This window comes from Ascaphus truei, chromosome 1 (genome assembly GCF_040206685.1).
Source record: "Ascaphus truei isolate aAscTru1 chromosome 1, aAscTru1.hap1, whole genome shotgun sequence".
In the NCBI taxonomy this organism is placed as follows: Eukaryota; Metazoa; Chordata; class Amphibia; order Anura; family Ascaphidae; genus Ascaphus; species Ascaphus truei.
The window spans coordinates 134,222,996-134,367,174 of NC_134483.1; the positions used below are offsets into that span (position 1 = coordinate 134,222,996).

Genomic DNA, 144,179 nt, shown 5'->3' on the forward strand with positions numbered 1-144,179 from the left:
TAGGAGACGGAGGAACATTCTTTTCTATGACATGCTTGCTGATCAAGAGAATGATATAGGGCAAGGGAGGGACAGACCGAGGGACAGTGACAGCGACAGGCACGCGGATACGACAGGGACAGGGAGAGGGACAGGCCGAGGGACAGGAGATCAGAGGAGAAGACAGAGACAAGTTGTGCCTCGTCCGCGTGTGTACAGGGAGAGAACCCTGTTAGATGGGATGAGTGAGGAGGAGATAGTAAGTCGCTATCGTTTGAGTTCAGCAGCAATCTTATCTCTTTATGAGGAGATAAGGGGAGATTTAGATTTTTTCACAGCCAGAGGTCGTGCAGTCCCTGGGCTTGTTAAAATGCTGTGCTCATTACATTATCTTGCGTCCGCGTCATTCCAGACAACTGTGGGCATAGTGGGCGGGGTCTCGCAATCTACATTCTCGCGGGCCTTTACCCAGTTTCTCTATGCACTCAATAGACGCGCTAGGAATTATATTCATTTTCCTACAGAGGCGACAGAGTGGCTGGAAGTCAGGACTGGCTTTTATAATATAGCAGGGATACCATGTGTGCTGGGTGCAATCGATTGCACACATGTTGCTTTGATTGCACCTAGTCAGAGTGAGCATGTGTACCGCAATCGTAAGCACTACCATTCACTCAATGTACAGGTGGTATGTGATGCCACGATGAGGATAATGCATGTGGTACCCAAATTCCCTGGTTCCAGTCACGATTCCTCTATCCTGAGGAACTCTTCAGTCTTCCATGCGTTCGAAGAGGGACATTTTGAACATGGTTGGCTGCTGGGTGAGTACAGATTTAGATGTTCTAACACAAAACACATTTTTCTTTAGGAATGTTGGCATTGTAGAATTTGATCACTAATGTCAGCTTATGTGTGCTCCATTCATTATAGGTGACTCAGGATATGGAATTAGGCCGTGGCTCTTGACTCCGGTGCTAAACCCTCAAACTGAAGCAGAGGAGAGGTACAATGCAGCCCATATATCTACAAGATCTGTTACAGAGAGGACATTTGGCCTACTCAAGACCAGATTTAGGTGTCTGGACAGAACTGGTGGGGCTTTTCTATACAAGCCTCAAAAAGTGTCTGATATTATCCTTGCCTGTTGCATTTTGCACAATGTTGCACTCAGGCACAATGTACAATCAGACCTAGCTGAGCCTTTGGTAGACGAGCATCCCACCCATGTAGCTGCTGAAAATGAACAAACAGCCAGTGGTGGCCAGACACGCCAGAATCTCATCAATTCATTTTTTTCTTGTAAGTAAAAACATATATGTTCCTAGTACTACTTTTATAGTTTAATTATGTTATATTAACAATAATGTTTCTTTATATAACCTTCTGTTAGGACACAGATGAATATGGGTTGCACACCTTTCTTTTCTCTGCTGTGTGCACAAAGGGATGTGGCACCGGTATGTTATTGTTGCACAGGTTATATAATCCCTCTTCCATTGTACATTAGTTGTGTGTATGTGAATACAACTGGGGTAACAAAGCAGTAATATTTTAGCATTGTGTTGTTCCTTATGCAAACACAATACACATAGTATGCCCATAGTCATTCATTCTTCTAGTATGCTTACATACAATGTTATTGGTGCAGTGTAACATGTACATCCATATGATGTGTACACCAGGCTGCTTTACATTTTGAATGTCATTAAATATACATGGTGTTGCACATTGAACACCAAATACACACTTTGCTGTGTTGCTTACGGTACTGAAGATGGCATGTCAATGTTTGCAATTGATATATTGTTCCATTGCATTATAGGTATATCTCCAGTATGACTGATCATGGTATGTATACTTGCTGACATCTGGCATAAGATGTGCCTACATCAATATTCGTATAAGTATTTGAAGTGAAAACCCAACATATTGGCTTAAAGAAAATGTAACATACATGTACTTTCTGTATCATGTACATGCATTTAGCTACTATTGAGGTTTCATGTGCATTGTATTAGAAAATGATTACTCCCATTTCATCACATTTTATGTATGTTCCCTTATAAATTCCATTAATGTAATATAGAGGTGTTTGGAGAAAAGGGGATAACTGTACTTATTTGTTTACTTACGGGAGATCATTCATCACGGATGCTATTGACTGATCATAACACTCCATGCATGAATGCCTGTAATCACAACAATGCGTAGTACATCTTATATTTAGCAATGTAGGTGATTATTAATGCTACAAATTAATAGTCAACATTAATTACAATTTGACACATGTTTATGTATAAGTCACACGTGTGTGGATGTGACCTACATGTAACAAGTGGCAAAGTGTAAACAAAACCACAATTTTGTCCCAAATGTTACTGTAATGTAGCATTTATAATTTCCCACAATTAGAATGTTGGTAATATTTTTGGAATGTAATTCACGTCACTTCATCATTATCATGATGATAATTATCAAGTATTCTCTAAATATAAACGTCAATCACGTGCACATTAGCATACTGTAGGCATACTTTTTAAGACAACTGTTTGTGTCTGTATCAATTTGTGTAGGATCCATGTATAACATCGACAAATGAGAACAGCAGGTTTATTATGGTAGCTTAGATCATCATATTCACTGTACTAATTATTTATATAACGTTTAATAAACACAGTAAACTATAGTTAGTTAGGTAAATGAAATATACACAGAAACGTACTTCATTACATGATGTTGATGTAATATTCAGAACATCATGCATTGTAGGGGACCACAACATCTAGCCAATAACATTATTTGCTACAGTCCCAAACCATTTTTTCAACATACCCATGTAACAAGAGATTTTTAACAAGAAATGGCTAGTTGGTTGTAAGTGTCCTTTACATTGGGAGAAGGAGTGGCTCAGTGAGTAAAGACACACACTGGCACTGAGAGTTTGAAGCAGGGGAGTCTGGTTCATTTCCCGGTGTCGGCTCCTTGTGACCTTGGGCAAGTCACTTTATCTCCCTGTGCCTCAGGCGGCAAAAAAAAAATTGTAAGCTCCACGGGCCAGGGACCTCAGCCTGAAAAATGTGTCTGTAAAGCGCTGCGTACAACTAGCAGCGCTATACATGAACATGCTCATATTATTATTATTATTGTTACATAGTTTCGACAGACATACGTTCCATTACACAATAGAATACACAAATGTGTTAGCAGAGTGGGAATGGTTGTTATATTTAAAACACACCATGCCATAAAATGTTAGTAGTAATTAAAGAACACTCAAGAATTTTTCATGAGGCACTGTTTTGCAACATCATTATGTTAATTAAGTGCTTATGCAATATAGGCATAAGGGTATCACATTTTTAATTGTTTGTTAATAAGCGCTGCAAGCAATATAAAATTAGTTCCATATGTAGTATAGTAGTCGGTGTCTCCTCCTCACAATCATCTCATATAAAGGTAGACTCTTCTGAAATCATACATTGATCCGATTGTATCTTCCCCGACATCTCTGAAATACAGCAAACACATGATGGTCAAAGATGGCACCTTACTATATATGTATCCGTGACAACGCGTTACGCAGCTCTATATGATTGTGTAGATACACACGTCAGTCACTTATATGTTAGAAGTACAAGTGTACATCAGTATGTAATCTTTCATTAAAGTAGTAGCAGGCATAACTATGTATATGAAGTGAACGTTGCCTGTATACTGAAAAATGTGCGCGCACATCTTAGTGTGCGCACGCACTTCACGCTTGGGTCGACTAACTGTTAGTGCATGCGCAAAACAATGCGTACGTTGTGCCTTCAATACATGTTGAAAATACCAGTAAACATAAAATCTTTATTTCAAATACAATGAAGACGAAACTACATTCGTTCTAAACGAGTACATCTGTATTCTTTTTAAACAGACGTGTTTGGACAGAAAGCACGGCCGATAACACAATGCGCAAATGCAATACGTGTGACGTCATGTTAAGCCAGCGTGAAATGCACGCTAACACTCCTCCCACTCAATTAACATTCGGCTAACGCCCAGTGTACGCCCCCAGTGTATGACACAGTGCAGTTACCGTAACTATAACAAAACAAGACAGCCAATAGGCTTTGACACGCGCACGTCGCTTGGGGGCGGGACTTACATCCGTAATCCTTTTTAAGGACGCCTTGGCCCATGACAAGGGTCCCACGTCATACGTGGTGGACCCGGTTTTTTATTTTGTAGATGTTGCATGATAACAAAACAGGTATGTGTTAGAGTTATGGTAAAATGTTGCTAATATGTTTAAAGGGATAGGAAAGTACGTATATTTGTTCCGCCAGCAATGTGTACTACTCTTTCAGGTTCTACTATATTGTAATAGGAAACAATTTGTTTGTGATGGCTACATGTTATGCAGTCTGCAATGTTACGCTGTATCCACGCATTGAAAGTGAAAATGGTGGTTACAAAAAAAAAAAAAATTAAACGCAGAGTCAACGCATAACGATTGTTATATTTTTATATTTACCATTCTTCTAGAATTAACTCTTCGTCTGCCTGCAACTGGTCGCTTCAGAAAATCAAGGCATTTGCATCCACGCTTGACCCAAACGCTGAATCCAGTATGACACACATCTCCTCCATGAAGCGCTCATAGGAATCGCCACTGCTTTCTTCAAACAATTGGTCCGGAGGTAGGTTAATTTCTTCGGGTACCCATTCCAATGCATTTTCAGCTGAAAGGCTTGGTACATAATCATAGTAGTTATGTTCTTGTACAATGTGGGTTTCAGGAATGGAGGGTGCAGATATTGCAGCAGGTATCGATTCACACGGAACAGTAGTAGCGGATCCATTGCTATTGGCATTAGGAATAAATATGCCATTAAGCACAATATGTGTGCCCTCTTTCACGGTGAAATGTTTATCCTTGGCAATCTACCAGAAACCATACCTGTCTTCTAGGTTATCCTGCACACGTTCAAAACAGTCATTAGTTGATAAAGTGAATCCTACTGAGGATTTAAAATTGCGCGCATGCCCAGGTTCTTGGTAATAAGGATACTTGGCTCTAATCAAATCATAGATTTGACCTGTGTTCGCTTTGTGTCCGCAAGCGGATTCATATTCTTTAAGAATTCATCAGCCATTGCAGATTAACAGAAAAGATGTCTGCAGGTCTCTGTTCTTTGCTCATAAGAATGAAACTGGTCAATGGCTAACAATTTGCTGTGTTTCCTTTTCAAGGTCATAAAAAGTATCAACTTTTACTCCTTGTTTGAAGCACCAATTGGATTTGTAGAAATAATTGGTTTAACGTTTGTGGTTTGTGATAGCCGTTTGTCTGACAAACATGTATCATTTTTTATCTCCTTTCTCACAACATTGCTAGACTTTTAATTAAGTAACATTGTGGGATCTTGAAAAATAAAATAGAGCACTGTGTGAAAATAGTGCTTACACAGCCATATAATGAAATACACACACACCTGCAAAAGGACATGTTTTTTTTCCGCATAAATTTCTGTGTGTATTTGAAAGTCTGGTTAACTCCCTGTCTGCATGAGTTTAACTACGTGTGTATATGTATATATATATCTCTCTCTCATAAATATATATATATATATATACTGCTATATATATATATATATATATATATACTGCTATATATATATATATATATATATATACTGCTATATATATATATATATATATATATATATATATATATATATAACAATATGTCTGTAAAAACAAACTGTACATGTCTGTGTGTGTATATTACAACTTTTAAGGGCTTATATGTAAAGAGGGATTTTTATATTGGTGTGATTTATTTAAAGGTTAACATAATAGAGGCTTAAACTTGTATGGCCTATTGCATTGACCTGTATGGTAAATGTGATTTACCATCAAAAAATGTTTTATTTATATTTAGAAGGGCTGTAGTGTTAAAACCAATAATATATATATATATCTAATACAGGAGTACACACAACATATTGATGCCAGTAAGTATCCCTTGTATGAAAACTATTTAAAAGGTGATAAACATGAGTGAATTAAGTAATAAAAATGTGTTTACGCCCAATACTGTTATAGGCTCACAGCTAGTATTGTTCAGAAACATTAGGCCTGTATTATTAAAATACTGTGTTTTCACAAGGAAGCATGAAGTGTATGTTTTTTGTAAATACATCTATACCAGTTTAGATAGTACTATACATACATACACACACACACACACACACACACACACACACACACACACACACACACACACACACACACACACACACACACACACACACACACACACACACACACACACACACACACACACACACTGTGTGTGTGTGTGTGTGTGTGTGTGTGTGTGTGTGTGTGTGTGTGTGTGTGTGTGTGTGTGTGTGTGTGTGTGTGTGTGTGTGTGTGTGTGTGTGTGTGTGTGTGCATATATCCATACATACTACATATATATTAGTATAAAATCAGAGATGTTCTTGAAAAAAGAACACATAAATGATTAAAGGACAACATTACAATGGCCAGGCAAGGCAAAGGTAAATCATATTTAACACATAATCCTGCTGTACACGTACAAGAAAGATGTTTGCAGTTAAATAGATGTGTGTTTTTAATTGCATGTGAATAATATGCACATGCAATGATTAAATCAAGTAACACACCAAAATACAATGTTTTGCTGGAAAGTCAATGGCAGCTTCTCCAAACATAGCAATTGGCTCCTGGTGTACCATTACTGAACAGACGATTAATACATCAATATTAATAACACTATTCATTAATTAGGAGTGTTAACATTTCCAAAACTTCACGTGTACAAGAACATACTTGAAAGTTTGGAAACAACACAGTCTTCAGCATACATACAATATTAATTAGATAATCTGAAGTCAACAAAACAAGGCCAAAGACATATTTAGTGAATTATAACATTTATTTTTTTTGTTCCTTTTGAGAGCGAGTAACAGGCCTGCTTGTTGTCTCTTCGATTTTCCTTTTTCGTTTTGCAACAACTTTAGCCAAAACAGAGCCACTTTGAGTGGCCTCTGGCACTTCACGGGCAGGGCTTGTGGCCAGTGACTCACCTACAGGGCTTTTGGGCAGTGACTCACCTACAGGGCTTTTGGGCAGTGACTGTTCACCGACAGGGCTTTTGGCCAGTGACTCACCTACAGGGCTTGTGGGCAGTGACTGTTCACCAACAGGGCTTTTGGCCAGTGACTCACCGACAGGGCTTGTGCCCACTGACACATGTGAGCAAGTTGGTAGACACTGCACAAGTGATGGTTGGTCTGTTTCATGTGTGTCTTTTTTTGTTTGTGTCCAAAAACTGGTCAGTAGTAACTGCTTGTGCTGTTTTGTTTTTGTCGCCTCCTTTGTAGGTGTCAGCTCCTGATTTTGTACAGATGGCAGCGGTAGGATGTCGTCAGGAACCTGCACAGCAATGTCTGCTACTTGAGCGGTAACATTCGGACCTGGGGAATGAAGATCAGATGCATGTGGTGAAAAATTACCAGCATGTAAAGATCCTGCCTGTGAGGTGTTGAAGTTGAAATGTGGTACAGTAGTCATTCTCAAGTAATTTGCTTGGGTTTGCTGAACAACTAATGCTTCGAATGAGGTGTTGATTTTCTGCAACTGTTTAGGCACTTCAATGAAGACTCTGTGGAGATGTGCCAATTGTGATATCGTTTCTTCCTGCAGTGCAATCATCCTTTCCAGCACTGTCATCAGATCAGAATGGCGACGATTTTCTGCTTCCACAATTTTTCCCTCAGAAGCTACAATTGCATCGTATGTGGTAGTTGATGGACGATTTGGCGGTAAAACTGTCTCAATTGGAACCTCTTCATGCTCACTTGATTGTATTTCTGTTTCTATGGCGGTGGCATCATCATCATCATCATCTTCATCATCATGTTCTAAAAATAAATGTACACATTATTAAATGGCATGTTAATCTCCGCTGTGTTACTATGTAATTATACTGTGTCATAAGTAACACCTAACATGTTTCCATACGTTTTATAACCTCACATTAAAAACTACCTTGACTTACGAATAATGTTTGGACTCAGTATGAAATATGAATGAATGAAAACTTGCTCTAAACTCACAACTCCAACATGATAGTTAACATCACTAACACAATACATGTTGCCTTAAACTTAATTTTCACTGACACAAAGTAATCCTATTTAAAGAACATGTGCAAAACAAATAATGAACATGACAACATAACATATAGAAGTGCACATATTATATGGCCACCAACTCATACACTCACCTTCTAGGTGTGTTGAGCTGCATGACCCAGGTGAAGACACTTGTTCCGTCTCAGGTGACACGTCCTCCAGGGGCAACTATATATAACAATAACATTAGTTTTATATTTACATGTGAAAATATTGAACAAACACTTATTGTATGTTTTGTATTTATGAGTACCTAACAACATCAGTTCCTTAACCGAAAATGTGTGTGTGAAAGTGAACATAAATAGTTGTAATAACAATGTACATGCCTGTGTACTTAGAACTTTTGAGTTCCCTAACATACAACATACTATGTTTCTGCAGTAATGCGTGAGGATAAATAGATTAAATTAGTACATAAAAATCATATGTTGTGTAGTAATATCAGTATCATAATGTACATAACTATCATGAGATGAACATTCACAATGGTTATCATGAAGGTGGTCATATTGCAAAAAGTTTTGTTTTTGCTACAGGATATGTGTGGTACATTAATAGAAGATGTGGCACACCTGAATGTGGCTGTCACTCAACAAGACAACACATGCAGTGTGTGATAATGTGTCGTTGATAGTAGTTCAACTATAGATATGAGTGAACTAATGTGTGACGTACGGTTTGATAACTAATGACTTGTTGGAGCATTTAGTAGCTAGAGTTACGCTTTCAAATGAGTGTGATTAACTTCAGTTGTGCTAGTCAGGTTCTAAGAACGGTATTCCCTTCCCCAAAAAGCCTAATCAGCCAGACCTTTCAATTACTTCAAACAGGTGAAAATGGTGTGAACTAAGTTGACCCTAAGATGAGCCTGTAATTTGTGTGTGTGCTGAACCCCACCCCCTCTGTTGACGTGTATGCTGTGATGAGATATTCATTGCAGCTGCTTTAACACAATGGTAGAGGAGCTAAATAGTCGTCTGCAGTGTTTAAGTTATAAACACAATGACATAACATATGCTACGTGTGCCTCATTATGCTGTCTGTATATGACATAAAGCAAAAATGGACCTTTTCATAAACAACTATAGATGTGTTAGTGCAAGTGATGTTTGTAGGCCGTTGCATGCAATATATTTGATGCATGTTTAAAATAGGCAGTAATGTCGTGTTTGTAGGAGTAAAATAAATAAAATACACAATAATATTATACATGTTTATGTTCTGTACCTGTAGCTAGTAATAATTTCTCATTAGCATGTGTTACACATGTGTACTACCCTGTTGTTCCCCATCTTCGCCCACCATCAATTGCTTCCACTGCAGCAATGCATTTTGGGAATTCACATGTTAATGACCACGCAATGGCACGTGCTATAGTAGTTACTGCTTTTAGTAGGACTACAACATATATGTCTATTTTGAGATATATATATATACAGAATCAGACATATACATATATAGATGCAGGTATGCTTATATTGTGAAGACAGTATAAAAAGCAGCGGAAATATGCACAATAACTGTAAGCAACGACACGCCTAGTACAGTAATATTTCTCACCTGGTGGAAATTGTGAGGGATAAATTCCAATATCACGGTAAAGCAGCTCCTCCAATGGAGTTAATATCAGACGTTGTGGTGTCGGCCCACCTCCAGTGCCAGTAGCATGCACGCGTTGGTCTTGTGTTTTCCTTTTTAATTTTGACCTAATATCGTCAAATCTCTTGTGACAATTCCGCTTGTCCCTGACATGATTCCCACACGCATTGACACCAATGACTATTGTGTCCCACATTTCTTTTCTGCTTTATGAACTTGTCCGCCCTTGAAAAACATAGAAAATATATGAGGTAAATTAATAATAATAGAAGCACCAGTTTCCTACACTGCTAGCTGTTCCAAGAGATAGCAAACATGCTGTTTTAGGTGTAATATGTGAAGCACATGAGCATTCACTACTAAACCTAGACATATAAGCAAGCTTGCATTCATATTGTATGCAGTTATGGCAAATTGAACGCCTGTGTTTAGTTGTCCTTGTAACGCATGATAAAAAGCTGTGTTTCCAGACTAATTAACATAGAAAGATATTCTGTACCCATATTTGCATATGAACAAAACTCAGATGACCTAGGATCACATGTATTTGAAGAATAAATGTCAAGGTACACTTACCTAATAAATGTCCATAGATACTGTCATAGTGCTCCAGAATCCCAGTGACAAGAGCTGTATTTTCCTGGTCATTGAAGCGAGGATTACGTGGCTTCTCCACACGTTTCTTCCGAGCAGGTTTAGGCTCAGAGCTTGGCTGGTGCTGACTGGACTCTCCTTCTTCCAATGGAAGAGACTCCAAAAGCGGCCCACTTGCAAGCACGCCACCACCAGACACCCCATCAGCAACTGCGCCACCAGCAGCACTCCCAGCACCAGCACTCCCACTCCCATCAACAGCACTCACACTCCTAGCACCAGCACTCCCAGCAACAGCACTCCCAATCCCAGCAACACCACTCCCACTCCCAGCAACAGCACTCACACTCCCAGCAACAGCACTCACACTCCCAGCAACAGCACTCCCATTCCCAGCAACAGCACTCGCACTCCTAGCAACATCACTCCCCTGAACAGTACGTTCACTCCGACGCGTACTCGCACGAGTAGCACTCCCACTCCCACCAGCATCACTCATCCCACGCTTTGCGGGCATACTTACAGCACTCACAAAAAACAGAAAACAAATGTACAGCCAATCACACGAAACACTTCCACATATAAAACAAGACAAAGATGTAAACAAAACAACAAAGGACAAAGCTCTCCCAATACACAACAAGTCTCTCAGTCAATATGCAAATCTTAAATCACCCAGCTCTGTGCGTCTCTCTCTCTCTCTCTCCCAACAACACAGAGAATGATTACCAGTACACGTTGCCTTTAAATATGGCGCGCTATCCAATACATGCTTGGTTCGCCTGATTCAGCAAGATTTGTGATTGGGCAACCTAACAGCACCCCGCCACGCACGCCGATACACCTGTGTGTGATCGGCAAATCATCGTGAGAGTGGGCGGATTTGTTTTCGGCTTGATTTTGAATGTATTCGGCACTTACTGCATACGGAGAGGAAAAATCGCCAATAACATGACTAATCGGTAAGCTTGCCGATTTCACATATTCGTCGCTTACTGCATGAGGCCCTAAGAGGGCCAGTGCTAATTCAGTGGTTTATTCTATACTCATCTCTTCTTCCACGAGATGTCTTCTCTGTCTGGAAGATGAGTATTTCCCTGTCTGAACGTATCTATTGGTATGGCTGAGTAGGCTATTCTTTCTTTATTATACTCAGTTAAGTGAGCGACTCAGGAATCCCTTCATCTACACTTAGACATGTAGCTCAATTTTTCATAAGAGTTATTTTGGATGAGTGAGTGATGTGAAGACTTTAACTATACTTTTTGGTCACTTTTCTGACACATCACAGCAGCTCTGGAACACCCTGCAAATCACCCAAGACATTTCACTCAAGGTCTGAGCTTCCTCAGGGGTTCAGCTCAGACCTTGGGTGAAATGCGTAGGGTGATTTGGAAGGTGATCCTGAGCTGCTGTGAGGTGTCCGCTTCCCCTCTTCCGTTTTCGCACTGGTGCAAGTGCGTGACCCACCCTGCTCCCTCTTTGGTGACATCCTCACCAGCACAGCTGCGCACGCAGACAGGAGGACTTGGGAGCCATTACCTGTGGGAGTGGAGCCTCTGGTCAGTGTCACCTTCAGGCCCGGAGTGGTCACAATGCCCTGTTTTTCTGGGAGCATGTGAGTGTATTTCCACTGCGGTACCATACCAGCCTTTTTTAACCATAAAAAACTTATATGCACAATGTTCTTTATTTCTATTTTCTACTTATATATAATGGGAGCCTAATATTCATCACAGAATAGCCCACAACCCTGTTTGTAGTCCACATATGTTGGAAAAACACGTGATTTTTTACACACCATGTGTTTTGGATCAGTTTATAACATTTATTTAGCGGTGTTGCACTATTGTTGTATAATACCACACAATAGTGTAAGAACAAAATTGGTCAGATATTATCATTTTTAATTGAAGTATGACAATACTAGGACAATTTGATAACAAAATCCACACATTAATGTCATTTCAAATCTTGTTTTGTCCTTCTTTCATTCCATGTTATGAATTTTTGCCTTATTAGGTTTATTCGCTCATTCCTATTGCAGATATTGTCCCATCTGCCTCTTCTCTCTCCTGTTTTGCTTTGAGAATGTTATTTTAAACATTTAGACATGTGCACACATTGAATACAATGAATTAATATTATCCATATGTTTCATATGTTGGTATCCACATAGGTGAGGAAATACTTTGGAGCTTATGCACTAAGCGTTCATAAGCCACTTATCGAGCACTTATCGCCCAAAATGCCTACTCCGATTCTGTAAGCGTCACTAAGTGGGTGATAAAATAATGAATCGCCAAAAATGCCAGCGTTCAAAGTAAAATCGCCAAGTGAGCGGCGATAAGCCACTTATCGCCACATTCTGAAACTCGTGCAATTCCCTTCCTACCCTTTACCCTCCCCGTCCTCCCTTTCCTTCCCCCCTTCCCTTCCCATTTCCATCCTTTCCCCCCTTTCCCCTTACCCCCCTTTCCCTTTCCTTTTCCAGCCATTTCATTCTCCCCCTGTCCTAGTGCTGCATATTTATTTTCTCAAAACACTTTCTCTTCCTTTAACCTACCTAACAGCTCTCTGTACTATATTCACATCTCTTCTTCCCTCTCCATTTCTTTGCACTCATGTACTCTACTATATTTGCAGTCACTTCTGCCACCTGCCTCCTCATCTCGTAAGAGCATATGCTCTTTCAAGTTCTCTCACCTCCTGTCTCTATCTCTCCTTCTTCATTTGGCCGCTGGAGACATTTCTCCTATTGCTGGCCCATCATATGCCCACTTGCTCTCGACCTCGACTACTAACCCTCTCCTCTGTAATATTTATTTGCTCCAGACCTTCCAACCTGATACCTGTCCCCCAATTACCCCCCTGCTTCTCATCCTTCTTTCATATGCCATCTGGAACGCTCCCTCCCTCTCTCTCTCTCTCTCTCTCTCTCTCTCTCTCCTGACTCACCTTCATTTTCCTTCTCTCTCTCTATTCTGACTCACCCACTCTCCTCTTAGGTAAATGTACCATTCATATTGATGACCCATCTCTTTCCTGCGCATCTTGCCTCCTGTCTTTCACTTCATTCTTTGGTCTCCAAGAATGGACTACTTTCAGCACCCAGAAGGATGGCCACTTCCTTGATCTCGTCTCATCGTACTAAAAACTGTTCCTTATCCAATTTTTCTATCTACCCTTTCCCACTCTCTGACCCTAACCCTAACCGCATCACATTTTCTCACTCTCACATCCTTCATGCTCAATCTCCAGCCTATACTTGCAATACGCATTCATTGCACTTTAGTCCTTGGAATTCAGCCTAAAATCTAAATTTTCTTTGCTACCACCCACCTCTGACCCAAACAGTCTTGCGATGATTTCCTCTACTAGAAATGTATTCTGTCTTGCTTTATCTCTGCTCTTTATCTTGCCAAACAGAGCTGCTTCACTCTTATAAACAGGCAGAAATCCAACCCACACTATCTCTTCTCTCTCTTTGACACCCTTCTTCAACCTCCTGTCAAACCATGCTCCACTTCTTCCATTACACTCCAACACTCTGCAAATTATTTAAACTGGGGTTTGAACCCTGGTGTCTCTTGCTCCCATCCTGGAGTTCTGCTGGACTGCTGTTCACTGCTTATGTTCTCTGGGATTCAATAGGACCAGCTCTACAAGCAGGTCTGCACAGATCTCAGTCATTGTCGTTCTAGGAATAACAGTACAGAGACAGGAGCGGGATGTAGAACTGTTAGCCATATTGAGTTGGCTAGGACCAGGGAACCAGCCCCTAGTGACAGAGCATAACTGAGGCTATGCAGAACGGGAGCATGTCAATTAGTGAGAGACCAGCCAAGTGTCCACACCTCCCTGGTGAGTTAAGTGAGGGCACCCAGGGATGCAATAATCAAGAATGCAAGCAAACCAAATGGAACTGATGACATTCATAACTATGTGTACTGTGTATGGATGAAAAGAGCCCTGGTAAAAGAGGGCAAATAAAGAGTGTTGTTTATACTAAAAAAGTTCAGGGCGCCCATAATTGCTACCTTTGTTGCCTCATCGCCCTGCCGGATAAAGCTTGCACCCTGAATAAGGTAATGCCTCCAGAGTAGCCACTATAAGAGACACTGATGTAAATTCTCTAGGAGCCGGGCAGGGAAGGTTACACATGCATTAAAATGTTGTCAACTTAGCGTTAATTAGACAGCGATACAAATGAATAGTACATATAGATCCTACGAATAAAAGACAAATATGTGCAAATATGTGCAAATTGTAACCCTTTTCTAGTCTGGGTTCTAAGGGGTTAATATACAGTATGAATATGTTCCATAATGTTTGTATTATATTTTTTTATCGCCTACTGAATTGTAGTGTAGTTTGGCTACTCTTATCTTGTTTATTTCTATACTATAGTACCATTGTATACATACAGTAGGCAAAATATGCCATCGCCAGCCTGGGGTCAGAGCAGGCAATATATTTTGACGGTAGCCCAATATCTCCAGGTATCAGAGTTTAATGAATAGCATGTGAATAATTAATTTGTCATTAATTACTAATCTGCATGCTCATTTGGCATGACACATGTAAAGGTATCATACTTACATTTGTAATAATTCTATGGACACTTATCTGTATGCTCATTCGTGAAATTGTATTGAATTTAAATTTATCCCGGCATCGCTTTGTGAGGAAATAAATTCACCAGGAAATCTAACACCAGAAGTTCACTGCCTACAAACCTTGTTTTATGTGGTTAAAGTCTATGATCCAACTTTCATCCCAAAACATCTTTTGCCTTTGGTACTGAAATCCCTACAAGACAGGTAATAAAAATAAAAATAAATAAAAAAAACAATAATGAAAACACTCTATATCAATGCTCTATGAAAGGAATTCATATTTACAGTTATGAACCAATCACTCAGTAAACATTTAAAAATAATATGTCAAATTCATGTGATTGCGTTATGATATTTTGTTTCTACCACATGTATTCCTGGAAAACATGTAATACATATATTGTGAATATTGTAGCTCACTGAATTAAAAAGAAATGTCCCTAACTATGTAAAGGTACACATTGTATTTACAAAGTATAAAGTATTTCACAACTTGTTATAACATCCAGGCTGCAGATAGATAAAAAGGTACAGTAAAGGCCATTCATTTACCACCATTGCCAAAATAAAGCCAGCAGAAATCAGTGCTACAGGAATAGCAATTGCCATTTGAGTGTCAGATGGAAGGGGACAATCCCCACAGTCAGCTTGACATGTTGAACAGACTTCTTCTTCTTCACAAATACCATTTCCACATACTGCAAAAGAAGAAATCCTGTTAAAAAATCATTGCTTAGGAGAAAATAACAGTTAATATCTCAGCCGAGGTTATTGTCCTTTGCAAACATCCATAAAGAAAGGTTCTTCTTGACCTCTTGGATGCCGTAGTGATATCCACTGGACATTCGAGGGCAGGCAGCCTGGTGATGTCCCATGGATATCATCCCTTTTTTGTATGTTTCTAGAGGAGATCTCATTTACTGCTTGTAAGGAACTCACTTTACAGGGCAGGAAACTGCACTGGTGTCGGGTTTGCTACCTGAGCTGGGAGGTGGGTATAACTAACTCCTGATTGAGCAGGGATAAAAGCAGGACGTTGCCAGAGACTGTGAGTTAGTTTTTCCCCGGGAGAGTAGAGAGGCTGCTGCCAACCTGGAGGGACCCTGGTTGTTCTGGACCATAGGACTACAGGAAGCAGGAGTCCCACCCAGGATAAAGATTGCTATGACTGGACACAGTCTGCTCCCTGGAACCGGCGTTCCTGTCTTGCGGAAGGAGTTACATGGAGACCCTGTGAAGGAATCCCTGCAACATACCAGATAAGAACTAAAAACTATACTGCTGTTCCTAAAGACTGTTTGTTTGTATATGATAGTGCATGTTTTTGGTCTGGCAACCAACTTAGCTGGTGGACAGTTAAAAAGGGCTGAAGTAGTGAGTTAGTCTCCCTAAAGGTAATAGGTGTTTATTTTATGATTTGGTTTTGCTTAAAGGGACAATGCATTTAATGTTTAGTTGTTTTGTGGAGAATAAAACTACTGAAATATTATGGTTTACCCAGAAATGCATGTGTGAACTCTACCCTGGCCTCACCTGTGGGCCGCTCTGTCACACTGCTCTTCAGGAGCAATGATTGCACTCTGCACAGTAGAGGAAGACCTTCCTCTTTCATTATCCTCATTAAGGGGTGTGCCCTCGACCAAGGGATTGTTAAACAAACAATCACGTGGTCAAGACGGTGGGAGGTTACTAGCACTGTGGAGCCGCAGAGTTTCCGGCGTGGCAATGGTTAAAAATAGGCTAACCCTCACTGAACCGCAGCCTCATATTAATAAGAAAAATGAATGTTAATGTACACTCTAATAGCTACATGAGATTGAGTTCAATCGGGAGTTGGCAGACAACCATCTTTTATTTGTAATGTGCGGTTGTTTGGTCATTACACAAGCTTGTGGGTTGAATTGTTCCTGAGCCACTAGATTGAGCAAATCATTTTATCTTTGTCCCTTTATAGGACAAACTTGAAAACAGATGAACAAACGTAGAAGATATTTTTTGCAATCGTTAATGCAATGCACATTACATACATCACTTTAAGTACCACTCGCGAGTAAGGACATTTCACCCAATAGGCAAATGGCAGTTATGAACGTATATGACGATTGCAGTACAAAACATGCAACAATAAGTGGAAAAAAGGTAGTGCTTCACTTTAAGTACATTTTCGCTTTAAATACGTGCTCTGGACCCATTGCGTACGTTAATGCGGGGTATGCCTGTATTTAACAACAAGGTTGTTGAAAACAATGGCTAAGGAGATAACACGAAATTGAATGCATTATTTTGTGCATTAGCTCACATTAATGGGGTAATAATGTCTGCTACATCATAAAGCATCACTCTCAGCCGCTCGTTTTTTTTTATTTTTCTGTACAGTTTTTGAACCGGAGGGGCTAGGTTCTTCAAATACTTACAGATTTAAGTGCTGGAGCTCCAATATAGCTGCTAAGCACAGGCCAATAGGAAGCCACAACTGCCACTTTTGACTTCCTATTGAATGTATTTAAATACCTGTAACAGGGGAGTTATCCCTGTTCAGGTAATGTGCCTCTTATCCAGCAGTGTGGTGGTTAACTGCTGGTAGTCAATTAACAAACACCACCTGCCTGATTAGATTGCTTAGAAAAGCCTGTCTTTTGAGACAGGAAGAGAGACTCCTTAGCTCACACCTGAGCTGAACTTGGAGACAGAGCAGAGATTCCTTAGTCCACAACTGGGCCGAACCAAGGAAGAACAGATGTCTTGAGCGACAAGCTGACCACAAGACAAAAGGGGACAAGATTCTAACCTGGAGCCTGACATTTCCTGTGCACACGAGGGTGCGGTTCCAAGAGAGCAGAGAAGCTTCCCCTACAGCAGCCCAGCTAACAGATAAGACTTTCATTTATAAGACTTTTTATATCTGTTCATTTCATGCTATATGTTTGGGGCTGGGAGACATGCTTATCTAAAGGGAGTGGTGGATTGCATAGTATTTCACTAGAAATACTCCCAAGTGAATAGAAGCTTTGTTTACCCCTTGTTTGGATGGTTTCCTGATGTTAAGGAAACAGGCGCAATAAAAGCCTTATTTAATTTCACCATAACCAGTCTCCCTTGCATACCTCTGTGAGCGTCCGCCTACATATGGTGTCTGATGTGGGCCGAGAGGTGGTCTTTGAAGTTAGAAGGGACCGGAACTGGCTGTGAAATTGTTTTTGTTCTTTCTTGTCTACAAACAGTCTGAGCAACATAAACAAAAAATCTCATGCAGCAGAGACCAGAATTAAAGTGATACACATCCAGGCAGGAAATCTAACCTGCACTGAAACTTACAAAACCACAGATGGACTCTTTTCCCCAATCCCAAGAGGAGAGAGAGAGAGACTGCTGAAGCAGGTAAACCTTATTTGCCTATCACAATAAACTGTAATATGGTCATTGAAATAGGGGGTTTGCCTTCCAGCCATAGTCAGGGTTAAAGAAGTGAGTTAGCCCTTAAAGGGATAGGCGTTTGTTGTTTTCAAATTTTAGCTGAAGCAGTGAATACAGATGGTGACCCACGAGTGGTACTGATTCTGTAAGTAAAGGCTGCCACACCGCATAGGACTACCAGTTGTGAATGGAGTATATGCAGAAAAATATGAAAATTGATGCAAGACTGTGCTGAAGCAGGGGAATTTTCAGTAAACAAGTGCTGAGGGTAAAATTGCCTACTAGAAAAAAGGAATTGCTGAGCTGTGTAAAAGGTATCCCAAAGTGTGAAGAGTGAATGTCATAATACCCAAAGTTGAGACTGAACTCAAGCAGAAAATCACATTATTTGGGTGAAGCAGAGAGATTGCACCTACTGTAGCAAGTAAATGGTGTAAAGCAAACAGAAGTTTTTACCTAGCAACTGCACATCCAGCACCTTATGAGAGATAAGAGAGATAAAACCTAGCAAGTAAATGGTGTAAAGCAAATAGACTTTTTTGACCTAGCAACTGCACATCCTGTATACTTGATGATAGAAAATGTGTGCACAGCACTGCTGATATTGTAAACTTACCCAAGAGAGAGAAAAAAAGTCTACAGAGATGCCTGTGAGAGCTACCACCTCTACAAGCAAAATAGGCCCACCTGTAGGACTACCACAATTGGGGGTTCTAGCAAATACAGTGGCTACAGCTGCAATAGCGCCTCCTGAGGTCAGGAAGAAAATTACACCTGATAGCCCCAAAATTGAGGACAAGATGCAGCATTCCTGTAATGAACCCTACCCCACAGAAGAGTGGCCCTTCCAGTCCGATGAGGAGGAAGACATCTCTTATGGGGAACCCAAACCGAGTCACACCCACAAAACACCCCAAGAATGGTGGGGGTGCCTGAACTCGGTACGAACCGAAAAGACCGCTCCCTATGATGACAAATATGATTGGCAGGAGAAAGAGCGGGAGCAGTGGATCACCGAATATTTCCGTCAGCTGTTACAGTTGCAAGAAAAGCCAGGTGGATCCAGTGACGCTGCAAAAATTTCAAATGAAGATGGAGACCCCAGTATCCCTGAGGGGACGGTGTCATCCAAAACAAAAAGGCAGAAAAAGAAAAGCGGTTCTTCACTTACCGTGGAAGGAACAGACACGTCTGCAGATCCTGTGGAGAAAAAGGGGGACCGAGATGCCCTGCAATCTAGAGAAAATGGAGAATTCGTCCCGCGGTTAACCGAATATCCAGAGGGCCCAAGGCAGAAGTCGTGTACCCCAAAGAAGTGTCTGTCCGGTGCCAATAGTGAGGAACCCCCAACCAACCATCCCAGGGAAGCGGAGCCGGAACCAGTGACGATTGTCAATCTTTATACAGATCTCCCAGTCTCTCAGAAGGAGCTTCAGACCCTCCACCTAGAGAAGGAAGTCTCACGCCAGGAGACTGTCATTCTCAAAGTATATGGCGTAAATGGAAGGAGGACTGCAAGGAGGCCCTGAATAGTACAGAGACTGAAAAAGGAGAAAATTTAAGATTAAAAAGAAAAAACTTAAAACTCAAAAAAGAAAATTTTCATTTGACAAACGACGTCAAGGAAAAGAATGAAAAGCTGCACGAGCTTAAAGAAATAAATAGACTTTTGGAAGGTGAGAAGTGTGAAGCAGAGCACCTGAATGCAGAACCAACTGCAAGGTCTGTGTACGCACCTCGAGAAGGCCGAGGAGAAGCAGCGAACTTTGCACCAAGACAATCTGCAGGCTGTTAAAGAAATTCAAGTGCTGCAGGAATGTCTGATTACCCAGTATGTCCCCACAAAGCAGCATGAGAAACTGAAGGCTACCCTGAGCGTCACCAAAGCATCGCTAGAGGCCAAGCTTAGAACCCAGGTGACCCGGCACAAAAGGGAGCACAAGAAGGTCCAGAAACTAAAACAAGTAACTGTGGCCCGAGCAAAGAAATTCATAGTGCTTCACAATGCTATAAAAATGTGGAAGCAAGCTCAGAGAAAGCAAAGCGTGCAGATAAATTCCCTGAGAAGAGACTTGCAAGTCGCACTCAAAAAACAGGGATCTCTCGCGGATGAGATAAAAGTTCTACAAGGACAAGTATTGATCCTGACTAAGCGTCAGTGTCCCACAGCCACAAAAACCCATGAAGACAAGGGTACAGTGAGAGCTGGGAATACCGCTCGTCTGAAAGACAAGGTTGCAAAATTTGAACCACCTAAACAAGCACTAGCAAAACCTTCAGCCACCCAACAGGCAATAAAAGAAGGTACACGTGCTGAATATAAACCAGAAGAATCCTTAGCTGATGAAGATGAAAAGATGGGACATTCTCTGGAAGTGGGTGTGGAATTACAACTTAATCCCAAAGAGGTTGAACTATAAACCCCATTGAGTGGGAAAAGGGCAGAGAGACAGCTTCAAGAGCAAAAAACTCAAAGGGCTGTTTTTATACGCTCTGCAACTGCTGCCATACAGTCTGCCTACTATAAGATGAGCACCCGACGCAAGGGAAATCTCATGACCGCACACATAGCAAAAAGACTATACTTAGAAAAAGTCCTCCTCGAGCGACTGAGGAGTGCTGATCTCAAGCACCTTCGGGAGGAGACACGAATAAACTGGAGAAAGGGCTCCAATCCCAGCGGGACTGAGGGTTCTCTTCCTCCATCCACTCTCATTCAAGTCACAGAAATATCTAGAATGAGAGTGGAAGGATGGGCTTTAGCCGTGGCAAGCCCGAGCTTCCCACAAACAGGGGAGGTATGTAACAGGGGAGATATCCCTTTTCAAGTAATGTGTCTCTAATCCAGCAGTGTGGTGGTTAACTGCTGATAGTCAATTAAAAAATACCACCTGCCTGATTAGATTGCTTAGAAAAGCCTGTCTTTTGAGACAGGAAGAGAGACTCCTTAGCTCACACCTGAGCTGAACTTGGAGACAGAGCAGAGATTCCTTAGTCCACAACTGGGCCGAACCAAGGAAGAACAGATGTCTTGAGCGACAAGCTGACCACAAGACAAAGGGGACAAGATTCTAAACTGGAGCCTGACATTTCCTGTGCACACAAGGGTGCGGTTCCAAGAGAGCAGAGAAGCTTCCCCTACAGCAGCCCAGCTATCAGAGAAGACTTTCATTTATAAGACTTTTTATATCTGTTCATTTCATGCTATATGTTTGGGGCTGGGAGACATGCTTATCTAAAGGGAGTGGTGGATTGCATAGTATTTCACTAGAAATACTCCCAGGTGAATAGAAACTTTGTTTATACCTTGTTTGGATGGTTTCCTGATGTTAAGGAAACAGGCGCAGTAAAAGCCTTATTTAATTTCACCATAACCAGTCTCCCTTGCATACCTCTGTGAGCGTCCGCCTACAATACCCAAGAACTAAACCAGCACAGAAAACTGTATCTGGAGAACCAGGGGGTCCCAGGAGTTGACAATAGCAGGGTTCAGATATGGAAGCCCCACCTGGTTCAAACACTGTAAACAATATATCAATTTAAAATTTAAGCGGGATTGCTGCTTTAGTGTATCATTCATGGCAGTAGTGTTTTTATAGGGGAAAAAAAGTAACAGAACCCTAATCAAAGAAAAAACTATTTATATCAAAAGCACAAAAAATAATAACCTTTAAATAAGAAAATATGATACACAAGATATAAAGTTAGGTCCGGAGATAATTGGACACTGATACAATTTTCATAATTTTGGCTCTGTACGCCACTGTGACAGAGTGAAGTCAACTCCTATCAGTTACGCCTGGGAGACATATGTCTGAGTGCTTCATCCAGCACTCATAAGGGTTAACTCAGGTGGAAGTTAGGAAATCAGAACTCTTTAGCTGACACCTGAGAGCCAGCAAGGTAGATAAAGGATCATGTGACTGGCAGTAGCTGCCAGAGAGAGAGAGAAAGAGAAGCACACTGCTGCGTGAGCCCTTAGCCAGAGGGATTTCACCAAAGACTACTTCAACTAAAGTAAGGATTATTCACTTGTTTACTGACTGCTTAAAGTACCCTTATGGTTTGGTTCTGGTTTAGCCAGCCAGCCTGCTAGATAGGTCTGCTTTGTTATTAGTCAGTTTTTCTCCCAAAGTGGAGCAGGATTTATTTTGTTAAAGGGACAGTGCACCCGCATGTTATGTTACTGTGGAGAAATAAAGCCACTGAACGTTTTTATTTATCCTGAAACTATACGTGTGGACTGTTCCCTGACCTCGGCTACCTGTATCTGAAGGGCCACACAAAAAAAAATAATGGAAAAAATGGAGAAATTTTTTTCTCAGTTCCTTGAGCAACAGCTCCAGCTAGCAGAGAAGCAAGCAGAGCGACAAGCCCAGCGAGATGAGCGACAAGCCCAGCAAGATGAGAAACAGGCCCGGCAAGAGGAAAAGCTACTCCAACTGCTGGTCGAAGGCCCAACCCCAGGCAGACCAGGGATTCCAAATAACCCACCGGTGATGCTGCTTAAATGAAGCCAAACGAAGACCTAGAGGCATTTCTCCTCACTTTTGAAAAGGTAGCCACGGCCCACGGCTGGACAGTTGATCGCTGGGTAACGACTCTGGCTCCACTCCTCATAGGGGAAGCTCAGGCAGCCTACCAGGCTCTTCCAGTGGATGAGGCCATGGACTATCAGAAACTAAAGGCTGCTATTCTGGATCGCCTAGGCCTCACGCCAGAGACCTACCGACAGCGGTTCCGGACAGTCAAATATACAAACCGAGACAGACCCCGGGTCGTAGCCCACCGCTTAGTAGACTTATGTACCAGGTGGATACAACCGGAAAAACATGACAAGGCAGAGATCCTTCAACAGTTTGTGCTCGAGCAGTTCATACAGATTCTGCCCCCCTCCTCCCGCTCCTGGGTTAAAAGACATGCTGCATTTTCCCTGGATTCAGCGGTCCGCTTGGTGGAAAACTTCCTGGGCGACGACACCCAACAGGATAGCTGGGAATGGCCGGTGCAAACACCAGTTGCTTCCGGTGATACTAGAGGCAGGAGAGCAGACAATCGAGGGGTCTACAACCCGCCAGCTCGGGAGATCCAGTCAACCCGATCGGAAGACCCTTTCCCATCTCGGAGGGTTCCTGGCACAAACTCCCGCAGAGACGCCCATCCTGGGTCCGAGGCCACTGGATCACTCAAGGGAGGCAGCCACCCACAGTATTCCCCGAGAACCTGGACTCCTGTCACCCACCCAGTGGAGAGGATAACCCCACCAACTAGAAGGGAGGACCCCATCCAACAGCGGAGAGGTCCAAACACCGAGCCCCGTCGAGAGCTTCCGCGGATGACCGAGTTTGCGGACTCAGGAGATGAGGAGATGGACTGTTCATATGGCAGAACCACTGCCACAGCTTGTCTCCGAGGGGACCACAATCCGTGGTTAGTCAAAGCATCTCTGGAGGGGACAAAAGTAAACGCCATGCTGGACTCGGGCTCTGGAAAAACCCTGATCCTAGAGGGCCTAATTCCAAGCAATAGACAATTTAATAACTCTCTTTGGAATATCGAGTGTATCCATGGGGATACAAAGAAATACCCGACGGCGAACGTTACACTGTGTATCCAGGATCAAGAGGCTAGCCTACTAGTAGGAGTTGCTCCCTGGCTACCTGCTCCTGTTCTACTTGGCCGAGACTGGCCCTACCTCGAAACATTGTTGGCCCCTACTCCTACGGAGCCTACTTCTCTGGTATCGGAGACTTGTTCCCTTTTTCCCCAGAGATTTTCCCCCGTAGACACCATGTCCCAAAGACACGTAAACAGAGACGTGCGGAAAAAGAGGACTGGTTAAGAAAGGCTGGGACTTTTGGTAACATTAGTCAGCCCAAAGGACTGCAGGTCATGGCCGGGGATGACCAGGGTGGGGAACAGATAGATACGGGAGTGTTGCCAGACCTGGATCTTCCTGAATTCCGTCAGAGGCAGAGGGAGGACCCAGCTCTGGCTAGACAATATGAGAAGGTGGTACAGGTCAACAACAAGATAATAGATGAACAAGGTGTAAAAGTGTTTCCACATTTTGAACTGTTGAATGACATACTATATCATGTGAATAAGGTTACACAAACAGGGGAGGTCATTCGACAGATGCTAGTCCCTAAAGGGTTGATCAAAACAGTGTTTACCCTAGCTCATATTCTCCCATGGGGTGGTCATTTGGGCAGAGATAAGACCACGGACCGCATCTCGTCCCGGTTTTACTGGCCAGGCATACATGGTGACATCATGAAACTATGTGAGACATGTCCTGAATGCCAGTTAACTAGCCAAAAAGGACAGAAGCCAGCTCCTTTGGTTCCTCTGCCCTTGGTAGCCGTCCCATTCGAGAGAATTGGGGTAGATCTGGTCGGACCTTTAGAACCCTCTGCTAAGGGACATAAATTTATACTCGTTGTTGTTGATTATGCCACCAGGTATCCTGAGGCCTTCCCTCTGAGATCAGCCACTGCTAAACAGGTTGCTCACAGGCTGTTAGAACTGTTTTCTAGGGTGGGACTTCCCCAAGTAATGTTAACTGACCAGGGAAAAAATTTCATGGCAAAGTTAATGCAGGATGTCCTGAAGTTATTGGAGGTAAAATCCGTCTGGACCTCGGTCTACCATCCTCAGACTGATGGATTGGTAGAGAGGTTTAACCGTACTTTAAAAACTATGCTTAGGAAGTTTGTGGACACTGAAAAGCGAGCTTGGGATGAACTTCTCCCTTTCCTGTTGTTTGCGGTACAAGAAGTTCCCCAATCATCCACAGGCTTCTCCCCGTTTGAGCGCCTATATGGACGCCAACCTCGGGGTATTCTCGACCTACTGAAGGAATCCTGGGAGGAGGAGCCCTCCCCCTCCAAGAATACCCTTCAGTATGTCATAGACCTTCGAAACCGCCTAGACATGATAGGTCGGTTTGCGAAGGAAAACCTCAAATCTGCTCAAGAAGAGGCAGTACAACCAAAATGCTCGCTTGAGGGTCTTCCAACCTGGGGACCAAGTGATGCTACTACTACCGACATCAGAGAGTAAACTCCTTGCGAAGTGGCAGGGTCCTTTCCAAGTTCTCCGCCGCACCGGGGAGGTGAACTATGAGATTTCTCAACCAGGGTCCAGGAAGGGTAAACAAATCTACCACGTGAACCTCCTGAAACCCTGGAAAACGATGAGATCGCTGTTCATTCACCCTCGGGAAGGAGAGACGGATTTGGGTCCAAAGCTTCCAAAGGGTAGTATGCACACTGACCATCAGGTTCCCATGGGAGAGCAGTTAACAACGGAACAAAGGTCAGACCTACTTGATGTATGTGACCAGTTCCCAGATGTTTTTTCTGAGCTGCCAGGGCAGACTGATTTAGTGTCCCATAGGATTGAGACAGAACCTGGCGTAAAAGTACGGTCCCGTCCCTATAGATTTCCAGAGGGCCGAAAAGACCTGGTAGAGAGGGAGATAATAGAAATGTTGGAATTGGGCGTGATCGAGGAGTCCCACAGCGAATGGTGTAGCCCTATCGTGTTGGTCCCTAAACCAGATGGGAAGGTGAGGTTTTGCGTGGATCTGAGAAAGGTAAATGCTGTATCCAGATTTGATGCATATCCAATGCCTAGGGTGGATGAATTGCTTGATTCGCTTGGTAAAGCAGAGTATATCTCCACCCTAGATCTCACGAAAGGATATTGGCAGATACCTCTAGCGGAAGAATCAAAATGCAAAACTGCCTTCGCCACCCCTCTCGGTTTATACCAATTCGTCACTATGCCATTTGGGTTACATGGGGCTCCAGCCACTTTCCAAAGGTTAATGGACAAGGTACTATGACCCCATAGGGCATATGCCGCGGCCTACTTGGATGACATTGTCATCTATAGCAGACACTGGCAGTCTCATATAAAAAGGTTAAGGGCAGTCCTAATGTCCTTAAGAGAAGCAGGGCTCACTGCAAATCCCAAAAAATGTGCCCTGGGTAAATCCACTACAAAGTACTTGGGCTATGCCGTTGGGGGAGGGATAGTAAGGCCACTAGCTAGCAAGGTGGCCGCCATAAAGGAAGTCCCCACCCCACAGACAAAGACACAGGTCCGCTCCCTTTTGGGGTTAGCAGGGTATTACCGGCGGTTTATCCCCAATTTTTCAGAAATATCTGCACCCCTAACAGATCTGACAAAAAAGAGTGCCCCGACCCAAGTTAAATGGTCTTGGGAGTGCCAAGACGCCTTTGACATGCTAAAAAAGTGCCTGTCAGAGGGCCCCGCTCTTCGGAGCCCAGATTTTAAAGAGCCCTTCATTATCCAGACGGATGCCTCAGAGGTAGGATTGGGAGCAGTCCTGTCTCAGCAATTTGATGGTGTTGAACATCCCATACTGTTCATCAGCCGGAAGCTGTTCCCAAGGGAAGTGAGGTATTCCGTTATTGAGAAGGAGTGCCTCGCTGTAAAATGGGCAATTGAGGCCTTGAGACATTATGTCGCAGGAGTACACTTCATCCTGGTCACTGACCATGCGCCCTTGAAGTGGTTAAACACCATGAAGGACACAAATCCAAGGTTGACCAGGTGGTATATTGCCCTCCACCACTTCTCTTTTGATATTCAGCATAGACCTGGAAAGGACCATAGAAATGCTGATTTTTTGTCAAGGGAAGGAGTGGAGGGTCGGGCTTCAGCCGTGTGGGACACTAGCCACACACAAACAGGGGAGGTATGTGACAGAGTGAAGTCAACTCCTATCAGTTACGCCTGGGAGACATATGTCTGAGTGCTTCATCCAGCACTCATAAGGGTTAACTCAAGTGGAAGTTAGGAAATCAGAACTCTTTAGCTGACACCTGAGAGCCAGCAAGGTAGATAAAGGATCATGTGACTGGCAGTAGCTGCCAGAGAGAGAGAGAAAGAGAAGCACACTGCTGCATGAGCCCTTAGCCAGAGGGATTTCACCAAAGACTACTTCAACTAAAGTAAGGATTATTCACTTGTTTACTGACTGCTTAAAGTACCCTTATGGTTTGGTTCTGGTTTAGCCAGCCAGCCTGCTCGATAGGTCTGCTGTGTTATTAGTCAGTTTTTCTCCCAAAGTGGAGCAGGATTTATTTTGTTAAAGGGACAGTGTACCCGCATGTTATGTTACTGTGGAGAAATAAAGCCACTGAACGTTTTAATTTATCCTGAAACTATACGTGTGGACTGTTCCCTGACCTCGGCTACAGGCCGTCCTGCCACAGCCACCACAATGGATTTGAAATGAAACAACCGAGACGCAATAGAAGTGCAGACTTTCAGCTTTAATTCAAGGGGTTGAACAAAAATATTGTATGAAACATTTAGGAATTGCGCCCATTTTCATACACAGTCCCCTTATTTCAGGAGCTCAAATGTAATTGGACAAATTAACACAATCATAAATAAAATGTCCATTTTTAATACTTTGTCGAGAATCATATGCAGGCAATGACTGCTTCAAGTCTGGAACGCATGGACATCACCAAACGCTGGGTTTCCTCACCAAACGCTGGGTTTCCTCCTTTGTGATGCTTTGCCAGGCCTTTACTGCAGCTGTCTTCAGTTGTTGTTTGTTCGTGGGTCTTTCTGCCTTAAGTTTTGTCTTCAGCAAGTGAAATGCATGCTCGATCGGGTTGAGATCAGGTGATTAGCTCGGTGTCACACTTACCTCTACTCCGCGCGGAGACCGACCCGGAGAAGCACCACGGGGCAGGGTCATGCGGCCACGCACTGCCAGGGCAGTGCAGGCGCAGCAGCGTGATGTCGGAGCTCCGCGAGACGCATTGCGCACGCGCACGGGTTGCTCGGCAACCAGGAGGCAGGAAAACGCGAAGGAGCTACTAGAGCCTCCCACAGGCGGAGACTTGCAGAATAAGCCGCATGACGTCATCACGCCGTGCGGCTTTCGCGCACGCGCGCGGGTTGATCGGCAACCAGAACTATCATCTAGAAAATCTAATTACAAGCTGTTTTGGATTAGTGTCTCACTGACACCATTGGTGGACCAGAGCACACCACTGCAAGGTAATTGGACCCTTCCCACATATATACCTGCTTCTGTCTGTCCTTCATTGCTGAGCATAAACTCCTGTTTATGCATTGTGCTCACCGCTGCTGTCTAGTTTTGTCTTGAACTTTGTCTGTCCTGTTTGACCCTGCCTGTTCCTTGGATTTCTACACTCTCCAGCGCTTTGACCCCGGCTTCGTTCCTCGACTACTCTACCTTCTATTACCCTGGACCTTGGCTACGAAACTCTACCTACCCGGACTCTCCAACCCTGGAACACGGCAAGTACCCTGACTACCCTGACCTCTCCAACCCTACGACGCGGTACAACCAGGACTACGCATTCCGGACAGGACTGCGTGGTTGTGGGTCGGTGCCTATACAACCCCACCTCAGCCCCGCGGTCTTCCGTCCTGTTTGTGGTGAGCGCAGCGTGACACTCGGCCATTGCAGAATATTCCACTTCTTTTCCTTAAAAAACTCCTGGCTTGCTTTCGCAGTATGTTTTGGGTCATTGTACATCTGTAAAGTGAAGCGCCATTCAATCAACTTCGCTTAATTTGGCTGAATCTGAGCAGACAATATATCCGTATACACTTCAGAATTCATCCAGCTGCTTCTGTCACATCATCAATAAACACTAGTGACCCAGTGCCATTGTAAGCCATGCATGCCCATGTCATCACACTGCCTCCAAAATGTTTTACAGATGATGTGGTATACTTCACATCATGAACCGTTCCAAGACTTCTCCATACTTTTTTCTTCCCATCAATCTGGTACAGGTTGATCTTAGTTTCATCTGTCCAAAGAATGTTGTTCCAGAACTGGGTTGGCTTTTTTAGATATTGTTTTGCAAAGTCTAATCTGGCCTTTCTATTCTTGAGGCTTATGAATGGTTTGCACCTTGTGGTTAACCCTCTGTATTTGCTCTCGTGATGTCTTCTTTTTATGGTAGATTTGGATAATGATATGCCTACCTCCTGGAGAGCGTTCTTCACTTGGCTGGATGTTGTGAAGAGGTTTTTCTTTACCATGGAAAGGATCCTATGATCATCCACCACTGTTGTCTTCCATGGACGTCCAGGCCTTTTTGTGTTGCAGAGCTCACCAGTGCGTTCTTTTTTCTCAGAATGTACCAAACTGTTGATTTGGCCACTCCTAATGTTCCTGCTATCTCTCGCATGGATTTTCTTTTTTTTGCAGCCTAAGGATGCCCTGTTTCACTTGCATTGAGAGCACCTTTGACCGCATGTTGTGGGTTCACAGCAACAGCTTCCAAATGCGAATGCCACACCTGAAATCAACTCCAGACCTTTTACCTGCTTAATTGATGATGAAATAACGAAGGAATAGCCCACACCTGTCCATGAAACAACTTTTGAGTCAATTGTCCAATTACTTTTGGTCCCTTGAAAAAGAGGGGGCTACATATTAAAGAGATAAAATTCCTAAACCCTTCCTCCAATTTGGATGTGAATACCCTCAAACTAAAGCTGTTTTTGATTTGGATTTCCGAATTTTAGTCAAATGTTTTTATAATTAACCTTTTTAACAAAAACGTACAGGGTTTTTTTTAAAGGTTGACCACTATTTTGAAAAGAAAACACGACCCTCCCCCAACCCCCCAAAAAGAAATAAAAAGGAATCTGAGCACACGTGTCTTTTTTGGCTTGAATTTTGCTCCGGTTCAGGGGGGGGGGGGAAAGAACTTGGACTCTAACATTGAATTACCGAACTGCTAGACTCTTAATTCAAATCAAGTGTAAAAATTGTAAAGTTCGGGTTTTGAAACCCTAACTGTGCCCGTCCTTAGCATTTACATAACTTAATTCTTTCATTTTTTTAATAGATTTGGCTAACTACACAGTACTGTATAGGTAACGCATAACAAGCACAAAAATACACACACACACACACACACACACACACACACACACACACACACACACACACACACACACACACACACACACACACACACACACACACACACACACACACACACACACACACACACACACACACTGTGGAGAGAGAGAGAGGGAAACACAGAGAGAGTGACAGATTAAATTGTACTGTACCTACTGCAGGTAATACCAGGGTTTTAGCTTCAAGTGCCACTTGCATTTTGCCAACTCTGATGTGAGCAATGAGGGAAGTAACACCAACGTGAGATAAGACAACCTGGTGGTAAAAAATACAATTAAAGGTGATGCATGTTCATTAAAACAAGGTAAAGACTCCCAGTAAACTGTCCCCCTTACAGTTCCAGAGGGGCAAATCAATTAGTCTCAGCCTCCCCCCAGCACTGTAGGAATAATACACAACTAAGCATTACACACATAGAACCAAGAGAAAAACAAACAAAATCATAAGCAACATATATCTACAAACAGCTTTTCCATATATCCTGCCCTTGGGGTCTATTTACCAAAGTTTTCCAACTACAAAAGTGAGTCAAATAAACTGCACCAAAATGATAAACATTCTCATTGAAAACAATAGGATTTTAGTGGGCACAGTATTATTGCTTTAGTGAAGTCCCCAAATAAAGGTTAGATTTTCTTTTAGACTACTTGTCTCTGTCCCAAACAATTAAAGAACCTACTTATATACAACAAAATTTGAGGAATATAAAAAAAATGACCCCATATTAAAAATTACTTCTGATGCTCCACTCAGGATAATTCTTACAGGCTAGTTGATAACAGTCAATTCACAATGAAGAGGTAGGGTTGCTGGCTAGACAGTAAAGCCGATCAGTAACGTTCAGTTTGCCAGATGTAATATCTGACAATATATTCTAGAAGGCGACTTTATTGAAATACACGGGCAAATATACAGAGTAAATTTTTTTATTACGATTGTATAAATTATAGGAGCACCAACATCGTCTATCTAATAAAATGTCCCTGCAACATTATCTATGTAGGTAGGGCTACTTGTCAGTTACGAAAGAGAGTATTGGAAATGGAACTCCATAATGTGATACAAAAGGCATAGCTGATCTTAAAGGTTCAGTCCAAGTGCTAATTTTCTTCTGTTGTTGTTTATTTGTAGTAAGTTTGAAGAAGGGGGTCTCTGGAGTTGAACCGTGTATTTTTTACAGCTCTAGGGACCCCTGCTTCCCGAGATGCAGACCTCCGTTGGGGGTGCTGGTATCTCTCAAGTGTAAATGTTTTCGTCACGCGGGCAAAGAGGAAGGGAATGACGACACGGCTTATTAGCAAAAATGATAAAAGTATATGACACTATTGGTCTGATAAGCATCCATATCAGTGAATTCATTGAAAAGCAAATCTTTTCCATTTTTCAAACGATGCAAACAAGTTAACTTAAAATTTTAGGGTTGATTGAATTTTACTATAAAAGCCAATCACTGCCATAAGTTATTTAAAAAAATTGCATGCTATGTGAGACTGTCCTTTTCACTGTCTGGGCGATGAAGTTTTATTAGATACCACATACTGTATTCACTTAAAAAGAATAAGGAATGAGATCCCATCACCAGTGGAAAATCAGTATTGTAAAACTCTGTTTGAAACCAATAAAAATAAATATGTATAAAAAAGTGCAAACAAGCGATGTGTAGCACCTTACCTTGGCAGTCCAGTTCCCTTGTGTCATTTTGCCAGCAGTGGATAAGGTATGAGTGAATATCTGACCATCATCTGGTATCCAAGGACCACAAATTCCACCTTTACCCTTCATTAAACAAATCAAATGAAGCTTAAAGTCATGCAATTTAAAAAATATCCCACATACTGGTTGCTAATTAAAGAGTTATGCAATTAAACCTTCTGCTGCACAACTGATGCTCAGTATTACGGCATCTAGAACATGTCTCTCCAAAGATATAAGGTCATCTTCACCTCTGCATCATGTGTGCCAGCGTCACCATTGACTTCAATGGGGCTTTGTGTGTTAGCGCTGAATTGGAGATATCACACCTTTAAGAATAAGGGCCTCGGAAGTACAGTAGTTATTAGAAGAATTAGTTTGTAGACATGGGTTTACCCTTTGCAAAAGTTCATAAACGTGGCAAATATTGAACATTTGTAAAAGCGTTACAAATACATGCATCTTCTGCAAAAAAACAAACCACCATCCATGAATATTTTACTTCAAGGGCATCTTGATACTGTACTAACTTTCTGAAACATGAAAAAAAGTTACTGCATAAAAAAACATCCCAGGAACTCTTTGGAGCATTAACTAAACACCCAGGGGCTGAATAAAATGATGTGCCTGTCAATTTTTCTAAGGTCCTGTGCGTTAAAAATCGCTGACTTGGCACAAACGCTTCTGGCTAACCTTGTGCATCAAATCTAAGGCGATTGTTAAACATGATGCTTATATTAAGTGCAGAAGCAAGCCAATTTTTTTACTTTTCACGTGGTGTGGATTTGTTAGACTTTTGAATGGACCACTTCATATGAATGGAACCGTTTATATTTTCAAGCCTTAATTTATCAAACTAGATTAAAAAATTTAAAATACAAATATTACTAAGAGCAGTGTTATGAATTTCTTCAGTGCCCTACTTTCAATTTGTCCTTAAGAATAGCAAATACATTAGCATGTCTCAGACACGTCTGGAACCCTGTCTTTCCCCATTATCTCTTAGCATACAATGCTGCCACTGCAGCTAGGGATTCTGGGTAATGAACCCCTGGCTGCAGTGGAAGCACTGTTTGCTAAGCGATAATGGGGAAAAGCAGGGTTGCAGACCTGTATGAGACATGCTAATGTATCCACAAGTGATATTTTTATTTCCTGTACTCTGTATGGTGCATGGTTTTTGTCACATTTTTTTTTACCCACCATCATTTTTTTAATGTCTCCTTAAGAATACAGATCCAGGGTTATGTTGTGTGCCCCTTAGCGATAAACTAGATATATTCATGTTGGTCAGTGGCTGAAATACTTTAGGAAACTATTGACACTGAATTTGAATTGAACAAATCCTAAACACGTAAAATAATGTTGTAAAGCTATGTGGGCACCATTTTAGTAACGTTTGTACAATATTTATGCTACAAATAAAAAGTGAACAAGTGTTTGTGAATAAAAAGTTGTGATTCTCGATACCTTCTGGTGTCAACACATTTCGACAACAGCTTTTTATAGGCATTTCTATTATATGTAAGTAGATTTGTCTCTTACTATATACAGTCATTAATCTATAGAGAGCCCTTATGACTTACCTGCTACAGCATGGGCCCTGGCACGTTAGATGTCCTTATCATGTAACAGCTACATAATGGGCACTTGCTTGATTGGGCTAACTGCTTTGTCAGAGTGGCTAGCCTGATCCAAATGGAAGTTGTTACCTTGCCTTATGAATCTCAAAATGTGTCCCTCCAGTCTTACAAAGGACCAATTTCAGCTTCTGGATACTTGAATTTATTTTATAATACCAATACGAAACGTTTCTTCAAACGGTGTGAACTATCCTTCTGGTGGCTACAAGCTCATTTCATTTTAAAGGGACAATCTCCCCTAGGATTAAAATGTACCAATAGCAGTCATTTGGTTATCTGGGTAATTTATGCCTTTTTTAACCAAAATGTGACACCTAGAGATGTAGCAAGACTCTCTCCCAGGCCCATAGCTTATTTCCCCCCCTCCACAGGTGCATAGCTTATCTACCAGCCCCCCCCTCCACAGGTGCATAGCTTATCTCCCCCCTTCACAGGTTCATAGCTTATCTCCCCCCCCCCCTCCACAGGTGCATAGCTTGTCTCCTCCCTCCCCCTTCCACAGGTTCATAGCTTATCTCCCCACTCCACAGGTGCATAGCTTATCTCCCCCCTTCACAGGTTCATAGCTTATCTCCCCCCCCCCTCCACAGGTGCATAGCTTGTCTCCTCCCCCCCTTCCACAGGTGCATATCTTGTCTCCTCCCCCTTCCACAGGTGCATAGCTTGTCTCCTCCCCACCCCCTTCCACAGGTGCATAGCTTGTCTCCTCCCCCCCTTCCACAGGTGCATAGCTTGTCTCCTCCCCCCTTCCACAGGTGCATAGCTTGTCTCCTCCCCCTTCCACAGGCCTATAGGTTGTCTCACTCCCCCTCCCCCTCCACCTCCCTAGGCCCATAGCTTGTATGGTCCTCCTTAACATTCGTTACGTCCCTCCCAGGCTTATACACGATGGTTGCGCCATGATGTGTGGGACCCTGCTCCTTAAATGTGTCCTGGATCCAACGATTTCTGTTTGCGACCCTGGTGCTAAGGCTAGAGAAAATCATTGATTGGTAAACACTCCCACATTCAGAGGACTCTAAGAAAAACTATTTGTAATAATTCAAATAAAATACATCTAAAACTTTGGGGATTTTAGAACAGTTGCATTTTCTGAAGGAAGCAACATTTATATTTGGCCAGCTTTGTGCAAATGCACCTTTGATTGCTTTTCCTCAAGAAAATGCTCGTTTGCTCTTTATACAAATACTCTTTATCCTACACTGCACCTGCCAGTGCCTGATATTGAAAATAGATAATAAATACCCCATTGACTTGTGTGCCATTTCTGGCTATCTTGTTCCTATTTGTTCTTTCTCCACTCTCTCTTTGTCCTCTCGTCAGTCTATTATATCTATATATCTGTGCTAAAACGTAATTTAAATGATCATAAATCCAGTTGATGATTTATCATTTCTCCACCTTTTGTGCTTGCTCTTCATTAGAATGTCTCTTCACACATTTTCCATCTCTATGCTTTGATGTTATGACTGTAAGAATTGCGATCAGAATAGACACGTCTTAAATAAAACAAGATGTTTGGTATGTGCCTCTCTGTTATTGTCTCTCTGGCAGCATTAAATGATAAGCCACATCTACTTACCATGAAGGACAGAGGGCACGAGTGGATATTAGCATGGTGAACACAGCAATTCTGGCCATTTGTATCTTTCCAGTTGGATGGGCACTCTTGTTGCTCACAAAACCTTTTTGCAGACGCAGCATCGCTAAATCATGAATAGAAATTAATTGTTTGTGTGCCCATTCCATTATATAATGCCTCGCTATATTAATTGATTTTATACTATTTACTTAGCACTTACTGTAGAAGTGTGAATAGGGTTTAACAAGAAAGAACACTGCGTGCGCAGAGGAAAATTGTTGAATGTGGCCATGAACCTGTACAAAAATTATAACATTTGCCAGACTCATGCAGAAAATAAGGGCCTAGCTTAGTTGTACTGTAGCATTTTTACTTGATCCCTGGTGTTTGGTGATTACCTTGTTAGTATACTGTTACTCTTTAGTTTTTGTTTGCCATTTTGCAGTGAGTAATATTTTTTAGTCGCTTCTAATTCCTCTAGATATATTTGCTGTATAACACAACCATCAAAGTAATGTAAGTAAGCCCGTTAAGATCTCCTTAATTATTTAGTGAGGATGATCTAATACCTGTAGATGTTAGTGACATTTGCCATAACAGGAAAGATGGGGGGTGGGGGGGGGTAGGGGGAGGTAAAAGCACTACTACCAAAAATGAAGTAGATCAGCACTAACAGGCAGATGGACTATCAGCCTATCGGGCGGTGCTCCACAGGAGTATGTAATAGAAGGAATGCCTGAAACCCAACCAAATGGGGGCACTCACAGTTGTGTGTAAAAATATCAAAAGACACTTTTATTAATATACAAACAATAATGAGGACAAACACAATAAAATTCTGGGGGAAAAAAACATGATTTGTTGATTTGTAATAACAGGTATCGTAAGGAAATATTTTATTATGAGAACTGAATACATTGAATCCACTTGTCACTACAAAATATTTGTCAAGTACAAGCACACTTAACAGCTACTTGGCCATCATAATGTTGAATATAAATGCTGAGGGACACGCCTACCTGTGAAAAAGGATCCCATGTGCTACTGCATAGTGATAAAACTCATCAGAGGCAAATACAGAGTAGGTCACATCAAAGGTTTCACCACTATTGGCTCTTTCGGGAGGCCTGTGCACCCATGCCATCTCTAGACCTAGGGGAGAAAATGAATATGAAAAACGTGCTTGCTGAAGTTAAAATAGTCCCATTAAGGCTAAATTCTAAAGATGTAGAATGAGCTATTGGGCACAGTGACACATTAGGCCATGTTTGCTAAGCAGTGCAAAGCCGTAAGGCACCTTACCTCCCATTCACTTAATTTGCTGTAAGGTGTCTTAAAGCCTAGTGCCACTTCATAAATATGGCCATATAGGCCCCAGCCATCCATGGATGCAGTACTCCATGTTATAAGCATACAGTCAAGGTACTGCAGGAAGTTTGTCATTGAAGACCCAGCTTGAGATTCCGTGTTATCTGGCAGCAAGGTAAACTAGTTCCAATTATACAGTATATGAAATCTAGAACATTGATGCCTTTTTAATGTCAAATCTAACAACTATATAAATATTTTGAATTCTATTTCTTATTTGTTGGTAATAAATAAATAAATAAATGTCAAAATTTCAAGATGTAACTGTCACTAGTGTGTTAGGTATACAGTACATTTAATATTTTATATATGAGATTTACCAGAGGATTTCATGAATTCACTGACTTACTCAGACAGTTCAGAACCAGATAATTGTATAATGGCATGGTTAATTTGCAGAATTTTAAACCATGCGGGTTGTTGATGATACAGCCAGGAAAATCACTCAAACCTTAGAAGAACATATTGGGCCAATAAATACTAAGTGGTCCAAAACTTGAATGGGCTATAAGGTTCCTTATGGCACAGCCCCGCTTTACCAAATAAAGACCTTAATGCCAAGCAGGGCAGTACGTTTCAAATAGTCATACTGCTCTATTTAACATTTGGACCGGAATTTAAAAAACTCTACAACATATCTTAAATAAACTTTCAAAATGACAAATAAGGCATTGCGCCTTAGGCTGCGGCCATGGTTGGGGAGACGGCATGGAGGAGTGCATACACTGTGCGATCAAAATGCCTTAGGGCAATTATTGCAGCTATAGACTGCACGTGCGACAGTGCGAAGGAGTGCGCGGTGCGCGGCAATCAGTTCAAGTTGATTCCATGGCGTGAAGGCCAGGTCACGTGAGCGGTTCTCCCAATGAGGGCGAATCAGCTCCGTTACGTCACGGCCACGCCTTGCAGATATACCTCCCCATCGTGTCTAGCCTAGGCACGAAATGCTCCCGCTAAAAATGCGGGTGACGTCTCGCGCACGGACATGAGCGCACGGTCACTATTGACGCAGCCTAATTGCTTTCACGTTTCCCTGCACTATTTCCCTGCACCTCTAATATATATTGCTAAGTTGGACTGCACTGAAAGCCGCTTTACTTCCATAGAGCCTGCAACATAGTGGAAAGCTGTGCGTTGTACCAAAGGGGTTAACTTGGATAAAAATGTGCTTGACATATGGGGGAATTGTAACAGGGGAGTTATCCCTGTTCAGGTAATGTGCCTCTAATCCAGCAGTGTGGTGGTTAACTGCTGGTAGTCAATTAACAAACACCACCTGCCTGATTAGATTGCTTAGAAAAGCCTGTCTTTTGAGACAGGAAGTGGGACTCCTTAGCTCACACCTGAGCTGAACTTGGAGACACTTGTCTTGAGCCCTGCCAGAAGAAACAGCAGAGCTGCTTTCAAGACACAGGGGAAACTTCTAAACCTGAATGCTGACAAACCCTGAAGAAAAGGTAGCAACCAGGGACAGAGAAGATTTTCCCTCCAAACCACAAGGAACAGATAAGACTTTCATTTATGAGACTTTCTATATCTGCTTATTTCATGCTATATGTTTGGGGCTGGGAGACATGCTTATCTAAGGGAGTTGTGAACCGCATAGTATTTCACTAGAAATACTACCAAGTGAATAGAAGCTTTGTTTACCCCTTGTTTGGATGGTTTCCTGATGTTAAGGAAAAGGTGCAATAAAAGGCTTATTTAATTTCACTATAATCAGTCTCCCTTGCATACCTCTGTGAGCGTCCGCCTACAGGAATATATATCACGTGAATGCAATTTGCTCTAAAGCATTGAACAACATTTTTCACGTGTATCTATTGTACCAGGTACATGGTTATATACAGTAGTTTGTTAGACTTGCTTCTTACATTGGTGCAAAAATATATTAATGACACCCCAGACTCGGCAGATTTACTTTATGTAGAGAGAAAGGAAAATCGCACTAGTTAGATGCACATCTGGATACATCTCATTATAATATTGTGCAGACTTAACACCTCTAATACTACTTCCTAAAACTGGCACAAATGGAGCAACGTTTGGGCAAAACACTGGTACTTTACAGCAGGGATGCACAATCTTTACAGTCTGCGCCCACGTGCCTGCTCTCCCCCCCCCCTGCTCGTGCCCACCTCCTTGCCTTGTCTCCGTCGTCAAATGACACTGCGGGGTCACATGACATTGCGTTGCCGAAGACAAGGGAAGTTGCAGAGGCCTCATGCGATCCCCCAGCATTTCATTTAAATGCCTTGGGGAAGAGCGAGGGGCCTCTGTAACCGCTGGGCCGTCCCTGGAAAATCTTGCGCCCCCCAATTTGAGCACTTCTGCTCTACAGTAATCAGTAATAACACTTTTCCAGCTGCAAAACGAATGCAGATATTAAGTTCGCCATCTCCCTGGCACATACTGAATTGTAATTACATAGATAACCCCATAAATAATTCTGCTGGCCGTCCATAGCCGGCATGTGTTCGACCCGCGGACAAGCTGCAGTGAACAAAGCGTTCACAAGACTGTAATCTCGCACCTTGTCACAGAATCGAAGACTGTAAATTTTGCTGCATCGTACATTGACCCTTATTTTGTAAACTGTAGAAGCTCAGATTTGGGGCTATCGCAAAGAAAGTCCCATTAAAGCCAGTGGGACTTTTTGCGCAACATCGCCGAACCAAATCTTGTAATAAGGGCCATTGCTGCAGTATAACACAGAGTCAATATGATGCAATTTGGCCCAGTTTTGTAGCACTGCTTCAGTTTGCAGTACATATCTCTCAAAGACTCTCTGAAAGCAATGGAGTTTTATCCTTTGGCAAATATGGAGATATCTTTATCTCAGCTCTGCATTAGTTTTCCAGCTTTTGTAAGAGTGCGATGCATAACCCTATACTTTTTAGTCATACATGTGCTGCAGTGATGAAATGAGCTATTATAGATCACATCTGCAAGGTCTAGTGCCTCTCCCATGCTCCATTTAAATGCAATGAATATGTAAATACTTTTCCTTGCACAATCTGTTTGCAGTCAAATGTCCCCAAATTATATTGGGAGAAAGAAATAAGTGCACTCACCGGATTTATGCAACTGCCTCACGTGCACAGCGATCATCCCCCGCTGGGGAGACCTATAATATATACCACGTCCTCCTAAAAATAAAAGGAACCGGCAATCCAGAGGTCTTCATACAGAAAAAGAGGTTTTAATGCACATAGATCTATGTGGCTTAAAATCTTCTTTTTTTGTATGAAGACCTCTGGAGTGCCGATTCCTTTTATTTTTAGGAGGACGTGTTCTATATCTAAATTATATTATACAGTGAGAATTGAGATTTTAAATATATTAATCCAGACCAGAAATAACAAATATGGCTTTATACACTTTATTTCCTTAATAAAACATCCCCATCCACTTAAACAAATACATGATCATACACGATTAAGTACAGTAGTTCAAAACAAATCAATTGTCTAGGACAAGATACAGAATTCTTAATACTTTTCTGATAATATATTTATCTTCAAATAAAAATAGCAGGGGTTCATCAAATAAATGTATAATTTTCTCAGTTTTGCCTAACACTAGAAATATATCATTGTTATATTCACCCCCTCAATATATTTATTTTATTTCTTCTTTTCACTTTTATTGTTTTTATGTATATTTCATTGTTTAACATTATTCATTACTGGAACAGGGACTTATCCCTGTTGAAGAAACTCTCTCTAAAATCCAGCAGGGATCTGGTTAAGTGCAGCAGGCAATCAACCAGACTCCACCTGACCAATAGTTTCTAACAGGAGAGAGATTCCTTAGCCCACACCTGGGTTGAACTAAGGAAAATAAGATGTCTTGATCCACACAGAAGGACTGTATGCTGCCAGCAAGAGCAGGGTACAAGACCTCTATACCTGGACACAGAGAGTGCCATAGCACACAAGGAGGCTGACCCAGGAGAACAGAGAGGCCTTCCCCTACAGAAACTACTTTCTTTTGGACTGTTTGGGGTGTATATATATATATATATATATATATATATATATATATATATATATATATATATAAAAACTATGGAAAACTACACTGCGCTGAGAAAGCCACAATGCCACAGTTGGACTGGGAGTACTGTGACAGACGGTGACCAAAACAAGGTACTGATGCTGTGACCAGAGTCTACCTCACCACTTGTGAAAGAGAAAAAAAAACCTGGGAATTTAAAATGGTCGACCAGCTGAAGTCAAATACAGACTATGCAAGAATGGGGAAGAAAATGTGTTCCTGGTGTAAAGAGCCCAGCCACATGGAGCAGTGTCCCTTTAGCCCTTATTCGGATGATGAGGATGGTCCCTAAGTGGTCCCAGAAAAAGGGCAACAACCAGATGAACACCCCCTCAATATATTTATTTTATTTCTTCTTTTCACTTTTATTGTTTTTATGTATATTTCATTGTTTAACATTATTCATTACTGGAACAGGGACTTATCCCTGTTGAAGAAACTCTCTCTAAAATCCAGCAGGGATCTGGTTAAGTGCAGCAGGCAATCAACCAGACTCCACCTGACCAATAGTTTCTAACAGGAGAGAGATTCCTTAGCCCACACCTGGGCTGAACTAAGGAAAATAAGATGTCTTGATCCACACAGAAGGACTGTATGCTGCCAGCAAGAGCAGGGTACAAGACCTCTATACCTGGACACAGAGAGTGCCATAGCACACAAGGATGCTGACCCAGGAGAACAGAGAGGCCTTCCCCTACAGAAACTACTTTCTTTTGGACTGTTTGGGGTGTATATATATATATATATATATATATATATATATATATATATATATATATATATATATATATATATATATATATATATATAAAAACTATGGAAAACTACACTGCGCTGAGAAAGCCACAATGCCACAGTTGGACTGGGAGTACTGTGACAGACGGTGACCCAAACAAGGTACTGATGCTGTGACCAGAGTCTACCTCACCACTTGTGAAAGAGAAAAAAAAACTGGGAATTTAAAATGGTCGGCCAGCTGAAGTCAAATACAGACTATGCAAGAATGGGGAAGAAAATGTGTTCCTGGTGTAAAGAGCCCAGCCACATGGAGCAGTGTCCCTTCAGCCCTTATTCGGATGATGAGGATGGTCCCTAAGTGGTCCCAGAAAAAGGGCAACAACCAGATGAACATTTTTTTTCAATGAGCCAAGGAACTGCAGCAGCAAGCAATGCACTGTGGTCACAAGAAAGGTACAGAAGTTTTACTTAGCAAGTGCACATCCAGTATCACTGATGAGAAAGAATGTGTGCACAGTACTGCTGATGTTTCAGAACCTACCAAAGTAAAGAAGAAGAAAAAGTCTACAGAGACGCCTTTGTGAGCTACAAACTCTACAAGCAAAGTCTGCCCACCTGTAGGACTACTAGATAGGGTTTTAGCGAATACAGTGAAAACAGCTGAAATACTGTAGTGCCTCCTGAGGTAAGGAAGAAAAATACACCTGGAACCACCAAAATGGAGGCCAAGATGCGGCATTCCTGTAATGAACCCTACCCCACAGAAGAGTGGCCCTTCCGGTCCTATGAGGATATGGCTGAGGTTGAAGATATCTCCTTATGGGGAACCTGAACCGAGTCACACCCAAAAAACACCCCAAGAATGGTGGAGGTGCCTAAACGCTCTGTACAAACAGGTCTCTATGACCCTGAAAATTCCTGCCAGCTAATGCAAGTGCAAGAAAAGCATGGTGGATGCTGTGAAACTGCTGAAGTTTCAAACCTAAAAGGAGACCCCAATACTCCTGATGGAATGGAGTTGTCCAAAGCAAAAAAGGCAGAAAAATAAAAGAGGTTCTCCAATTACCATTGAAGGATCAGACACGTCCGCAGATCCCGCTGGATGAAATGGGGGGCCCAGATGCCCTGCACCCCAGAGAAAATGGAGAATTCGTCCCGCGGATGACCGAATATCCAGAGGGCCCAAGGCAGAAGTTGTGTACCCCAAAGAAGTGTCTGTCTGGTGCTGACAGTGAGAAACCCTTAAACTATATCAGGGAAGCGAAGCTGGAACCAATTAGTGACGATCCCTTGACCAGCCCTGAAGATGCCCTGCAAAATGCCAGGCATGTCTGTGAACAATTAAAACTGAAGAGAGAACATAATGTTGAGCTACAGAAGACGGTGCTCACAATTTACTCTTTGGACAAGACCGAATTAGAGGATTTAAAGACTGCGCTAGATACTATGAACGCTACTACTGCCACCATGGTGGAAAAACAGAGCAAATCTCTGGAGGCACTGAAGGAGATTAGTCCCTCTCAGCAAGAGGTTCGCAAGTGCCATAGAAAGGAGGAAGTCTCTCAGAATGAGGTTCACACTCTCTGCATAGAACTGAATGCCTCACACAAGGAGGTCAACAGTGTCCGCACAGAGGTGGATATATCGAAGAATGAGGTTCATACTCTCCGCATAGCACTGGCTGCCTCACACCAAGAGATAAGCAGTTGCCGCACAGACAAGTGCTGCAGAAACGCCTGATTACCCAGTGTCCCCCCGCAGAGCAGCATGAGAAACTGAAGGCTACCCTGAGCATCACCAAAGCATCGCTAGAGGCCAAGCTTAGAGGCCAGGTGACTTGTTACAAGAGGAAGCACAAGAAGGTCCAGAAACTGAGGCAAGCAGCTGCGGCCCTAATGAAGAAATTAACAGTGCTGCACAATATAATGAAGGATACATGGAAGCAAGCTCAGAGAAAGATGAAGTTGGAGAAAAAGGTTAAAGAATTAAAACAGAGTGTTGCTCTGCGGACCAATAAAGTACAGGTGTCTCCACTACAGGAAAAGGTATTGGCCCTGCCCAAGCATCGGTATCCCACAGGGACTAAAGCCCGTGAAGACAAGGGTACAGTGAGAGCTGGGGACACCACTCAACTGGAAAACAAGATTGCAAAGTTTGAACCGTCTGAGCAAGCACTAGCTAAACCTTCAGCTGCCCAACAGGCAACAAACAAAGGTTGAGTGCAAAATCAAAACCAGAAGAATCCTTCTAAACTTTAGAAAGGCAGATTTTAATAAACTGAGGTCTAATCTACAAGTAATACACTGGGATGATGTTTTTGCAGGGGAAAATGTAGAAGATAAATGGTCAGTCTTTAAAACATTGTTAGAAAAGCACACTTATCAGTGTATACCCTTGGGTAATAAGTCTAAAAGAAATAAGTCAAAAATAATGTTTAGATTCTTTAAGTCAGAAGGGACGGAGACATCGTATCAGAATTATAAGGAATGTAACAAAAATTGCAAAAGGGTAATCAAATTAGTAAAAATGGATAATGAAAAAATGGATAATGGAAAAATGAAAGTAAGGTAAACCCTAAAATGTTCTTTAAGTACATTAATAACAAAAAAATGAGAAAAGAAAATATAGGGCCCTTTCAGTGATAGATGGGTAGGCAGATTATTGGAGATAAGGAAAAAGCAGAGGTATTAAACAAATTTGTTGCCTCTGTGTTTACCAGGGAAGAATCAATTTCAATAGTAGTGCTGCAGGAGGAAGCCACAACCTCCATATTAATGAACAATTGGTTAACTGAGGAAGAAGTTCATAAGCGACTTGAAAAAATTACAGTAAATATGGCACCTGGCCCTGATTGCATACATCCAAGAGTTCTTAAGGAGTTAAGCTTAGTAATAGCAAAACCATTATATTTAATATTCAAGGACTCCATTTCCACAGACTCAGTACAACAAGATTGGGAGCTAGATCACAAACGGGAAATTACAGATCTGTAAGTCTGACTTCAATAGTGGGGAAACTACTTGAAGGTTTAATACGGGATAATATTCAGGAATACCTAATGGAAAACAAAATCATTAGTAATAGTCAGAATTGATTTCTGAAGGATAGATCATGCCAAACTCACCTTATTTGTTTCTTTGAGCAGGTAAGTAGAAATTTAGACCAGGGTAATGCAGTTGATGTGGTCTACTTAGATACTGCAAAGGCTTTTGATACGGTTTCACACAAGAGGTTGGTGTCCAAAATAAAGCAAATTAAAAATACAAACATTTTATGAAAATATTTTTTAAAAAATGTAAAAATATATGCACCTGGATTGAAAACTGGTTGAAGGATAGGACTGACAACAGAGGGTTGTCAAATATGGAACTTTTTAAGGTTGGGCTAAGGTCGTGAGTGGAGTACATCAGGGATCGGTACTGGGACCCCTGCTTTTTAACTTGTTTATTAATTACCTTGAGGTTGGCATCGAGAGCAAAGTCTCCATCTTTGCTGATGATACTAAATTGTGTAAGGTAATAGAATCAGAGCAGGATGTAATTTCTCTCCAGAAGGACTGGACAAGGCAGATGAGGTTAAATACAGATACATGTAAGGTTATGCACTTGGGAAGCAAGTATAAACAGGTGACTCACAAATTAAATGAGGATAAATTGGGAGAATCCTTGACGGAGAAGGATTTAGGATTGCTTGTAGACAGCAGGCTTAGCAATAGTGCCCAAAGTCATGCAGTAGCTGCAAAGACAAACAAGATTTTATCTTGAATTAAACGGGCAATGGATGGAAGAGAAGTAAACATAATTATGCCCCTTTACAAAGAATTAGAAAGCACACCTTGAATATGGAGTACAATTTTGGGCACCACTCCTTAGAAAAAACATTCTGGAACTAGAGAGAGTGCAGAGAAGACCCACCAAATTAATAAAGGGGGTGGACAATCTAACTTATGAGGAGAGGCAAGCCAAATTAGATTTATTTACATTAGAAAAGAGGCGTCGAAGAGGGGATATGATAACTAGCTTTCAAAAGAACTATTCATCCCAAGGGCAGTACAAAGGGCTCGGGGCATCCCTTAAGGTTGGAAGAAAGGAGATTTCACCAGCAACAAAGGAAAGGGTTCTTTACAGTAAGGGCAGTTAAAATGTGGAATTCATTATCCATGGAGACTGTGATGGCAGATACAATAGATTTGTTCAAAAAAGGTTGGAAATCTTTTTAGAAAGGAAATGTATACAGGGCTATACCAAATAAGTAAACATGGGAAGAATGTTGATCCAGGGAGTAATCCGATTGCCAATTCTTGGAGTCAGGAAGGATTTTATTTTTCCTCTTATGAGATATCATTGGATGATATGACACTGGGGTTTTTTGTTTGCCTTCCTCTGGATCAATAAGTAAGTATACAGTAGATATAGGCTAAAGTATCTGTTGTCTAAATTTAGCATTGATTGAACTTGATGGACGTATGTCTTTTTTTCAACCTCATCTACTATGTAACAATGTAACTATGAATTGCGGAAAGCCTTAAGGTGCCTGTATTAGCCATAGTAAGAGAAGGAAATGCGGTTAGCAACCCTAGTGAATACCTGAGGCCGTTAGATAATACATTTAGCGCCACTGAAAGTCGGGAGGAATGGTACAGTATTTTAGATTCTGAGGAATTTTTTAAATAAATCCATTCTGTAGTCTTAGATAATATTTACAACCTTTTTTAATTTAAAAATTCAACCCTTAATGCCATTTTTATGAGTTGTAATATATTGAGCATCCTTTGATTTCTATAGCAGGTTTTAGCACATGCCCCAGCAGTGCAGGATCTTTTAAATACTTTCCTGTTTGTGATAATTTGTTGCCAATATTCCCAGCAGTTTGAACTGCAAACTGCAACAATAGATAATGTTACCATAGTTGTATAAGAATACATTGTAGCTACTGAGTTAGACTGACTGAAGGATTGATTGAAACTGAAAGGCAACCATTTAGTGGACCCTGGGAAGCAGGATTTTGCTGATCGATCACGGATGAACCAATCAATGGCAGCCTAGATAATACATTTTCAATAAAGGTAATAAAAGGCTAGGGAAAAGGAGTGGCTCAGTGAGTAACGACACTGACTGGCACTGGGTTTGGGGCACGCAAACCTGGTTCAATTTCAGGTGTTGGCTCCTTGTGACCTTGGGCAAATCACTTTATCTGCCTGTGCCTCATGCGCCAACATAGATTGAAAGCTGCAGGAACTGTGTCTGCAAAATGTCTCTGTAAAGCATTACATAAAACTAGTAGTGCTGTACAAGAACAAATTATTATTATTATATATATTCAAATACATTTTTTTTATTTATTTTAAGCTGCTTGGATTGCCTCTTTAAATTGAAGCAACATTTTTTAATTACACCAGAGAAGAAAAAACCCTGAAATATGGGATCTGAGTTGAGATGGAAAGGTCTGTGGCGATCTTTCCTTGCAAACTTTTTTACAAAGTAAAATGTTTCAAAGTTTGTAAAAAAAATAAATAAAAAACTCAGCAACTTTCCCCAGGTTTGCAAACGTATGTGAAAAGTTTGCACAGCTCTAACACTGCTACACATACTGTAGAGCTAAATTAAAAAAACTGAAAAACTGCCATCTGAGATTCAGGCTCGTGAAGCTAGCCATGTATTCAAGAGTCTAGGGCCCAGCTGGGTGGTTGTTTTTTTAACATTATTATTTATTAATTATCACTGTTTTTGCTAAGTGTAAATGACAAACGACTCCAGATTACATGATGTTAATTCCCCCCCACCCTCCATCAAATTCATAATTTCCTTGTATTCCTGAAACTAAACTTATTCACGAGTTTTGGCCAAACCAAGACACGAAAACAATATACAACAAAAACAAAAAGCAGCCATTTGCTGTTCTATTGCACCGATGCCCCAGTCTAACCTGCATGAAATCCTTGATTCCTAGTCTTTTACTCAAGACAACAAACGGTAAGCTATTCAGATCACACTATGATTCCAAGCTTGCTAACCTGCCTATTTCAACCCCCCACCCCTTTACAACTTATTTACTGCAGTCTCTCCCAAAACTGACTGCACAATACACCGAAACCCTGAACTGACTCTAGCATTGCAATACAGCTAAACATTTGACAAGGAACAGGCACACACATGCTGTTTAGTCTGCTCACACTCACTCTGCTCACAACAGCTCCTTGCAGCACTGCCTACCTCTGGCATCATGAACCTGCTATGTATTTTAACTTTTTTCTTTCTCCTGGCCTCATGGAGATGTTACTCCCTCTATCCACTACAAACTCCTCCATCCTGGCCCACACCCAACATCACCATACACCCTGGACTACTCAAAAGCCTTTCACTATCTACTGAATGTTGGTGGAGAACTCTAAAAAGCAGCACACCAACCACTGCTCACTCTAATGGCAAACACCCCAAATTTACAACGTCCAAACAACTAACCAAATTTCTACTCATACTATTACTCTCTTTAGCAGGTGATATTGAACCTAACACAGGTCCTCCCATTTCAGCTTTGTCCCATGGCCCTGAGAATTCCACCTTTAAATTCCAAAAAGGGCTATCTGTCGCCCATATAAACATCTGGAGCCTGCTGCCCAAACTGGACGCACTAAGGGCATGGTGCCTTATGCATAAACCCAAAGCCATCGTTCTTACAGAAACATGGCTATCCCCTAAAACCCCTGATGCAAATATTGCCATTCAGGGATACACCATTTTTAGGAGAGATAGGTCAAAGAGAGGAAGAGGGGTGTTATTTTATTTTGCAGACACATTACAATTTACACTGTTAAATTGCCCACCAAGCCCACCCTCTTTTGAAATTCTAGTTGGCAAAATCTGCCTCCCCTTTTCTAAGCCCATCTTGCTTGCTGGCATCTACCGCCCCCCTAAATCACCTCTGCAATCCTTGACTGATATCACCCAATTTCTTGGCTCCATTTCCTCTCTGAATGAGAAGAGTGAGCTGCTAGTTCTTGGGGATTTCAACTTCAATTGGCTTGACCCTAAAAACCACAAAATCCAGATACAACTCAAGTCACTTAACCTATCGCAACTCATTTCCCAACCCACACGGATAAACCTGAAATTGCATAACCATTCCTTGCTAGACTGGATTCTCTCCTCAAACCCCAGCAGAATCCAATCCTCTGGCATCCTTCCTGATATTTTCAGTGACCATGCAATAGTGTACTGTGTAAGGAAAATTAAACCGCCCCATTCAAGCCCTAAAGTTCTCCTCACTAGAACATTTAAAAACTTTAACCCACAACAGTTTCTGGATGACCTTACCAACTGCCCATGGCACAGAATCGATTTAATTCCCGACCCTGATTCTGCGCTCGACTATTTCCAATCCGAGTTCTTAAAACTCTGCGATACCCATGCTCCACTACGCAAAATAAGGGTACTGGAGGCCCACCTTCCATGGGTTACACCTGACCTTATAGCACTCTACCAGTTCAGGGATGCCTTGTGGAAAAGCTACAAAGTAACTGGCACTACCAAGGATCTCAATCACTACAGATGCATGCGGAACATGTGCACAAGGCAAACATGGCATGCAAAAGCACAATATTACTCTGATAATCTCCACCAGAATACATCAAACCCAGCTAACTTCTGGAAGGTTATCAACCATATATTCCAGGCCTCCTAACCATCAACAACCAAGTAATATCACAAACCCCACTGACATCGCAAATGCATTCAATGATTACTTTGTGGGGTGTGCCACTAACTTATTAGCGAAACGCAGCACAAACCCCAAACATGAATCTCATCCTGGGAGTATCCCTACAGTCCCACCCCCTCCCAACACTGCCCACAATTTTCAATTTGGCCCAGTATCTGAAGAGGAGATTATACAAGCGCTCCTCAAACTAAAACTAAGCAGCCAATGTGGACCCGACTTACTACAATCTAGGTTCCTACGACTTGGTGCCCCAGCCATTGCCAAACCAATTGCGTCCATAGTCAACTCTATCCTGTCTGCAGGCCATATCCCTAAGACCTGGAAAACTGCCAGAGTTGTCCCAATCTTCAAAAGTGGGGACAAAAACACTGTCTCAAACTACAGGCCAATCTCACTTCTCCCAATTCTATCCAAAGTCATGGAAAAATGTGTCCACTCCCAATTAAGCGATTTCTATACCAAGACAAATTTCCCTAGCCAATTCCAATCTGGATTTCGCCCCAAACACTCCACCGTAACTACCCTGCTAAAAGTTTGCAATGAAATCCAGTGTGGAATGGAACGGGGACAACTCACTGGTGCAGTATTCCTAGATTTTGCAAAGGCTTTTGACACAGTCGATCATGCTATCCTGCTTAACAAACTCCAGAGCTCTGGAATAGGGAAACATGCTTTAAACTGGTTTCAGTCCTACCTATCAGGAAGATCCCAAAATATGTCCATTTCAGGCTCTAACTCCAACCCCCTGGATATCACCTGTGGTGTCCCGCAAGGCTCTGTTCTGGGGCCCCTACTCTTCTCAGTGTTCATTAATGATCTTCCCACAGCTTGTAAGGAAGCCTCAATACACATGTATGCAGATGACACAATCCTATTTGCACACAGTCATAGCCTCTCTGACCTTCAACACATACTTCAGTCTGACTTTTTGAGACTCGAAAACTGGATTTCCCAAAACAAACTGTTTTTAAACACTGACAAGACTGTAACAATGGTATTTGGGACCAAGACTAAATTTGTAAAGCTTCCAGTGACTGAGCTCCTGATTAGAACCAACGCTAACACCAACCTAACACCTGTCACTAGTTTTAAATACCTGGGCTTATGGTTTGACTCCCACTTAACATTCGGGATGCACATTGATACCCTGACAACCAAGACCTATGCCAAACTAGGGGAACTTTACAGGAACAAATCCTCCCTAAGTCTCCTGGTCAGAAAGCGTATCGCACAGCAGATGCTAATGCCAATTATTAACTATGGAGACATAGTATATGGCTCGGCTCCTCAAACCCACCTTAGCAAACTTATTAGCGAAACGCAGCACAAACCCCAAACATGAATCTCATCCTGGGAGTATCCCTACAGTCCCACCCCCTCCCAACACTGCCCACCATTTTCAATTTGGCCCAGTATCTGAAGAGGAGATTATACAAGCGCTCCTCAAACTAAAACTAAGCAGCCAATGTGGACCCGACTTACTACAATCTAGGTTCCTACGACTTGGTGCCCCAGCCATTGCCAAACCAATTGCGTCCATAGTCAACTCTATCCTGTCTGCAGGCCATATCCCTAAGACCTGGAAAACTGCCAGAGTTGTCCCAATCTTCAAAAGTGGGGACAAAAACACTGTCTCAAACTACAGGCCAATCTCACTTCTCCCAATTCTATCCAAAGTCATGGAAAAATGTGTCCACTCCCAATTAAGCGATTTCTATACCAAGACAAATTTCCCTAGCCAATTCCAATCTGGATTTCGCCCCAAACACTCCACCGTAACTACCCTGCTAAAAGTTTGCAATGAAATCCAGTGTGGAATGGAACGGGGACAACTCACTGGTGCAGTATTCCTAGATTTTGCAAAGGCTTTTGACACAGTCAATCATGCTATCCTGCTTAACAAACTCCAGAGCTCTGGAATAGGGAAACATGCTTTAAACTGGTTTCAGTCCTACCTATCAGGAAGATCCCAACATGTGTCCATTTCAGGCTCTAACTCCAACCCCCTGGATATCACCTGTGGTGTCCCGCAAGGCTCTGTTCTGGGGCCCCTACTCTTCTCAGTGTTCATTAATGATCTTCCCACAGCTTGTAAGGAAGCCTCAATACACATGTATGCAGATGACACAATCCTATTTGCACACAGTCATAGCCTCTCTGACCTTCAACACATACTTCAGTCTGACTTTTTGAGACTCGAAAACTGGATTTCCCAAAACAAACTGTTTTTAAACACTGACAAGACTGTAACAATGGTATTTGGGACCAAGACTAAATTTGTAAAGCTTCCAGTGACTGAGCTCCTGATTAGAACCAACGCTAACACCACCCTAACACCTATCACTAGTTTTAAATACCTGGGCTTATGGTTTGACTCCCACTTAACATTCGGGATGCACATTGATACCCTGACAACCATGACCTATGCCAAACTAGGGGAACTTTACAGGAACAAATCCTCCCTAAGTCTCCTGGTCAGAAAGCGTATCGCACAGCAGATGCTAATGCCAATTATTAACTATGGAGACATAGTATATGGCTCGGCTCCTCAAACCCACCTTAGCAAACTTATTAGCGAAACGCAGCACAAACCCCAAACATGAATCTCATCCTGGGAGTATCCCTACAGTCCCACCCCCTCCCAACACTGCCCACCATTTTCAATTTGGCCCAGTATCTGAAGAGGAGATTATACAAGCGCTCCTCAAACTAAAACTAAGCAGCCAATGTGGACCCGACTTACTACAATCTAGGTTCCTACGACTTGGTGCCCCAGCCATTGCCAAACCAATTGCGTCCATAGTCAACTCTATCCTGTCTGCAGGCCATATCCCTAAGACCTGGAAAACTGCCAGAGTTGTCCCAATCTTCAAAAGTGGGGACAAAAACACTGTCTCAAACTACAGGCCAATCTCACTTCTCCCAATTCTATCCAAAGTCATGGAAAAATGTGTCCACTCCCAATTAAGCGATTTCTATACCAAGACAAATTTCCCTAGCCAATTCCAATCTGGATTTCGCCCCAAACACTCCACCGTAACTACCCTGCTAAAAGTTTGCAATGAAATCCAGTGTGGAATGGAACGGGGACAACTCACTGGTGCAGTATTCCTAGATTTTGCAAAGGCTTTTGACACAGTCAATCATGCTATCCTGCTTAACAAACTCCAGAGCTCTGGAATAGGGAAACATGCTTTAAACTGGTTTCAGTCCTACCTATCAGGAAGATCCCAACATGTGTCCATTTCAGGCTCTAACTCCAACCCCCTGGATATCACCTGTGGTGTCCCGCAAGGCTCTGTTCTGGGGCCCCTACTCTTCTCAGTGTTCATTAATGATCTTCCCACAGCTTGTAAGGAAGCCTCAATACACATGTATGCAGATGACACAATCCTATTTGCACACAGTCATAGCCTCTCTGACCTTCAACACATACTTCAGTCTGACTTTTTGAGACTCGAAAACTGGATTTCCCAAAACAAACTGTTTTTAAACACTGACAAGACTGTAACAATGGTATTTGGGACCAAGACTAAATTTGTAAAGCTTCCAGTGACTGAGCTCCTGATTAGAACCAACGCTAACACCACCCTAACACCTGTCACTAGTTTTAAATACCTGGGCTTATGGTTTGACTCCCACTTAACATTCGGGATGCACATTGATACCCTGACAACCATGACCTATGCCAAACTAGGGGAACTTTACAGGAACAAATCCTCCCTAAGTCTCCTGGTCAGAAAGCGTATCGCACAGCAGATGCTAATGCCAATTATTAACTATGGAGACATAGTATATGGCTCGGCTCCTCAAACCCACCTTAGCAAACTTGACACCCTCTACAATTCAATTTGTCGTTTTGTTCTCCAATGCAACTACAACACACATCACTGCGAAATGCTCAAAGAACTAGATTGGTCAACACTAGAGTCTAGGCGCAAAGTTCACCTTTCCTGTCTTGCCTTTAAATTCTTCATGGGCAAGCTACCCAGCTACCTGAACAAGCTCCTTACCCCTACCACTTGCAGCACTTATCACCTGAGATCAGACTTGAAAAGACTATTCATGGTCCCAAGGCTCAACAAAGTATCCGGACGTTCCTCTTCTCCTTCCGTGCACCCCAAAACTGGAACAACCTACCAGAAACTCTCACATCCACCACCAGTTTAAGTTCTTTCAAATCTAAGGCTGTCTCACATTTTAACCTGGTCTGTAACTGTTTCATACGCTCATAATATACATTTTCTTTAACTGTGCACGCAATGTCTTGTATATAATGTATACCTTGTTCATTTATGTAACTGTACTTGTAACCATGTATTATTTGTCTTAACTCTGTGCCCAGGACATACTTGAAAACGAGAGGTAACTCTCAATGTATTACTTCCTGGTAAAATATTTTATAAATAAATAAATAAATAAAGGCATCATCCTTCGCGTGATAAAAGGTATCTACTGTAAGGATAGCGGGATGTTTATTCGGTATATTGGAGCAAACTCACACTTGTTCGTCAATAAACAATCATCCAAGTATCGCGCAAACACTACATATAGTATTTTGAAATACTTTTTAAACATTTCACATTTCCTTGGTAAAACTCAGAGCTTTGGATATTTATCTTAACCAATTTTTTTTAGTGATATGACTGACTATTTGTAACCATGTATTTGTCATCCTAACTCATGCCCAGGACAAACTTGAAAACGAGCGGTAACTCTCAATGTATTACTTCCTGGTAAAGCGATTTATACATAAATACACAGGCAAATTGCTGTTACAGCTGTTCTTTGTTTGCAAATCTACAATGAAGACACCACTAGCCAAACAGATAAACGTAGGGAGCTTACATACTTGAAATCAATAGCCCAGACAAAAATAAAACACATTTTTCAAAATATATAATTAAGTTAGACAGTTACATTAAAGCTTATTGAATCTTAGTAAAGAAGCTATTTACATTGATTAGCTGTTTAAAAAAAAAAGATATTTTTTTTAACCCTAGGTGGGATTGCCACAGTCCTTTCTCCCTGCTGCGGTGTGAACGTAATATGCCGTCAGCAGTGCCAATCTTTAACAAATATATTGCTATTATGCGTGATGTCCTTGTTACTGATTTTCTGGGGTCATTGTTATCCTGCCAGTCATGCTGTGATCTTCAGAGAAACATTACAATTACAATCTGTGTCTCCAAGTAAAATCAGCGACCCTACCACTTCGCCCCCCCCCCCCCAACAATTGGAAGTGATGGAACAGTCAAAAATAATGCTCACTAATTTTACTGGCGATTTCTTTTTTAATTGAAAAAAATTGCTAGATGCAAAACTGTAAGATACAGTATACCTGTCTAGCATTCACTGGTGAAAAGTTGATTAATGTGTAAGTAGTACTAACGTATATATATATATACATAAATATGCAAAAGCGGCAATTTCCTTTTGTGACCTGTGTAAATAGCAAAAACTGTAAAAAATTAATTATAGTAAATGTCAAACGTCAGTATTTTTGTTTGCCATTGAAACTCGCCAATAAAATCGCATGGATTTAGGTGGTTTCCCAATGACTTTTTCATGACATTTTCCAGTCTTCGCAGCCGCATGCACAAATGTCCCAACGTGTTGCGAATATGTCTTATGCCGACCTGTCTGAGATGTTAAAGTGAACACAAGGGGTATTTAAATTTCATGTTTAGAAGAACGTGTAAAGCATGAATTTGCAAATCGAATGGAGCACAAGTTTGCACAGAACACCTTTTTTTTGTTAACGAACCTAAACGTTAACTTCTTTCTTAAGGCATAAGGAATCTGTTTGCAATCAAACCACCTCAACTTGATGCTCCTTTGCAGTGTCAGCACTGGCTGGGAGTACTACTGTATCTCACAGAACTGTGCCAGGATTCTTGCAGCCTCACCTCCACAATCTATCATATTAAGTTCATCCGGTTTCTCCAAGGGCCAGCAGTCATATTCAGTGTTATCCAAATCATGCCATCCACTAGTTACTGCAAAATGAAAGATCTATGGCACGAAAAAAACAACAACAGGATTTTTAGATGACAGTAGATTGAGTTTGCAGATACTGTATATAAAAGAACTTAGAAAAAACGCATATTATATATTATCTACAATCAGACTGGTGAACATTCAAAACAAACTATTTGACATTTGTTATATGATTAAAAACAAAATTTATATATATATATATATATATATATATATATATATATATATTACATAAAACATTTACAAAAGTCCTACTCCCTACAAAATAATTCAAAGAAACGTGTTAGATTAAAAAAACAAAACAAAAAAACCATGAAATGTCTTTAATATTCTCTTTTGTGACAAAAAAGCAAACACATAACTAATGTGTGATTACATTTTAGACACCTAGCTTGAAACCTGCTTACAAAATGCTTAGCACATTTTGGGCACATGTTCCATACCTTGCGGAAAAAAATTCACACACACACACACATATATATATATATATATATATATATTATATATATATATATTATATATATATATATATATATATATATATATATATATATATATATATACACACACACACACACACACACACACACTACCATATTTATTTCAATAAACTGTTGCCACCTACCAGTAAATTCCCAATGAGATGGAACACAAAGAGAAATGATTGGGAGGCTGTCATTGAGGAGATTATTACTTTCCAGTTCTAGATATTTACTTGAAGGTCTCTGGGGAGATCTTTAGTATTGATGGTGTGCCTGAGATGCACAACCAGATGTAATGCTGCTGCTGCTGCTGCGAGTTCTCCCTGAGGACTGGCTATTGGAGGGTAACGAGAAGAGAGGTGGATGCGCTCAGCTATAAAACCAATTTACTTTCAAACAACCACAATTGCAGTCATATACCATGAATGTAACGTTCTTCAGCTTGAGCGCTATCTTGTGGCAAGATGTTCACACACAGCACATACAGTATTTTCTGTCATTAAAGGGGCAGCTTCTAGGACTATAGTGAACAAAGGGCAATTTCTATCTCAGAGGAAGTGACTAGGATTGGTGCCTTTTTTAAAACAAACATTTTTGGAACTGGGTTTTCCCCTAGTTTCGCAGCCGGAAGACCTTGGTAAATAGATTCCAAAGTGGCTGGTCCTAGGTTGCGTGGGTTGAGTGGGAGTTATGTATCAAAAGCCATTTTCTGTAAGAAGCAGCAGCGCCAATTCTGCGCTATCACACTGAAAACTCCATTGACTTCAATGGGGTAGTCTGTGCAATTACAGAGTTCAGAATTGGGGTCACATGGTTAAATTCAATATACTCAGAAGCGGATGTACAGTTGACATCAATGGGGATTTTCATCCATTAAAAAGTGCCTTTAGAGTAATAATAATTGTTTGTTCTTGGTAGCGCTGCTAGTTTTACATAGCGCTTTACAGAGACATTTTGCAGACACAGTCCCTGCCCCATAGAGCATTACTCACTTAGCCGCTCCTTCTCCCAGTAAATTGAATTTACCCCTAAGTCTCCTGGCTGCAAAACTGGGGCATAACTGAAGCAAAAACTCTGTTGCTGTGGGGGAGAGCAAAGCAGAAGTGATCTGCTTCCAGTGCTCAAGGGCCAAAAAGCGTAGGAATGTCCTTAGTATTAAAACACACGTATGAGGCACTAACATGAGCAAATGAACAGTTCTCAGCGGACAAAAATAACGCCGGTTGGGGGGAGGGGTGATAAGGGGTGACAATAAGAATCGCCGACTGTCTTCAATGAGAACAGCCTGGCTAATGCTACGTCACCCTCAGCCCACTCTGCCAATGAAATACCTGCTGTCACGCTGCTTGTATCCACGCTGAAGAGGAGATAATCCATCGGAGTAAGTGCCTCCAACTGTGTGTATATAGAAATCCACGTGCCACCAGCAGGAGTAACCGGAACAACGAGAGGAAGGAGCGGTGCACTGAGGTAAGTAGGTAAAGGCAGGGGGGAAGAAGGGGGTGGTGGAGGGGGGAAGAAGGGGGTGGTGGAGGGGGGAAGAGGGGGGTAGTGGGGGGGGGGGGTGGAGGGGGGAAGAGGGGGTGGTGGGGTGGTGGGGAGGAAGGGGGGTGGTGGGGGGGAGGAGGGGTGGGGGGGAAGAGGGGGGTGGTGGGGAGGGAAGAGGGGGGGTCGCGTGGGGGGGAAGAGGGGGGTGGTGGGGGGAAGAGGGGGGTGGTGGGGGGAGGAGGGGGGGAAGAGATGGATTGTGGGGGGGGAAGAGGGGGGGTGGTGGTGGGGGGGGGGGGGGAAAGAGCTGTTCTATGTTGAGCATGTTGTGATTTGTGCATTAAGCTGATGGCGTGGGGGCAGGAGTGGTGAAAGGGGGAGTGTGCTTTTTGTGATGTTCCACGGCGACTGGAGTGTGAGAGGGGGTTGGGAGTGTGAGCGACCTGTGTGTTATGTCCCACGGCGGCCTGTGTGTTGTGTCCCGCGGCGGCCTGTGTGTTATGTCCTGCGGTGGCCTGTGTGTTGTGTCCCGCGGCGGCCTGTGTGTTGTGTCCCGCGGCGGCCTGTGTGTTGTGTACCGCGGCGGCCAGTGTGTTGTGTCCCACGGCGGCCTGTGTGTTGTGTCCCGCGGTGGCCTGTGTGTTGTGTCCCGCGGCGGCCTGTGTGATGTGTCCCGCGGCGGCCTGTGTGTTGTGTCCCGCGGCGGCCTGTGTGTTGTGTCCCGCGGCGGCCTGTGTGTTGTGTCCCGCGGCGGCCTGTGTGTTGTGTCCCGCGGCGGCCTGTGTGTTGTGTCCCGCGGTGGCCTGTGTGTTGTGTCCCGCGGCGGCCTGTGTGATGTGTCCCGCGGCGGCCTGTGTGTTGTATCCCGTGGCGGCCTGTGTGTTGTGTCCCGCGGCGGCCTGTGTGTTGTGTCCCGCGGCGGCCTGTGTGTTGTGTCCCGCGGCGGCCTGTGTGTTGTGTCCCGCGGCGGCCTGTGTGTTGTGTCCCGCGGCGGCCTGTGTGTTGTGGCCGAACCCCCGCTGTGTCCCGTGCGGCCGCTCCCCCGCTGTGTCCCGCGGTGGCCTGTGTGTTGTGTCCCGCGGCGGCCTGTGTGTTGTGTCCCGCGGCGGCCTGTGTGTTGTGTCCCACGGCGGCTTGTGTGTTGTGTCCCGCGGCGGCCTGTGTGTTGTGTCCCGCGGCGGCCTGTGTGTTGTGTCCCGCGGCGGCCTGTGTGTTGTGTCCCGCGGCAGCCTGTGTGTTGTGTCCCGCGGCGGCCTGTGTGTTGTGTCCCGCGGCGGCCTGTGTGTTGTGTCCCGCGGCAGCCTGTGTGTTGTGTCCCGCGGCGGCCTGTGTGTTGTGTCCCGCGGCTGCCTGTGTGTTGTGTCCCGCGGTGGCCTGTGTGTTGTGTCCCGCGGCGGCCTGTGTGATGTGTCCCGCGGCGGCCTGTCTGTTGTGTCCCGTGGCGGCCTGTGTGTTGTGTCCCACGGCGGCCTGTGTGTTGTGTCCAGCGGCGGCCTGTGTGTTGTGTCCCACGGCGGCCTGTGTGTTGTGTCCCGTGGCGGCCTGTGTGTTGTGTCCCGCGGCGGCCTGTGTGTTGTGTCCCGCGGCGGCCTGTGTGTTGTGTCCCGCGGCGGCCTGTGTGTTGTGTCCCGCGGCGGCCTGTGTGTTGTGTCCCGTGGCGGCCTGTGTGTTGTGTCCCACGGCGGCCTGTGTGTTGTGTCCCGCGGCGGCCTGTGTGTTGTGTCCCGCGGTGGCCTGTGTGTTGTGTCCCGTGGCGGCCTGTGTGTTGTGTCCCGCGGCGGCCTGTGTGTTGTGTCCTGCGGCAGCCTGTGTGTTGTGGCCGAACCCCCGCTGTGTCCCGTGTGGCCGCTCCCCCGCTGTGTCCCGCGGTGGCCTGTGTGTTGTGTCCCGCGGCGGCCTGTGTTGTGTCCCGTGGCGGCCTGTGTGTTGTGTCCCGCGGCGGCCTGTGTGTTGTGTCCCACGGCGGCCTGTCTGTTGTGTCCCGCGGCGGCCTGTGTGTTGTGTCCCACGGCGGCCTGTGTGTTGGGTCCCGCGGCGGCCTGTGTGTTGGGTCCCGCGGCGGCCTGTGTGTTGGGTCCCGCGGCGGCCTGTGTTTTGTGTCCCGCGGCGGCCTGTGTGTTGTGTCCCGCGGCAGCCTGTGTGTTATGGCCGCACCCCCGCTGTGTCCCGTGCGGCCGCTCCCCCGCTGTGTCCTGTGCGGACGCTCCCCCGCTGTGTCCCGTGCGGCCGCTCCCCCGCTGTGTCCCGTGCCTGGGCGGGAGGAGGAGGTTGTGTGTGTGTGTCCCGTGCGGCCACTCCCCCGCTGACTGCAGCGGCCGGGGTGTGAGCTTGGAGGCAATGCGGGAAGGAGGGGCAGAGGCGCTGGGATGGGAGGCACAGGGGTTGGAGGCAGCGGGAGGCACAGGGGTTGGAGGCACAGGGGAGGCGGCGGTTTAGTAACTTACCTAGGCGGGAGGAGGAGGGTGTGTGTGTGTGTGTCTGTGTGTGTGTGTCCCTTTGGCCCCTTACTCCGCCTCAGGCCAATGAGAGGTGTGCAGGGACGGGCGGGCCAAGGGAGCCATCTCATTGGCCTGAGGCGGAGTGACAGGCCAAAGGTCCAATGTGATTTCCCCTAGGGACAGGGAACACAGTACAGACAAGGAGACATACATACAAAGGTTTGAGAAATATAGATATAGATTAATCGTTTAGATATAATTACACTATTCATCCCACCTTGATTATTTATTTAATATATACACAAATAATATTTAGATTTATCTCTAATTAATATATTTATCTGGCGCTAATATATATATATGTAGATGTAGATGTGTATATATATATATATATATTAAACACTGTCACTGGATTGAAGAGGACAGCGGTAGCCTGGTACAGTAGCCACTGCTGTATTTACATATGTGTGAAAGATTGAACCCTTACTCAAACTCAAAATAGTGTAAGTAATGCGCTCCATTCTTAATGAACATTTAAGAATCAATTTGTTCAGGTTTTTAAATATCCGATCCCAAAGTAATAAACAGTACTAGCTGAAACTATTCCTTTAGAGTCCAGGTGACAGCCCTGCTGATATCAACCTAGAGAAACAAATACTTACAGTACGTATAAGTTCATGATGAAACGCAAGTGACTGCGAGTGAGACACATTTTAGATATATAGCGCTCTTTCCCCCACCCCCTGGGAGATGTGTGGCTACGGTATATGTGTGGTGCTATACCTTTGGCATACAGGAGAGCTGAGTCTCCGCTACTGGGAACCTGGGATATACCTGAGTGATGCTCGGAAAAGCCTCCACCTGTCCGAGATTCTAGCGTGTGGAATTCGCCCGTTACAGGACACAAAGAATACACACTTGTTAAAAGCAGAACAGTTTTACTATATGCAGCTAATATAGTTACAGTCTACCCATCCGGCCTCGCACGGCCGTACCTCCCAATACTGCACCCCCTCTCAATGGAGTCACTGTCCCCCAAAGTACCTAGGGGCCCTTGGGCACCCAACCAACCTAGTGTCCACAAGGTCATTCCCCCCACCCAATGTGTGGTACAGCGCTGACCACTAATGTATAAAGGTGAGTTGGTGCACTTTGTTTGGTACCTGCCGGGTGTGGACACACCCGGGCGCACAGATGCTGTAACTGATGGGATCCACGGATCTATTGCAGTAACCCGAAAAGCCTCCGCCTCTACGTTGGGTGGTATCCTGCCTGGACTGTGCCACCTTTGATGAGAGTCTCTATGTGAAGGTTGATCTGGTCCCAGACCACCTATGGACAGGATGCAGCCACTCTTGTCTGTATCCCTCACTCTGAAGCTGCAGGAAAGTGTCCCTATCTATGGGCCTGTCCATGCAGCAACCACAAGCTGAAGGGAGTCGGGCCTAGATGGGGCCTAATAGGGGGCATCTGGCCTAGTGCAGGTGCCACAGACACCTGCACACATAACCTACCCCTTCCTTGTCCCAGCTCTGACTGAAATGGCTTGCAGTGCGCCAAATGTAACAATCTCCTGCTGCCGAGATTCTCCTAGCCCTATTGGCTGCCTTGGACATGTGACTCGCAACCCCGTAGGTTCATGGGACATGTAGTTCCCATTGCGGAGCACTCATACATTGCTCCCGCCTGCGCAATCCTCCTTATGGCCGCCGGGCTCGTCTCGGGCATGCACGAGCCCTCCAAACATGGTGGCGCCCTGTACTACGCCCGCTGCGGGTCACTGGCGATGTGCTCGCCTCCCCAGCAACCCGCTACTGTCCCCGCAGTTACCGGAGGGAAGGGTGAAGCGCTGCGGAACCGGGGACCAGAGGGGACCTGGTTACCGATAATAAAAAATTCTATGAACTACGGGCTTTTAAAGTACAAAATCCCTGGCTGCAGTGGGAAAATGTTATGCTAAGAGATAAGGCGGAAAAGCAGAGGTGCAGACCTGTCTTAAACATGTGAATGTTCTCACAAGTACGGTAGTATTTTCATTTGCTGTATGCTATGGAGGTGGAGGGTTGATGTCACTTTATCTAACCCACCATAACTTATTTAAGGTGTGGTTGAAAGCTATCCCAGATTCAAATTGCAAAGCCAGTATAATAATAATAATAATAATAATAATAATAATAATAATAATAACCAGCTTCACACTGATCAGACTCAAAATGTCAAAACATTTGTCTGTGAGTAGATTTACTGGCTATGCACTTAACCCAAGCTGTACTGAAAAGCGGTGTAATGCAGTAGGCATACACGTATAGGGGTCCATGTCAAAATGGATTTAAAGCAAAAGGTGAGCCTGTGTGTGCTCATTTGCATGCCATTTCCCAGAATTCCTGGCTGCAGTGGAAGCATTGTATGCTAAGAGATAATGGGGAAAGACAGGGTGATGTTTGCATTTGTTTTATTAAGTAACAAGGGTTAAATTGTAAGTGTTAAAGTAGTTTACAAATAAACAAGCCAGCTGATGCACAAATGGGAGTTTCCTTGTGATAGTTCCCTGATCGGCACTATTGCAGTTTAATGAATGACTCCCTAAGACAGAGACTAAAATGGAATTGTGCAAAATATTACAAATGTAACTATCTGACAACTTTTTTGGACAATACTTTCTAGTAATGTATAACATGACTAAGTAGAAAAAAGGTTGCAGGAGACAGAGAGCATGACGGACACCTGTGAATTATACCTATATTTATTGCTGTAACATTCTGATACTGTTCTGATACTGCCCTCTGGTGATAAAATAGATGAAGTGCACAGATTAATTATTTTACGAACTTTCATGAGCAGTCTCCCCTTTCCATCTTAGGGCTGGGACCCGCTGCGCCCGGCGGCGCGGGCGGCTGCACGGGCTTTCCCCACCAGCAGGGGAATCCTCCCGAGCCGGTCCTGGGCCCCCCTGGCTGCACAGCTCACTACACGCTGTGACGATTCAGCCGCTAGGGGATTCAAGAGAATTGTAATCCCTAGCGTCGACGCGTCACGTGGTGTGGCTGTGAGCCAATGAGGAGGGGAGGCTTCGGGAGGAGGAGAGGCTTCGGGGAGCGGGGAGGATTGTGGAGTGCCTGCCTCTGTCTGTGTGTGTGTGTGTGTGTGTATGAGTGCCTGCCTGCGTGCGTGCGTGTGTGTGTGTGTGTGTGAGAGAGTGCCTGCGTGTGTGTACGAGTGCCTGCGTGTGTGTATGAGTGTGTGTGTTGCTTGTGATTACTTCAATCAGCAGCATATCGCGGTCTGTGTATGTCAGCGCCCCGCCTGTCTGCAGTGCGGGAGCGCTGACGGAGGGAGCGGGGCCTTAGCCTTAGTCCGAATGCGCTAAACTGAGTGTCGTAACCGTGCTGCTGAACCCCGCAAGGTGGGGGGGAAGGGGAGACTGACCGGCGCTGGAAGTTGGGTGTGGTGGCAGCCAGGGGTCCGGCCCAAGTTGAACATCTGCTACGGCTGCTACTGCTTGATGCGGAGCCAATACTCCACAGCCATTTCCTACCCACCCTGGGCTGTGTCTCCCCCCCCCCCCGAAGTCGGCCCAACCTTCTGCCCTTATGGCCGAGCACTCACTGCAGCAGCAGCTCCTCCCACACACAGGTGCTGGAGCATGTCTTCCCTAATGTTGATCTTACTCCCATCCAGACATTGAAATATTGGGGGTCAGAGAACAAAATATGCTAATTGGGATATGGAAAGTATATAGAATTAGCATATTTCTCACTTATCTCAGGTGGCTGCAGTTTTGGTCACAGGTTTCTCTCCACGTGTTGTATAAAGGATTATAGGCTAAAGCTGGTAAATTCCGGGCATTATTGAAGTCCCTGCTCTCTGATTGGTTAAAAATCCGGGCATTATCCAAACAGTAATGGCCCGGAATTTTTGGCAGCTTGCCAAGTTTTTCAGCCAATCAGCCTTCAGTTCTCATTCACAAAGTGTGAAATTTGCTTTTAGACAGAGGAGGTGATTGGACAGAAGGCAGCACCAAGGCACGGACTCCTCCCCCTCCCTGCCCACAGAGAGCTCTGCACAAGAGAGTGAGGGGAAAGGGCGGATTGCCCGAAACGCGTAGGAGGGTACCTACCTCTGTTTTTTTAAACTATGGAACAATAAAGTACTTGATATATTTTTAGTAGTTTTTGGTGTGGGACCCACTCTGTTCAGGGCTGTGCGTTGGAGTATTTTCCCTTGAGTGAGGGGAAAGTGTCTGTTGTGTGTTTTGTGGATGTAAAGTGGGCCAGCAGAGTGTTTTATTAGTGTGTGTCTTCTGTTGGTGTGTGTTTTGTGGGTGTAGAGGGGGCAGAAGAGTCCTGTTGGTGTGTGTCTGCTGTGTGTGTGTTTTGTTGGTGTAGAGGGGGAGCTGCAGGGTGTGTGTCTTCAGTGTGTGTTTTGGAGGTGCAGAGGGGGCGGCTGCAGTGTGTGTTTTGTAGGTGCAGAGGGGGGGCTGCAGTGTGTGTTTTGTGGGTGGAAGAGGGGTGCAAAGTGTTTTGTGTGTGTGTCTGCAGTGTGTGTTTTGTGGATGTAGAGCTGGCAGTCTGTTGGTTTGTGTGTGTCTGCAGTGTGTGTTTTGTGTGTGTAGAGGGGGGCTGCAGTGTGTGTGTCTTCAGTGTGTGTTTTGTGGGTGAGGAGGGGTACAGAGTATTGTATGTATGTGTGTGTGTGTGTGTGTGTGTGTGTGTGTCTACAGTGTGTGGTTTACATGGGGGCTGCAGTGGGTGTAGAGTGGGGCTGCTGGTGTGTGTTTTATGGATGTAGAGGGGCAGCAGTCTGTTGCTGCTGTGTGTGTCTGCAGTGTGTTTTGTGGGTGAAGATGGGGGCTGCTGTGTGTTTGTGTTTTGTGAGTGTAGAGGGTGAAGGAGGGCTGCTGTGTGTTTTGTGGGTGTAGAGGAGGAGGGCTGCACAGTGTGTAAGGGGGACTGCAGCGTGTGTTTGTGTATATAGAGGGGGGTTGCAGAGTGTGTGTGTGTGTGTGTGTGTGTGTATAGAGAGGGCTGTGTGTATGTACAATTTCATTTTAATAAACTTGCAGTAAAAGCATAGGAATGTAGACAATCATGCTGATAAAAATCAATATGACTACAAAATTGTATCTTTTTTATGAAATTTTTTTTTTTTTTTAATAATAAGCCTACATTTATCCTATAATAGTAATAATCCCCTCAGATCAGGGCATTACTGGCCAATAATGCCCTGGCTAGGTTAAAGTCTCTCAGCTTTGCCTCGGGCCTACAACTCTTCCAGCCAGGGCATTATTGGCCCAGTAATGCCCTGTTCTGAGGGGATTATTACTTAAATATTTGGGGAGATATACAAGTCACTTGGTGCTTGCTCATATTTCAGGGTCTGGATGGGGGTAATGTCAGTGGATATGCTATGTTAAGGGAAATGCCACTATTGCATATGATTAGCAATAAAAGCTGTACAAATTTATCGCTAAAATATTTAAAAGCAGTAAAACTGGGTTAATGTTATGCTAATCCCATGGATAAGCATTACTATTAACATTCATTTAGGATAGCTTTATGCTAAATAGCCAGAGCTTAGTGCATGGAGTGGTTACACCCCTTCTGCACCCCACAATCTCCTTGGATTCTAGTGGTATTCCTCCTCAGCGGCAAAAGGCAGCATAAGGGGAAGGCAGGAGAAGCAGGAAGCGCTCCTATAGGCTGTGCCTCTTTCCACTTGCTGGCGCATGCCTGTGTGCTAGCTTCCACCTAGTGAGTCGAGCTACAGTTGAGATTGGGGGTAGGGTGAGATTAGGGTTAGGGTAACCCTACGATATATCCCAGTTAAGACAGGACAGTCCCAGATTTTCATTAAGCATCCCAGTGTCCTGACAGTTTTCTCCAAATCTTTCAATTGTCCAGGTTTCCTCTTTGATTGGCATCAAAGCAGTGACAGCGGAGCAGGAAGGTGGGGTAGAAGGGTGGCGGCAGAGGAGGGAAGGGGGAGGGGTCGGCCCCAGCAGTTCAATCTGGAAGTCAGTCACAAGCTCCGGTGTCTGTCACCAGGACGGACCCCCCTTCCCCTCCCTGCTCCACAGGTAGGGACTTTTAACTGAGAGAAGAGTAAGAATGGAGGGGGGAGGGAGAGTGGTGGAAAGAGAGGGGTGGGACACAGAGAGGGTGGAGTAGGGGAGGGATAATGGAGGGATGGAGGTGGCAGGGGAGAGCCAGAATGGGGGGCGTGTATGTGTGAGAGAAAAGGGGGGGGGGAGAGAGATCACGTGGCAGGATAAAAAGAGAGGCGGGGGGAGGGGGGAGAGAGAGTGTGATGTAATTTTAATGTTTTCTGAATAATTTTTTCATGTGTCCGGTTTGTAGTTTTGAAAATCTAGTCACCCTAATTAGGGTTAAATTCACAATTAGGGTAAGAGTTAGAATTAGGTTTAAAGCTTGAATCAGGATTATGGTGGGGATTTTACATTATAGTTAGGGTTCGAATTGGAGTTAGGGTTACAACTTTAAAATTAGGTTTAGGAGTAATTTGCTTTAACACACTAAAGGAAATTTAAAAAAAAAATCTAACTCTAATTATTCCATCCAAGAGTTTACTGCATCCTAGTGGTAATATGTACAAACAAGCAAGAAAAGAAAACAGTAGTATATTCTGAAAAACAGCAAACAATCTAATGCCCTCTTATGACCATAGCAAGAATACCATGTATGTATATACAGTATATATTTATTTATATAGTGCCATCCAGATACATAGCGCTTTACAATAGACGTAACATATTAGAATACAATGGGAATAAGCGCTTCAGACATAAAACAATAGAAAAAGGAGTCTGTGGGAGATGTGTGCAGAGATTTAAAGCAGGAGACTGCTTTTCTCAAATAAATGTAGGCTTTATTTCCCCCCAAAGCTTTAACAACAAAAATGGAGGCTTTCCTAACAAACAAATGCAGCAACAAAAAGATCAGTTTTCAATAGCGAATTAAAGTCTATATGAGTCTGTAGACGTCTGTGCACGTACCTGGTGTGCTAGGTATCAAGGTGTCACGGTTGTGCTCGCCACAAACCTGGGTCGGACCGCGTGGCTGAGGTGGGGTTGTATAAGCACTGACCTTAGACCGCGCAGGCTGATCCGGATTGCGCAGTTCGTAGTCGTACATAGCAGGGTCGAGACTGGAGAAGGTAGAATCGTCAGTGGACAAGTGGACAAGCCAGGGTCAGGATTGGAGACATCAGGATAAACGTTATCGGAGCGGAGTTTCGGTAACAGGAAGTCAACTACGTCCCGCTTCAGCGTAATACCGGTCTCAGGAAGGGATAGGCAGACCGGAGTGGGCACACCGCCTGGCAGCTTCAGCGCAAGAGTCCAGGACGAGCCTGTGCAAGGAGAGAGAGAGCTACAGACCTCAGGACTCGTAGACCGGCCTCTGCTAAGGGAAGGGCATCAGGCCTCAGGAAACAGGGAGCTGAAGTAAGCACGGGAGGTCCTCCGCTTCAGCACAGGAACCAGGACACGGCCTCTGCGTGAAACTAGCAGCAGGCCTCAGGAAAGCAGGCAACACAGGCCTCTACGTAGAGAGTAGTAGCTGGCCTCAGGATACTTCAGGAAACACAGGCCCCTGCATGAAGACTAGCAGCAGGCCTCAGGAACTAGGGAAGAAAACTAGAGAGGTTATTACACAACGGGGACAAGCCTAGGGCTTGTGGCAGAACACTTGTGACATCCAGGAAGGATTATGCTGGAGCAGAAACAGCAGAAGAACCCCCACTGGGAGCCAAGTCCTTAGTAATGGTACCAGAGTTTATGATAAACGACATTGATAGTTGATCGAGTATACCAGGGTGACCTTCGGGACAGACAAAGTCTTGGCTGACCTCTGCATGTAGGAATTTGAGAGGGACTTCTCCTCAAGAGGTCTCCCAGGTAGTGGTCAGCAAGGGTATAGGGTGGGTGGGAGCTTTTCCAGGTATTGGTATGGAAGGTGACAAGGCAAGCAGTAAACAAGGCTTAGAGACTGAAATCTTGGGGTATGTACTAAGTATTTCCAACACAGAGGAAATAACAGGGGCAACAGAAGGTTCCGAGAGGGATAACCATGGGTTCGCAGAGGCAGAGAAACAATCAGCAGTGGAGCTCCCAAATACTGTAGAATCCTCAGTGGGAGATATTATAGTCTGGGGAGTAGGAATAGGCTTTGGGGCTTTAATATCAGGAACTTGAGAATCAGGCAGTGCACGGGTAGTGGAGGGAGGGGAGCTAGCATCAGAAGCTGAAGTCTGTACTTCAGTAACAGGGACCTGAGAGACTACAAGAGCAGCAGCGAGTAGAGGAATAGACTCCGGAGCTGGAGGCTCAGAATCTATAACAGGAACATCTAGCACTGCAGGGGTACTGATAGGAGAACTAGGGCCAGGAGCTGGTGCCTGGGAGTCAGTGATGGGTAGTGGAGTAGTAATGATGGGAGTTAAAGAGACAATAAGCGGTAAGTTGGAACCGTGAAAACTCTTAATTTCAGAAACCTTAGAAGTAAAAAGAGTCTTATCCAAAACTGCAAGGGTCCTAACAACAGGGGTGCTTGTCATGACAAAAACAGAAATAGGTATGTTTACTAGTGCAAAAATTCTGATAACAGAACTCCTAGCCAGTGGTGAGGGTGTCTGGGTTTGACTAGTGAGAAAATCAGATATAGTGATGTGACCTAAAATCAATCACTGAAGTTCTAGGTTTGCTGGACATGTGTGAGAAAGTACCCTTTAAGACAGGAGTTTTCATTTTTACCCCAAGTAACCCAACGGTTGCTGGAGCACATTTAGATGCAGTGCTGAGGGACTGAGGTTTAGCAAGGGCAGGAAAACTAAATAGCTCAGATTTAAACACCAGAACTTGTAATATAGGCAGGGTGGTCTCAGACTGTACTAAGGGGGTGACAACAGATACGCTGATCCCTGGAGGGGTTGCATGGGCAGAGAAATCAGGGGAACCAAAAGCAAGGACGGCCTCTATAGAAAGAGATTCTAAATCTGAAGGAAGGATTTTACCTCTCAGAGTAGCGGGACCGACAAGGCAAATTTCAGAGAGAGGGGAAACTGTGTACTGGCTTCTAGCTAGCACATATTAAAAAGCGTCACTTTTGAGTGAAAGCTGTGTGTCAGCAAACATTCCTGGGAACACAACATGAACCCCAGGAGGGGCATAATGACCACTGTACGCTTTTAACCCTAAGCTTTGAGAAGAGGAGAACACAGACAGTACAAGGGGGGCAATCACAACTGTACTGGTCTCTGAAGTGGGTATTTGGTAAGGAGTGTCTGGGAAACCAGAAATGACTCCAGATTCCATGACGTGGGGACTATGCGCTGAAGCAGGGATCACCGCTCTCTGGGAGACAGACTGGTTCAGCGAAATACCCAGGAATGGGGACTCTGCGACCAAGCTTAGGGAAAAACCTGGTACCTGAATACATTTAACTGGAATCAGAACTTTAGCCGAAGTTTCAGGGGGCATGGCAGCAGAAACTTGAGCTGAAGCAGGGGGTTTATAGCAAAGAATATCCAAGGACTCCACAACGTTAGGGGAGTCATTCAATGCAACCTCTGCTGTCGGACTTGGAGAATCATTCTCTGAGGCTAGAAAGGAGGCATTAGCTTGGAGGCAGCAAGAATTTACAGGGCTTAATGCAGCTAGTACCTGAGAGTAAAAAATAAAGAGCTTTTCCTCTGTAATTGGGGACACAAGGGATTCCTCCTCTGGAGCTAGGGACGTGACCTTGGCTGGTGAAGAACAGAGACTTACCAAAGGAGACTCATAGGGCTGCCCCACAGGGGTTAATACAGGAATGACCTTGGGAACAGAACTTAGGAATTCAAACTTAGAACGTGGAAGTAGAAGGGATTCCTTCTCTGACGGGGAGAGCACGCCTAGCAGGGGTTAAAGCAGGAAAAACCTCAAGGGCTGGAATGTGAGATGCTGAGTTAGTAAGTGAGGGCAAAGAGGGTTCACACTCTGAGAGAGACACACAGACCTAAGAAATGTAGGGATTTACAGTGGGAAACTCATAGGCCTGACTAGCAGGGATTAAGACAGGAATAAGCTCAAGGTCTGAAGTTAGGGGTTCCGAGTTAGAAATAGAGGGTAGAAGAGATTCGTTCTCGGACAGTAGAGCCTTACTGTTGGCTAGGGAAATATATGTATACTCCACGGGGACCTCACAGGGCTGATCGGCAAGGGTTAACGTAGACATATCCTTGGGGTCTAAGTAACCGGAGGGGCAATCAGGGCTAGTGATCGTGGCAGCTTCTACATTAGGGGTTAGTGATAGAGGGATAGTTTGGTCATTTTATGGAGAGGGAGGTACCAAGACAGTAGAGCTATCTTGAGGTGCGGGAAGAACCCCAAAGGGTTCAGCATAAGGACTTGAGGGAAAATGGGTGTAATTAGAACGTGCGTAGGCAGCGAGGAGAGGGTCCTGTAGCATAATGGAATCGTCCAAATCTTGGGCCACTTTATGGATCGAATCTTGAACCTGAACCAGTGCCCTAGGATCTACGGTGGCCCAGTTTATGGTATGAAAATGGGAGACCAGGGATTGACTTGACTCTCGAAGGCGCTGGGACAGAGTAAGGAGTTCATTAAGAATCAGTCTTTTTTAAAGGGTTAAACCTTCACACAAACCCACAGTTTCAGGGGAAGGCAGTCTCTCAAACAGGTACTGGTTTTCAAACTGGGACTGGTCCACAGGCCAGGACAGGATTTCAGACAGAAACATGCCAACCCTCACCACAGGGCAGTCTGAGTTTGTGGGGCCGAGCATACTGTCACGGTTGTGCTCACCACAAACTGGGTCAGACTGCGTGGCTGAGGTGGGGTTGTATAAGCACCGACCTTAGACCGCGCAGGCTGATCCGGATTGCGCAGTTCGTAGTCGTACATAGCAGGGTTGGGATTGGAGAAGGTAGAATCGTCAGTGGACAAGCTAGGGTCAGGATTGGAGACATCAGGATAAACGTTATCGGAGTGGAGTTTCGGTAACAGGAAGTCAACTAGGTCCCGCTTCAGCGTAATAGCTGCAGGGCGGGAGCGGGTTCTGCACGTGTGGCGACCATGGCCCATGATACCGTCTCAGGAAGGGATAGGCAGACTGGAATGGGCACACCGCCTGGCAGCACTGGTAAACCAGTGCTTCAGCGCAAGAGTCCATGACGAGCCTGTGCAAGGAGAGAGCTACAGAGCTCAGGACTCATAGACCGGCCTCTGCTAAGGGAAGGGCAGCAGGCCTCAGGAAACAGGGAGCTGAAGTAAGCACAGGAGGTCCTCCGCTTCAGCACAGGAACCAGGACACGGACTCTGCAATGGAGAGAGAGAGCAGCAGGCCCCAGGAACCAGTAGATAGGCCTCTGCTGTGGAAGGACAGCAGGCCTCAGGAAACAGGGAGCTGAAGAACACACTGGAGAGTCCTCCACTTCAGCACAGGAACCAGGACACGGCCTCTGCAATGGAGAGTGAGCAGCAGGCCCCAGGAACCAGTAGATAGGCCTCTGCCATGGTAGGACAGCAGGCCCCGGAAACAGGAAGCTGAAGTCAACACTGGAGAGTCCTCCGCTTCAGCACAGGAGTCAGGAACAGGCCTCTGCGTGAAACTAGCAGCAGGCCTCAGGAAAGCAGGCAACTCAGGCCTCTACGTAGAGAGTAGTAGCTGGCCTCAGGATACTTCAGGAAACACAGGCCCCTGCATGAAGACTAGCAGCAGGCCTCAGGAACTAGGGAAGAAAACTAGAGAGGTTATTACACAACGGGCCAAGCCTAGGGCTTGTGGCAGAACACTTGTGACATCCAGGAAGGATTATGCTCGGCAGGGAAGTATTGTGGGAAAGCTGTCTTTAAAGGTCAGTGAACCAATAGCAGAAGGGGCGTGTGACAGCATTACTTTAATGAGTGAACCCAGGGTGGGGCTGCAGTGAATATCAGGGGAAGAGTTCCAGGACTGCACAGGTCTGTAAGGCAAGGCAAACAGTAAATTAAGGTGCGGATCCGTTACACAAGGCCAGAGTCCAGCAGCATAAAGTCCAGAGTTTTCAGTGAAAAAAGCCTCTCTGTATCAAGGAGTCGCAGGTACAGATGGAATGTCCTGGTGCTCCTATGTAACAAGGACACGTACACGTGGTCTCCTACCCCTGGGGTCTCTAGGTAACAAGGACACGTACTTGCGGTCTGCATGCCCTGGTGTCTCTATGTAGCAAGGACATGTATATACGGTCTGCTCGCCCTGGTGTCCCTGGGTAACAAGGTCACGTACACGCGGTCTCCTAGCCCTGGTGTCTCTAGGTAGCAAAGACATGTACATGCGGTCTGTGCACCCTGGTATCCCCAGGTAGTAAGGACACGTACATGCGGTCTGTGCACCCTGGTATCCACAGGTAGCAAGAACACGTACATGCGGTCTGCTTGCCCTGGTATCCCCAGGTAGCAAGGACACATACATGCGATCTGCTTGCCCTGGTGTCTCTAGGTAGCAAGAACACGTACATGCGGTCTGTGCACCCTGGTGTCTCCAGGTAGTAAAGACAAAGTGACAGAGTCACTGACTCAGTAGGCTAGAATGGAGGATATATGTACCTTCCAGCACTCAACCAGTTAACCTACTGCATGCACCTGCAGCCTAATTAAGCAGGATTCCTGAGAGACATTGCTGAGAGAGTCGTGCTGAAGCAGTGTAAAGAAGCTGGTAAAGAGTGAGAGACACTGCCGAGAGAGCCGTGCTGAAGCAGTGATGTCTGGTTACAGAGGAACTAAAGGAGTTTCTCTGAGCTCACGTGGGGCAGAGTTCTCCTGAGAAGAAAAGGAGGAGACGTCTTCGCCACATGGACTAAGATAAGCAAAACCATTTCTATTGTATGCAAAGACTGTACTGTTACACTATTGCCTATGCCAGGGCATGTTTTTGGGAAGGTAGCATTCAGATGATAAATTGAAGAACAAGGATACAGGGTGGACATCAGTTTAAAACCCTTTTGTGCCCTATCCTTAACATTGAGTACCGTGGATTGGTTTTCAATTAACTCTAGCCAGTGGTTAACGTGGGAACACTTTTTGACCCATGCCCCCCGGCTAGTTGGTATATGCGCAGTAGAGCTCTTGGGTCCCATTTCTATAACCCCTCCTCTATATCAGGAATGCCAGCTAGAATACCAAATGGAGTACCTGGCAGGAAATCCTTTGTTGTGAGGTGTGAAATGGAACACTTGAAGACTGCTCTGGTTTGAGTAGTCTCCACCCTCATGCAAACAGTGGAGGTGACAAACTCGTTTGAAACATACTCAGGCCCTAGACATTGGGTTGCCTTTCTGGCCATATGCTACCCTGGTATGCAAAGGAATTTCCTCTGAGTTTTACCCATATCTCGGAATACAGTATGTTGGATAAAACATGAACATATTAAAATATCCGGTTCCTTTGGGTCCAGCAGGTCCAAACTTCCCAGTTCTCAATGCCGGAACTGGGACAACCTATGGTCCAATTTGCGACCTGCTACGACCTGGGAAACCGGAGATACACAAATACACTTAAAACCATTTTACATTTTAATACATAAATCTCCGCTGTAAATTAAATCACGGTTTTTCACTAAATCCCCATTGAAAACAACGGGCTTCGCCGCCATAGACTTTCAATGGCAAACCGCCACCGTTGGCGGCTATGGGAATCCTCGCCATAGACTTTCAACGGGGCGATGCCGCCGTTGAAGTCAATCGGAGTTTTCCGTCGTAGCCGGTCAATGGGGTTTGGCCGCCATTGGAGTCTATGGGAAAAAGTCCCGAATCTTCAAGGGGGTCCATACTCCGTCGGGTTGGTCCAAGAGGGTCAAGGATGGTTCTGCAGCGATGCCGGAGCAGTGGCTACAGATACCCCAAACCCTGACTCTCTGGGCCCTCCGGAACCGGAGCTATGGAATACCAAAATTCAGCTTTTGACACTTAGCCGTTTTCCTGAGCTGTTTCTGCCGCCGCCATTGGAACCTATGGCGCGGCCCGCGCTTCTCGGTTCGACCCTTATCGGGGGTCCAGGATACGGGGACCCGGTTGTGGTCGAGTGGGGGGAGGTCTAGGAACTAGGGACAGAAAGAATTTTATTCCTAGGGGCCCTAGAACTGTTTATTCCCACGCCACTTGTCGTTGAACTTGACTTGTAAGTGATCAAAGCTCTTCTATTGAAATTGTATCCGCTTTGCGGTTAAGCGGTTTGGACGGCAGCCAACTCGTTCCTGGAAAGCTCTCTCGAGGATTTCTCCATTGAAGTCAATGAGCCCATTGACTTTCAATGGGAAACCGCCGCTCTCCCTCTCGGACGCCATCTGCTGGTCTTCTCAGGAACAGGACTCAACAGCAAGATTCGCTATTGAAAGACATGGAGTCCCAATGGCGGCCTATGGGAGCCTGCAAAATGGTGCCTGAAAAGGCGGGAAAGTTACACAAAGGGCTATAATCACTATACAACTATTAACCCTTGTGCTCCCGGATGGATCCCAGTGTGTGTGTGCTGCAGACCAGATGTTACAATAAAACAGGGGAAACAGGGGGATACACATTTACATGTCATTACAGGGGTGAAATCACCGTTCTGGGTCTTAGCCCAGTTAACCCTTTGTCTCCCGGGTGAGGTCAAGGGATGGCCAAATGGGGTGTAACCCCTTTAATCCCGGGCCACCCCTTTTCTCCCTCTACAGTATTTATTTATTCTTTTGATTTTGGTTTGGTTTTCTTAAAGGGACGGTGGGCCTGCGAATACGTTACTTAACCCCTATAAATAAACCCCCCCGTAAATAGAAATACAGTATTTCCGTCCTTATTTGGGATAAAAGAGACTGCAACGTGGTGTGGGCATCACAACAGGTACATGTTGTCTGCTTCGCCTGGTGCCCCTAGGTAGCAAGGACAAGTCCATGCGGTGTGAACGCCCTGGTGTTTCTAGGTAGCAAGGACAAGTACATGCGGTCTGCTCACCATGGTGCCCCTGGGTAGCAAGGAAATGTACAAGCGTTCTCCTAGCCCTGGTGTCTCTAGGTAGCAAGGACACGTACATGCGGTCTGCACGCCCTGGTGTCTCTAGGTAGCAAGGACACGTACATGCGGTCTGCACGCCCTGGTGTCTCTAGGTAGCAAGGACACGTACATGCGGTCTGTGCACCCTGGTGTCCCTGGGTAGCAAGGACATGTGCATGCAGTCTGCATACAGACCAGAGGAGAGAGGCAAACATTTCCCTTTCCTACCTTTTAAACCATTGCTAAATTCAGGTGGGCTTGTCAATAGCAAGAATATTGGTTAGAGAATAGATGGTAGATGCGGACCCAAAAGAAGAGGAACTTACCAGATGTGAATGGAAAAAAAAATAGAAAAAGTACTTTATTACATAATGTGAAAAAACACAAAACACAGACAAAAAAAAAAGGGAAACACTCTACAGTACCTGCTGGGGAAAGCACCTGTTTGGTGTGAAACGCATGGGAACCTTTCCCTTTTTTGTCCGTGGTTTGTGGTTTTTAACATGATGTAATTTTCACAGTAGAACAGGACTATCGCACCAGGGATCAACTTACCAAACACAAGAGTTTATCAAATTAATTTATTGGAAAAAAGCCACCCACAACTGACATAAACAGACACACACATTTACAACTGGAAAAAACTGGGGTTATCCCATAGTTCTAGGCGCAGGGACCTCCCTAGAGAGATTTTCCCTGATCTTCCCCCATAGGATGTCTTCTGGCCTGGGCTCCAGGCCTGGCACCAGCACTGGAATCCTCACAATCCTCACTGTTGCAAGTCCTATCATTCACCCAGTAGCGCAAGCACGCTGCCTAGGGGTCACATTCAACTCCTCTCTCGCATTCTCTTCTCACATTCAAAAAGTAGCAAAAAAAGTGCCTTTTTTTCTCCGCAATATTACCAAGATAAGCCCTTTCCTCTGTAGCTCGACTGCAAAAACTGACACAGACCCTCATTCTCTCCTGTCTCGACTACTGTAACCCCCTGCTGTCTGGCCTTCCTGCCACTCACCTGTCTCCCCTACAATCTATCCTAAATGCTGCTGCAAGAATCACTCTACTCTTTCCAAAACCTGTCTCAGTGTCTCCCCTGCTGAAATCCCTCTCCTAGCTTCCTATCAAATCCTGTATCACACACTCAATTCTCCTCCTCACTTTTAAAGCTTTACACTCTTCTGCTCCTCCTTACATCTCAGCCCTAATTTCTCGCTATACACCATCCCAACTCTTGCGTTCTGCTCAAGGATGTCTTCTTTCTACCCCCTTCGTATCTAAAGCCCTTTCCTGCCTTAAACCCTTCTCACTGACTGACCCACACCTCTGAAATGCCCTTCCCCGCAATATTCGACTAGCACCCTCTCTACCCACCTTTAAGACCCACCTTAAAACACACCTGCTTAAGGAAGTATATGACTAGCTCCATGTCTGATATTTAACACCTCATACATAAAGCTTGGCCCCCTGCAGACACATTTACCAGAACGCCCACCTACTATCTCTGTACGTTCTTCCTACCAACAAATTAGATTGTAAGCACTTTGGAGCAGGGACTCCTTTTCCTAAATGTTACTTTAATGTCTGAAGCACTTCTCCCCTTTATGTGTTATTTATATTATTTGTTATTTATATGATTGTCACGTATATTACTGCTGTGAAGCGCTATGTACATTAATAGCACTATATAAATAAAGACATACATACATACATACATTCATATATACAAAGAGAAGGGTGTGCACTGTGTGACCTGCACGCACAGTAATGCTGCTTATTCTGCATGACACAGCATTCTCTACATACTGGTTCATTACTACACTCTCTGGAGATTAATCTCTTTGAGACACTTTTAGAGTAAAGGTTATAGAAAACCGTGTGTAAATGTTGCTTGCAGCTCTAACAAGCTTGTCTATCCGGTCCCACTCTTGAGAGCAAGGGGGAAGGGGGGGGGGGTGTAGGGAGGTGGGGGGGTGAGTGGCAAAGTAGTGTAGACAGGGCCGCCAACAGGGGGGGGACAAGGGGTACGGGCATCCCGGGCCCCGCTGCGCGGCCCTGCCCGTTATATTAAAAAAATTAAATAAATGGTGGCGACGTGGGTTGGAGGGCAGGGAAGCGCCAATCCAGCATCGCCTGCACGCGTGCGCCAACCCAGGATCCCCCGAGTGCGCCTCCTGTCCCAGACAGCAGCCGCAGGGGATGCTGGAGCTGCCCGCCAGTCTCGCGCCCCGCCCCCCCAAGCCCACATCCCACGTGCCAACCCAGCAGCCGCACGCCAGTCTCATGCCCCCCCCCAGCCGCCCACCTCCGCGCACCAACCCAGCAGCAGCTGCGGGGGATGCTGCAACCGCCCGCCAGCCTTCGCCACGCCCCCACCTCCACGCGACAACACAGCAGCAGCCGCGGGGGATGCTGCAGCCGCCCGCCAGTCTCGCGCCCCCCCCAGCCTCCCACCTCCTGTGCGCCCTCGAGTCCACCTCCCGTGCCCACTTCCCGCGCCCTCCTCACCCGAGCCCACCTCCCACCCCGGGCAGCTGCCACGGGATATCGGGCAGGGGGGGAAGCGTCTGTCGGCAAGGAAGCAGAAAGCAGCACCCACCCACTCAATGTAAGTCACCCACCCAGTCACTCATCCACCCTGTCACTGTCACCCACCCACTGTCACCCACCCAGCCATCCACCCAGTCACTAAAGTGTCACTAACCCACCCACCCAGTCACTAACCCAACCACCCAGTCACTAACCAAAAGTCACTAACCCAGTCACTAAAGTCACTAAAAGTCACTAACCCACCCACCCACTAACCCAGTCACTAACCCACCCACTTACCCACGCACTAACCAGTCACTAAAAGTCACTAACCCACCCACCTAGTCACTAAAACCCAGTCACTAACCCACCCAGTCACTAAAGTCCCTAACCCACCCACCCAGTCACCCACTCAGTCAACGCAGTCACTCAGTCACCCACCCACCCACTCAGTCAACCCAGTCACTCAGTCACCCACCCAGTCACTCACCCACCCAGTCACTCACCCACCCAAATCACTCAGTCACTCACCCACCCAATCACTCAGTCACTCACCCACCCACCCACTCAGTCTATCACTCAGTCACTCACCAACCCACCCAGCCAATCACTCAGTCACTCACCCACCCACCCAGTCACTCAGTCACCCACGTACCCACCCAGTCACTCAAAGTCATTCACCCACCTACCCACCCAGTCACTCATCCACCTACCCACCCAGTCACTCACCCACCCAGTCACTCACCCAGTCACTCACCCACCCACTCGGTCACCTGTCTTTTGTTGAAAATATAAAAATAAACAGGTTGCATTGTAATATTTTTTTCTGTATCACAATAAGAAAACAGTTAAGTAAAAGTTGCACGCTAAAAAATATTTTTCCGTGATAGGTGCGCTATGAGTTTTGGGGGGGGCCTGCTCCTTTCATTTGTCCTGGGCTCCATGATTTCTGGTCCTGAGTGTAGATACCACAAATCCTACTCAACTCAATTAAGGCCGAGGGCATTTGGTTGCGGCTGGTTTGCTTCCACCAAATCTCCACCGGCATTTAACCGCTACTCAGCTCACCGGCGGCCGCTTTGTCACACCAAGATAAGCCCCTAACCTTACCCTAAAGAACAATAATCTTAACCCCCTAATATTAATGACAAAGAGAATAGTGTGCGCTGTCCTCAGTCTCCCCTCTCTTCATAGCCTATGCAACTCTCCCTGCAGCTCCCAGTCTCCCTGATCAGCGGGGCAATATCCACATGAAATTAAACCAAAAAAGGGGCGCATGAGAGATAAAACACAGACACAATTTATATGTACACTAAAACCATGTACAACACACTTAAATTAAGAATGGAACACATAATCCTAAAAACACACAACACTAAAGAGGGCCAGCCTCAAGGGAGGGGGCCACTCGTAACAAGTCCCAGTTGTTGAAAAGAACACGGAGTAGCGGCTTACGTGATAGAGAAGTCAGCCCAAAACAATTCTCCTGAGTATTGCCCTCGTGAGTGTATGTGTTTGCGCAGCTTCCGGGTTCCGGTAGTGTCATCTGAATAAAGATAACCACCCTACACGTTTCATGCCCCTGTCGAAGTGACTTCCGTCATGAAACGTGTAGGGTGATCTCTTTATTCTTGAGAACGTGGGCATTGGCAGCACATTCCCCCATAGAGCTGAGATTAGCCAGGGGATTCCTTTCTATGAGTGCCAGGAGTATTACTGGCTTCCGGGACCTTCGGCGCTGTTGCGCTAGCTAGTGTTATCCGCGGCGGTGAGCATCAGAGCATCATTCAAACTCCGGAGGACTTGTGTGGCGTTCCCGTGGAGGTCCACTACAAAGAAAGGAAAGAAAATCGTCCTATGAGCCCGTGAACTTTAGTCCTGTTGTAAGAAGGATTTCAATTTTACTCCTACTGGATGGACTTTTTCAGCCTGTGTTCCAAGTCATTATAGGCAATTGTTTGTCTTTTTTACAGTATATTTTACATGTGTTTTATTATTAAATTGCAATAGCTATTAAGTAATTCTTTGCAAGTGTTTAAGTTTTTATATTTAGTGCTAGTGGTTTATATATTATTATTATTTATTAGGATTACACTATGATTGTTCTTTTTTGTCTTTCATGTTTGTTTGTATGTGCTGTGAGACTTCAGTCAAGATTCTTCTCAGGAACTGTGTGACTACCATGATTGGACTCTTTATTTGGTCAGAGCTTACTCACTAGGGTATTCTATTATATTCATTTCAGGCACCGGCTGTTTGTATTTTTTGTTTGTATTGTTTGATCTGCATTGGTCATTTTTGCCTAAGCAGCCTAACTTTTATGTACAAGTATAGTAATCACTGTAGTATTATAACATATTATATTTATTCACTTTTTAGCATTAGCCCTGTAAACACATACATATTTTTTCTAAAACATATACAGTTGTTGTATCACAATTACTGTATACTATACTCCTCCTTTATGAGAGAGATGGGGAGAGGGGGAAGAGAGGGAGGGATTTTTAGTACCCTATCCACAGATTCATTTTGGAGTAAACAATCTGCGGAATTCTGGGAAACGTATTTGGACTGGCCACCTCTAGTTGCAAGTACAGTTTAAAGAAACTTACAGACTAGATGTAAGGGTTCTAGTCCAGAGTTTTGCTGGAACCTGCCCATACATGGCCTGTTGTGGCCATCTTGGTTCCTGGCAAATCTCTCCCTGGACTTTGTACCTGTCCATGTAACCTGTTCTAGTCACAAGTACATCTGATTTGCCTTGCCTGCCCTATTCTGCTTCCTGAGGCCTATCCTGCTTCCTGAAGCCTACCCTGCTACTGAAGCCTACCCTGTTCCTTGCCTTCCCCTGGTGCCGACCCCAGCCTGTGACCCAGACCTCCTGTGCCACCTGCCTTGACCTCTGCCATGACTACGCTGCTCTCTCCTGACCTGGCTACCCACGACTACGAAACCTGCAATTCGGACTCGGCTTTGTGGCTCTAGGTCGGTGTTTCAGTATATCCCACCTCGGCCCTGCGGTCCCGTCCAGTTTGTGGCGAGCACCCGTAACACTAGAGCAGAGGATCTCAACCATTTTTGTGCAAGGTCACCCCTACTTATCACACCCTAAACATGTCAGCTGAGCAGCAGGTGCGTCCAACGCTGTCTGAAGACGTGGAGGCTGCAATCCGCCTCTCGTTGCTCTCCTATGTTCTGGGATCAGGGAGGCGAGGTGAATCACAGCCTCTTTCTCCAGATAGCATGGGACGTGTCTGCTGAGCAGCTGAAAGAGCAATTCCCAGGGGCTGCGGCACCGTTGGTTAGAGGATCACTGTACACCAGTGTACCCGAGCACCCTGGTTGAGAAACTCTGAACAATAGCCTGAGAAAATGTGGACCTTGAGTGTAGTTTCTATAAGTAAAAATGATTAACAGTTACTGTAGCTGCTAGTTGTGCAAAGGGAAGACTGATAAGATTGTGAAGAGTCATAAAACAAACAGCACTAGGTTCCAGCACAGGTAGAAATGCATATTTATTAAAAGCCGTTCAAATGAATGCAGTTTCTGTAAGTACATTTTGCTTTACAGAAAGCTGTTTATTGAGCACTGAGGGAAGACTGATAAGGCTGAGTCCAGGGTCAGCGCTTAGGCGCTAACCCGTGCTGAGGCGCGCTGACGCTTGTCAGTGAGCCCCGCAGCCGCAATGAGAGTGGCTTTAGCAGGGGCTCGCGCACGCGTCCGCAGGCATGCGGAAGCGTAGCTGTTAAAATTTTTTAGTTTGAGCGCTCACGGGAGCGCAGGGCTGGTCATGTGAGCAGTTCGCCCAATGAGGGCGAACCAGCTCCGTGATGTCATGGGCCCGCCCCCCGACACGCCCCCGGACGGTGCGGGAACTAAGGCCAGGGAAAGCACCCGCTTTCCCTCAGCCTCAGCGCGCCTCCGCACGGCTGCAGTCACCATGGACTCAGCCTAGAAAAGGTTAAAATCCCACTGTGTCTACAGGTAGTAACGCCAAGATGACATAAGTACACCATTTAAATAGAAACAGGTGAATTCCCCTATAGTCATTGTAAAAAATAACTACTTCACACCGTTAAAAAAAAAAAATTGTTTTATACTTTCTGCTGATTTATTTTTAAAAAATCTTTTAATTTAAGCAAACTGGTTTATTCTGCGTGTAAATAAAAAGTTTGCCTCAACAGAGAATCCAACTAATATTCAGATGCAAAGCTACAGCCCCACTTCTATTATCTATATATATATAAGACTGAAATAATGTTTGTGTGTGTATTTGTTCCCCCTGTGATTGGCCCCTTGTGATTGGCCCACGGACGGACACAGCTCATTTGCCTGAACGTCACAGCAGGGCATACCCCCTCACACCGCGTGCTCCTCTTGGCCTCACTTGGAGTTGGCACCCCCCGGTCAGACCGCTAACAAGCCTCCCCGGCGCTGCTGGCACCGCTACCCATGGGCATCGGCGCCGCCACGCACACTGCCTCAACTCTCCCCCCCCCCCCCTGGTCACACCAAAAGCAAGCCTCGCCGGCGCCACCGGAACCGCTACCCTCACTCCTCGGCGCCGCCGCGCACGCCGCCTCACACACGAAACTCTGACATCAGTGGGACTACCAGGTAAGAATATGCATATAACTATGCTGCCATTACGTTTACCGACCTGGTACACTTACAGCTTTATGCACTTATGTATGTCATGCTGGGGACCTTCACTCTGACCCAATCAACTTTCGCCTACACACACACACACACCCACCCACACACACACACAACTACCACTATCACAAGAAGAAACAGTCAGGGAGGGAGAAAGGGGAAGTAGGGGAAGAGGGAGAAAGAGGGGAATGGGGAGACAGAGGGAGGGGGGAGCGGAGACAGAGAGGGAGGGGGAGCGGAGACAGAGAGGGAGGGGGAGCGGAGACAGAGAGGGAGGGGGGGCGGAGACAGAGAGGGAGGGGGGAGCGGAGACAGAGAGGGAGGGGGGAGCGGAGACAGAGAGAGGGGGAGCGGAGAGAGAGGGAGAGAGAGGGGGAAATTACATCCCGATATTAATGCAATTTAGATGTTAAATATTTGCTAAGTGAGACATTGTTTTGCTATATTGCCCTATGTGCACCAGCGTGCAATTTAGGATTTCTCAAAGGTACATGAACAACATTTATATCAGATACATCAAATTCTGCAGCTCCGTCATTTGCATGAACAGTGGTCCAAGTACAATCCTATCTCCTTTACAAGTGGTTTTTTTTCCCTCTCCCTTGTGTATTGTGGACAGAGAGAGAGGGAGGGACCAGAGGAGGGGAAGGGGAGTGGAGAGAGATTAGTGAGTGAGGGGGAAGTGAGAAAAGGACCATTTGTAGCTTTTTACAGGTCTGTAGACGAAGAAGCAGCAGTGCAGGCTGAGCACAGAAGCATATTCTCCACACAGACCCAGATATTGTAATTCTCCTTTAAATCAGGTAAGCCAAAGGAGAACATCCTGACTAGTGATTCTTAGAAAGACATCAACTATTGGAATAGGCTCACTATGTTATTGTGGTAATAAGATCTTTAACTCTGCTGGTTAACCCACCACTGCCACTTCAGGATTTGCTGGTCCTAGCAGACATGCGTTTCAGTGAACTTACTCTGCTGTCTTATGCTTTTACTGCTATTATTATTATTATTATTATCTACAACTTTTATTATTATTATTATTATCTACAACTTTCAAATGTAAGGCCTGGGAGCATTAAGTCAACCTCAGTAATATATTTTTCTACATACTGTATAAATTACACTTCTCCAAAATTCAAAAGAAATGGCTGGGGATGTTTTTTTCTTCTCCTTATTAAATTGTACCATTTGCTGGAATATCACTTACTGAAAAATACCAAGTTTGGGACTGGCGCCTTTTACACTCCCCCCCCCCCCCATTTACCTGCAGCAATTGGCAGGAACAGCTCTTAATTAACAAGCGATCAAATAACTGATGCCTCAGGGAAAAGCTCATTCAAAGTGGATCTAGTTAGTATCACGTGTTGGAAGCACGACACACATACTATAAGCCTTTGTGTGCCCAAGCATGTAGCACCTCATGACACATAGCTATGTCAGTGTATTTGCACGTTTTTAGAAGTGCGGAACGCAGAGCGCAATCTTACAGAAAGGGGAGAAGCGATCACAGGATTGCAAGTGTCAGAGGGGCCCACCCTGTACTCAAAGGGTTAATGCATCAGGTCTTTGTTTTTTATTCACAAGTAACTCGCATTTCTGTTTTGTAACTGATCACAAATTTAGGTGCAAGAAAATGTGTGGCTCTCCAAGTTGCTCAACACTACAAAATGTGTGTAAAACACGTACCTACTGTAGCTCACTATGGCGCAGATCCGTAAACGGGCGCTTAGCTTAACCCTTTCAAGTGAAGTGGTTTCCGTGAGATACCACATTGTTAATGCATTCCTATTTAAAGCAGCAGCACAGGTTGTATTGCTTGTTTTTTTTTAATTATTATTAAAAGGGTTGAAGCAGGGGGTCTCTGGAGCTGAAGTGTGTTAATGTCAGCTATGGGGAGCCCCTGCTTCCAGAGATACTTACCTCTGTACCGGTATTTCTGTGAGATTTCCATGTCCCGGTCACGCTGGCCAATAGGAAGCTGAAATGGATGTCACAGATTCCTATTGGCCTGGGTGATGCGGGACATTTAAATGCCATTATTATGTTAGGCACACAAGTTCCCTGGCTGCAGAAATACCGACCCTGCTATGGAGGTTTAAGTATCTGGAAGCAGGGGGTTCCCGGAGCTGACATTAATGATGTCCAGCTCCGGAGACCCCTTGCTTCAAACCTCCTATGGTGAAGTATGTCTTTATAAAGTATAAATCAACACAATAAAAACTCCAAAATGGACACTCACAAACGTTTCTAAGTGTGCATATATAGAGCAAAACATGGCTCCTTAATTCTGCGTCCCGATCTTGGCACACCCCTGTCCGGGCTAAGCTCCCCTCTCCACAAGCCTCAGATCTTCAGCATCGTGTCCTGGTGACATCACTAGGGACAACGGATGCTCAGGTTGGCTAAAAATCCCAACACGTGTTTTTCAGATTTTTAAACTTTAATGTGAAAATGCCCACACCTATTTTGGATCATTTGAAATAACAGACTCTCCAGACAATCATTATCTGCTGATCACACACCCTTAGCATGACCCAAATACACAAATACAAATGAACAAAGAGACACAAAACAGTTAATTGTAAACAAATACAAATTGTATCCCATAAGAAAAGTATGGACAGCATGATAAGAAAATAACCAAACATATATGTCTCAGAACAAAAATGTAAATTTAAATAAAGATAAATGAACCTTTAAATATACTAATGTATCTTAAAATTCATAATTTAACTTACAATCAGTAATGTGCATCTATTGCTGAAATACTTAAAATATTAAATAATTTAAAAAAAAATGTAACAATATTATTAGAAATTAATTTGGATATGGAGGGTAAAGTTGGCATGGAAGACCAAGTCTAGAATAAAAACGGTGAATAGATGATCTAATCTTCTGACCCTTGCTGCTATTGTTATGTTTCTCTGCAAAGTGTCTGGATAACTCATGCTGTAGAAAACTTTTTTTCAAGGTTTCTTTTGTGTTCAGCAAATCTAACTTTAAGAGGCCTTTTAAATCATGCCAATATATTGTTTGTGACAAACACACTCTAAAAGATATACTACATGAGTTTTGGTTGGGAGGAGTGGCTCAGTGAGTAAAGCAGGGGAGCCTGGTTCAATTCCCGGTGTCAACTCCTTGTGACCTTGGGCAAGTCACTTTATCTCCCTGTGCCTCAGGCACCAAAAACATAGATTGTAAGCTCTACAGGGCAGGGACCTGTGGCTGCAAAATGTCTCTGTAAAGCGCTATACAAGATTATATTATTATTAACCTCCCAGGTTTATCCTGAAAGCCAGAGATCTGTGTAACTGAAACTGGGTCACCTTAAATTCTTGTGCTGCAGGCACCACCATTTTTTTCGTAAGACCTTTGAGATACAGATTTCTGCACATCACTGGGTATGCTGCAATCTCTACATAATATTACGTAAGGTAATGTCATTACAACATTGTGTTCCTGCTTTTGTTGTATGGCAACGGTTATCCTACTTTTCTGCTATCACACTTTTATCTCTTTACCTCTGTTTTTTTACCCTTTGTCCCCATCCCCAACTCTGTATTTCTTGGGCTCTTCTATTCTTGTCTTCTCCTCCCTGCTCTTTCCTTGTATGTGTGTCTCTCCCCTTCCCTCATACATTTGGCATTTCCTCTTCTGCAGCAGATTTAGGCTGAGTCCTCGGTAGTCACGGCAGCACGTGCTACAGCATGTGCGCCACACGCCACAGTACAACCCTCTATGGGGCAGGTCCCCGTGGCTGTGTGTGGCTGCGCAAAGTGCTGTGACGCGTACACTGGCAGGGAAGACAAGAATGTTGTCTTCCTGTGCTGCGACGCTGTCACGTGGCGACGCGCAGCCAATGGCAGGGTAGATATAGCCCGTCATGGCCATGCCCCCGTAAAGGCCGCCATGTCGCCAGGCACGCGTGCAGCAGGGAGGACAGGGGCCATAGCCTTAGGCCCATAAATGCTGCTCCATAAGACGCCTGTTGTGCTAGAAGACAACTTCTGGCCTCATTCAAGTAAATGAGTCATATTTAGAAAGTGGTTTTGCACATTTCGTGCTGGAAAAACCAGTGCAGCGTCTTCACTTTTTAAAAAAATATCTTTTTTATTGAGGGGAAAAAATATCCATGGAACACATGAAATATACATTACCAGCACAGTACATTACAAACCATCACATTGTTATCGGATATTTATACAGAGTTATTGCTGTGCGCCATTTTCAAGTTATAAAATGATCTTTTCTTCTTCCTCTATTTTCTATTTTATGATTAACATTTCTAACCAGATAAACGTAAAACATGTGGATTCAAATAATAAAAATAATTGAGATTAATAAGAGAGCTAGTAAAGTGTGTGTGTGTAGGAGGGATTGAGGCACACACTTAGACCAGACTACTGGAGATGGTGCTGCTATCAGAGTATCTGTAAGGTACTGTACAAAAATAACAGGATAGGCACACTAACAATATGCAAAAAAATGTATTTTATTGGCGAATGTTTCGGTTACCCTAGGGAGCTCTTGATAAAGGCTCCGGAAGGTAGCCAAAACTTTGGCCAATGAAATACACTTTTTTTTTTGCATATTTTTGTTGTACCTAGCCTTCTGTTATACTGTGTGTGTGTATATTTCACAAAAAGTAAATTATAGCGCCAAATATAAGTGTATAAATTAATTACTCTGTGATATAAACAAATTGTTGTTATAATCACATGAAACACTTAAGGTATTTATTCACCTTTTTAATATTCCCTATTTATCAATATATGTGTGTTTAAATAGAAATAAATAAAGTCCAACAAGTACACGTGGGTGAGAGGATAGGGGGCGAATAGAATCAAAGTACTTTGGGGCTGCTCCTTCCGGAGACTAATCCGATGGTAGATAAATTGTAGTGAAAACAAGTGCTCACCGCAGATAAGACAGTCTAATGCAATTTATTAAAGACCCCCCCCCCAAAAAACTGTGTGGTATGAAGGCAGAAACACTGAAAAACATATTATGAGATCACCACTTGCTGTGGAATAAGAGTAATACATGCATTATGCACTTTGTAGCAGTGCAATAAAAAGTCTATCACGGTATGTTAAGTGTATCTGGAAGAGCACAGTCTGTGATCTGTGAACACAGAGCTCCCCTTTCAGGCTGATGCAAATATTGTCGGCACAGTAAGTAACCCACCATTGAACAAAGTACAGTAACAGCTTTAGTGTAAATACAGTGTTTCCTGACTTCCAGGGAGAGATTCATAGTAATACGGGTCTCTAAAGAGAACCCTTATGTAACCCCTCCTTGCCCGGCTCCTAAGGAGTGTTACTATGAGGTAACGTAGGTGTAGTGACACAGACTCTTTACCGTCTCTTTGTTGCATAAACAGCATGGGTCTATTGACAGGACAGGCTTTCACACATACAGGTTTTCTTCCCTTGAGTCCAGACAGCTCCACCGGGAGGTACACACGGCTTATGTCACTTTATCTCACCCACGGTCAAGGGGAACATACATTTCCATGACTTCAATTGAATGGAGTCATTCATAGGTACTTTCCTAGACTCCGCTAAGGGGTGTAATTCCATCCGGGTTCCAATCTACCCTTCATCCTTACAATGTCCTAGCAGTCTTCACTCAGTAACCTTGTGTGCCTATACTTCAAAGTTGGCGTTCGAGCAACCTTGCTGGTGCCAGTTCTGGAGCACCCTGGTTTAGGAATCCCTTACTGTGAACTGCCACGAGCACACTCCCTTAAAAGTAGTGGACAGTCATGGCATCTACATCAGATATTGAGTGGCCCCGTCTGGCTGGTGACACTTTTCCCTAACTGTGAAAACAATAAAGGTGACAGCACATCTTAACACAGAGTTACACACCTACTGGACTTGGACTACATGCAGATAGTTGAGACCCCTCCGGTTTCCTCTGGAGTCCCCCTGGGTCTTGTTGGGGCACTCCTGTGATCCTCCTGGGGTCCAGGGACCAACCCCCTGTACTTCCATATTTATGCTACAGAGTGACCTCACAGGTCACCATAGCTATATGGTTGTGGTTGGGCTCCTCACCACATCACCCCACCTCATGTGACAGGGTGACTTTCTTCTAGAATTGGGGCGTGGCTTAATTTTCAGTTATTCTATTGGCAACAAAGATATAAAGGTCACCATTTAGCAACAACCCAACAGAACCTATTCCCCAAGTATTAACTGCAGCTTGTGATATTTGTAGTAATTTCCCCTATTTCATGAAGGTTTGGCCATTTTGTCGCTTTGTTTAATTCTTCATCTTTCTTACTTTCCCCCCCCCTTTAATAAAATTGCTGAAGCGAAGTCTCCAGACTGCACAAAATAACTGCTTTTAATTGAAAATGTCAACATTTTTTTTTATTCATGCCAATTCCACACTATTGTCATCTAATTTTTACTGTGTGACCTCTTATGTGTTCGATCCCCCTCCCCTTTTAGAGCTTGCTTGGAAATATGGCATTATTTACTTGATACACCAGCTTTATTCAGCTCAGGAGACTCCCTGCTCGCGCGCACACTATGAATAAAAATTAAAATGTAAGCAGCTTCATTACCCGGGGCCTGTATCTCGGGAAGTACGAGGTCCCCGGACCTGAGATTAATGCAGTTCAGCTCCGGAGACCACCTGCTACTTTACTGTAATGTTAAAATTAAATAAAACCCCTGCGATCGCCTATTAGAGGTGCGCAGGTAGAGTGATGTTTCTGTCTGTCTCTTATTGCACATCTCTTACAGACGAGTAGACCCGGGTAGGATTCACACAGCAGGTACACCTGCTGTGTTAATTCGATGGGCCATTAAGTCTGCAGTGGACCTTCTTGGACCACCCCGCACTATAGTGTGTGATTCAACCCGGTAAATGGTTCAGATAACGACGGTACTTTGCATTTTTTTCTTTAAGACTAAAATTATGTAAACAAATCTAGTGTAAGTATTTTGATTAGCGGACCCCTGAACTTCAGGTGAGAATGGCTGAACAGTGCTCACTCCCATTCATATGGTGTAAACTACTGTCCATGTGTTCATGCTCTCCTAAAACATCGAATTAATAAGATACACAAACTCAAGTTCTCCATACAGTACTGATAGCTCAGCCCAGTGAATAGGTCATTGGAGGGGAAACCTGTGCACACCATATTATACGGAGTATGCTGTGGCCTTAATACAGCATGCAGTGCCAATGTTTTGGTTCCCAACATTGAAGTTGCATTCATATCTATAAAAATAATATCTAAATTGACTGAGATTTCTGATTTCACATCATAGATGTTTATATATAATTTACTCTCCTGTTTTCAATATATGTAACAGAAACCCTCACTATAAACTTGCTATGCTTACTTACAGGTGGTAAAAGATGGTACTGTCTAAGTCATGGGCTATGGTGAAACACTTCACAGGTGCCCCTAAACTTGCGGATTTCAAGTTAATAGAGAAAGAGCTACCACCCCTTAAAGATGGAGGTAAGAGTAACTAAACATTTCAGTATATATATATTTTTGGGGTGAAAACTGATAAAAATATGACTGCCTTGTGCAACAGCGGGAATACTGTAATACAGTAGTTTGCTACCTAAGAATTTCCGGAAAACCATAAACTAAACAGGACGCAGTGTACTTTGTGCTGAGTTATTCTTATCTGTGTTTAGGACAGATTACACCTTTTTTAGAGCACATATTACCTGTATACTTCTGAAAGATTTCTGGTCGGATGTCTTTAAGACAGAAAATCCCAAAAGTGCACTCATAAAAATATATTTTATTCAGTTAGAAATTGGAGAACAATGATATTGAGATATTCTATCTATCTCTATACAGGTAGTCCTCGTTATCCAATGTTTCACTTTACAACGAATGGCATATCCAACGCTTTACAATGCAACCCTAAGGGCCGTTTTTCGACGCCGGAATGCGTTCTCCAACGCTCACCGCCACTGATTAACATGGGACTCACTTTACAACGGTTTCACTATCCAACGCCACTTCCAGAACGTATTCCGTTGGATAACCGAGGACTGCGTGTATATATTTATATATTTCTCTCTACTGTATATAAATCTATATCTCAGAATAAATTAGTTCTTCAATATTAGGTGATATTAGCTAAGAAACCCGGCGCTGCCCGGGATTAAAATTTCCCGCTCCCTCTCATTCCACTCTCTCTTTCACCGCTCCCCCAGTCTTTCTCCGCTTCCCCTCTCTCCGCTCCCTCCCCTCTGCGCCCCATGCGCTGGTCCGCCCCATGCGTAGCTCTGACCCCCCCCCCCCTGCGCAGCTCTGGCCCCCCCCCTGCGCAGCACACAGTGTCACACACACACACACAGTGTCACACACACACTATCACACACACTATCACACATACACACACACTATCACACGCACACTGGGATTAAAATTTCCCGCTCCCTCCTCATTCCACTCTCTCTTTCACCGCTCCCCCAGTCTTTCTCCGCTTCCCCTCTCTCTGCTCCCCCCCCCCTGCGCAGCTCCGGTCTCCTCCCCTGCGCAGCTCTGACCCCCCCCCCCCCCCTGCGCAGCTCTGGTCCCCCCCCTGCGCAGCTCTGACCCCCCCCCCTGCGCAGCTCTGGTCCCCCCCCTGCGCAGCACACAGTGTCACATACACAGTGTCACACACACACTGTCACACACACAGTGTCACACACACATAGTGTCACACACACACACGCACACGCACACGCACACACACTATCGCACACACTATCACATACTAACACACACACACACACTAACACACACACACTAACACACACACACACACACTAACACACACACACACACACACTAACACACACACACACACACACACACACACACACACACTGTGAAACACACACACACACAGTATCACATACACAGTGTCTCACACACACACACACACACACACACACACACACACAGTGTCACACACACACCCCACCCCCCGCACCCATCTCCCTCCCCACGTGGGCAAGCAAGGGAGCACCGTGGGGAAGGGGACCAGAGGGAAGGGGAGGAGCAGCCAGGCGGGACGGGTCACGGGACCGGCGCGTCACCCGTCGCAGGGGAAGCTGGGGGATGTAGTCCGGCGGCGGCTGTCAGTCGGTGTGTGTGGTTCCAGGGGGGAGGCAGCCAATCAGAGACACGCAATCAGCCAGCCAGAGACACACAATCGGGGGAGGTGAGCTGCGGGTGGGGGGGGGGAGCCGGCGGGGAGGTGAGCTGCGGTGATGGGGGGAGCCAGCGGGGAGGTGAGCTGGGGGGGTGATGAGGGGAGGAGCCGGCAGTCCGGGCCGCTGGATGAAGAGGACAGTGGCCGGGTGGTTGTGCGTGTGTGTGGCAGTTGGGTGAGGCCGAGGGGGAAGGTGAGCTGCGGGTGAGGAGGAGAAGAGAGTGGCAGTTGGGTGACGTCATAGAGCCACGCAGGCCAATGAGAGGCGTGCGGGGCAGGGATACGGACCAATCTGATTAGCAAGAGGCTGAGTGACAGACCCACGGACCAATCAGATTCACCACATCTAGCAACAACCCCACAAATTTCAATTTTATATGTTAAGATGCTAAAATAATTCATGACTGCCATACCTATAGAAAAACAAACAATGACCCATTTAATATAAGCCTGAACAGATATGAACAGTGCTCACATACTGTATGTTCCAAGGGAACCTTCCAATGTGCCTTAAAGAGGAAGGTTTTAGACCAGATGGGTCTCATGACACAATAAAGTACCTTTTTTAATATATTTTTGATTTTGGGTCCTTTCCTGCTCCCTCCAGTTCGTGCGCTCCTCTCAATCTTCTACTTTAGACCAGTGTAGGCTGCCCGTACTCGCATATGGCTGTGACACTTGGACCCTAAATGCAAAGATAATGAAGAAGCTTCAGACCACACAAAAGTATGGAGAGATGTCTGCTGAGTATTACCCGAAGAAACCGGAAAAAAAATGAATGAGTTCGAAATAAAAAAAAGTCTGACAATCACAAGGGTGAAGAAATTAAAATGACATGGGGTCATACATATCTTGCAACCGCCGTTCCTGGATGATTATGATGATTGTTACTCATAGAACACAGAACCCCAGCAAGCTCTTTTTGGGAACCCATACATACATACATACATACATACATGCATACATACATACATACATACATACACATACAGTATATATATAAACACCAAAAAATACAGAAATTCCAATAAAAGCACTCAGATCACGAAAAATATAATTTAAATGCAAAAGGGTTTATTAATCATGGACAGAAAAAACACTGCAACAAACTAAAAATAACATACATCTAAAAAAACAATACCAGACGGGGAAAACACAGTCATCTCAAATCCCACAAAATTGCTAATTGTACCAAAAAAAAACACCAAACAGGATGCCCAGATGGCAGAAAAAAGGGGGCAGAGGAGGATGATCTATACACACACAGAGGGAATCAGAGGATCCCACTGGGTATGATGACCGGCCGGTCCTAAAATAGATCCTGAAGGGGGCCACAGGTCTGACAATTCATGAATTGTAATATGCATATAGAAAAACCTGATATGCAGGCATGCATGAGAATCAGAAATGTCACATATAAATACAAAGTTGTACAAAGCAAATATGATATTGATCAAACAAATAGATACTCAAGTGAGGGCAGACATACAGTAGAGGCAACTCTTATTCTAACAAAAACCAGTGGCAATTCCCCAAAAGACCCAGGTACACCCAGGTACATTCTGAATACATGCCTTAAACTTTCCTTAAACTAGCCCCAGCATTTCTGCATTGATTAATGGCCTATCAGATTAACAGCGGGGGTCCCTGGCAGTCCCATTCAAACTGAATTGGACTGCCAGGGATCCCTGCTGTGTTAATCCTATGGGTCGTTAGTCAATGCAGAAATGCCTTAAAGGTGCCTCAAACTAGCCCAGAACATACCCAGCACATACCCAGAATGTAACCCGGCTAGTTTACAGCAAATGTTAGAAAAAACGTTGCCTCTACTGTAGTCACCCAGAGGGTAATCAAAGCACTGAAAATGTGTGCAAAACTGTGCTCTCCCTCTAATTGGGCGTAACTAATTAGCTGCTCACATACAGGGATAAGAGAAAACATCAAACCACACTCATATAGCAATAATCGCACTAATACTGATTAAATAATCTACTAATGTGCAAACAAATGCTACATAAACCAGATAGTTCAAAATGAATAATCTGGAGGCTAGGTAAGGAGGACATCACCACACGTATGTGGAAAAAAATTGACATAGAGAAAACCCTGGATAGAACGGAGGACAGTCATGGGTATGCAAATAATAGCTTAGGGAAAATATCACCATGTCCGTGTCATGCGCCTCCGTTGCGGGTATTAATCAGTCCTCCATGATCTGGCCACGAAAAGAGGTTAAAGCAGGCAAACCACCATCGCCGAGCTGGATGAGCAAGATAGCTGCTGAGAGTGGAGAGAGAGGCTGTAAATCAGCCAAACGACTGTGTCCCACGTCTGGAAACTCTTACAGCTGTTTCACCACACGGGCTTCTTCCGGGAGTGTAATTGCTGTTGGCGAGTAGCAAATTTAAAGCGCCGCGCATATATATATATATGTGTGTGTGTGTGTGTATGTATATATATATATATATATATATATATATATATATATATATATATATATATATATATATATATATATATATATATATATATATATATATATATATATATATATATATATATATATATATATATATATATATATATATATATATCCCTGGCTGTGCTCAAAGCTGTGACCATGCAGCAAGCTTAAGCCTATAGGGAACCATGTTAAAATGGTTTTTGAAGCAAAAAGTGGCACTGCGTGCTCATTTGCATGTAATTTCCCAGAATCCCTTGCTGCAGTGGAAGTGCTGGGTGATAATGGTGAAGGGCAGGGTTGCAGACCTGCCTTAGACATGCAGATGAGCATACAGTTATATTTACATATTTATTTCTTTTTATATATATATATGTATATGTATATATATATATATATATATATATATGTGTGTGTGTGTGTATATATATATATATGTGTGTGTGTGTAAGTGTCAAAATGGAGTGCTTTTGAGCATGGCATATGTATACAACAGACGACAGAGAAGCCCAATGCTACATACAACATGACAGAAATACACAATAAAATACTTATATATTGTCAGGTCGAGCTCACCACAAACGAGGCGGGACCGCGATGCTGAGGTGGGAAAGGATATAACGCCACCCACAGCCACGAGGACACGTCTTGAGAGTAGAATGGTCTGGGAGTCCGAGTCGGGGCAGGAGAGGTACGGATGGTAGTGGGTGCTGTTAGCCAAGACCGGGGTTAGAGAGAGAGAGAGACGTAATCGGTTTGCCGTTTGCCGAGTTCGGGGTGCCAGAGGTGCGGAGAGTCGTATTGCCGTATGCCAAGTTCAGGATGCCAGAGGTACGGAGAGTCGAAGAGGAAGCCAGTTCGGTACACGAAGAAGACTGCAAAACAAGACAAGACAGGACTAGGGAGGCAGAGAGTAATGAGAACAACTGGTTCTATTCTCAGCTGACGAGTGAGTGAAACCGCAGGGTATATATAGGAGAGAGGATCCAATGGCAGAGCAGCAATGTGGAGGTGTGTGAATGCACCAGGCTGAGACAGGAGATAGGGCCAGATGAGCACCCTGGGGTGGAGCTAGGGAGGACAGAGTAAAGTACCTGCAACTGATGGCACAGTGCTGTCCGGGTAGTTCTGCCTTTAAGAGGCTGGAGCGTGCATCCGTGTGCGGCGGCGCCCCTGCGCGAGTGGCTGGGTGCGCGCCCAGAGCCGGCACTATTTGGATGCCGCCGGCGTGCGCGCCTTAGTGCGGCGGTGATCGGGCAAGCGGGTGCTTTCCCTGGCCTTGCGGTTGCTTACCGCACGCGCCGTCAGGGGGCGGGCCGTCAGGGGGGGGGCGCGTCACTGGCCAGGGGCGGACCAGTGATGTCACGGAGCTGGTTCGCCCTCATTGGGCGAACCGCTCACGTGACCGGCCTGTCGCGCCGGCAAGCGGGGGAATTTTAAATTCCCCTAAGACCTGCGCTTCCGCAAGCGCGCTGAAGCGCAGGTGAGCCCCTACTAAAGCCGCTCTAATTGCGGCTGTAGGGGCTCAGTGCTGAGCGGGAGCGCGCCTCAGCACGCTTCCGCCAGCAAGCGGTAAACATGGCCGAGGCCTTAGTCCTATTAATAGATAAAGATAACCTGGTAAAAACAAATGACACAAAAACATGATAATTTTTCAACATTTATTTATCCAGAAAATATTAAACATTCAATATCCATGTGTGAAAAAGTATGTGAACCTTTAGGTGTTCCCTGTTGCTGCTGGTCAGTCTCACATCGGTTTTGAATAATTTTGGCCCATTCCTCACAAAACTGCATTTGAACGCTTCCTTGCATGGACAGCTCATTTCAGATCCTGTCACAACATTTCAATAGGGTTTAGGTCCAGACTTTGACAATGCCATTCTAAAACTTTCTTCTGCAGCCATTGTTTTGTAGAACTGCTTACATGTTTAGAATCATTGTCTTGCTGCATGACCCACTTTTGCTTCAGTTCACAGATGGATGGCCTGATATTCTCCTCTAGAATCTTCTGATACAATGCAAAATTCATGGTTCTGTCAATGATGGCAAGCCATCTACGTCCTGAGGCAGCACAGCAGCCCCAAACCATCACATTCCAACCACCATGCTTGATGGTTGGTATGAGGTTCTTCTGTTCGAACACAGTTTTGGTTTTTGCCAAACATAATGTTTCTCATTGAGGCCATAAAGTTCTACCTTTGACTCGTCTGTCCAGAGAACATTGTTTCAGGTGTCTTGTGGATCATCGATGTGCTCTTTGACGAACTTTCAACAGCAGCAATGTTCTTTTTAGACAGCAGTGATTTCCTCCTGACTATTCTTCCATGAACACCATTCTTGTTTAGTCTTTTTCTGATAGTTGAGTCATGAACACTCACATTAGCCAAGGCAAGTGTGGACTGCAGATCCTTGGATGTTACTCTGGAGTTCTTTGTGACTTCCGGGATAATTTGACGGATTGTTCTTGGAGAGATTTTGGTAGAACGACAGCTCCTGGGTAGAATGACTGACTGACTGTGGTCTTTCTCCGACAGGATTGGTGAAACCCCAAATCCTTAAAATGGTTTTGTCACCCTTTCAAGACTGATGAGCAGCAATAACTGCTTTCAGAGATTTCTTTTGATCGAGGCATGATGTGTTTCCACAAACCTGTTTGGTGAAGACCAAACTCACAAAGTTTCTGTTCTTTATATAGGATGGGGACTCCCAAACTCAAACCTGAAGATCAACCTAATTATTTAAACACCTGATTCTAATTATCCCCTTTAATTTAGCTGATAAACCACAGTTTCACTTACTTTTCCCCATACCCTGACTTAATTACTCATTGTTTGTCTAATTAATACATCATTTTGTTTCAAAAGATATGAAATTGGTTAATATAAACCCTGTTGGATATTTAAGAAAAGATTGAGTTTGATTCAAGAAGCTTATCATGGAAAAACTAAGGTTATAGAAATTCCAAAGGAATACTAGTGACTTGTTACTAAAATAAGTATCTGGTTCCCAAGATGTGAATCTACAATCAGTCTGTATATAAATGTGATCTCTAATAGCAATAAAAAATCCTGTGGCGTATTACGCAGATATTTATATACACTACCGACACACTTTATTGAAGTGTGGTCGGTACCGCAAGCCGGGAAATCTCCCGGCTTGCTAGTGGCCGCCCCTCGGCGTGCCGCGCGTCATAGACGCGCGGTCACGCGTCATCGGGAGCGTGCGCCCGCTGCACGCGTGTCCAGGGGCTCCCCGAGGGAGCCCTGGTGTCCCGCGATCGCGGGACAGCGGCAGGGGGTTCCGGGGGACCCGGCGGACCCTGCAGCGGTAGGGAGAGCGCCCCGATCGGAGGGCGCTCTTCCGCTGCTTCGGCGTGCGCCCGTCACACTCGGGCGCACGCCAGGCTACTGCTGCGGCACAGAACGGGCAAATGCTCGAATAAACTGTGCCGCAGCAGTACATATGTGGAAAAAGGGCTAAGGATCCAAATTCTCAATATATATAAATGAAAATTTCTTGGTAGCTGTGATTTTCAATGTATAGCCTGCCCAAAAAGGATATATATGGTGACGTAGCAGCTTCCAGGCGGAAACAGATTCCAGACTGTCTAAAATGAAAAGAAAAAGAATCGCATGCTCCATAGTATAGATCTATTAAATATAAAAATGATGAGCACATTTCAAGCATGTGTTTTGCCACATTAGCTTAGTTATAAATGTTGTTTTCATTAACTAGGAGTCATGCTCATGCAACTACAGGGTATATCATTCTGGTGACTGCTCCAACGAAACACCTTTTTATGAAGTGCGCGCACACACACACACACACACAGATCCTTTTTTTCAGTCACTTCTCAGAGCTCTGACAGGAATGTGGGATTGGCTCAGTGGCAAATCCAAAATGGCCAACAAGGAAAAGGTATAGATTATTATCCCCTTTTCCATATTTTATTTAGCGAAGGGAAAGACATTCGTCACAATGTGCAAAATTCATGACTACTGCACATATGTTTCTTGTCAGTATCCAAGTTCCTGAGATGTGGTTATTAATTACCCCTAAAATCCATCAATCTATGGGATACACGTAACAAATTGAAGCTTAACCCTTCTGCTGCCACAGGAGTCTGCAATATATTGCATAAGGTGAAGAAAGGTTCTTTGGTTATTGCTGTGCAATTATTTGCTTGATAGAAGATGTTGCCTGTTCTTACCTTCATAAGCTTTTGGACTGTCTTGATGTTTAGGACATGTTAGATTAGAAAAATACAATACACAGTACAAAATGTGCAGAAACAAAGTACAGTTACAATGACAAGATATCTCTGACTGTACAATAAATAGAGATTTACTGTCCCAACACCTTTTGTATGCGTCTAATATGTATGCTTGTTATATCATTTATGAAATATTGCAATTGCATAATTCTTACAATTGAGCAGTAATCAGAGTAATTTTTATTGTTTTCAGAAGTGCTGCTGGAGTCTGAGTTTTTGAGCGTTGACCCATACATGAGGTACATTAATGTTTGACACTAAGCATTTGTGTGTGCTCAATATCTAAAGAATACCACAAAAAGCTTGATAATTTATGTTCAGCAGATTACTTTGAAAAGTGAATGTACTCCCTTTACTGGTGTTTGAACAATCAACAACTGAAAACCCATTTCACTGTCTGAAAAAAATGAGCTGATCCTGAGAATATTATTTCTGTACTGAAGTCTTGATAGGATGTGAAAATGTTTGACACCCCCCTCCCTCTGCCCCCCCCCCTTTAACCCAATAGTCACACCACTTATTTGGAGGTAAACGCCACAGCACTTTATTAAACACTGTAATTGTTTACAGCAAGAGACAAAAAGCCCCAATCCAACATGACAAATTATATAGTTAAATACGTATCTCTCTTCTCATAGGCAAGGGCCATTTAGTCAAATTCTTTGGCCAAAGTATTTTTAAGCCTGTAACCATGCACTGTATCACATTTTTATAGGTTTTAATACCAACTGGGGAGGCTCTTTACTTCTCTAATGGAGGAATAACTACTAGACTGTCCCTTAACATTTAATTATGATGTTTTCCAGTTGCAATTCTGTTGCATCACTGCAAATCATCACTAGAATCACTGTCTAATCAATTATTATTATTATTATTACAATCACAGGCAACCTGAATATTGGCCTTTTAGAAATGGATGCGATCTCTACATTCACCTTGAATAAACATAGAAGAATGTCTGTATGAAGGTTGTTATTTTCATGTAATGCACATGTGTAATATGATTTTCTTATGCTTAACAGACCATATAGTAAACGGATTTTGAAGGATGGTGACGTTATGATGGGATCTCAAGTTGCCAGGTAAATTTAGTGTTTCTATGTTATCCTCTTGTAGCACAGTCATCAAGTAAATTGAAGCTAATCACTGCCAGTAAATATTATGGCAGAAGCAGGGTTAGACTATGGCCATTATTAACAGTGTTTGTGCTTGGAATATACATAGTACTTTGCTTTCATGGCTGTGGATAAGTTCAGGCTGAACTGCTTAATATTGAAGGTAGTACAGCTGAACTCCGTTATAACGCGGTGCTCGGGTTCCACATAATAAGACCATTTTATAACCAGGATCGCGGGGGGGAAAAAATGGCCGCCGCGTTCAGGGGATCCGAGTCAGCCGGAGGGGAAGAGCTGGGATAACTCTTCCAGCTGTCCCTGAACCCAGCATCACAGTGGCACCCCACGCAGGACTTACCCGGGGCAGCAGCTCATCTGTGTGCACAGAAGTTATCCAGTCTGCACAGGGATCTGCTGCTAGGTATGGCTTCAGTGTTCGTATGTCTCATACATGTCGCTCACCAGCCGCATTGAGGCCCTGTGGTACTTCTCCATGAACACCCCGTGGGACTTGTGCAAGAGCTCGCCCTGTTATGCTCAGATTAAATATATGTGATTAGCTCTATGCATATATTTTGGTTATATATATCTATCATTAATAAAATGTAGGTATTTTTATAGTGTATTGGATTTTTTTCTGCGCCACCTCAACTACTGGGTGGATTTTTAAATTGTGAATTTTATATGTGTGTGTTCGCTATTGGTGAACTCTCTACCAACCATCTTACAGAAGGTACTCGTAATGTGTTATTAAAGTTTTGGCAACATTTTTAATAAAAACGGGAGCCACGCTCACACCGCGTTAAATGCGGATCCGCGTTGTAGCAGATCGCACTATTATGAGGTTGAGCTATAATAATTTCTTATGTGCAAATTTGGGGAAGGGGTCGCTGAGCCCCCCTAAATCTGTGCAGTACCAAACGAACTGTAGCTCTGCGTGTTTCCACTTCTGGCACAGGCACTGTTCATGCTCCTCTCCACCCAGTATACATATTTCCATACATCTTTTGAGTTGTGTGGCGCTTCTGAATCATCTTTGCATTCATGGTCCATGTTTCACGTCTATGTAGGAGCGCAGGCAGAAAATGCTAGTTTAACACTTTCCTTTGCAAGTTTCCTAAACAAGACTTGTTTTTTCCAAATGGGCTTAAGACTGTGAGCCAATAGGAAGCGTGTTCCTATTGAACAACGCAGACACTGTTTAAATAACAGGGAAGTGCATTGGGGCCTAAAGGTTTAAGTATCTTGATGTAAAGCTCGCGCTACCCACAAACAAAGCAAGACCCCCGCACTGAGGTGGGAAGGTACAAAGCCACGTACCCACAGCAGCGGAAGCGTGCCTGGAAGGCGAATTGTCTAGCGTTGCCGGGTCTGGGTTGGAGAGTGAGGGTTAATCGTATACTTGCAGGTCCTGGGATTGGAGAGAGTAGAATCGTAGAAGTCCGTTAGCCGTGGTCTGGGACTATAGATGGTAGAATAGTCCAGGTCCATTAGCCGTGATCAGGGGTTGGAGAAGTTGCCGTAGTCGAGGGTAAGCCAAAGTCAATATCCAGAGGGGTTCACTTACAAGCTGGGTCGGTACATGAGGTAAATCTGAAAGACAAGACTGGAACAAGTGAAGGCACAACTGTGGGAAGCAGCGAGGCTACACCGAATTATGCTGAGCACTGACTGAGAGCACGAACAGGGTATATGCAGGTAGACAGAACCAATGGGACAGGGGATGGAGCAGAGGCGCAGCCACAGTGGAAGCTGGGATAGGCTGCAGGAGACAAGAGGCACAAATGATGCTTGACACGCAGCTGGGGATCGTTGAACGTTGTCACATGCGCGCGGCGTGTCCGGGGGGCAGAGCCAAGCTCAGTGGCAGGGGCTGAAGAGCTGCGGGTGCGCGCGCGCTCTGTAATCAGAGCGGGGTTTCGCGCATTGGCGGAGAGTGGAACAGAGGCGGCAGCAGCAGCACTAGGTAAGGAGGGAACACGTCGCAATGGACTTGTTTCCCGATTCCTTACACTTGAGAACTGGGTTGTCCCTGGAGCTGAAAACAATGCGGTCCAGCTCTGGATGACCCTTTGGTCGAAAATGGTTTAAAATAAAAAAACTTTTGGATGGGATTGCTGCTTTAAATAAGTTAGAATTCATCAATAAGGAATTTTCTTCCCAGGTCCTCTACCTCATTCAAGTTCTACCATTTAATGTTTCTACCCGAGTAAGAAAGAACTTAGAAGTATCTAAGTTTTATATGGAACGGAACTAAACCGAAAATTAAGCATCTTAAAGAACAAAGAAAAAAAAGTGTGTGTACCAGTTCTCCAAAAAAATCACGTTATTCATTCCGTAAACTGTAGCAGCATACGAAATATAAAAATACACAGATACAAATATACACCAGGTGCCATGTGCCATGGAAAAAATCCCTAAAAGTGCAAGATAATTAACACCTTTTTGACGTAAGACCAGGGATCGGTAAAATCACCAGCCGACAGACGTTTCGCCTTCAAATTAACGCTTTGTCAGGGCAGGAAGAGGAAATGGTAAGCAGAATTCAAACCTTAAATAGCAAAAAAAATGTGCATTAAAGCAACAGGTGTCCAATTATATCAATAGGAACACATTATACACCATTGAGAAAAGACCACATAATACAAAACTGTAATTGCTTGCTACTATGTGTTTAGACAGCCCCACCATCTGCAGTGTTTGACTCTTGGCAAAGGAAGTTAACAAGTCCAGCTGAATTAATTCAGAACACCTTCAGACTACATCATTAAGTTCCCTGATGAATCCACGGTAGGTGGGGAAAGGCGTAGGAGTTTGTAAACAAGCACAACAGAGAATTCTCCCTGTAGCGTCCCCATAGCTATCTCCTTGTTAACAGTATTCTGTGGTGGGTCGGAAGCCTCAGTGGAATGCAGAGCTTCACTAGAACGCAAGCTGAGGCAGTAGCACTTCCGCGACAGTGACATCACTTCCGGAGTGTCCCGCATCAATCGGAACATTGGTCTAAAGAAGGAGGACATCGTGAAGTGGGGGTAGGGTGAACACGGCTTTAACAAACAACTTGGGGACCAAGATTTGCCTGGTGACATCCCCTGTTTGTGTATGCTTGTTTACCCTGTACAGAATATAACTTACTAATTTGAAATTGGGGAATATCCTTACACCTTGGCCACCCAATATACATATTGTCATTGATTTTAACCACCTTTTCATACTCTGTATCAAGGATCTGGTCTTCCCTCTGCCAAAAATCAGGAGGAGACAGCTCAAGTAAATCTCCAGGCTCTGTCCCTCCTTCTTGCCATTTCCGGTCATTACTTGTGACTTATCCATATTAGTATTGAAACCTGGAGTCACAGATATTTTTTTTTTGTAAACAGTACTGTTTGTCACATCATCTTTGCTTCCAAGATTTTGGAATCCGGTTCTACTGGGAAATATCTCAGCAGAGAAGGGGGAAGAGTTCCCCGGGCTTCTCCTTTATCAGAGACGTATGCTCCTCCTGTGGGGGAGCCAGTAAACTGGAGAAATAGGTTCAGTCTCAGCCAAGCAAAACTGGGGCAGGGAGCCAAGAAGTGGCTCATACTTCTAGCCTGGCCCTGTTATCTGCAGGTAGAACATGCAGAGGGCTCTCTCGCAGGGGATTGGTGTTCATACATCTCAGCTGGATGGGCAACTGGAGACCAGGAGCCGGGTGGGTCCTGCATGCAGCATCCTGTGAAGTTCCCCTCTTTTGGCGAAGAGTCGATGTCAGGAAGTAGATGAGGGTTTCGGCGGGGACTGGTGCCAGGACCTTACCGTTGCTGGAATGATTGTTCCCTTTGTGGGGCTTGGTAGTCTCAAGTTGATGGGTTGTAGTTTACATGTTGGTCCGGCCTCCCTCTTTGGGCATCCGGAGTTTGTCCTCGGCCCCAAGGACGTCTTCCACGTGCTGAACAGCCAGAGACAGGAATTTGGCAACATTGTGTTTTACCCAGGAACGTGCGGGAGAGGTTATCACCTGAAGGAATTGCCCCAGAACTAATTGTTTGAGTCCCCTCGTTGGTGCGCTGCTCTGACTGTATACAAGTCCAGTAAACGCTGAGCTATGACCCATGGGTACTACCTTAGAGGTGTATTTCAAGTTCCGTAACTGCTGCCGGTAGGCTTCTCTGGTCAGACCGTAGCAATCCAGGATGGCGGATTTTACATGTTTAGAATTCATAACCTTGTCTGCCCTGATATTCGACCTGGGCCTCGGCTACCCTTTTCAAAAGGTTAATCGGAAAGCCTCAGAGTCCACGGCCGGCTTAATTTTCCCCAGGAGAACCAGTGAGCAGTCCGGAAGTTATTTATTTATAACATGTTTTACCTGGATGTAATACATTGAGAGTTACCTCTCGTTTTCAAGTATATCCTGGGCACAGTTATGATGACAGATACATGGTTACAAATACATGGTTACATAGGAGAACAGGGTTATATATTATATATAAAGACGTTGAATTACAGTAGGTTAACAGGGTTATACATTAAATATGAAGACATTGCATGAACAGTTAAAGATAAAGTAAGTTATAGGCGTATGTAACAGTTCTGGTCTGGCAGACAAAAGTTACTGAGTCAATAGTTTGGCCAGCCTTTCATCCCACTCTGCCTGCTGCTGCAGTAGTCCATTTTGCCTGTCCCACAAACTCTTTAAAAAAAAAAATGTTTTCTGTGTGCTCCTTCGGATGCAGGGCCACTCACTCCCACTTCTGCCACCATATGTTTCAGTGAGTAGGCAACGACATGTGGAGGTTCAGAGTTTAAGCTTTTTATTTAGCCTTAAAACTTGGAACACAAATAGCTTACATTCAGCGTTTGTGCAAAGCAGCTTACTTTCAGCAGAGTTAGCACAGTCCGTGTAAACAGTCCAGAGCATGGCTGAGCCCTTGGTCCGCAAGGATCAATCTTTAAGTAAGAAAAAGGGGTCTGTGGTTCCAGTAACAGCCTTGTCCTGCAGGGTTCCAGGGTAAGCCAGACTTCAGCACGTTCAAGTCTTTTTAACCATCCCATAATCCATATTAGCTGAGCTCGTTAATTACTTCAGGCTGAGATTTAACCAGCTCAGCTACACATGCAAAACTAATTAAGGCAGTGAAACTTTCCTGTCACTGTTACTTTAACATGGGATTTTGGTTGTGTATTGAACAAACTTGTTTACAAGTAAACACAGTGTTTTTTTTTCTTCCTACATTAGGGTTGTGGAAAGCAAAAACTCTGCCTTCTCAGTTGGCAGTTATTACGTGGCAAATGCAGGCTGGAGAACACACTTCATTTCAGATGGCAAAGGACTCAGTGCATTACCTTCTAATTGGCCTGAAAAACTACCAAGATCATTGGCACTAGGGGCAGTTGGCATGCCTGGGTAAGTAACACAGCTAAAGCACAATGACTCTTGCTTCAGGCCCCTCTAGCAGTAAAGAGATTTAAGGATCGGTGATGCAGTATGCTGGGAATCTGACACAAATTCGAATTCAGGTCTTTAAATAAAATATTTCCAAAACCCTTTTTTTGTTCTTTAAATATTTATAGGAGAACTCATGAAAACATCAATATAAGGTTAAAAAGTGCCAAACTCCCACTAGACTTCTATACTAAAAAAAAAATAACTATATGCGGTGGTATAAAAGACCATTTTGGCTAATTTATTTTGATCACAAAAAGTCTCTTGTTGCATTCTCTCTCTCACCAGCTATGCATTAACTACACAGCTCACACATCCATGGTCTTTATTAACTCGCTTAGCTCGCGTTTCTGATTTTTAACTAAAACGTTTCTCGTCTCTAAGATATGGGGCCATATTTACTAAACCGTGTTCTGTCATAAGACACATTTAGTCGCTGGAAAAGACCTTGCCACCTATTGGCTATATGGCGTCTTATAGAACCGAAAGGTGTTTAATGACAGAAGACTGCTTGGTAAATATGGTTCTTTATCTATTTGTGAAATTAGGATGGAGAGCTCCATTATTTCTGTATCTGCTGCATCAGGATATACAGTATTATTTATACAGTGACAGGAGATTATTTATTCTCATATGTTAGATGCAGTGCAGCAATTTTAAAATAGGCTCGAGATCTGGAATATTGACAATTTCATTTTTTTTTTTATTATAATTTTTTTTTTAAATCCTATTAGCCCGCAAGTGCCTATTTCACAGTGTTAAAATTTGGTTTAATAATAGTACACATTTTAAAAATATTTTGTGATACCTTTTCTGTGATGGCAGTGTGATGTTGTGGATTGTTTCATGAAAGCTCATGTATCAAGAGATCTATACAAGGGAAAAAAGTTTGAAAATGTGTTTTTATTTTTTTACTTAAATTCGTTGTTTTGTTCATATACTTGGCAGTTTTTAACAAAAGTAACAAAACAAAAATGTTTGCTGCATTGTAAAATTGTGCGGCAAGAATACTGCAAAAAGTCTGGCAATTTGCATAATCCGTGGCAACATGGTACACATTTTGGCAAAAAGACCTCCAATGTTTTACGTTTTTTCCCAAAGCTTACCATAATCAACCTTTCCAAAAATGTGTAAATGTTAATTTGTGAATGTTGTTGTTTTTTCTTCTAAAATAGCTCTAAACGATTTAATCCACATTTCAAACCATCTAAAATTTGAAACTGCTTTATTAATCTCTTTAGTAATGTATGATGCTATTTCCATAATAGAAAAAACAGACTGTGTGGTGCTCTAAAACATAGACTCAGCAACTTCAATTCTAAATTGCTATGTGCTGTATCCTCGAAGTATCCCACGTATTGATTGTGACCACCTATAACATAAACACCTAATTCCACCAGGTATCAATAAACTGGAAGAGTATCACCTTAGATAAGTAAATACTCACACTAGCGGCCAATCGTCCCTCCAACCCGTCGCTCAGTCGCTCTGGAAACATGGCGCGTCGCGTGTGACGCGACTGAGCGACGGGTTGGCGGGACGATTGGCGGGAAAAAGATACTATATTAGGTAAGAGGGGTTATCAGATCATTGTACACCTTGATAAAGAGCGGAAGCTCGAAACATGTCGGTGGGGGCCTGAAGGCTCATTTTTTCGTGTTTGCCATGCTCTGACCCAATAAACCTCTAATTTTTGGGACACACTCTCTAGCAATTTATTTTATATAGTAGTGCTCCAACTCTCCTTCCTGGATACCTGCTATTTCCATAAAACACATTTCTTTTCTTTATTACCAGCTTGACTGCATATTTTGGTCTGTTGGAAGTCTGTCTTCTGAAAACAGGGGATGTTGTTCTGGTCAATTCTGCAGCTGGAGCTGTTGGTTCTATAGTCGGTCAAATTGCAAAGATCAAAGTAAGTGACTATTCAAGTGTAGGTAAATTGCTTAGACTGTTACAGAAGTGGTATAGCAGTTTTCAGGGGAATCGGTTTGTTTATAATGCATTGTTGCCTCCTTTTTGATCCATCTTTCAACCTATACTGTATGTGGACCTTTTTCCATCTCTTGCTCATCCAACCATCACACCTATCAAGTGTTGCTTATTTGGTGTGCGTTTCACTCTTTGGAAGACTCCGTATTTGTTATGTATTGCGGGAACAAATGTTTTAGTAATGTTATACTGTAGGTAAAGATAAAATAGCAGGCCCAGTCAAAATTCAGCAGCTTAAATTTTATTGATCTAAAATAAGCAAGTTTCACCCAAGTGATCACCGTATATAACTTAATAAAAGTGCATCTCAAACCAGGCCAATTCACAGCAGAAAAGGGAACATTATTCCTACCCAACTTCAATAAAGTGAACTACACAACTGTAGCCCTCAGACACCCCCCCCCCCCGGTCGCAGATCGGACCCCCTGAGGTGTACTAAGGTCTGGCTACGTATCTTGATGTGGTGCATACCTGCTGGCAACAGAAGGGCCTGAGTCTCCCGCGATGGTGTGGGGGAGGACAGGGCCAGGTTTCTGGGGTGAATGCCTTCATCTCTTCTCAGTGGTGCAACGCCTCCATCTCTGTGAAGCCCCAGGGATATGGGGTGGAACCCTTACAGAGCACTTCCCACACAGGGATGAGAGATTCCAGTCTCAGTCAGTCTTTGTAAAATCAGCAGCAGCTCTTTATTGCACACAGCAGCAGAGTAGCTGCAACAACAGCAACACAGTTGTATCGCAGGTACAGTGTTCTCTCTCCCACCAGAGTGCCCACCCTCAGGATGGTCTCTGGGTACTCTGTGTCCCTGCCTTCACCCCAAGTCACGGGCACTCAGGGTGGGGCTAGCTGTTCCCTCACCCCCTAGGCAGGGTGAGAGGCACTAGTCCACCTATAGCTCACTAGGCCCTACTCCTCAGGAACCTAGCTAGCTCACACACTATGACTGCTCAGGACTGAACCCAGGACTCAACAACTGTCACTGACAGGAACAGGCAACTTCTAAACTGAAACAGCCCTCCCCTTCATGACATCAGCAGGTACCGCCCGTGTCTATGCCTTCCACACAGGGTCAGGTGACCTACTTCCACCACTCAGAGCAGGGCTTGATGTGGGGGAAACCCATGATAACGACTGGCAGCCTGTCTTTACCAGGGCTTATACCAGTAGGAGGAAAGACATATAGCCCTATTTCTTACCAGGGCTACACAACAATACGTCACGATCCTACTTCAAGTAGGCTTTAGCGCATTCGGAACGTGAGGGTCAGTGACCTGAAACTTGCCTTTCAAGGTAAAGTCATTTATGGGGGACGGTTGCTTCTTTAATATAAGAACCCTATGAAGTGCACCACATACTGTAAAAGGTACGTGGTTTAAAAAAAAAAAAAATTGTGGTGTGTAGCAAACACTGTTACAAGGCAAATCTGAGCTTTCTTGACCACTACAAGTGTATCTTGTATGACTTTAAAATAAGGTGTAAAAACTCACAGAAATAAAGTTCAGACTTTGATACCCTTTACATGATGGCCAGTCAAATGATACGAATACCCATACACTGTGTGGAGTGACTACAGGCATACCCCGCATTAACGTACTACCGTTTTCCACTTCGGAAGAGGTAGGGAGCCGGTATTGCGGTTCAGGACGTGCCTGTGTCCTACTCACAGGCGCATGCACGAGCTGCCGTTTTCCAATTGGGCGAGGGGTATCAGCGGGTCACACAACTACGGTGGTCTGTAGGGCTGAATAAGTGTCTGTACTTGCGAAGCGAGCATACGGACACAGGGGGATGGTGCTATTGTAAATATGTCCGTGCTCGCGAGTGTCCGTAAAGTGAAGGTCCTGCCTGTATAGAGCAGTAGAGAAAGTAAAGCAAAGATGAATATTCTTTAAAGCGGGAAATCTGGTTCATTTCATGGTGTCGGCTCCTTGTGACCTTGGGCAAATTGCTTTTATCTCCCTGTGCCTCTGGCAACATTATATATATATATATATATAATATATATAAACCTGTATACATTTCTGTAGGTCACACTTATGAGTTTCATTTCATTTTCATTTCCATGCTGTTATCTACATATCACTACTCAGTATATTTTGTATTTTTCTAGAGTACAATTATTTTTATGATCTATAAATTTTGAGTGTGTGTGTATATATATATATAATATTTTTTTTTTTTTTTTAAATAGTGCATAATGATTGCATCATTTTCAGAACGCTGTCTTGTCACATTTTAGTGTGGTACTTGTGTGTTGATAACAAAATTAGATTGTAAACTCGAAGAGCAAGGGACTCCTAGTGCCTGCAAAATTATATGCACTGCTCTGCGTACACTGTCGGCACTTTATAAGAAAAGAATATACAGTATACATTTTTAACAGGTAATTAAATGGTTAGTATTTCCGCCACAAGAGGGACCTATAAAATTACATTTTGTCTGTAAAAAGTGTAGTGAACACAAAAAAAATCATTATTTCCCAGAAATATTTTGAAGAAAAAAAATACATATATTAAGATGATGATGAATTAGGAGCTGTCAATCATTCCTACCCAAAACATATATAATTATTTCTATTATTATTATTTCTATTTCTATTATTATTATTTCTATTATTATTATTATTATTTCTATTATTATTATTAATACTCTTTGATCTCAAAGTGCAAATTCTGCATCTTGGTCCCAAGTCTAACTGATCAATACTCTCTTCTTATTCTTCCAAGCCTGCTGGTATTTACATGCACTATGTGAAAAAAAATTACAATTAAGGATGTTCTGTAACCTATATTTGTTTCTGCTCAGGGCTGCAAAGTAGTTGGCTCAGCTGGCTCAGAAGCAAAGGTCACATATTTAAAGGAACTTGGTTTTGATGAAGCATTTAACTACAAGACTGTGAACTCTCTGGAGGAAACTCTGAAGAAAGCATCTCCGGAGGGTTATGATTGCTACTTTGAGAATGTAAGTACACATGACGAGTAGAGAACATGGAAATTTGTAAAGGTTACAATTGTTGGTTCCGTCTACAGAATGAAACATGGCAATAGTACAGTATGTCTCTAGAATTATAATCCGTAAGGTGCAGGCTTCCCAAGAAGGAGAACATAGGTTAGTTTATAGGAAGAACAACTATACCTAATTAGTAGATAGCAATAAATTGACAGGTATGATGTCCTTACGTTATTTGTTACCAAATTGCATACTTTAATGAAGATCCTTAACAGACATACAAAAACTTGACAATGTACAGTACAAATATACCAAACATTCCAAAAAAAATAGATTTGGAATGCGCTAGATAAAACCGTTTTCACAGCCAGTTTTCCAAATTAAGCAAGAACAAAACAGATGTGTTAAGATCCTGTTCGAATCACTGGATGATCTTCAAATAATGAAAGCTGAGTTACGGACTTGACCTACAGTATTTGTACAAGAAAAAGTAGCTGTAACGATATTCACACTGTAAGCTGTATCTGCTAATTTATCTTACATTTGTGGAATTGCTGTACAGTATATAAACATTGGTTTGTCTCCTAGCAGCATATAAGTATTGCAAGGTCGGATGAGTTTGTTCAAATTTGTATACGCATGACGACAAATTGAACAAATATCGCCAATGCAACCATCGTTAAGGAGGGAAGTACTAATTGGGAAAAAGTGTGTTGCAAGCCTCAATGTATGCACAATTGTGGACAATGTAAACGCCAGTAATTAAAATAAATAGTGGTGAAAGACTAATATTGCAGTATCTGAATATCCGGAATTAAGTAGGGCCCTAGTCCTATATTAATATGAAAGCGGGGGTTTTCTTATGTGCAGTATTTTTGTGTGACATGTCTAGTAGTTTTCTGTTTTGTTTCAAAATACGGTAAATACAAATATAGGTAAGTAATTGTCTAAATTTAACATAGGTTGAACTCTATGAACATATGTATTTTTTTCAACCTAATTTTCTATGTAACTATGTATACTGTAGGTTGGGGGAAAGTTTTCGGACGCTGCTATGCCCCAAATGAAAGATTTTGGAAGAATTGCTGTATGTGGTGCCGTCTCTATGTACAATGATTCAGTGCCTCAAACAGGTAGGTAATAAAGGACAGAGTTAACTTCTTTGCTTTTTAATAAAATGGGTGTATGTATGTGCTTACAGTATGTACAGTATTATATGTATGCCAAGAGGTCTAGGGATAAATCTAGCTCCAGCTTACCATACACAGGAAGATTTTAAGAAAGTATGGGACACTTGTGTTCAAATTTACATGATCGGATAAAACTCTTAATTGACCACAAACTTACAAAACTATAAAAGTAGTTTAATGTGGAACTGAAAAATCAAAAGGCTGGCATACCCAATTTGAACAAACATGGAGAATTCAATGATTTTGAGCAAAAATGACAAGATATAGGTACATTTATAGACTAACCAAAAGTAAGAAAGTAAATCTAAAAGACTATGAAGATGACAAATTATACAGACACCACTTTAACTTAAGGAAATGTAGAACTTACAATGTAAGTGAATCTTCCACCAAGTGGGAAAACGTAGACACTGAGCACAACAGCTGACACTGACAAAAACAGGAATCTGATGGCAAAATTCATACTCATCCTGTTTGTCTAGAGACCCGCTCCTACCATCTAATTTTTTTTTTTAGAGTACAGACCACTGAAAAACTACATACGAAGAAAACGTTAAGATGAGAAGGGGTATATATATATATCTATATCTCATGTAAACATTTTTTTCATCTTATGCTCCTGTAGGAGATGTGCAGAGTTATTTAATGGAAAATAAACTTTGGATTTAATTTAGCCCGTGCCTTTAAACAGTACAGCTTCAGGTCAGCATGCAAAACAAACAAACAAACAAACAAAACAAGCCTATCCCCTTCTAAGGGCTAACTCACATTTCCCAGGCCCATCTGCAGGGTTGAGAGGCTAGCCCTCTGACCCCAGAGTACAACGAGGTACCTGTAAGCAAGGGGCCCTTTAAGTCAGTCCGCGTCTGGGTTGGTGTCTGTGGAGTGCACCCTCTGGCGGGTTACAGGGTTCGCTGCACCCTGGAATAGAATATGGTTCCCGGGATCTCTCTGGCCGCACAGTTCTCAATGCTAGAGAGATCTGTTCCTAGGGATCTCTTGTGCAGCACAGTCGTTCTGTGCTGAAGAGCCCCATGCAGTTTGGGGAGCACCCCTTTAAATCTGCTTGATGAGCCAGGTGGAGACTGGCTAATTGACTCTGTCATTAACAGCTCCCTGCTGGACTCATCAGCTACAGACAGGCTTTAGGCTGCGTCCCCAATGGCGCTGAGCGTGCTTGACGCATTCTCTTCTGTGAGTGTGAATCGGCTTATAGTAAGCGCGACGCAATGGAGCGACTGCTTGGTCATCACCACTGGAAGTCATCTTAATTTGATTTTTCAGCAACGCAGCCTGCCGCCACCATCGCGTCGCCGGCACTATAAGTGTAGCCTTAGGCACAGGATGGGGAGGGTACTAGGTCTGCACCATGAATGGCTGTACACAAACCCAGTTCCACCTCCACACCCTGTCACTCAGAGGCTGCTGGAGGAGGGGAAAACCCAAGATGACAGTCTGTTTATAGCTGCATCTGCCAGGGCTTACATAACAGGGGGGGTGGAGGGGGGGCACAGCATTACGCCCCCCCCCCCTCTCTCCAGCACACATTTAAAGGGCATGGGCATGAGGAGGTTAGGGAGAATAGTGGGGGGAGGAATTAGGAGGCATGGGGGAGGGAAGGAAGGCTTGGTGTTAAGATTACAAGGAGGATTGAAGCTGCAGCATTGAGCTTCTTCGTCCAGAATTTAGAGTCCGCTCCCGAATTCTCTCTGCTGCATCACAGATGCGACCCCAGCAGCTGGCAGATAGCTGGCGTGCCAGCATAAACCTAATATTATTCAACAACTTTGTCCCATTTGTCCACATATCTCGGCTGATTAAATCAGAGTCCCCTCCATAGAAATGTACACATGCAAATCACATTACAAGCCTATCTTAAAAATGAGTACATGCAGTCACATAAGCCAATTTACACTTTACAGGGCTGACTCCCGCATCACAGAACAATGTTGATTCACTGAACTGGGGAGTTGCATGTACAGGGAATAAAGTGCTTTGGAGTACCTTCTTACTGTACATGCATAGTGCATTATACATTCCCTGTTCTCCCCCAGATATTAAAGTACATTTGGCCAAAATAAACCTTACATAGGTGGCCAAGTTACATGGATTTAGGGGTAGCTAGCTGGGCTTCATCCCAGTTTTTTGGGATGCCAGCAACCCCGACCGTCACAATGGACGTGCGCATCTCTAGGGTACATGTCTTCAAAAATGACTTGCGTGAGTCATAATTATATAGCATTATATTTAGGAGTGATCTTAAAAAATATGTATACACACACTTAAATACGACCACATCAAAAACATCCTAAGTTCTTTTGGTAGTGATTTTTAAACAAAACACACATTGGATATTTTCAGTGTTCTGCTTGAGGTGTACTGTATAGAGCAGAACCCGTTTGTGTGAAGACTTGAATTATTTCATAAATGCAACAGTAAGTATAAGAACGTGAAGAAAGCAAATCCTATTAACACAGCCAGATTCAAAGGCCTTAAACATCAGAATGTTCTAAACCTTTTTGCCACAAAACTGGAAAAATACCGCAGGGGTTAGTGGATATATACAGTAACTGACAAACTCTGCCTTATACAAAGTACAGAGAAGCTGTGAATACATGTCTTCTACAAACCTGCTTCATTAACCTATTGTCACAATTGTAATACAGTGCAGATGGGGACTCTGGGTAGTAATATGCTTCTACTAAAAGGGGGTAAAAGCAAATTGTAATTTGGTAGTATTACATATTGTCAGATCAGATAATAAACACAAGCATAGATGTGGATGCTTTGTAATTTGAGAACAGGTACAACAAACCGTACCTTTTTTATGAGCCAAACTCACCTTTTACAAATCATAGTTACATTTCATGCTACTTTTTTTTTTTTTAAACAAGATTTTATATTTTCATTCACATCAAAAAATTGTGTGTATTAATTTGAACTTAGAAAACAAAAAGCACAGAGCACACAAGGCTGAATAATATTATAATAAATGTGAATACAAATAACAAGCATCAACTTGCATATCATGAATCTGTAATCCAGTGAGATCTTAAGTGGCACAGCCCATGATGCCCCAAACATGGGTAGAAAGGAGGCAACGCCGAGTTCGAGACAGCCTATCCCGCATGCTGGGATCATGTAGTGTCTCCGTCTTGCTCTGCGCTGCTACTTTCGGGTATGCGCAGTACCGCGCGGCCCGAGGGCTGTTCTGTGCACGTCTCCCAAGTTCACAGTCTCTCTAATTTGAACTTAGTTTGTTTCAAAGTTTTAGATTAGTAGCTGGTCCTAGACAAGTGTCTGTTCCATTGTGTTTACCCTCAAAAAATAGCCACGTGCCACTTTTTATTTTTAAATGTATTCTGCGAAGGACTCGCCTGCTCATTCATAAAAAGGTATCACAACCTACAAGAAATCTAGTGACTTTGAAAGTGTAAAGTAGGGAGAGAAGATGGTGGGGAAGCACAGAACTAAAATCAAAAGCATTTTACACAATAGCTCACCCAACAGCTCTTCTCCCCTCATATTGATTTCAATGTATATAAACACCAAGCATATCTTTAATCTTTACAATTCCTATATGTGAGCACAAGCAAGCTGCATTGAAATTCCCTTTGCGATCTGCATTCAGTAAACACTTTATACAGTAGGCACAATCCACCTCTAGTATCTGATGTTTGCTTTTGTTCTTTAATTAAAAAAAAAAAAAGAATGTACAGTAGTTGTTTCACATATCTGTTTATAAGAGTACTGTAGGCTAGAAATCATATCCATAATAGCCACATGAATGCAAGTCATTCAAAGAATTTACATGAGCCCTTGTGCTACAGTATGTGCAGTTTAGATTTATTTAGAACATGAGTCTTTGGTTACAATAGTATCCCAATATGTTTCACAGTCACAGATTTGAGGTGGGGTTCAAGGTTCATGTATAAGCAATCTGTCATGTGCAGATGTTGTACCCGTTAATGCAATGCGTTCTCACCACTGGCATGTTATTTAACAGTAGTGCTTTTGAAAACGATGGTCAAGTAGAGAACACGTTATTTAACCTGTTTTGTATTAACAGGGTAGTAATGTCTGCTACATACTGTACTGCATGTGTGTGATTTTATATATTGGTGCCAGGTATTGCCTGTGTCTATATTCAGAGTAGTCATGCATTAATCCTGCATTATTTTCATGTTATCTAAGTAGAGATGTTTCCCATTCAGGACCCTATATACAAACAAGTATGATCTTTAAACAACTCCGCATGGAAGGGTTCCTAGTGCATCGTTGGCAGGACCGATATCCAGAGGGACAGCAGCAACTCTTGAAGTGGGTTTCTGAGGTAAGAAAACAAATGCAAGCAGATAACTGTTACATACACCTATAACATTATCTTTACATGCAATGTCTTTACAATAAATGAACAGGGTTATACAGTAAATCTAGATCTATCTATCGTCATCACAACATTACTACCTATGTGTGTGGCTTTGGGAGCAGCAATGTTATAATCAACACTGCTGCAATACTAAGATATGTATCTTACACGCTAGGGATATCAGTGGGTTCATCAACCACTTTTCACTGAATTATACCCGTTCATGACCTGTAATGTTAGCAGGTTGCTATTTGAATGCTTGATCCAGGGATTGCTATATATGCACCTATATTCGTCCATCATATAGGCATGCATGGCTGTAGACCATAATTAGCACCCATTATACTACTACCTTTGTACAGGGGAATTATCGCTAAAATTGTTTTTACTCACTGTTTGTTTGTGCGTCGATGTTATATTAATAAAATTGTATTATTTTGGGCCAGATTTTGGCTTTTAATGGTATCCGTCCTCCTACAGCGATGGGAGCGGTTACCATAGGCCGTGTATCCAATTGCCAGCCAATTATACAATTATTTGATAACTATGTAATCACACTTTACAACATTGGACTGAGTGCAGCAAATAGGGTTCTTTTGGGTGATTCTACTATCGCCTTGTTTGTCTACACTGATTTTGACCCTCCATATTTCATCACACAGTTCAGCAACCAGGCGAATGCCATTAAATTCATTATCAAAAAACATTGGAGTATTCTTTCCACCGATGCACTTCTACGTGGAATTGTATCAACAGACCCCAAATTTATGTTTAGGAAATCTCGAATACTTGGAAATATTGTATTTCCAAGTATGCTGAAATCAGATAAACAACTGAAAATCAAGAGATTTCTGTCCACACTTATGGGCTGTTTTCTCCGTGGCAAAATTTGTAAACATATATTGAGAACTAAAGTGTTTGATAATATGGAGGGAACCATAACATTCAATATTCTGTCATTTATTACGTGCAACACCAATTTATCATTTAGATGTTTTGTGGGTGCAACAAAAGCTATATAGGTCTTACCATTAGACCCTTTAAACTTTGCATCATGGAGCATGAGACTTATTTTGAAAAAGGATCAGATACACCCCGTTTCTAAGTATTTCAGCATGTTAGGGTCCCTTACCAATTTCAATTGTGTTGCCATGTCAAAATGCACAAACGAGGAGGTGATAGAACAAATGTTCTCTATAAGAGAGAGGCTTATTGGATTTTTTCATTGGACACTCTTATGCCGAAGGGGTTAAATTCTGAATGGGATCTTAAATATTTTCTATTGTTGGAAATTTTTACATTATGGATTATGTATACCCTCTCTGTCTCCCATGTTGTTGGTATTCAATTTATTGATTCGTTGTGTATGCACTATTGACCTTGTCTATACTTATATTGTATTCTATGCAGTCAGTTATTTTTGCATAGACATCGACTCGTACAGTATGTCCAATGATTTACTATCGTTGATATTATCGATATCATTGACGTTATTGACATCTTTATCTATATTCTAATACTGACCTTTTATCCAACTCCCTATCAATTAACTATCTATGGGGACATTCCTGACGTTTTTGTTGCCGTGCTTATAATACAATCTGTTGCCATTCTTATGTTTTTTCTAGGTTATAACAATGACCATTGGGTGACTTATATTCTTTTTGTATAAACATTTGAGAGCGTTATAATACCAATATATACGCTGTGTTCCTCTTAAAAACACTGTGTGCCCACTGCCTATTTGGCAATATTTGGCAATATATGCGTAGCAAATACTGTATAACATACATTGTTACACTAGCTATCCATCCTCAACAAGTTTTTTGATACTTTCAAAACTTTTATTGATAAATCTATTGCTCTCTATGTTGTCACTTTTTTCTTTCCCTTTTGTTTTCTATCTGTATATTTGTATCCATATCAATACGCGCGTGTGTGTGTTTTATGATTGCATAGTGTGTTAATGTGTGGGTAGTTCCTATTTGTTAACCATTACAACTACAGTAGTGTTTACTGATCATGATTGTAACTTTATGGTCCTTTGAGCTCATCTATACTGTGTAGTTTTATATCTTCCAAACTTACAGTGACAATGGTGCTTCAGCGCTGAATCCCTTCAGTATGTAGATATTATAAACAGAAAAACAGGACTGGATAAGGGGGTAGATAGACTGATGAATGTAGTAAAGTCCCCAGATTGACCAATGGTCCTTGAAGGGTAAGATGTGTGTGACTTGAAAAACCCAACCAAACCCTCATTAGAATGGTTCCTGGACTCACAATAGGTACTCTCAAATAATAAGAAAAGTACTCACAGAAACCCCTTGATCCTGAAGTCCTGACAGGTATGCAGCCCAATGTAGAGATGCTGGTCTGGAAAAACAAAAGGAGATACTGGCGCACAGCCAAGAGTGGTTCCCAAACAAATTGAATTTAAAAAATATACTTTATTAATCCATCTAAAAAGGTGGAGTATATTTTTTTAATTCAATTTGGGACCCACTCTTGGCTGTGCGCCAGTATCTCCTTTAGTTTTATATCTTGGTAACACAATACTATTCCCATGTTTCTTATATGTACATTACACCATATCTGTTTGTGTTCTGCTTAACAGACATTGTAATCAACATAGTATTCACTGGTGAGCACCGACAGAGACTTACTACACCAGTTTATGCAATGGAGAAGGTGGAAGTAAAAACTCCCAAGTGATGCTTCCCTAAGGAAAGTCCATATACACATACATAGGAGAATAGGTCTCAGCATATAAAAGAATCCCAGACAGTATAATCAAGTATTTGGAGGAGATGTCCCACGATGTCAGTAAAACATACTGAATTCACTTTCAAACACTTTGTATAGACCTATTTGTATAGACCTCCCACTTAGCCTGCAGGTTACGTAGCCAAATCCCTAAGGCACAAAAATGTTAACTCTGCAATATCACAACACAGTGGTATATATTCGTGATGAAAGGGGAGTGATCTGTTGTTGCGTGGGTCCTCAAACTGTCAGCGTGCTCCTGCCGAAAGCGAATCCATATAGAAGTAAAAGTTGTGAGACTGCATCTGCTAAAAGGGAAATAATAAACCAGACTGCCATTAACTAGCACACAAAAAAATTATTGGCATATAAAAAAGCAGCAAGGAGAAGAAAAACCCTCTTACACGTTTCACGCAAACAACTGCGTTTTATCAAATAGTACCTTTGATAAAGCGCAGTTGTTTGTATAAGAGGGTTTTTCTTCTCCTTGCTGCTTTTTTTTTTTATATGCCAATAAATATTTTTTCGTGCTAGTTAATGGCAGTCCGGTTTATTCTTTCCTGTTAAGCAGATGCACAGCCTCACACCTTTTACTTCTACACTAGTATAGGCCATTTTTTTTGTTTAATTATAAATTTAGTTTCAGCTGTTTCTGATTTAGGAGGGGTTAAATTGTCTACCTTTCATGTAACCGTTTGTACTCCTTGAGAAAGCGCCCTCTGACTGTGAAACGCGTGGGAGATTTTTTTTGTTTGTTTTCTGTTTTGTGTCTTAACATGTAGTTAAAAAAATGATTTAACCTGGCGAGTTTCAAATTTTTCCTCGGGTCCGTGTCCCACCAATCCCCTGCTTGTTCTTTGCACCACGTGAGAATAGTTTAGCCCTTTGCTTTGTCCAATGTATACTTACCCCCTTAAACATAGTAGTCCAACCGAATACATTTCATTAGTGCATCCTCATTAAATGCAGTATTACCTTTTTATTTATTTATTTTTTGCCTTGATAAACTTGAAGGAAAGCTCCCAACTCTGCAGCTCCTGTATGCTCTTTCCTCCATCTGTCCTCTAATTTTGATACTGGCCCATATTTACCAAGCCGCCTTCTGCCACAAGGCACCTTTCCAGCCACTTTTTTCACCTTTTTAGCAAAGGTGATGAGTGAATACCTTTGTTAGGCACAGGGGCTGAAGTATAATTATAATATAATAATGAGGGTAGGGAAGATCATGGGCATTGGGGAGGGTGAGGATGGAATGAGATTAACTAGGGATCATGGAATGTGATGGAAAATAGATATTTTGAGATGGCTTCTGAAGATATTTAAGGAGGGGCAGATTGTTTCAGTAGAGGAGGGTGAGTAAGGTAAATGATCTGTATCGAGATGAGGCACAGGGGGTTGAGGGGGGAGAGAGGGTTTTGGAAGTCAGCAAGTGAACAGGATGGTAAGGGGTGTAGAGAGAGATGAAAAGTAAGGGGGAACAAGTCCATGGAGAGACTTTGTAGACCAAGGTGAGAAATTTGAGGAGGGAACATTGTTGAATAGGTAGCCAATGGAGTTGGGAGAGGGTGGAAAGTTTGGGTGAAATAGTGGGAAAGAGAAATAGATTTGGATGTCATCTGCAAAACAATAGACATTGAATACATGGGAGTAGATGAGGTCAAAGAGGGAGGAAGGCTAGAGGGAAATTAGAGGACCAAGGATGTAGCCTTGGGGTACGCCCACTTGGAGGCTGGTGGCAGAAGATGATGATTTGTTGAAGGCGAGAGTCAGAGCAGTGGGAGAGAGGATGATAGCCATGAGAGGGTGGTGTCAGTGAGGGCAAGGTTGTGAGGGTGGAGATGTGTGGTGATCGGTACCAAAGGCTGAAGAGGGGTCGATGTGGATGGAGGAGATTTGGAGTTGCACACTTGGGAGAGAGAATTGTGGATGGTGAGGACGGTTTCACTAGTGAGATGGAAGCCAGACTGGACAATAGGAAGGAGGTAATGGGTGTGGAGAGTTGGTTGTGAACAATGCACTTGAGGAATTTGGAGAAGTATGGAAAGAGCAAGGGGGCGAAAGTTGGAGGGGAGGGTTGAATTGTTATGTAGTAGGTTGGCGCACTAGTGGCTTCAACTCTTTTTTTGGTTCTAAAATGTGGTTCAGATTTTGGCAAATCTCTTTTGTGACATTTTACCAAAAATAAAATAGTACAGAAAAACATCAAATGAGGGGAAAAAAAAAATGAAACACCTAGAGATTGACAATTGGCCTGGTATTCTTGATGTGTATTTGGTGCTGAATCATTTGTATCTTTTTGGTTCTACAAATGCTTCTTGCATGTTAAAGGTTTTGTGTTTTGGAATGGAAGGTTCTTATTTCACACAACCTCTTTGCCCTTCTGTATTAATAGACCACTTTTATTTTTTTCAGGGCAAGCTGAAATACAGTGAGCACATCACCAATGGCTTTGAGAACATGCCAAAAGGTTTCATTGGAATGCTTATTGGAGAAAATATCGGGAAAGCAATTATAAAAGTTTAAAAGTCAACTAGACAGTTTAGCGGTGTAGTATTTAACTGGAAATATTTAAATGCTCTGCTGGGACTGGACTTACTGTCTCTCGTGATAAAGATACGGACACTTAAGTTTCTTATCTAATCTACAGAAGCACCATATTTTGTCTGAGAACTAAAGCACTCGCTGTTTCAATAAAAACGTTGGACTCTGTTTCTAGATGCTGTTCTGTATAATCCTTTCCGTACTTTGTCTTCAGCACGTTAAAAGATTAAGGCCCATACTGTACCAATCTGTAAAACCACTTTCAGCACATTAAAAAGCACTTAATGGGCCATTCATTTCAATGGGTTATAAGGCGTCTTCTGGAGCCAGGTGTCCTATGCCAGGAGCGCGTAAACTTTCTGAGCTGCGCCACCCCCTGCCCGCCAGACCCTATGCTCGCGCCCCCCCCTTTACCCAATATCCAGCGTCAAATGACGCGCCGGGTCACGTGACCCCGCGGCATCATTTGACGCACGTTGCTATGGCGATGTGGCACCGAAGAAAGGTAGGTGAAGTCCGCGCCCCCCACTTTGCGCACCCCTATCCTATGCAATAGAAAAATAGAACAAGTGTCCAATAGCAGTGCTGCAGAACCTATGTAGAATAATATTTGTGCGGTTTCCAGTATAAGAAGCACTTCATGGTTGAGAAATCTTGTGGAGAATATTATTACATACATCACCAGTTTTTAATAAAGTGCGCATAGTACGAAACGCGTCAGGTTTTTTTGTCCGTTTACTCCACTCATGCCACGAGATCAATAAATTGCGTTTTAGTACTCTTGTGCCTCAGCCCGTTCCTGCAGGGCACTGCGACCTCTCCACCTCAGCGGATATTTTCTCCAAGAGTCCAATGCAATAGCACCACCTGGTAAATATGGGCCCAAGTACAATCTGCTGTGTGACGTTATTGCTTCTTGTAGTTGGGAAGAAAATGTAAGGGGAAAGAAGGTCCATTCAATTTAATTCTCCTAAACTGGGTTACACATTTAACCTATTGATCTAATATTCTATTGGGGTTGTGATTTGTTAGAATACACATTGTAATGTAAATCTAAAAACAAATATTGGCTGTACAGTAGTTTCAAAGATGTCGGAGTATATGGACTTTCACTTACCAAGGCTTCTCAAGTTTACAATAACTATAAAACAATCCTTCTTTGCTGCATAAAAACAAAAGTTTTTCTCCCCATTCATCATTTGTTTCAATGAAACCCTGATGAAGGTCTTTTAGGTTTTCTGAAACATCTGGGTTTTTTATGCATAATTAAGTATAATCCTGAAGAATGTGTCAAATGCCTCTGGAGTCATGTGGCCCCATAAAAAAAAAAAAAGAAGATATAGACCTGCAAAATCTCTCCTTTTTTAAAATACAGTTTTGACAAAATACAGTCATTTTAATTGATTGAGGAATTGGCATGCAGACCTAATTAGTTCAGTGTCTCTGTTGTCCTCTCCGTAAGTGTTTGTTTTTTTTAAGCAACATTGAGAAGTCTTTTTAAAGCTGGCCATGTATCTGTGTTGTATGTGTAGCCCATGTACTGTACCCCCACCCAATCTCATATCGGGTACCCTAGGGTGTCTCAAGGTCTGGCTACATGTCTGAGTGTGGTGCATACCTGCTGGCAACAGGAGAGCCTGAGTCTCCGGCGATGACATGGGGAATGTTAAATGTCCTTAAATTTGCTTTTTCTATAGACTCACGTCAGCATAACAGAATTCAGCATTCTTGTCGTTTGCACACAAAAACAAAACGTTTATTTTGAAAATAATTACTTACATACAAAAATAGTAAAAATGACGATGATGTTTCAAATAGATTGATATTCTTAAGAATAGTTGCACATAGTAACCTTCTTTCTGTTAATATTCTCTCCAGGTATTAACATTTCTTTTCTCCTCTTCATGGTATTATCACTCTGGCCTGGTCTTTCTTCCTCTGGCCTTCCTTCCTAAACTCACTAAGCTCACTGCAGTATTTATCCATAAAGACCCACCCAGTCAGCCATTTTAACCTTTAAAATGTTATATCCCAACATGGTATTCACCTACATTACTGATGTCATATGAACTACCTCTGAACATATAAGTAGTTTCAAACTTGCTGAATGGAAAAGTCTTATGACAGCATTTTTCCCAGTTAGGACTTAGTTAGGAGTTAGTTCAACAACTTGAGGCCACGAATTGACTTTTTGGGTCAATTCTGTCTGTCAGAATAGATGTGACCTTTTACTTAGAATACTTCACATGTAACAATAACTGAACATACAATCAGATAATATATATATCAGACACATATGAAGGAAAGTCCAAACTATTATACTGTATACTTTAACATTCTGCCTTTGATAACAGATTCATTCATTACAATATAATTATTGCTAAATTGGATTTCTTACAGGGGACAACAGGACAGGTTTCTGGGGTGGATGCCTTCGTTCTCCTTCAATGGTGCAGCACCTCCATCTGTAGTAAGCCCCAGGGATACGGGGTGGAATCCCTACTGCAGAATCCCCTCCCAGGGATGAGAGATTCCAGTCTCCACACAAGGTCTCTTTCAATTAGCAGCAGCTCTTTATTGGCTTCTCTCAGCAGCATACAATCAGGCATAGACAGTATACAGCCAGCCAGCTGTACTCCTTCAGGATGTCCCTGCCTCCACTCTGGGCCTCAGGGGCACCCAGAGTGGGGCTAGCTCTTCCCTCACCCCCTAAGCAGGGTGAGAGGTACTTGGTCCACCTATCTAGCTCCTCTCTCACTCTAATCACACTCTAACTCTAGCCTCTAGAACCCACTAAATAGGGAGTGCACTGCTCTTTATGGTTTCAGCAGGCACCGCCCCTGTGTCTCTTGATTGGACACATGGTCAGGTGACCTACCTTCACCATTTCAGGGCAAGAGCTTGAGGTGGGGAAAACCCATGATAGCTCCTGGCAAACCTGCCCTTAACAGGGATTACTGCGCAGGAGGAGGATAGAAATATAGCCCATAATCTTGCCAGGGCTACATATGTATACCATGAAATACTGTTCTGAGCAAACAGTGACTTCTATTAAAATGGGTGCTATTTACTTACCGACTTTAAGGCCACAGATAAATACAACCTTTCTGAGGTCTCTGAAGCGCTGCTCCACGTGCATTTAGAATGGTGCAGAGGGGTAGCTGCAATTTTTCAGATGGAAACCTATCATATCTTCTCTCTCTCTTTGGATAGAAGGTGGTGGTAAATACTTTAAAATATTTCAAGGGTTTTAACAAGGTACAGGAGGGAAGAATATTTCACAGAAAGAAGTGTTCGGACAGGCAGCGTATGGGAAATGTGTGGAAGTACTTTCATAGAAAGGGTAAAACTGGTTCATATCCGATGTCAGATTCTGTGTTTCCAATAGTAGGCTCTTCATTTGAAATAGAGATATATTAGTATTTTATCTGGTAGTGTTAGGACTTGCGAACGGGTGTCTGCCTTGTCGTGGCTCGCAAGCTTACAACGCTTTGGCCAAAGGGTTAAACGAAATGACCCTATTTCAAGAGAATATATAAGTATTTTACTGTGTGTTTCTGTCATGTTGGATGTAGCATTGGGCTTCTCTGTCAACTGTTGTATACATATGCCACGCTCAATAGCACGCCATTTTGACACTTATATACATATACTTTGTGGGGGCTCAGGGGTTCCCAAAAAGAGCTTGCTGGGGTTCTGTGTTTTGTTAACCTATTCTCAGCTGTTTCAGCTGCTGGAGGTTGGTGGCTCCTCCTTCCCAGGTTTTAAGCCCGCCCCTCCCCACTTCCCTAGTTTCAGGTCCTTTAATTCTGCTGGTTATAGACCCACTGTGGTCTTTCTCCCTCCTAAATGAGAATTTTAATCCTAATAGAGGTATATTAGTATTTTATCTGGTAGTGTTGGGCCTTGCGAACGGGTGTCTGCCTTGTCGTGGCTCACAAGCTTACAACGCTTTGGCCATAGGGTTATACTAAATGACCCTATTTCAAGAGAATATATAAGTATTTTACTGTGTGTTTCTGTCATGTTGGATGTAGCATTGGGCTTCTCTGTCGTCTGTTGTCTTCATTTGAAATGCCTACTAAGTAATAGGTGGTAATTGACTGTACAAAGCCAGATTTGTTAATTGAGTTTTTCCCTAAGGGGATTATTTACCAAATCTCCGAAATTATAAAACCGTTTCAAAACTAGTGCAAATGAAAATATCACTTGTGAGCACATTCACATGCCTCAGACAGGTCTGCAACCCTGCCATTCCCCATGCTTCCACTACAGCTAGGGATTCTGGGAAACGTCATGCAGATGATCAGTGTCACCTTTTGCTTCAAATCCATTTTTACATGGCCCCTTACAGTATAAGCTTATGGCTGCCACATTATACAGTTAAAGTTAACAACATGCATAGCCAGTAAACCTACTCACAGAGAGCTGTTTCAACCTTTTGGGTTTCCTCTCTGTGTGGATGTTTATACTGGCTTTGCAAAGTGATACTTTGATAGGTTTCAGCCACACATTAAATAAGTTATGGTTGGTAAAAAAGTGACAAACCATCCACCTTATAGCATACCGCAGATAAAAATGTCACTTGTGAAAAAAATTCAATGCCAATAAAAGCAATAGGAATTTTGTATTTGATACATCTCGTGCATATTTTTTCATTGGTTTTACAGCCATGCGACTTTAGAGAATAACTTTTCAATTGGATTCCTTTTCTTTGGTGAATCAGCAGCTGGTTTTGCTCAAGTTTAGTAAATAACCCAATAGGCTCTAGAAATCTGTACTTTAAAATTGCAGTGCAAATTGCAGTGCTTAAAGCTCTGACAGTGTTTATTTGTTTTGTTTTTTTAAACCTGTGTTCCATGCAACATGGGTCATAGGAGTCACCAGGGGTTTCCAAAGACCATAGTGAGTATTTGCAGAGATTTTATTCTTCAAGACGAAATCATTTAAAAAGCACAAGAAATGTTAAATGGCAGTTACCGTAATTAAGCAAGGGAAAATATAGTGTAAGCTAAAATGTGGAAATACTATGTAGGCTATAAACACCATAGGACTGTTATAGCTGTAACAAAAAAGTAGACAGAGAGGAGAGACTTCCGGTGACGTCGATGGCAATGGCGGCTTGAGGGAGAAGCTCCCGAGCCCTCCGCACGAATAGCGTAAAAAAAGTATATAAACCTTCAGGAAAAGGAGGTGTACCTCAGTGTACCCCCGACGGTTGGCTCCGGTGTTGTGCTGGTACACTGGTATCAGGTTCCGGCGTTCCGGAGAGCGGCGTCGGAGACTGCCGGTGAGCCCCTGCCCCTTGCACGCGCCCTGCCCCTCTGCAGCACGCGGCATATAAGCCGGAGAGACCGGAGAAGAGAGGTGGGAGCCACTGAAAGCCCCGAGGAGTCGGGAGGAGAGAGGAGTCGGCGGTGTTCGGGAACGGACCTCCACCCCCCTGTGGAGTGTGGGGATCACCCACTGCGACCGCCGGAGGCCAAGTGGAGAGACCGGATCGACGCTCCCCCGGATGCAAGCCCATCTCCCCGGCCCCACCCCCCCCCCAAGGACGGCAGGAGACATAAGAAAAGCAGGGAAGGAATACATAGGCCCCAGTGGCGTGGTGAAGGGGGAGGGGGCAGCCATCTTGGAGGGTCACCACGTGGAGGCCCCAGTGACAAAGGGGTGCCTAAGAACTATTCATAAAAGTATTAATTGGGCTGAGAATCTCACCCAAAAGCAGGGGGGATATAGCGGAGTCCCCCGGGCTATGAGCAGAAAGGCAACAAACCCTGCCCAGCAGAGTCTGAGTAGCTATTTCAAGCCGGCGAACAAACCCCCTGCTAGAGCTGAAATGAGCAAAAATGGAAGCCTGACGCGCGGCCCGGCGGGCACCCCAGAAAGACCCAAACGCAGCGCTGAGGAGGAACAAAACATGCTACCAGACGCAACAAAAGCATATCTGGAAGAATTATTCATAAGAATGCGTACGGGGTTTCAGGAGGATCTGGCCAGAGCTATTACAGAGCTCAAGACTGAAATAAACACCTTAAAAGAGAAAACAGATACTATCCAGAAAAAGGTAGAGGATGTTGAGCAGTCTTACTCTCTTGCGGAGGATGAAATAAATAGACTAAACGATGAAAAGAAAATGCGGAGGAACAGGAGAATAGGGACCGCCGACAAAATCTCCGTGTGCGGTACATTCCAGAGTCTGTTGAGCCGAGCCAATTGCAGCCCTATCTGAAAGAACTTTTCTCTAATCTGGTCCCTGAGTTTACTCCGGACCAGTTAGAGCTGGTTCGTGCGCACAGGAACCTGGGCCAGAATTCGGAGGACCCCAAAAGAGCCAGGGACGTAATAATCCGATTTCACTCCTACACGCCAAAAGAAAAAATTCTCACAGCCAGCAGAGAAAGGGGGCCATACAGTTCCACAACTCCCACTTAGAAATCTACAGTGACCTGTCTAAGGCAACAGTGGACAGACGAAGGGAAATGAAACCCCTGACGCAGACTCTGCGGAATCATAAAGTGAGGTACAGGTGGGGGTTTCATTTCAAGTTGGTGGTGCAGAGAGGAGGGAAGTTCCATGCGGTATCTTACATGGAGGATGTCCCCGATTCCTGAGGGGACTGGGTCTGCAGCACAGAGAAGGAGAGGAAGAGGAAGCGGAGCCTGACGGATCTGAGGAGGGACAGAGCAGCCAAAAACAGGCAAAAACCCCAAGGACCTCGCAACGCTTAGCTTCCCAGGGGAACCTAACGCAAGAAGAGTAAAGAAAACCAGCTGAGCAGCATCTATTTCTTCTTACCTTCTGACCCGCAGAATTAAAGAACTTCTTTACACAGTCCTCAGCCTGTCCTAGTTCCAGATCAGGCAGAACCCTCTTCTCGGGTCAGCACTCAAGCCTCAGAGAACAGAGTCCTGTGAGGTCTCGGGACATTATGACTCTCGGTGAGCAGGGAGCCTTAGATAAAGAGGCAAAAACTCCCAAAGGAGGACAAGAGAGAAGATGGCCAGGGAGGAGGGAGGGAGAGCAGGGAGAACAAGGACACTTAAGTCCGGGTTGACTATGTTCAAAGCAAGGTTTAAGGTTAAAGTTAGAGTGTTAAAATGTTTATATTCTTAAAATAGGGAAGTTCTGCCCTAGGAAAACCTATACAAAATATTTTATGTTGATGAAATCTACTTTTCAGTGTTTTCTCAACAGATTGAGCATTTCTGATCCTCTGGCACCATCTTGTGGTCAAACAGAGGAAGTGGTATATCCAGATCTCTCCTATGTAAAGAGAAAGGGATAAGTACAGGTATAGATACCAAGGGTTTAGAGGCCCTACGGGACCAAAGAGTTTGCACTAGGCCCAAACAGGGTATCACTTGTTGTCAAAAGTTATGTTTCATATTGTTCAGATTGATTTTCCTAGCCGTATCAGAGGGCTCTGGGCTTGCCCCAACGGTTGCCACGACACATTGAAAAGTCTCCAGAGGGCTCTATGCCCAACTCTCTCACCCTTAGAATGGTGGGGGTCTCTACTCTAGGGCTCGTTTGTAGCCCACCTTTTCTTTTTCCTCCTGCTTGTTCTCTCACCTTTCCCACCCATGTCACCCTTTGTTCCCCTCTCCCCTCCCATCCTAGTCAACATCATCCAAGTAAGACCCGAAAGATTTAGAGGGTTAGAGAGTTACCGTTATTCGCAAAGGTTGTATATAGGAAAACCCAGCAAGGAAGAGAATAGGATCCCCCTCCACCTTGGGAAAGTGGAGGGAGTGCAAGATACTCCTCTTTCAAAAGAGAAAAAATGGCCAGTAAAACATCCATAAAACTATTGTCTCTAAATGTAAACTCAGTAGTAAAGAGAAAACTAGCCCTACAAGAGCTTAAGAAAACGAATGGAGGCATATTATTCCTCTAAGAGACCCATTTCAACACCTCATCCCCCACAAATACGTTTGCAAGAATTTTCCCACAAGCACACTACGCCTCATATTCAGTAAAAAAAAAGAGGAGTAGCAATACTTTTCAAACACAACACCCCGTTTATTTTAGACAAAAAAGTTGCGGACCCAGAAGGTAGATATTTAATCCTGTACGGTTCTCTTTCAGGGGTTAAAATAAATTTGACATCTACGCACCAAATGAAGGCCTGTCAAAATTTCTGAGAGATTTATGCGAGAGCCTGCCTGCTCAGTCCAGTACTGCATTACTCTTAGCAGGAGATATGAACATGGTAGCAACTCCTGAACAGGATAGAGCAAGTGTAACAGGTACCCCACATCCGTGCGCCACGGAAAAAAATGCCAAGGAATTTAGAAATATACTAAAAGAATTCTCACTAACTGACATTTGGAGGGCGAGGCACCTGGGGCAGCGGGATTACACATTCTATTCGCCCCCACACCAGACCTACTCAAGGATTGACTATTTCCTAGGTACCAAAGACATTCTACAAGCATCCTCCCAGTCAGATATAGGAACAATATCATGGTCAGACCATGCTCCTGTCTCACTGGTACTCTCTCTCCCCTTCTCTAAAACTGCCCAGTATAACTGGAAATTAAACGACTCATTATTAAACCAAGCAGATATAGTAAAGGATATTAAACAAAAACTCAGAGATTACTTTGCGCTGAATAAGGGCTCAGTAGAGTCACCAGCTATGCTATGGGAAGCCCATAAGGCCACAATAAGAGGAACTATTATCTCCATAGCATCATATAAGAAAGAAGCTAAACAAAAACTATATAATGAATTGGCGGAGAATGTACAGCTCCTGGAAGAAAAACATAAAAACAATCCCTTTAAAAAAGTATTCAAATTATTGGACATAACTAGATCTGAACTTTAACAGGTCCAATTAGATGAGGTGGAGAGAGCGTTAAGGTGGACAAAACAAAAGTATTACGATAAGGGAAACAAAGCAGATCGGCTACTAGCATCCAAATTGAGAGGTCTAAGAACCAAATCACAAATTGCAGCTATCCGAACCAACATGTGTATACGTAGAGATTGATGCTCATACACGTGTATGGACTCACAAGCTGTATATCAACATATAGATAGATGGGAACTTCAGTAAATCATTCCACCATTGTGTAATACAGAGTCAAGGGGGGACATATACATGGGACCTAGCGGTCAGTCAGCACGACTACCGCAGATATGGTTTACCCTGCTTACCCCCCTTAACATATACACTTCCCTAAATAGGGACCAAGGTAACAATAAATGAGGGCTACTGCCCATTACCTTTCCATTAAGTGTATAGGAATACGAAATCCATCCAGGCGAAGTTCCACTGCGTGCAGTCCTGATAGAAGGAACCAGAATGAGAATAGAGAAGCAAAGAGCACAGCTGGGTTAAAAATCTGCAGGAAGGGTCCTGTAGAAAAAATGAAGGGCACAACTCCGTTCTAAAACTGAGGGTGGTTTATTGAATAAGTGCACAGGGACAGAAACACAGCCCACACACCGACATGTTTCGTCCCACGGGACTTTATCAAGGTGTATCACATAACCATACCTCCTTACCTTTAATAGCCCCAGTTCACGCCAAAATCGTCCGATTGAGTACACTGCGCATGCGCGCCAGTGACGCGTCGCATCTCCGTGACACCGCCCCCCCTCTGGCACAAGTCCTGGAGAGCAGAGACCACGTCACTGAGATGCGTCCGTTTCCACCCTGGAACGCATGCCAGCTGGGCTCCTATCCGATAGAGGCGGAAGGGGGTTAACAAATACATTTTTTTTTACATTTTTTTACACAACAACTTTATTAGTTTAAAAAAAAAGAGACAAACACATTTAGCCCATAGCTGAACATTGCAAAAAACGCAGTGATAGTTCAGCCTAGGAGTACAATAAAAAAGAGAGAAGTGCTCACATTTGATAACCTATGATAAAGAAAAAAAAGAGGATGTTTTAGCAATCACAGAACTATAATTGGACTTCAATCATGTTGAATGGGACTATATTATAATCTCAGTATATAAGTACCTACAAAGAGTACCATAATATGATAACTTTACTACTATCAAGCCATATCTAATCCATAAACTTGAATTGTAATCTTGAAGTCCAAATATAGACTGATTTTATGTGATTGACTGTGTAAGGTAATTTTATATGGAAGAAAAACTTTATTTTATTATCAATTAAAAGAATATATATTTTTGCATGTTGATTTTCTCTTATTCATGACCCATATATAGATGGTACAGAAGGACATGGAACATGGATTCCACCATCAAGACATATATTAATATTTAAACAAATGATCAATGTATATTAGCATCATAAAAAACCCTCCTCCACTATAGAAAGTGGGAGAGGTCCCAATCGATATTCATGCCGTGAGGCACTCTGGTTCTTAATGTGAAGATCCAGAATGCCTCACGTTGGTCAAGCTTCTTAACTCTATCACCCCCTCTGGGTGACAGCTGAATGGACTCAATACCTTGAAATTTAAAGTTTTTTAATCCACCTTTGCTGCAGTTAGTGAAATGTTTGGGAACAGGGTGGTCCAGGTATTGATAATAAAATAAAGTTTTTCTTCCATATAAAATTACCTTACACAGTCAATCACATAAAATCAGTCTATATTTGGACTTCAAGATTACAATTCAAATTTATGGATTAGATATGGCTTGATAGTAGTAAAGTTATCATATTATGGTACTCTTTGTAGGTACTTATATACTGAGATTATAATATAGTCCCATTCAACATGATTGAAGTCCAATTATAGTTCTGTGATTGCTAAAACATCCTCTTTTTTTCTTTATTTATCATAGGTTATCAAATGTGAGCACTTCTCTCTTTTTTATTGTACTCCTAGGCTGAACTATCACTGCGTTTTTTGCAATGTTCAGCTATGGGCTAAATGTGTTTGTCTCTCTTTTTTAAAACTAATAAAATTGTTGTGTAAAAAAAATGTATTTGTTAACCCCCTTCCGCCTCTATCGGATAGGAGCCCAGCTGGCATGCGTTCCAGGGTGGAAACGGACGCATCTCAGTGACGTGGTCTCTGCTCTCCAGGACTTGTGCCATAGGGGGGGCGGTGTTACGGAGATGCGACGCGTCACTGGCGCGCATGCGCAGTGTACTCAATCGGACGATTTTGGCGCGAACTGGGGCTATTAAAGGTAAGGAGGTATGGTTATGTGATACACCTTGATAAAGTCCCGTGGGACGAAACATGTCGGTGTGTGGGCTGTGTTTCTGTCCCTGTGCACTTATTCAATAAACCACCCTCAGTTTTAGAACGGAGTTGTGCCCTTCATTTTTTCTACAGGACCCTTCCTGCAGATTTTTAACCCAGCTGTGCTCCTTGCTTCTCTACATTCCAGCTATCCGAACCAAGGCTGGAGAAAAAACATTTGATGAGAAGCAGATAGCAAAAGAGTTTTCGGATTTCTATTGTAAACTGTATAACCTAAATTTCCCGAGGAACCAAACATCAGGTTTAGAAGCCGTCTCTAGATATCTAGAAAAATGTAAGCTCCCTGAGCTGTTAGAAGGGAATGCTTCAGAACTAAATAAAGATATAACCCAAGAAGAACTATTAGATGCTATCACCCAATTGAAAGCTACTAAAACGCCAGGCCCGGATGGCTTCTCAAATCAGTATTATAAGAAATTTAAGATGATATTAACCCCATATTTGCTCAATGTATTTAACTCGTTTCTAGGTGGAGAGGCCATTCCGACATCTATGTCCAAAGCAAACCTTGCCATCATTCATAAGGACGGGAGAGACCCTCTACAATGTGGTAACTATCGCCCCATAGCCCTTCTTAATTCGGACCTAAAACTTTTTAGTAAAATACTAGCAAATAGACTCACCCCAATCCTGCCCAGTTTAATACATATAAATCAGGTAGGGTTTGTCTCGGGAAGACAGGCCTCTGATAATACTAGGAAAATCATTAACATTATCGAACATGTACACCTCTCAAACACGAAAGCTATCTTATTGAGTCTGGATGCTGAAAAAGCATTTGACAGAATAAGGTGGGATTTCTTAGACCAAACATTGATTAAATTTGGATTCAATGGCCAGTTTTTGGAGGGAGTCAGAGCCCTCTACAAAACTCCCACGGCAGTCGTGAAACTCCCAGGTGGAGACTCAGCTCTATACAAATTAAAAATGGTACTCGTCAGGGATGCCCTTTATCTCCGCTCCTATTTGCCCTCTCCATAGAACCTTTGGCAGCTACAATTAGAGACAAAAAAAATATTAAAGGAATAAAAATAGGAGAGACAAATTACAAAATATCACTCTCTACCGATGATATTATTCTAACCCTGGCCAACCCCTTGACCTCCCTCCCAAACCTGCAAAATCAATTGGATCAATTTGGCAAAATTGATCGGGTTACAAAATTAATACAGACAAGTCGGAGGCACTAAATCTTTCACTGACAAACCCCGAAGTAAAATTACTACAAATAAATTTTAACTACAAATGGAGCTCGACAAGGATTAAATATCTGGAAATACAGATATCTAGCTCCTATAAAACACTATACCAAGTATAATTACCCCCCACTATTTGAAAAGATTAAAAAAGACCTCCAGAGCTAGAACGAATATCAGATATCTTGGCTAGGAAGAATAGCCACAGTTAAAACGAATATTCTACCAAGACGTCTATATCACTTCCAGACTCTACCAATAGACATCCCACTAAATGAACTCAAAAACATCCAAAACAGGATCTTCCAATTTATTTGGAAAAATAAAAGACCAAGGGTCGCTAGATCAATCTTGCTAGCACCAAAAGGAAGCGGAGGTCTGTGAGCCCCGGATATCATTAAATACTATCTGGCAGCACATCTAAAGCATGTCATAATGTGGAACAATGACCCAGCCATGTGCTGCTGGCTTGAGTCTGCCTATGCGAGTCCTCTCTCTCTCCTGGCCACGCTATGGACTGAGAGGGGGGGAGAGACCTTCGCAGAAAAATTAAAACTGGGAGCAATGAGATGTACATGGAAGATATGGACTAGAAACAAGGGGAAGTATGAGTTAGCATCTTCTCCTCCCTCACTATTGACCCCTATACTCAATAATCCAGAGTTCCCCCCAGGCTGTATTCCGAAGTGACTTGAGAAATACAAAGAGCTAAATATGGTAATAGCCCATGATTTTTGGAGCTAAAGGCAAGATTCTACCATTTCATGAGGCTATTACTGCAAAGGACTGATTTCGGAGGTCTATCTGGGACTGGCGATTAAAGCTACACACTATAACCATAGCTATATGCTAAAATGGGCAGCAGATTTAAACGTAGAAATAGATAGGGAAGACTGGGAGGATATTTGGGAAGCAGCTTCTCAAACATCAATTTGTACCACAATAAAAGAAAACATATATAAAATTCTATTCCATTGGTACCTAACCCCGAGTAGGCTGAGCCAGATTTTCCCTGGATCCTCAGATTTATGCTGGAGAGGATGCGCGCACAGAGGAGATATGGCTCACATCTGGTGGGAATGCCCAAAAATTCAGGGGTTCTGGATCATGATACAAACAATGATACAAGAACTCCTGGGGGTGGAGATAGAGGTTGACCCGCTGACACTGGTACTGTCTAAACCAATAGAGGGCCTACAACCCCATGAGAATAAAATGATAAGTCACGTCCTCACAGCGGCCCGCTGCTCGATTGCCGCAGCATGGAAAAAGATAAACGCCCCTTCCAAGCAGACAGTACTGAGACAAATTAGAGATATAAGATTAATGGAACTCCTCTCGGCACAATTGGGTCAAAAGGTGGATAAATTCCACAAGGTTTGGTCAGTATGGCCAGACAATTAGCGAAGGAATAACTGGGTCATATAAATCTGGAGACAATAAGACCCCCCCCCCTACCCCCCACCCCTCTGGTCCCTTCTCTCCCCCCTCCCCACCCTCTTCCTTCTTGCTTTTCTCTCTACTATTCTTGAATCTCTCTGAGAGAGACTTGCCTGGAAGCGGCCGCTTCCCCAATATGTGGTAAAAAATGAAAATAAAATAATAAAAGTTCTGTAAAATACAACAGTCGAAAATTACATATGTAAGAAATGAAGACAACAAAATGCGATTTATGATGTAATGTAAAGTTTATTATTTCATTTTGCTGTAAAATTTGAAGTTGTAACAGTTGTACGTTAAAACTTGTCGAAAAACAATAAAAAAATTGAAACAAAAAAAAGTAGACAAAGAGAAGGAAATCAGAAAGGGAAATAATGCACTAAACGCTGGTTACACGACATACTCCACTAAATATATAATGAATCTATTACTTGTAGAATGTGTTATCCAAAGACCAATACAGCTACAGTAAATGTCTTTTAGATGTTTTATTATGATGTGTATACCTATACCTATACTTTAAGTGAAATAATACTACACGAGTAGATACAATGATGTGATTAGGTAGTGCACTGTGCAAACACCTCTGATTCCCGGTACCAGCATTGGCACAAATGGGGGGGGGGGGGGAGGGGGGAGAAACAGTGTAGCATTCTAGAGGCTAAAGGCCATCCCTATATCAGTTTAAAATCACAGGTAATTTTCTGGGGTATTAGTCACAACTCCAAATTAGCTTGCACCAGGCCACCCTGCTGCTGGGTTGCACATAGTTAAATCACACCACTTTCAACCTTAAGCGCCTGGTAATTGATGGATTCACCTTCTCTTCCCTGCTTCCCAGAAGAAGGCGTGCTGACTGAGTTTCTAAATAAGCTTCAGTGGGACAATACAGCCAGATGGACAGCCACTTAATTGAAACAAAATGGAGTTGGTCAGGCTTAGTCACATTAACAATACTTATCAAAGTTGTACAGTACATACAGTTGGTCACAATACGTTCATCTGCCTTGATCATATAATAATCAATATTCGGTATCACTAATATAGAATTGATGTAATTAGATATTCACAAAGTGGTTTACTGGCACAGTACAGTTTCTTGACGTCACAAGATATCATTTGGTTCTGTCACCATTAGAAGTACAGAAGACATATGTTGTGTAACTCATGCCTATTCTACCCCCACACTGCAATAGTTGAAGCTCAGTTGACCATTAGGCCTATCTTTAGTTTGTAGAAATACATGCACAACTATTGATGTACTATAGTCACAGATGGCCATGTTATAAGCTCATGAACTGTTACTTAAGTAATCACCGAAAAACAATGCATTATTGGCTAAGAATGCTCTGGCTGGAAGAGTTGAAGGCCTGAGCCGCAGTCCTGTTCTGAGGGGATTATTAGTATTATAGGCTAAATGTAGGCTTTTTTTCATAAATAATAGACACTTTGGAATAGTTATATGTTTAGCGTTGCTTCCCTCCCCCTCTGGAAGATCTTGCCTAAGCTACAGGTGTTGTGGTGCTTGTTACCTGTGAGGGTCCAGGAGAGATGAGCGTCCGCAATGATAAGGGGAAACAGGACAGGCTTTTGGTGATCCTCATGTTCTTATCTTGGTGTCATCAGCGCCTCCAGTCGCAATAGGCTCCAAGGTTCCTGGAGACAATCCCCACCATGACAGATTTCTCTCAAACTCCTACCAGTAGACTGTTACTTAGGCAGGAGTATATAAAAAGGATTCTTTATTTGTGCAGCCACTGCAGTTCGTATTACAGCATATGCATGGGTTTGTCAGGATAGGTACCAGATTTCTGAATGGTGCCTGACCTCTTGCAGTCTTGAGGCATTGTCCTCTGTGCAGATCTTGGGCTGCAGTTCCCTACCCCAGGAGGAGAAGAGCTTAACTCCACTCCTTACCCCAGGAGGGGAAGAGCTTCACTGAATACAATTTGTAACACTTCCTCCCTAAGGCACAGAGTCTGCACCATGATTGGCTGTACACAGACTCAGGTCACCTCCACCCCTGTCACTCAGAGAGGCAACATGAGGGGAGGGGAGGGGGGGGAATAAATCCACTGGATAGCCCGTCACTGTCTGTAGCTATCAGAATTTACGTGGCAGGAAGGTAGAAAGATAGTCTGGACTAGCTATGGCTATAGATTATTTTTATTAAAATAAAATGGTAAATACATGAAAGCACCTCTATATACACTTACACTGCAGCTATCTATATCCACACAAAGCCGCCCCCTCTGTGTACACGTAAACAAACACACCACACTGCAGCTCTACACACGAACAGCTCCACACACACACACACACACACACACTGCTGCTGCTACACACAAACTCTGTAGCTACATCCAAACTCTGCTGCTGCAACACAACAGCACCACACAAACACACAGCAGCTCTACACACCCATAAGCTGCTGCTACACACACACATCCACACACTGCAGCTACAAACAAACTGCAGACAGAAACTTACTTTGCAGTTACAAATACACTCTCCCTCTTCAACGACTCTGTACACGGAGGGAGGGGGAGGAGTCACTGCCTGGCTTCTGCAAACTGACCAATCCCCTGCCCTGTCTGAGAGGTGTTCCTGCCTCCTGACCAATCCATCGCCCTGTCTCAGCTGTTCTGAAAAAAGGAAAAGCTGATTGGCTAGAAATAAACACTAGGCAAGCTGCCAAAAATTCCTGAATGAATAATGCCCGAAATTTTAACCAATCAGAGAGCAGAGATTTCAATAATGCCCGGAATTTTACAGCTTTAGCCTATAATAATTAATCACTGGCAAGCTCATCTCAGTTATGGATAGTGATGCACATAAGCGGGTACACAAATAAGTTTAACATTCTGTTTCAATATGTGCACTGATATTGTATCATGAACAATCCATAAGCATCTTTATCCAAGCAATATTAACTATATTAGTTTCATAGTTTTTCTATCAAGACCTCCAGTCGCCTTGCTCCACAAGATACTATTTACTGACCCCTACTCTCGAATATATTGCTGAAATATACCAAGATTTAGGTGGAATCAACACCCATCTCCCCTCCTCCCCTGTGTTTACCTATAATGTGCTATAATGGAGAGAGTGGGTAGGAGAATATCTTAGAGCAGAGTCGGTAGGGTCTTTGGTAGTGGACCAAAATCTCCCAAATTGCCAGGGAGAAATGTTAGCATGCATGTTCTCCTTTGCAGTGCAAGGGGTCCAGTGGTGCCAAAATTCCACTGGACCTCCGGCACGTCTGCGTCACGCGATCACATTATGCGAGTAGGCCCCATTTGCCGGAAATGGAGGGAGCTGCCGCCATTCATGAAAATGTACAAACTAACAAACCTGGTTTGCACTCACACTGAAGTTCCCAGGCTCAGAGACCAATGTTTGAAACACAAGGTGATTTTGTTTAAATTATATAATTAATGACACAAGTATACTTTGGATAATTACCAAGATGCACGGACATTTTTCTGCATATGTTATATCCAACATATCCCCTTTGTGATACACATTAGATACATTTTTACTGTAATGTTGTCATTTTTATGTAACGCACTGAGGATCTACCCCAATGTTTTTACACAGTAGAGGTCAGGGAAATATTTTGCACTACAGTATATCACCTAATTAATATGCTATAAAGACATCCTCCCTGGGCGGGAGAATATTTTTTCCCCCATTCATTAGAACAAACCTGATCTCTCCTTCAGCACAAATATGACCGCTTTAAAGCATAGTGGAGTAACATGCAATTGAAGGGAATTTTGACCTATTATCTTCTTTGTTTGGTTTAGTTTGTGAAAGAAATAATAAAAATATTTTGGCTTAAGTAAGCGAACTAAAGACTTTAGAAGGATTTCCATGCCTTTGCATGGATTTGTAAGCAAAAGACGTGCAAATGAATATTCGCGGGTTTAGGAAAATTGAAGAAAGGTGCAAATGTGTGTTCAAAATATTACATTTAAAAGCTGCATTGATAATCATCTACAGATTGGTTTGACTGATGGCTAGTTAGACGAACACACAACTCCAGCACCGTCGCAGTTTAATAAATAGACCTGTGTCTACTGTTATAAAGATGCGAACCAAAACGTTGATTGCATTAAACAATATTTCACAGTCTTTTCACTACACTGTGTTGCCTATTTTTGTTTATTATTGCACCACTGAAAGGCGCAGATATCCGCAGCTTGCTAAATATGCAAGAAGATTTGTAATATCTGATGAGACAAGAATGAAAGTTAATGCAAAGAACAATAACTGCACCATTTTAAGATAAACTTTCATACATCAATTCATAATATATTTCAAAGGAACCGCTTCGAAACCAATCCCTAAATCACTCACTGAGAGCAAATTTGGTGCAAAGCACCTGGATATTGATGCAAACAGGTGCAATATAACTTCATCATTATACCCATTTGTCATTTTTATATACATACTCTTCTTAGGATTAACAAGTATTTAAGAGTATCAATAAAAAGTAGACATGCTAACCAAAGTGTTATGACATGTCCAAAACACTGTTACACTCAGAAGATTCATCTCTATTATGTAGCTCCTCTATTCCTAAAAAAAAAAAAAAAAGTTAAAGTTTTATTTTAAATACCAGGATGAAGGTATTATATATATTAAAACATTACCTTTTATTTATGGCCCACTGGGAAGCTGAATGTGCGAACCAGGAACACAAAGCCTGCTGAAATTTACCACTGAAACCGACCACCCAGCTACCCAATGCAAAAGCTTCATTATATTCTTATTGTAACATGGTCTTACTGGACGTGGGAAAATGGAATATTCCAACGACTTGCAAATACTGGCTCCTTTGTAAAAGAAAAGCAATGCCCGCAAGAAATTGTAGTCTGCAAAGTGAACTTTTTCTATCAACTAACTTATCGCTTTGTCGATGGCACACCCAGTTTAAACCATGCTACCTGTTTATGCACACCCACACAATGTTACATGGCATGTTGAAGATTGATTACTGTACAAATGGCTGTTAGATTATTTTCCTCAGTAACTATCATACAGTTTGACACTATTGCAATCCATGCTGATATCATAAACATATACTGTACTGAATGTCACTGTGATTAGAAGGCCTGACACTGCCCTGTCCGGATTCACTGTATAGACAATTCTCATACTCCAGCATGCTGGATTAAATGCTTATGTCGTGTTGACTCCCCCTGCTTGTGTTTCAAAAATGGTCACTTAAGCTGAACCAAACAGTGATTAAATTATCCATCTTAAATGTGACTCAGAAAAAAAATTAAATTATACTGTACATTTTATTTTTTAAAACCCGAAATTTTACCTAACAAATGTTTGTGCTATGAGGTGTATGTAATTGTAACGTGAGTGACTATACCTTTGTCACGTCTGTGCTAGCCACAAACCTGGGTCGGACCGCGTGGCTGAGGTGGGGTTGTAAAAGCACCGACCTGAGACCGCGCAGGCTGATCCGGATTGCGCAGTTCGTAGTCGTACGTAGCAGGATCAGGATAGGAGAAGACAGCATCGTCGGTGGACACGCCAGGGTCAGGACTGGAGACATCAGGGTAAACGTTGTTCAAGCAGGAGTTCGGCAACAGGTAGTCAGGAGAGCCCCGCTTCAGCTTAGGAGTGCGGGAGTGGCCTCTGCGCGTGCGGCGACCATGGCCCATGGTACTGGTCTCAGGAGGTGGTAGACAGACCAGAGTAGCACACCGCCTAGCTGCACTGGTAAACCAGTGCTTCAGCGCAAGAGTCCTGAGCGGGCTGGGGAATCCTCCGATTCAGCGCAGGAACCAGGACACGGCCTCTCTAGATTAGGGAAAGAGTAGGCCCCAGGAACCAGGAAGCTGAAGATACTCAGGGAAACCTCCGCTTCAGTGCAGGAAACCAGGAACAGACCGCTGCATGAATATAGCAGCCGGTCACAGGAAACAAGGAGCTGAAGTAACAAGGAGAGTATTCAGCTTCAGCACAGGAACAGACCGCTGCGTGACACTAGCAGCCGGTCTCAGGAACCAAGGAGACAGACAAGACAAGGCTTATGGCAGAACACAGAGACATCCAGGAAGGACTATGCTCGGCAGGGGGCATTATGGGGAAGGCAACACTTAAAGGTCAGAGAACCAATGGCAGAAGGGGCGTGTGGCAGTATTGCTTTGGTGAGTGAATCCAGGCTGCAGTAAATATCCGGGAAAGTGTTCCAGGACTGCACAGGTCTGCAAGTTAAGGCAAACATTAAACCGAGGAGCGGATTCCTTACAGTACCCCCCTCTTCACGTGAGACCTCCGGGCGAACAAGACCACTTATAGAGTTGGGGGACCAGGAGTTGTTCCAGAACCGTCTAGGATTGGTGTTGGAGTCATGGTTCAGAGACTCGTGGTCACTCCTTTGTGTACCCCCACTCCCCGGAGAGAACTGCGGCCAGATAGGGCCATCCATGGGTCTCGGGGACATCGAGTTGTTCCTAAAGTTTTTTAAGCGGAAAGGGTATCCGTAAACGAGCAGTTCCTTGGTGAGTACTGTTCTAGGATATGAAAGTGGTGGTAGAGATATCATTGGTACCTGGCTCGCCCCGCGAAATGGCTTGGGAATCCAAGGCTGTGAAGAACCAGAGGGTTCCGGAGCAGAAACGGCAGAAGAGCCCCCACTGGGAGCCCAGTCTTTAGTAATGGGACCAGAATTTAGGATAAGCGGCCTTGATAGTTGATCGAATATACCCAGGCGACCTTCGGGACAGACAAAATCTTGGCTGACCTCTGCATGTAGGAATTTGAGAGGGACTTCTCCTCCAGAGGTCTCCCAGGTAGTGGTTAGCGAGGGTATAGGGTGGGTGGGAGCATTTCCCGGTATTGGTATGGAAGGTGACAAGGCAAGCAGTAAACCAGACATAGAGACCGAAATCTTGGTATACGTACAGAGTATTTCCAACTCAAAGGAAATAACAGGGGCAACAGAAGGTTCCGAGGGGGAAAAACATCGTTTCACAGAGGCAGAGAAGCACTCAGCAGTGGAGCTCTCAAATACTGGGGAACCCTCAGTGGGAGATAGTATTGTCTGGGGAGTAGGAATAGGCTTTGGGGCTCTAATATCAGAAACTTGAGAATCAGGCAGAGCAAGGGTAGCGGAGGGAGGAGAGCTAACCTCAGAAGCTGAAGTCTGTACTTCAGTGACAGGGACCTGAGAGACTACAAAAACAGCAGCGAGTAAAGGAATTGACTCCGGAGCTGGAGGCTCGGAATTCATAACAGAAACATCTCGCAAAGCAGGGGTACCGATAGGAGAACTAGCGTCAGGAGCTGGTGCCTGGGAATCAGTTACTGGTAATGGGAGAGTAATGATGGGAGTTAAAGAGACAATAAGCGGTAAGTTGGAACCGTGGAAACTCTTAATAGCAGAAACCTTTGAAGTAAAAGGAGTCTTATCCAAAACTGCAAGGGCCCTAACAACAGGGGTGCTTGTCATGACAAAAACAGATTTAGGCGTGTTTACTAGTGCAAAAATTCTGATAACGGGACTCCTAGCCAGTGGTGAGGGTGTCAGGGTTTGACTAGTGAGAACATCAGATATAGTGATAAGTGACTTAGAATCAATCACTGAGGTTCTATGTTTGCTGGACATGTGTGAGAAAGTACCCTTTAGGACAGGAATTTTAATTTTTTCCCCGAGTAACCCAACGGTTGCTGGAGCACGTTTAGCTGCAGTGCTGAGGGACTGAGGTTTAGCAAGAGCAGTAAAACTAAATAGCTCAGATTTAAACACCAGGACTTGTAATATAAGCAGGGTGGTCTCAGACTGTACTAAGGGGGTAACAACCGATATGCTGATCCCTGGAGGGTTTGCATGGGCAGAGAAATCAGGGGAACTAACAGCAAGGACGACCTCTATAGAAAGAGATTCTGAATCTGAAGGGAGGTTTTTACCTCTCCGAGTATCAGGGCCGGCAAGGCAAATTTCAGAGAGAGGGGAAACTGTGTGCAGGCTTCTAGCTAGCACATATGAAAAAGCGTCGCTTTTAAGTGAAAACAGTGTGTCAGCAAACATTCCTGGGAACACAACATGAACCCCAGGAGGGGCATACTGACCACTGTACGGTTTTAACCCTAAGCTTTGAGAAGGGGAGAACACAGACAGTACACGGGGGGTAATCATTACTGTACTGGTCTCTGAAGTGGGTATTTGGTAAGGAGTGTCTGGGAAACCAGAAATGACTGCAGATTCCACGACGTGGGGACTATGTGCTGAAGCAGGGATCATCGCTCTCTGGGTGACAGACTGGTTCAGCGAAGTACCTGGAAATGGGAACTCTGCGACCAAGCTTAGGGAAAAACTTGGTAACTGAATACATTTAACTGGAATCAGAACTTTAGACGAAGTTTCAGGGGGCACAGCAGCTGAAACCTGAGCTGAAGCAGGGGTTTTATAGCAAAAACTAACTAAGGATTCAGCAACCTTGGGGAAGTCATTTAATGCAACCTCTGCTATAGGACTTGGGGACACATTCTCTGAGGCTAGAACGAAGGCATTAGCGTGGAGGCAGCAAGAATTTACAGGAGTTAATGCAGACAGTACCAGAGAGTAGAACATAGAGAGTTTTTCCTCTGTAATAGGTGAGACAAGGGATTCTTCCTCTGGAGCTAGGGACGTGACCATGGCTGGCGGAGAACAGGGGGTTACAAAAGGGGACTCAGAGAGCTGCCCCACAGGGTTTAATACAGGAATGACCCTGGGAACAGAACTTAGAAATTGAAGCTGAGTACGTGGAGGTAGGAGGGATTTGTTCCCTGACAGGGAAGGCATGCAGAACTGCCTAGCAGGGGTTAAAGCAGGAAAAACTTCGAGGGCTGAAAAGGGAGATTCAGAGTTAGGAATAGAGGGAAAAAGGGACTTGTTCTCGGATACTAGAGCCTTAGTGTTGGCTAGAGAAATATACGTATATTCCAGGGGAACCTCACAGGACTGATCAGCAGGGGTTAACGTAGACATATCATTGGTGTCAGAGTACCCGGGTGTACCATCAGGGCTAGGGACCGTGGCAGCATCTATGTTAGGGGGCAGTGATAGTGGGTCAGTTTGGTCATTTCCTGGAGAGGGAGATACGTCCCCAGGTTTAGCGACAGGACTGGCAGCACAGGTGGACTGCCAAGCGGCAGCGTAGCTGGCGAGGAGAGGGTCCTGTTCCTTTATGCAAATGTCCAAAGTCAGGGAAAGTACACGGAGTGTGTCTTGAGCATGAACCACCATGAAGAGAGGGTCCTGTTGTACTAGGTGAATGTCCAATGATAAGGCCAAGGCAAGGAGTGCATTTCGGGCGATGGCAAGTTTGATAGGGTGCACATTATCCCAGGTTAAAGGGGAACCAGAGGAGCAAACACAATCGGCCAGAGACTGTTTTAAGTCCTTGAGGCAATAAGCCTTACTAATGAGATCGTTACGGCATTGTCTTTGCAACGGGGTTAAACCTTCATACATAATCTGATCTTCAATCAGGGGTAGTATTTCGCACAGATACTGGTTTTCAAACTGGGACTGGTCTACAGGCCGGGACAGGATTTCAGACAGAAACATACCAACCCTCACCACAGGGCGGTCCGAGTTTGTGGGGCCGAGCATACTGTCACGACTGTGCTCGCCACAAACCTGGGTCGGACCGCGTGGCTGAGGTGGGGTTGTAAAAGCACCGACCTGAGACCGCGCAGGCTGATCCGGATTGCGCAGTTCGTAGTCGTACGTAGCAGGATCAGGATAGGAGAAGACAGCATCGTCGGTGGACACGCCAGGGTCAGGACTGGAGACATCAGGGTAAACGTTGTTCAAGCAGGAGTTCGGCAACAGGTAGTCAGGAGAGCCCCGCTTCAGCTTAGGAGTGCGGGAGTGGCCTCTGCGCGTGCGGCGACCATGGCCCATGGTACTGGTCTCAGGAGGTGGTAGACAGACCAGAGTAGCACACCGCCTAGCTGCACTGGTAAACCAGTGCTTCAGCGCAAGAGTCCTGAGCGGGCTGGGGAATCCTCCGATTCAGCGCAGGAACCAGGACACGGCCTCTCTAGATTAGGGAAAGAGTAGGCCCCAGGAACCAGGAAGCTGAAGATACTCAGGGAAACCTCCGCTTCAGTGCAGGAAACCAGGAACAGACCGCTGCATGAATATAGCAGCCGGTTACAGGAAACAAGGAGCTGAAGTAACAAGGAGAGTACTCAGCTTCAGCACAGGAAACAGGAACTGACCGCTGCATGAGAC

General features: G+C 43.6%; 2 protein-coding genes across 3 annotated transcripts; one reads left to right on the forward strand and one right to left on the reverse strand.

The window, feature by feature from the left end:
• Window positions 1–17,210: 17,210 nt before the first annotated feature.
• LOC142487915 (uncharacterized) lies at window positions 17,211–57,049 on the reverse strand. The gene is made up of 8 exons (XM_075588060.1): window positions 57,004–57,049; window positions 55,906–56,045; window positions 55,100–55,205; window positions 36,329–36,461; window positions 35,310–35,433; window positions 32,064–32,168; window positions 30,545–30,647; window positions 17,211–17,260 (listed from the first exon to the last, which is right to left on the reverse strand). The coding sequence occupies exons 1-8, from the start codon at window positions 57,047–57,049 to the stop codon at window positions 17,211–17,213; spliced, it is 807 nt and encodes a 268-aa protein (XP_075444175.1).
• Window positions 57,050–81,531: 24,482 nt separating this feature from the next.
• LOC142492454 (prostaglandin reductase 1-like) lies at window positions 81,532–120,259 on the forward strand. Of its 2 annotated transcripts, none has more exons than XM_075595100.1 (10): window positions 81,532–81,768; window positions 89,178–89,293; window positions 97,929–97,974; window positions 98,758–98,817; window positions 104,072–104,239; window positions 106,076–106,193; window positions 109,076–109,231; window positions 110,247–110,352; window positions 114,624–114,742; window positions 119,957–120,259. In XM_075595100.1, exons 2-10 carry the CDS (start codon window positions 89,188–89,190, stop codon window positions 120,065–120,067), a joined length of 990 nt encoding a protein of 329 aa, XP_075451215.1. In that variant the 5' UTR covers window positions 81,532–81,768; window positions 89,178–89,187; the 3' UTR covers window positions 120,068–120,259. The 2 variants fall into 2 exon arrangements, with proteins under 2 accessions (XP_075451215.1, XP_075451208.1); XM_075595093.1 differs by lacking the exon at window positions 81,532–81,768 and adding an exon at window positions 82,455–82,610.
• Window positions 120,260–144,179: the final 23,920 nt, after the last annotated feature.

Bases quoted from the DNA above. Each gene is read 5' to 3' on its own strand.
- LOC142487915 (XM_075588060.1), bottom strand. From the start codon at position 57,049: ATGGATTATCTCCTCTTCAGCGTGGATACAAGCAGCGTGACAGCAG. The intron at 36,462-55,099 runs GTGAGGCTGCAA...TTTCTCCCCTAG, and splicing joins TAATATGATAGATTGTGGAG to GTCTAGAGATGGCATGGGTG. The intron at 30,648-32,063 runs GTAAGGTGCTAC...TTTTACCACCAG, and splicing joins AAGGGAACTGGACTGCCAAG to GTTGTCTTATCTCACGTTGG.
- LOC142492454 (XM_075595100.1), top strand. From the start codon at position 89,188: ATGGTACTGTCTAAGTCATGGGCTATGGTGAAACACTTCACAGGTGCC. The intron at 89,294-97,928 runs GTAAGAGTAACT...TATTGTTTTCAG, and splicing joins ACCACCCCTTAAAGATGGAG to AAGTGCTGCTGGAGTCTGAG. The intron at 106,194-109,075 runs GTAAGTGACTAT...GTTTCTGCTCAG, and splicing joins GTCAAATTGCAAAGATCAAA to GGCTGCAAAGTAGTTGGCTC.